The 144179-nt window shown below is 35.7% G+C and overlaps 5 protein-coding genes across 6 annotated transcripts; 4 read left to right on the top strand and 1 right to left on the bottom strand.

Moving 5' to 3' along the window:
* The first annotated feature begins 10725 nt into the window (after positions 1-10725).
* Positions 10726-25090, top strand: LOC121384229 (lysosomal thioesterase PPT2-like). Its single transcript, XM_041514514.1, has 9 exons — positions 10726-11123; positions 12556-12709; positions 14459-14551; positions 17801-17855; positions 19127-19179; positions 21405-21488; positions 22382-22466; positions 22878-22932; positions 23439-25090. Exons 1-9 carry the CDS (start codon positions 10983-10985, stop codon positions 23580-23582), a joined length of 864 nt encoding a protein of 287 aa, XP_041370448.1. The 5' UTR covers positions 10726-10982; the 3' UTR covers positions 23583-25090.
* Positions 25091-28968: 3878 nt separating this feature from the next.
* On the top strand, positions 28969-46664 carry LOC121382554 (sperm flagellar protein 1-like). 2 transcript variants are annotated; one of them, XM_041512013.1, is made up of 6 exons: positions 28969-29244; positions 37172-37283; positions 37852-38048; positions 38734-38857; positions 41382-41487; positions 46310-46664. In XM_041512013.1, exons 1-6 carry the CDS (start codon positions 29118-29120, stop codon positions 46463-46465), a joined length of 822 nt encoding a protein of 273 aa, XP_041367947.1. In that variant the 5' UTR covers positions 28969-29117; the 3' UTR covers positions 46466-46664. The 2 variants fall into 2 exon arrangements, with proteins under 2 accessions (XP_041367947.1, XP_041367948.1); XM_041512014.1 differs by having other exon boundaries at positions 43959-46449.
* Positions 46665-59225: 12561 nt separating this feature from the next.
* Positions 59226-77720, top strand: LOC121383031 (sperm flagellar protein 1-like). Its single transcript, XM_041512773.1, has 6 exons — positions 59226-59553; positions 66996-67107; positions 68421-68647; positions 69862-69928; positions 73085-73181; positions 74314-77720. The coding sequence occupies exons 1-6, from the start codon at positions 59397-59399 to the stop codon at positions 74425-74427; spliced, it is 774 nt and encodes a 257-aa protein (XP_041368707.1). The 5' UTR covers positions 59226-59396; the 3' UTR covers positions 74428-77720.
* Positions 77721-79351: 1631 nt separating this feature from the next.
* Positions 79352-93874, bottom strand: LOC121384372 (protein D2-like; the record flags this gene model as incomplete). The annotated part of the gene is made up of 4 exons (XM_041514741.1): positions 79352-81190; positions 84180-84317; positions 91995-92121; positions 93722-93874. Coding segments are annotated over 4 exons (666 nt in total), but the record flags the coding sequence as incomplete, so codon positions are not given.
* On the top strand, positions 93747-130164 carry LOC121384371 (ubiquitin thioesterase ZRANB1-like). Its single transcript, XM_041514740.1, has 8 exons — positions 93747-94255; positions 113198-114424; positions 114930-115001; positions 119880-120078; positions 120599-120717; positions 121433-121558; positions 123062-123291; positions 126602-130164. Exons 2-8 carry the CDS (start codon positions 113218-113220, stop codon positions 126827-126829), a joined length of 2181 nt encoding a protein of 726 aa, XP_041370674.1. The 5' UTR covers positions 93747-94255; positions 113198-113217; the 3' UTR covers positions 126830-130164.
* Positions 130165-144179: the final 14015 nt, after the last annotated feature.

Below are 144179 nucleotides of genomic sequence, written 5' to 3'. Positions count from 1 at the left end.
CTACTATTAAGCAGTATTTTTCATATGGTATTATATCAAGGGAGATAACTCATGACAAATTTAATATAATGACAAAGAAACCCAAGAATAAATGTAGTACTTTTTGTGTGCTATGACGAACTTGAAAGCTGCCAGGCGAAAATAAAAATTAAGCTAGTTTCGATTCGTTGGAAATTAAGAATTCTGTAAAATGCTATTCATAGTAATGAGAACACGATTGTCACGAGATCTCACACACTGCAGTACATGTTAATAATACTACATGCTCTTGTGACAGGCAAAATGGATTTTAAACTAATCAATCTAATGTTAGCTGCACAGTTAATAGCGGTCATTTTGTCCGACACCAGGTACAGTCGCTAGAATGTCATCGTGTTTGTTATTAATAGTGTTGAACTCTGCGGAAAATCCGTAATCAGCCGACTTATTCCTATTGGCTTGGAGTAGTGGTGAGAGAGATTTCCATGACACCCATAGGCATACGGACTCCCGTTTGTGAAGGGGGCAGGCTGGTTTTTTGCCTGAATTAAACGAAAATGCCAGAATCTGGACAACATAATTTATTCATATTAGTATTACTACCAAACAGCTATATAGGGTTGCAAACGAACCACTACGCATTTTTACATGGAAATATATGGTAAAAAGGTATCAGGTTAGCACATTTTGCCAGAATATCTCTACCATTTTTATCCGAATTTGAGGTTTTGCTCCAGCACTGCTTATGATGAAACACGTCTACTTTTTCTCTTTTTTTTACCAGTGTCATTAAATTGCATCGGTATATAATATAATATTCTAAGAAACTACTTATTAAAGTTCTGTGACGTGCTTCAAACACCAAATATCATGACGCGTGCAAATGTCAGCAAATTGTAAATATGTCGGTGGTGTGCCAACGTAGGTAGCATTTTATGTTGATATTGGTTTTGCATAACCGACAGACGAACAACAGAATCGTACGTGCCAAATTTTATTCCCTGCTATATCAGGGGATTCCCCAGGGCCGTAAGGTGTAGTGGCCCGACACGCCTTGGTCTGTAAAGTAAGCACTTTGGCAGCATGGAAGTGCCTTAAATCAATTGCCGTTAAGCCTTGATTTAGGCACGAGGTAATCGACTGCCATGCTCGTACTTGTAGTAATTGTTTTTCTAAAAACATTTTTATTTTTTTATTTTATTATTATCGTGTCGGCAATACTCGCCTGGAAAAAAATAACTTATTTGGCGCCAAATATGTCACGTGATTAGAATGGTCGTTCTGTCTTTTGTGCCCATTCACAGTCATCTGATATTTTGTCATCATTTGTAGATTTAATTTGTAACTGATTATTTTTACTCCCTGTCATTTGTTAATTCAGTAATTCTTAATAAAAGATTAGAAACTTTTTATTTTAGGGATATGACTGCTTATAAACAACCACCCCACCCCCCACCCACAACACACACACACCAATCTTTTTTGTACCAGATATTGAGGGGCTAAAGGGGTAGGCTATCCATAGTCAACTAACACGCAATGATATAAGGTAACCAAGCTTTCAAATATTTTTAGTGATTTTTTTTTCTGATTTACTTGGAAGGACGAAGGAGGATTAAGGGGGGGATGTCGGAGTCACTCAGCCGCCTACCTTTAATTTTCACCCAACGAGAACACTGCCGGGTTTTAACAGAATGCTGATATAATAAACATAAAATAATAATAATAAATAATATAAATTAAATAAAAATAATTTAAAAAATATAAAATAAATAATTTAATAATTTTAATTTAAAAATAAAATAAAACATGATTAGCTGGATTGAAGGCAAACACTTAATTGTTTTCAACCCACTACTCCACTTATTTGGGCTTGATTTGTGTTATACTGATGCTAAAAATGTAAGCGCCTTAAAAAAACATCCTGGGGAAAGGCCTTTATATGGAGTACTTTGATGAGATGTGACATCACAAAATTTCCATGATCTTTATTGCTGGGAAATAACCCAGGCAACACTGATTATACAACTTCAGTTTATTGTTACAACAGGGAACATTTTGTTTTCAAAATCTTGATTAGCGATATTTCTAGTCAACTGAAAATTTATTACCAACTACTGTTTAATGTTTTTAAATTGTGTAGCAAATTGCAACGTGATACTGTTGCTACTTTAATGATATGGAATGAAGTATTGTAAAGCATTTGAATTATGTCTTTAAATAACTTAATGCTAACAGTCTAAATCAATATAAAAATATATATATTTAGCTACCTTATTGTTTTCTTCAAATGTTTCAGTGCTCTTGATGGGTGAAAATGTAAAGGGGACAAGACCCCCAACCCCCAAAAAGAAGTAAAATGTCCATAATTTATTAAATATCTGGCACAAAAAGGTTGGTACTATGATGTATAAATTTATACAAGCCGACTCTCAGTTTTTATGTAGTTAACACAGACACAAATAGATATATCGAGATAATGTTGACCAGTCTGCTTTTCAACAGGGAGAACCACACACATTCATTTTAATACAATTTTAATATGATTATTAAAAAAATTATATTACCAACCAAACAAAACTGTATTTACGTGAAGGTTCAGGCACATCCATCCCGATCGCCACCTCCAACAAATGTCGTCATATTGATTGAGACAGAAAGGAGGTTGTTTGAATATTTGGGGAAATTTAGATTAGTGTACATTTCAAATAAGGGAAGGGAGATTATTTAATATATTTGGAGGCTTTGCTGATTCATTGCATAAAAGTTTTGGTGACGTCACGTGACAAGTGTCACTCTTGAAAAACAATAGCCCGGTTTATGGGAGGAATTCATGACGTTTCGTCCCCAAGGCAGTTCGGCCCCAGTTAGTTTGCTCCCAGTTTGACCTGTTCGCCCCCAACTATTTGTCAGTTCGCCCCCAACTCCCAATTATTTTTTACGTTTTAACAATTATTGTATTGTTTCTTTAGAGGCATGTTAAACGGTGTGTGCGTGTGTGTGTTTCTTTTCTTAGAGGGGAGGGATTGTTGTCTTTCCACGATTTGGACGGATCATGAGTCAGTCCGGGCACCGATGATATAATCACCAGTTTAATTAATATATAGAGAGCAATTTTATGTATATAAACCACATCATCAACATTTATTAAACATCCATTCCTGCCAGAGATAGGATCTGTTTTAAGAATAAAGAAATAATTTGAGTAAAAAGAATTAGGAGTATCTACAAACTATCACAAATAAAACGAAATAAACCTCCACCTTATTTTATTTTAAAACAATGGTTAATCAGCTACATAACCTTGATGCTGATTATGCATCTTCGGTTAATACCTAAGAGGGCTTTGAACCGCAATGCCAATTCGATATGGCCTCTTCAGGTGAGCGTTATTCTAATTGAGGGATTATCTTTATGGGGGTGACCGGCCTCGGTGACGTCGTGGCAGGTCATCGGTCTACAGGCTGGTAGGTACTGGGTTCGGATCCCAGTCGAGGCATGGGATTTTTAATCCAGATACCGACTCCAAACCCTGAGTGAGTGCTCCGAAAGGCTCAATGGGTAGGTGTAAACCACTTGCACCGACCAGTGATACATAACTGGTTCAACAAAGGCCATGGTTTGTGCTATCCTGCCTGTGGGAAGCGCAAATAAAAGATCCCTTGCTGCTAATCGGAAGAGTAGCCCATGTAGTGGCGACAGTGGGTTTCCTCTCAAAATCTGTGTGGTCCGTAACCATATGTCTGACGCCATATAACCGTAAATAAAATGTGTTGAGTGCGTCCTTAAATAAAACATTTCTTTTTTTATGGGGGTGAATTGGTACCTTTGTGGGGTAAGCTGACCTCCTATTTGGGGGCAAAACGTCTGGCTGAAGAATGTCAACATTAGACTACGGTATGCATTTAATCTCTTCACAAGAGAAAATTACCTGGATATTAACATTAATTTTGTTAGTTGATTTTGACAATAAAGTGAACAAGGTAAAACACTATAAACCATTTGCCGTTAATAGGCTGGTTCACGGTTACTCAAGGATAATCGCTAGGCCTAGTGGGATACAACACAAGCCAGAGAAATTTAGATCAACATACACTACAGGCGAAAACAACTTGGATAAAGGGTGAAATGATTCGGATGCGAATTTGTTTTGGAGTGAAATAACCTGGATTCCTACATGCAAAGCACCCTGGAGTCGTCGTTGAGGACCTGTGGTTCTGACCTGTTACAGTTAGTTCCAGTTCTGGGTGACTCTAAGGAAATGGGAACTCTCAACTTCATTTGATTCATTTGTAAATGGCCTATTTGTTAAATGTTTAGTTTATCCATTAAACATAATTTGCATAAGCTGTAATTTTCAGGGTTCAAATTTTACTCCTTTTTTCTTCTTCTTCCTTTGCTGGTTGGAGGTGTGTAGTGCATGGGGCACGTTATGTCAATACTTTTCTTAACATGCATGGCGAGTTGCTTCCCTCTATATAGCATATTTAAAATGACTGTGGACTTTTGACGGTTGTCGTTGGAAGATTTATTGTTAATAATGACACAAGTACTTCAATCGAGATTTATTTAGTACGATAGGTTATACATTTTTGGTTTGTGTTTTGGTTTTGCAGCATTCTTAAAACTGAAACGTTGTGTACCCAATTTATGGTTAAGGTAAGGAGATGCAAAGTGACGTCATTCAAATTCAAAATTAGCTATATTATTACAATTCTTCGCCACATTAAAATAAAAACTGGTCTACCAACCTTGACCCCTGTCACATTTCTATAACAAGCAGATAACGCTCTTTACCGGTCATTGTTTTTTGGGGGTTTTCTGGACAAAATGTTAAAGTCGCACGCTCTAGTTTCAGGCCGCGAAAATTAATTCTAATTTTGGTTAATCTACAAAACTGTAATACACTTAGATCACGGTTTTATAAAACAGAGTGAAAAAGCAGGTTTTATATCGATAAATACCATGGAAATCCCTGTGACCCAATTACTTGAAATAATTTTGAAAGTTAGTATTCTGATGTCACCAGTAGATGTTGCTCGAAGCACAGAAATGCCTATGTCACGACAAATGACAGAGTGCACACAGACTTGGGGTGCGTTCCTTTCACCTCTCCTGGGCATGTTCCAACTGTTCTGTCCTCTCCAGATATTGTAAGACTTATTGGTTTTAAGGGTTTGTAACGTTTTGTATTGAGATACTTACTTGCCTGAACTTTATTGTTAATGAAAATGTTCACGCACTGTGAAGAAAAACTCACAAATGAACGACAAGCAAACAAAAACAAATCGGATGTTGATTGCACGAACCGTGCACGAGAAAACAAACCGAACCAAAATGATAACGGTCACGTGGTATACCAACGTCTGTCACGTTGAAACGGGAAGATCCCCTCTAAAAATAGATTAGACCTTGTCTGTTCAACGTTTTTTCCTCAGACACGCGTGCGTTTTTAAGACACACGAAAAATGCATTTTGTGGTATTACAAACACCAGGATTACCAGGATTACGAAAAAACACTTCAGGTGAATGGAAATGTATATTCTAAATAATAAAATGTAAGTAAAGTGCAATTTTATTTGTGAGAAAATGGGTTTAACAGCGAAAAACAACGGCGTAATGGTTAACAACTAGGGCATGTGTCCCTAAAGTTTAAATTTTAAGATGAAAATATAAAAAGTACCCTTTGTCAAATATATCATATCAAAAAAATTACCATTGGATATGCTATATTTATTGTGTATGAAGCCAAAACAAGGCCCAGGGTGAGGGTCACAGGGTGCGAAAAGTGACTGTCCTCGACCTTAGGAGGTGTGTAGAGGTTGGTACGTGGTGACAATGTGCTACTTACCTACCACTGACTGTCAAACTAATATATATTTAGAAGTTAGAAGACAAATTAGATGAAAATCACTGCCCGTTTCTGCAGACTACACCAGCCCATTAATGATGATAAACATGATGATGATCATGTGTGCTTGGATAAGCGGTCATCTACAAATAAAATCTAGACATGCAACAACAATGAGTGTTACCCTCAAATTTCCTTTCAGTAGTCCAATATAGATTCCGTTCAGAATGGTAAACTTAATACAGTCTTTTTTGTGTAACTTCCTGTACTAAATATTTATAAACATGTCCCAACATCTCCACCAAATTAGCCGCCATGGATTGTACTTCCGGTGTTCTACATTAAATATCAAACCATGTTATATTACCACCGGAAGTAGGAGGTATTTTATCATAAAGGTTCCGCCTTGCCCTATCCACCGTGGTGAGGGTTTCCAATAGGGTTTGAAACCATCGTACGGTCAGCAACAATAAACAACGATAACTTTTGGGAACCTTTTGATTGGTTCCTAATATGCACTATATGTGGGCTTTAATTTATTTTTTTTTAAATTTGGGGGGGGGGGGGGGGACGTAGCCCAGTGGTAAAGCGCTCGCTTGGTGCTCAGTCGGTTTGGAATACATGCAACAATTTTAAATGCATTTTTCACGATGTATATTAAAACGTTTATAATACATGTATATATTACAGTAATATTGTGAAACTAGGGATTTTGTGAAAACCTTGAACATTTTAGTAATTTCATGAAAACCCTGGTTTGGTCAGGGATTTCATGTAATCACTAAAATATTCAGGGATTTCACGAAGTCCTTAAACTAAGTTGCTAGGAATTTCACTAATTTACTAAAGAGTTGCTTTTATAGAGATAATCTTGTATTAACAGTTAATCCAGTCTATCTGTCCTGGACAAACAACCCAGATAGCTGAGGTGTGTGCTCAGAACAGCGTGCTTCAACCTTAATTAATAAGCACGAAAATAAGTTGAAATGAAATGTTAAATGCATTCTATATTCTTGAATAATCTATCCACAATCGAGTAGTGTGGTTGATTACAAAACGTTGGCTTGTTGTGTACTGCTATAAGTAATGCTAACAACTAGCATGTGTCACCTGTCATGGACATATCTCTCTGGCGACGTCAGAGGTTGTGTCCACGACAGGTGTGCTTGAACAGTTATCTGATGGAAGCATGCCAAAAATTACCCACACTCACAGTATGTATCACACAAACTTCACCATATTACCAGGAGAGAGAGAGAGAGAGAGAGAGAGAGAGAGAGAGAGAGAGAGAGAGAGAGAGAGAGAGAGAGAGAGAGAAGCGGTTTTCAAAGGGAAACACTTTGTCATGTATGAGTACAAGAAGTATATATCTGATACCCAAGTCGAAGTACCACAAGTTGATGAGCGACTTCAAGATGGCGTCAGAGAACACACATACAAAGTTAAGACACAATTACTACTTACTCTAAACATTTGAGATATTGTTGCGTGGAGATGTTGAAAAACTTATAAAGAAGAGAGCCAACTCCAGCAAACCACTTCTCTAAATTACGTGACCATCGAGGATACGTATGACATCATCAAGCAAGCTCATTTTCCCACTGGCCATGGTGGTCGTGACCGCGTGCTTAAAGAACTTCTGAAAAAGTATGCTAGCATAACAACGAAACTCTCTGTGAAGAATGCCAGAAGAAGAGAAAAAGACCAATGACGAAGGGCGTTGTAGTGCAATTCAAACCTATACAAAGATTTCGCTTTCAGAGGTCAACTTGACGTCATTGACATGCAATCAGTGGTACATATTCTACAGTCGGACAATGTTTCAGAGTTAACAGCTAATGTCATCACCGAAATGAAGCAGCTTTGGTCAGATATGAAAATGGTTCACGGCAAGCCCCGTCACACCAAGAGTCAAGGCTCGGTGAAACGTGCTAATGGTGACATCGAGGACATGCATGGCCCGTGCTTATAAAACTAAAGGTCTAGACTTCAATAAAGTCCAGACTTTAACGTAATGTTATTTGAATGGCGTTGCCATGACGTTAAAGTCTAGACTTTAAGGTTTATAAGCACGGGGCCTGGTTGCGTGGTTGTCTGACAATAATTCTTAAGACTGGACTATTGTAATCAAGTTTGTTCAATTTCAGAATTTTTCCCATCATTCTGGAATCAAGTGTTGACCGTATTCAGCCATGTTTGGAAGTGAAGCTCGAATTGGACTTACATCTTCATCACTTCCAAATGAATTAATGTCCACCATAGATAGTAAAGCAGATTTATTTTGCAGTGTTTGAGGACAATACTGAAGCTGAAGTAGCCGTCATGCAGTCATTTTGTAACACCGACAGTATTGATGGCCGTACCACCCAAATGACACAGCGCCGACATGAAGCTGGCCTCAGATTACAGTTATCTTCCCATTTGGTTGTCCAAAATCCGGAAGTTTGACCGCGCAAGTAGTCTGCTGTTTGACTGATTATTTCATGGCAGACAGCTATGAAGTGGCAACTGTTTGACTGAAGTGACAGGGGATAGCATGTAGTTTGTAAACATGTGTAACTTGTTGACATTGAAGACTTGTTTGTGGTAATTCCGGCCCATGCAAAAGTAGTGCTTTTTGTGTAAAATGGGTGTACTCCGGCCTGGTTTAGAGGGTGTGTCTGTTTAAACCAATATGCTGGGAGAAAGAGCTGGACAACAGGGGTTGTCCTTTTCAGGGTATGTGTCCCCCATACAGGCAAAGGTACATACAAAACTTCACGGGCCTGCTGATATTAATAAAAATGTTATAGCCACTAAGGCTATATAGAAATATATAGCGAAATTAATTGTGGTCTGAGGCCAGCTTACACTGCCCAAAGAGAACAGGCCGAGAGAATAGTGAAAAGAAGTCGTGTTAATCTCCAAGCAGGAGTCATTGGTGACAATGTTGCAGTTCCTATACCTGCAGTTGATAGAGGCAGAGGTGATGCACGAAACATACTAAGAGTTGTGGTTAAGAAAACTGACAATGACCAGTAAAAAAAATGCAGTGAAAGGTGGTCTAGGCCTACTTAACGGACATTACTCAAGAAATTAGTTTTACCTATGCCCTCAACGGCTTTTAGGTATGGAGGATGTCCGTGTGGACATGTCTGCTTCTCTTCGTGAAACCGTGTCAAGCGAGTCTGCTTCTGGTGGCCAAAGCTTCATTACATGCAACAGCAATGGTAGGCCCTACCATGCGTTGCAAGACCAATCGTTGCAAGACAAATCGTTGCAAGTGCTTCAAGGCACAATTAAAATGTAACTCTAGATGCCACCACGTTGCAATAAATAGACGCCATGTATTGAGTGTCTTTACCTTAGCATGGACTCGTTGATAACAGATAATAAACATTTTGTATTCTGTGTTTGGAGATGTTAGCAACAGTTGACTCAAGTAGAATAAATGCTAGTAATTTGACGTAGGCCTACATTTGTTTTTGTTATCCATCATTTGTTTGGGGCGGGACGTAGCTCAGTGGTACAGCGCTCGCCTGATGTGCGGTCGATCTAGGATCTGAGTGCGTCGTTAAATAAAACATTTCCTTCCTTCCTTCCATTATTTGATTAATCATAGTCATGTATAGGATGAACTGCACAAACTGTCATTGAACATGTCAAAAGTAATTCAGGGATTTCATGAAATCACAGGTCATTATATTCAGTGAATTCATGAAATCACTAAATAGTTTAAGGATTGCATGAAATCCCTGACAAAATACGAAATTACTGAAATGTTCAGGGATTTCAGAATCTTACTGTAACACATATATACATCATACGCTTCATAAGTATTTAAACGCCGCAATCATATAATATTGTTACGACACCAATGTGTGTTACCTAATGTGCTCTTAAAAGATGATCTTAGCGCTAAGATCGTTTCGTAAAACAGGGCCCTGGTGGGTAATATACGTGTAGGCCTCTCTCCAAAACCGGCCTCGGTGGCGTCGTGGTTAAAAAAAAAATCACTTTGATAGAATAGGTTGCATGTGGATTTGTATGGTTTCATGTGGTGATTACGGATCTATTCGATATACCGGAAATACCTTGGGCTACATTTTCCCATTAGTAGCAAGGGAATTTGTTTTTTTTACTTTTCATGAAATAACGAGTGACAAATAAAAAACAAATTCACGAGAGATATAAATCGTTTTGTAATGTTTAAATTTCGTCCCCTATACAATTGGCAGTTAACCTAGCTAGGCCTATTGGATTTTCTGTTTATTTCAAATCCTTTAGAAAATAAGACTTTAATAATATTAGATCTACGTAACTTTAAATCACAAACATCGATACGCCCCATTCCCATGTTTTGTAACACATACTTGGTTTAAACAATATTTATTAGCAAATCAAATTTGGGATTGGCCAACAGGCAAGTGCCTATATTAAGGCCTCTCCCTACATTTAACAAATATACATGTTATACATCAAGATGGCTAGAACAATATTACAATAAAGATGACACGGATAGTTGGGGGAATAGAAGAGAGGAGTGTGTAGAAGAAACAAAGAATAAATAGCAAACAATTAGAATGGTTAAATGGTTAAATGATCTCGAAACGCTTACTATTAATAAGAAAATTCTGAACAGATTTAAATATAGAGATATTTTTTTGAACACTTAAATTTGAATCTTCAAATAGCAAAGTATGACACTTGAGATTATAATAGTTCAGTAAATGGGTATTGCGAGCTGCAACATATATTGGGCATGTTCATTCATTCGTTATTCACTTGAAGCTATAAAGGTTTACAGACAAGAAAATAAACTCATCGTGACTCATGTTCTTTTCATGCGTGTATGCCTCTTGCCTGAATAATAATATTTTATTACGTAATGACACGAACGTGCATAGATACCCTAGCCCGAGTACTCTGACTGTAAGAGAGCTAAACGGACATTTGGACATAAACACGCTCCAAATGTCCGTCTAGCTCTCTTACAGTCAGAGTACTCGGGCTAAGATACCCGAACCAACTTGGGGGAAACAAAGCAAGTACTTTGAGTGTGACCCTTGGTTTATACTTCCGTGATAATTACTCGGCGTGCGCAGTATTATGAAAGTCATTTTAAATCGTTAAAAGTTACCCAAGTGTAAAACAAGTGTAAAACAAGTTAAGATGTACAGACGACAAACACACATTGTCTGCATGATTGTGTGCCAGTGTTTTCTCACTGCAGCATATAAGCATGTTATTTTCATGCACGGAATCTTATCTGGACCTTGGGAATCAAGTGAACTTGAGGCCTACATTCAACAGGTAAAATTTCGATATAAAACATTTGACAGAAGATGTAGAACAACGGGCAAAAACGCCGTTAATTAACTTTCGGAAAATACGGTTTTCCGTTTTGGGAAGGACTTTCCTTTGGCACTGTCACTAACCCTAACTGGGTTATAAGTATTTATAATGTTCTTTACACGTGACAGTCCCAAAGGAAAGTCCTACCAACAGCTGTGCTATGTGCTTTCCTGTCTGTGAAAAATCCCTTAGGGGCCATTCAAATATTACGTAAAGCTTAGGGTGGGGTGGGGGGTGTTATGTGACAATACAAGGGGTGGGGTGTATTGAACAGCATTACAACACAAGTTTGTTTTCTCTTAAACGTGCCATGCTATGACAACAATATATAATGTAGGTTTTTAGAGGTAAATGTAAACCCAAAACAATTATACATCAAGCTGAAATGCTTTAATACACCAGACATTTTAATATTGTATTTATATGTTTTCCCAAAGGAGATTCTCGCGATTCAGGTGAAAGCAGAGGTGTGCCGTTGACAACCAATGTATTGGATGGAACTGCTAATCCATCGACGTCAAGGTCGTCCTCGTCAAGCCATTCAAATTCTTTGTTTTCCAAATATTGTATGACGCACATAAGTTCTCGCTGGTGTTTGACAGCCAAACATTTAGGGCGGATACGATGCATGGCTGCTTGAGCTTTGTGGTTCAAAGTCGGATCTTTATTTTGGCACATTCGTGAATGGGATGTCGTCGATTTGATGGAGGCGTGATATAGACCACACCGACCACAAATATGTTTTTATAGTTGATTCTGCAGGCTTGAACATACAAAGTCATATGGGAGTCCCTTAGCAAACTTGTTTTTGCTCTTGTGGGAAGAACTGAATTTCCTTAGTACTGCTAAGTACTACTGATAAAATCGAATACAGAGTGAGGTAAAAAAACCCACACCTGTGACTAGTGATATGTCCATTCGACCTGGGCAGGATAAATTCTATATCTTAAGATCACTAGTCACAGGTGTGGGTTTTTTTACCTCACTCTGTATTCGATTTTATCAGTAGTACTTAGCAGTACTAAGGAAATTCAGTTCTTCCCACAAGAGCAAAAACAAGTTTGCTAAGGGACTCCCATATGACTTTGTATGTTCAAGCCTGCAGAATCAACTATAAAAACATATTTGTGATCTTAAGATATAGAATTTATCCTGCCCAGGTCGAATGGACATATCACTAGTCACAGGTGTGGGTTTTTTTTTACCTCACTCTGTATTCGATTTTATTAACTGATAATGGCATTTACAAGGTGTTCCGAACATCTAGTACTCAACAGCCTTTCGGAAAGGACAACATCAATTCACTTGATAAACGGTATTGCCTCGTAGCTCACTGAGTGTTCTCTAACTAGTTTACTTTAATTCTATATTTTTTGTATTAAATTTTCAGGTTCACCCTGGAACCAATGTCACTTCAATTGATGCTTTTACTTTTCTCGGAAGTTTGACAACAATGTGGACACAGGTCTACAAGATTCAGATACAAGTTCACCAAATCATGGAAGAAAACCCTGAAGGAATTCATTTAATTTGTTATTCACAAGGTACTAAAGACCTTTTCCATCCTATTAAGGAAATTACTGGACCGACTGTTTAATAAAATTAGAGAACATGATAATGCATACCATGTCATTTTGTAAACCATCTAGTGCTTTTATACCGAGTCTGAGGTCTACTCTAATGACATGGCAATGTCATACCAGTTCTGTGTATGTGATGAATTCTGTGTATGTGACATTATTAGATATTTGAATCTAGACCAAAGTTTTATGATCATGGATCCCCATTTGAAAAGATCTGACTGTTCAGTAAAGGACAACTGGGACACCAAGAGCCAAATTTACAAAGCCTGCTTCTCGTAAACACAGGCGTTTTAGCATTGTAAGACGTAAACAGGCTTTGTAAATTTGGCTCCAGATGTTTTACCATTGTGCTACATCCTTCTCAGATTGGGACCCTTTTAACATACTACAGTGAAATCCCTCTAAACCAGACACCCTTGGGACCAAGACAGATGTCCGATATTAAGAGGGATCTGGTTTAGAGAGGTTAAGTTCTGTCCTGGTTTTTTAAAGAGGACTGTGAAACATCCGGTTTTGAGCGAATTTCGGTTTACAGAGGGTCCGGTCTTGAGAGGTTTCACTGTAGTTTTTCCTTTTTACTATTTTCAATATAATTTATTTTCCTAGAATCCAAAAGACATAATTATATGCTAGCATGTAGTAATGCACTGAGTAGGCTTTCTGACGGAAAACAATTTGAGAGTACGTAATAAAATCAAAACAGACCATGAATACTCCCAACTAGGTGGATATGAGTTTGAAATGTTTTGAAACTGGACATTTCATTGCATAAGCTATGACAAATTTTAAACAGCAGTTCTCTTACCATCATCTATATAAAAATTATTTTTAAAATAGTTAATTTCCATGATTTTAGAGTACGTAATTTTACCCTCTGGCAGACACCCTGCTGACAGTTAGTGGAGATATCATGATACAATTTTTAGTGTCTTTCATATTTGTTGTTTATTGTGATAATTTATCTACAGTAAGTAAAATTTAGAAAATTCTTATGTAAAGTGGAGTACCCAGTGGTTGATGTAATTCCACTTGTCAACAGAAAGAAAGAAAGTTTGTTTTGTTTAACAACACCACTAGAGCATGTTGATTTATTAATTTTGCTATTGGATGTCAAACATTTGGGAATGTTTACATATAGTCTTAGAGAGGAAACCAGCTACAATTTTTCATTTTTAGCAAGGGATCTTTTATATGCACCATTCCACAGACAGGATAGCACATACCACAGCCTTTGATATACCAGTTGTGGGTGCACTGGCTGGAACGAGAGATAGCCCAATGGGCCCACTGATGGGGATCGATCCTAGACCGACCGTGCATCAAGCAAGCACTTGTCAACAGAGCCATGGTGTCAAAGAGCAGCATGATAGTTTATTAGTCCCATGTTGGTCCCATTGGAGGGGACTATAGGTTTCATTTGCATCCCACATGTAATTTTTTTCTGATGTTTTTTTCCACAATAACTTTAAATATTGAGCTGAATGTAGCTTTATTACATACTGTTACAGATCACGTTAGATTTTTTGGCGATTTTCCCTTTTTTTCCACAGAGTTATGGTGCTTGAATTTAGATTTTTTTGTTTTTTTTAGGCCCCGTAGGGGACATGTATTGCTTTAGCAGTATTCCCAGAATGCTTGTTATTACATACGTGTTGATATGATATCCACTTTTTATTAATAACCATCTTTCCGTGTTCTCCGTTCACCAAGGTGGCCTCATCTGCCGAGGTCTTCTGTCCATCCTGCAACACAATGTGGAGTCTTTCGTATCCCTGAGCTCACCTCTTGCAGGACAGTTTGGTGGTATGTATTTTAACCTCTCATTTTGTCTTTATTAGTTCCCTACCGGTCCAACCGGAGGGAACTCTAGGTTTCATTTCCGTCGTCCTATCTGTCTGTTTGTCTCTCTGTCTGTCTATCTGTCCTACATACAGTTTTCAAGACTTTTCTTCACAATGCTTAAAGATGTTGAGCTTAAATTATGTGTATAGGTTTATCTTGTAGAGTTACAGATCAAGGGGGATTTATTTAAGGGCCATTCATAACTGTTAAAAACTGGAATTTATCTATGTTCAACAGAGTTATGGTCCTTGAACTTGAAAGTTTTGTGGGGCCAGTAGGAGACGTGTTGCTGTAGCAGTACTCTCAGAATGCTTGTTAGTTCTTCTTTTAAAGTCGAATTATAATGCTTTAATACACCTATTTAATCACATGTATATTGTTGCTCTGCTATTTGCCAATTGTAGAAAATAGGAGGGTTTTAGTGAAATTTTCAAATCACTAGCTCTGAATATTTATATTTATGTCCACAGACTTCATAGTTGTATGCATGTGCTTTTACACACCATACAATTATTTGCAATGCGATCACATTTTGTGATCAGTCGTAACTGCAGCAGTTATCAATTAAATGTACATGGTGATTTAGAGAAATCTACTGGGGTCTTTCTTACATTACCTATTATATAAAAAAAATTAATATAGTAAATTTGCTTTATTATTTTTGTGGGGTTTTTCTTCTTTTTTTTTTTTTACAATCAATGTTTGTTGAATAAATAATGAATAAAGACAAATGTATAAAAGCCAAAAAATATTTCATTGAACAAATAGATGTACATAACAAAAATATCATGTCGTCCAATAAGTGGCACAGACACTTCATTTACGTTTTGAAGTACACATTTTATTAAATAAATAACACAAATAAAATGTTTACTCACATGAGTGGTCAACAAAAAGAATGGGTGAAATATATTATAGATGAAATACATTAAAGGGACAGTCTCATTTATTATGGTACACATACCAACAAACTACCACATATATTATGGTACACATACCAACAAACTACCACATTTATTATGGTACACATACCAACAAACTACCACATATATTATGGTACACATACCAACAAACTACCACATATATTATGGTACACATACCAACAAACTACCACATATATTATGATAGTGGGGGTTTTCTCATATTATGTGCAGAAATCTCTGCATGAATTTAGATAAAACTACATTTTTTAATAAAAACTGTATTCCTGTCATTATTTCAAGGAAACAGCATACTCCATATTACCAAGTAATCCTCATACATTAAGTATGTTACGTATATGTTGCATTATTGTCATCAGCCTCAGGCATCAATTTCTGCCCCTCATATCACCATTCTTGTGAAAACAAATTAATTTATCAGTTTTATTTACTATCCATATTTGAGTTATGTTCCATTTTCATTGGTGTAAATATACACAAAGCTAACATAGCACTTAACAAGGTAAAGGAAACAGAGTTGCTTCATTGTTATTGGTGTAAATACACACACAGCTAACATAGCACTTAACAAGGTAAAGGAAACAGAGTTGCTTCATTGTTATTGGTGTAAATACACACACAGCTAACATAGCACTTAACAAGGTAAAGGAAACAGAGTTGCTTCATTGTTATTGGTGTAAATACACACACAGCTAACAGCACTTAACAAGGTAAAGGAAACAGAGTTGCTTCATTGTTATTGGTAACAGTAAATACACACACTAACTTAACATAAATACACACACAGCTAACTAGCACTTAACAAGGTAAAGGAAACAGAGTTGCTTCATTGTTATTGGTGTAAATACACACACAGCTAACATAGCACTTAACAAGGTAAAGGAAACAGAGTTGCTTCATTGTTATTGGTGTAAATACACACACAGCTAACAGCACTTAACAAGGTAAAGGAAACAGAGTTGCTTCATTGTTATTGGTGTAAATACACACACAGCTAACTTAACATAGCACTTAACAAGGTAAAGGAAACAGAGTTGCTTCATTGTTATTGGTGTAAATACACACACAGCTAACAGCACTTAACAAGGTAAAGGAAACAGAGTTGCCTTCATTGTTATTGGTGTAAATACACACAAAGCTAACTTAACATAGCACTTAACAAGGTAAAGGAAACAGAGTTGCTTCATTGTTATTGGTGTAAATACACACACAGCTAACATAGCACTTAACAAGGTAAAGGAAACAGAGTTGCTTCATTGTTATTGGTGTAAATACACACAAAGCTAACATAGCACTTAACAAGGTAAAGGAAACAGAGTTGCTTCATTGTTATTGGTGTAAATACACACACAGCTAACATAGCACTTAACAAGGTAAAGGAAACAGAGTTGCTTCATTGTTATTGGTGTAAATACACACACAGCTAACATAGCACTTAACAAGGTAAAGGAAACAGAGTTGCTTCATTGTTATTGGTGTAAATACACACACAGCTAACATAGCACTTAACAAGGTAAAGGAAACAGAGTTGCTTCATTGTTATTGGTGTAAATACACACACAGCTAACAGCACTTAACAAGGTAAAGGAAACAGAGTTGCTTCATTGTTATTGGTGTAAATACACACACAGCTAACATAGCACTTAACAAGGTAAAGGAAACAGAGTTGCTTCATTGTTATTGGTGTAAATACACACACAGCTAACATAGCACTTAACAAGGTAAAGGAAACAGAGTTGCTTCATTGTTATTGGTGTAAATACACACACAAGGCTAACATACACAGCTAACATAGCACTTAACAAGGTAAAGGAAACAGAGTTGCTTCATTGTTATTGGTGTAAATACACACACAGCTAACAGCACTTAACAAGGTAACGGAAACAGAGTTGCTTCATTGTTATTGGTGTAAATACACACACAGCTAACATAGCACTTAACAAGGTAAAGGAAACAGAGTTGCTTCATTGTTATTGGTGTAAATACACACAAAGCTAACAGCACTTAACAAGGTAAAGGAAACAGAGTTGCTTCATTGTTATTGGTGTAAATACACACAAAGCTAACATAGCACTTAACAAGGTAAAGGAAACAGAGTTGCTTCATTGTTATTGGTGTAAATACACACACAGCTAACAGCACTTAACAAGGTAAAGGAAACAGAGTTGCTTCATTTTTTTGAAATTTTCAATGACAAGATGTTTAAATTCTATTTTGACCTTACATGTGCAGCAATGAATGTTATTAATGTAACTTGTTTATTTAACAGATACTGTATATCTCAAGTACCTGTTTCCCACCTACTTAAAGGAAAACCTGTATAAGTAAGTTTTAGAAGAAACTATTGTGCGAAAATACTCGGCAATAATCTTAATATTAATATTATTTAAAATACACTGCAACATAAATTTCATATTGACAGATATATTTACTTCAAAAACTGCGAGTATGACAAATTTAATGAACGTTTGGGAAAGTGGCTTCACCTTTTTAATGATGATACATAAAATTATATCTTGCATATTTGTATGCCTATGTTTCTATCTATAAAATGACATAGCTTGTTTGGAAATTAAAAAACATATGTTTGCTATATCTCTTTTTAAACATCATACTTTTACTTTCATACTTTATCTGTCTTTTCTCTGTTAGATACCAAATGTCATTATTATTATACTAAATACCCAATAACAATCAGTTTTAAAGTTGACCTGGGTATCTAATGAATCTCTGCTTGAATTCTTTTCCTTATCTTCCCTTACCCTTTCCTTCTCTTCTCTCTTTGTTTTTTTAATCTTATTCCCTTTTGACCCTCAGATTACAAGTTGGAAACTAACTGTATGAGGAAGCCTATATAAATTCATATTTGTAAACAGAAAATCTTAAACATCACATATAATATATATTTTTATAATTTTGTATGTCATACTATTTGTATATAACTTTTATGTGATACTGTAAGACAATGATTCAAGGCTCCCCAACCTTGACATTGCCTATGATCTGGGGGTAATAAAAATAAAAAAAAGTTTTAGAAGAAACAAAATTCCAATCCTCCACATTGCGACCAATATGTGACCATTTTTTTTCATTTGGCGACAGTAGACGCTATCAGGCTCCTAAATGGAAATGTTAACACAGAGGGCTGTATTTTAAACATTATTTTTAAAATTATTTTATATATAGTAGCAATTTTTATTTAATCCATAATCATTACAATATTTTCTAATATCTGAGTTAAATATTTTCAGATGTTTTATTTACTACTTTCTCTCTGATATCTACTTTATAATATGGTCTGATATCTATTTTCTGATAGCTAATTTATAACTATAATCTCTAAAATCTGATTTTAATGCTATGATATCTGTTTCAAAAATAGGTTGATATAATTTGGGTAGATCAAGTTAGTGAAAGCAAATAATTATTTTCGGCATGAACAGAGAATATAATTTTTTATATCATGACATTAATTTTGGTTTTAAAAGAACAATTTATTAACAAGATCATAATTTAAAAAAAATTCCTGGTTTTGATAAAGACATTATTAATTATAATTTTAAACATTTATATTTCTGAACATTTGTATTTTTAGATTCTTTTACACTGAGAGAGGGCAGAATATTTCTGTGGCCAACTACTGGAATGGTATGTAACAAACTAGATGGGTATTGTTGGTACATAGTGGAGCTTTTGTTAGCATCATTATCTGTTCTAGTCATCAAACGGATTCTTCAGACAAGTACTTTTAGAAAGACAGATGAACTTAAATGTGCTTATGTTATGGAATTGTCCTACTAGACCCTTTATTTTTGATACTGCATAAACAAATGTTGACAGAATTTGTTGCAAACACTTTTTGTTAATGCTGTGACCAGTTTGAAATCAGTCGAAAGATTTTCTCTAAATATGTTTAATACTGCATGAACAAATGCTAATGTTGTTACAGGTCTCACCAGTTTGAAATCCACCGAAAGATGGCTTCTGATTTGTTTTCAGATAAATGTTGATAAATAAATAATATATTAATAAAATTAATTTTAAAAACCTAAATTTCATAAGACTATTGTTGCCATATAAATGAAATAATTTCAGCTTCTTCTATAGATGTGTTTATGATGAATTACATTCAGATTAAAAATTAAGATAGTTATAATTGCTTCTGATCAACAGAAATATCGATATTCTTCTCCGTCTTAGCTGAATGGATTAAGAGGAGCTCATTATTGTTTTGTTGGGGGTTTTTTTTTGAAGGTCTGCATCAAATACATGCATAATTGAAATTTGCTAATTTACTCATTTTAAATGAACAATAGGTGATCTAAGCTGTCATTTGTGTTGATGAATACAGCTATCACAGTGCGCAACCAGTTTGTTTGTCTGCTCTGAGCACACCAAGGTCTTTTTAGTGCAGTTATGTTATCAATAGCTGGGAAAAAGTTGTACATAATCTCAAATGTATTTCAAAATCTAGTACTTACCTTTGGCTTGATGCGTGTTTGAAACCCTAGTGGTATATGAGCACGTTAAACTAGTCACCTACCTACCTACCTTTGGCTTGATGCCTGTTCGAAACCCTAGTAGTATATGAGCACATTAAACTAGTCACCTACTTACCTTTGGCTTGATGCGTGTTCGAAACCCTAGTGGTATATGAGCACGTTAAACTAATCACCTACTTACCTTTGGCTTGATGCGTGTTCGAAACCGTAGTGGTATATGAGCACGTTAAACTAGTCGCCTACCTACCTTTGGCTTGATGCGTGTTCGAAACCGTAGTGGTATATGAGCACGTTAAACTAGTCACCTACCTACTTACCTTTGGCTTGATGCGTGTTCGAAACCCTAGTGGTATATGAGCACGTTAAACTAGTCACCTACCTACTTACCTTTGGCTTGATGCGTGTTCGAAACCCTAGTGGTATATGAGCACGTTAAACTAGTCACCTACCTACTTACCTTTGGCTTGATGCGTGTTCGAAACCCTAGTGGTATATGAGCACGTTAAACTAGTCACCTACCTACTTAACTTTGGCTTGATGCGTGTTCGAAACCCTAGTGGTATATGAGCACGTTAAACTAGTCACCTACCTACCTACCTTTGGCTTGATGCGTGTTCGAAACCGTAGTGGTATATGAGCACGTTAAACTAGTCACCTACTTACCTTTGGCTTGATGCGTGTTCGAAACCCTAGTGGTATATGAGCACGTTGAACTAGTCACCTACCTACCTACCTTTGGCTTGATGCGTGTTCGAAACCGTAGTGGTATATGAGCACGTTAAACTAGTCACCTACCTACCTACCTTTGGCTTAATGCGTGTTCGAAACCGTAGTGGTATATGAGCACGTTAAACTAGTCACCTACCTACTTACCTTTGGCTTAATGCGTGTTCGAAACCGTAGTGGTATATGAGCACGTTGAACTAGTCACCTACCTACCTACCTTTGGCTTGATGCGTATTCGAAACCGTAGTGGTATATGAGCACGTTAAACTAGTCACCTACCTACCTACCTTTGGCTTGATGCGTATTCGAAACCGTAGTGGTATATGAGCACGTTAAACTAGTCACCTACCTACCCACCTTTGGCTTGATTATTTTGGGCACACCCTGTATTTACCTACCTTGATTATTTTGGGCACACCCTGTATTGCCTCAGCTTGGTTGCAGTCTAAAGCCCTGGCATATTTTCTTACTTGGGCAGGACGTAGCCCAGTGGTAAAGCACTAGGGAAAATCTAGCAGGTTTTCTCAGATGACTGTGAGTTACTAAATGTTTGCAGTCCAGTAGCTAATGATCACTTAATCAATGTGCTCTAGTGGTGTCGTTAAACAAAACAAACTTTTTTTAAATTATGTGTTTGATTGACAGATCCACATCACCAGGAGCTGTACAGGATGTGGGCCACTTACCTCCCTGTGCTCAACAATGAGACACATAATGAACAGAGCTTCAGTAAGTGTAGTTAGAACCACATATTTCATAGTGGGGAGGGGGATGCAACCCACGCTATGTTATGTATGTATGATTCTATAAAATGTAATACAGGTTTTTTTTTTAAAGTTTGATTTGTGTGCCAGGCTCCCACCCCCACCCCATCGGCTATGCCACTGATTAGAACACTGTTCAAGTTACTTGTTAATATTCTACACGAGATTTGTGTCAGTGCAGTTTAAACTTCTTTTTGAAGGCCAGCTGTTTGTTGTTAGACATGTATAGGTTCATTCATTTATTTATTCACATACCACGAAGGTTTCAAGCATGTCTGTCCCGGGGTCGAGTTCTGGATAGCCAGAGGTCTTCTCTGGGGCAGAAAATTTAACGGGATAATTTTGAATTTTACACAAAAATTAAAAATATATATAGGGGGACAAATTTAACTATATTTAAAATAATAAAAAAATTTGAAGGTGTAGTCCAAAAATTTATTTAAAAACTATTATTATATCAAAAAATTTCCTAGACTAATAAATTTTTCACCATTTTAAATGGGCGTTCTAAATTAAATTAATACAACAAACTCTAAGCCCTATCTGGAACGAAGTTGGAGGTTGTTAATTGAAGGTTGTCACAGGAGGTTGATATTAAAATATAATACTACCCCTGGTACATGTATAGGTAGGTGACCATGATAAATACCAAGTGTATTCACAGTTTCTAATTAGTTAACAGTAACTTAATTTTTTGATGATAAATGTTACAGTATTTTGATTCAGAGTAATAAAAGACATACTAAAGTATTTGTGATCAGAAAGATATCTATTCTAACTTTTTGGCAGATGTGGTTAGCAGTGGTTTGTGTAAAAGTAACAATTACATTACAACATATTTATGGAAACATTTTGCAGAATTCAAAGAAAACTTTCTGAGGCTAAAAACTATGGTGCTGGTGGGAGGGCCTGATGATGGAGTTATTGCCCCTTGGCAGTCAAGGTATTGTATTTGATATTTGCATAATATACCTGTTAGGTTTCAATTTTACTGTTTATTTACACTGAATGCCAGTCGGGTTTTTATAGTTAAACAGATTCAGACTTTCTTTTTTAAAAACTCATGGGAGTGAAAAATAGCAGTCGTAAAAATTATCGGTGTTAGGAAGGAAAGGTGGGGATCACATCCTAAACATGATAAGTGTCTTAAATGAAATTGATTTATCATCTTACATTTTTATAATTTCTTATAATTCTCAAACAAATAAACTTTTTGGGGAAATTCCTTTTTCTCACAGATAAAATAATGGACTGCAGTAAGTTTAAACAAGTAAACATTCTAGAAAGTTATTTTACATGAACATCAAAAACTATCATGTTAATTTTTTACATAAATAAAAAATTATATTTTCAGTCAGTTTGGTTCATTTGACTCCAATGAAACAGTTATACCAATGAGAGAACAAAAGGTTAGTAGGTTAACTGTTGTATTAATTAGCTTTGTAGTTTATAATGTCAGTGGAACATTAATAATAAATAATGAAATTTGTCTAAACCGGACCCTGAACTAACCGGATTCCTGTCAAGTTTCATGGTCCTGAATATTCCCAATTCGAAAATGCGATCTGCTAAACACTGGATCCTGTTTAAATTGGATAAATTTTAGGTCCCCAGTGTCATCCGGTTTATTCAGGTTTCACTATATATGCATCCAATAGCCAATAATTAATAAATCAATGTGCTCTAGTGGTGTCATTAAACAAAACAAACACATTTGTTTAATGCCTGCTAGAATTACCATTTATTGCATTAATCTAGTTTTTCTGTGATATTTATATTTCTATTCTTTAAAATATATTAACGAATATAATCACAACATTATTGTTGAAAACTATTAATCCTTTCTTTATTTCAGCAAACTGAGGTTATAATGAGATAATCACTATTAAATGTGTTTATTAACTTGTCTTTACAGTGGTATATAAATGATTCCTTTGGTCTCTTGACGTTGGATAAAAGAAAAGCTGTGCACTTGTTTACTCATCACGGAGTGCAGCATGTGCACTGGTACAGAAATCGGACCATCTTCGACTGCTGCATAGAGCCATACTTAACTTAGTCACACACATTCAGTGCAGGCAACATTTTGTTTTTCGTTTTTTTTTATTAGCTACATTTATAGTCGATTGAAAATTGAGCAACATTTACCTATTAATGTTTTAAAATTTGTGTAACAATCTCTGAAACTCGCATGCAATACCAGGGCTCGGACAGGAACTTAATGATGGTACTGATGGCAATTGACAAGAGCTGCAGTAGGAAGTGTCGTAGGTTAGGACCTTTACTGATGGCACTTTTTTTGCTGCTACTGGATAAAATGTATTGCCGTCAGTTGAGGAGATAAGTTTAATTTTTAAAGTTATGTTCAGTTTTTGCAAAAGCTACTGGCTTAAGATTGCTGTAGACACACTTAAAATTTATGTAGTTGAGCATCTTGCCAGCAGCAAAAACATTTTAAAATTACTATCATAGGTAATACATTCTGAAGTTTAAGCCCTGAAGAATATATACCAAAATGTTCTCTGCACTGATGTCATTGTTTTTGCTTATTTCTGATAATTTTGTTCACTTCTTTTCACTTTAATCACATAATTATTGTTGTTATCTAACATAAGAAATGAACGTACAGTATTAAGTAATACATGCACTATTATGCACTATACTTTGTTAATTTTACTATGTATATAATCTATAATTAACCACCTTGGAATGTTAATAATTAATTTGTTTATACATGTAGTTGGTCCTCTAATCTGCTGTGTCTTTCAACTTTCAGAGACGAGATTCGGGTTGGGGGGAGCAGAGACCTCGATCCCCATTAAATATATTTAAGAGCCTCCCCCCCCCCCCCCCCCCATTTGATTGCCTTTTTTACAAGTTAGTTCATATGTCCTTTTGACCCTTGGTCTTCCCCCAAAATAGGGGCGGGATGTAGCCCAGTCTGGGATTGATCCCCATCAGTGGACCCATTAGGTGATTTCTTGTTTCAGCCAATGCACCACAACTGGTATATCAACAGCCGTGGGATTTGCTATTCTGTTATGTGATGGTACATATAAAAGATCCTTTGCTACTAATAGAAAAATGTAGCGAGTTTCCTCTAAGACTATATGTCAAACTTACCAAATGTTTGACATCCAATAGCCGATGATTAATAAATCAATGTGCTTTAGTGGTGGTGTTAAACCAAACACTTTTTTTTTTCACCAACTATTTCCTGGATCTGGCACTTTGTCTGTGAAATTAAGTCCACTTTTGATGTGATATTGACAGTGCAAACCTTTGTAAATAAATGCACAAACTCAACAGTAAAGGCAGTTTTCTTTGTTTAATTTTGCAACAATACTCACACAGGGGTGGGTGTAGGAGAGGCTCATAGGTTGACGTTTTAAGAATGTATTTTATAGGTTAACATAAAAAGATAACGTCTCGATCTCCCAAAGGGGTGGGACATAGCCCAGTGGTAAAATGCTCGCTCGATGCGTGGTTGGTCTGGGATCGATCCCCGTCGGTGGGCCTATTGGGCTATTTCTCATTCCAGCCAGTGCACCACGACTGGCATAACAAAAGCCGTGGTATGTACTACCTTGTCTGTGGGATGGTGCATATAAAAGATCCCTTGTAGCTAATTGAAGAGAGTAGCCCATGAAGTGGTGACAGTGGGTTTCCTTTCAATATCTTTGTGGTCTTTAACCATATGTCCGACGACATATAACTGTAATTAAAATGTGTTGAGTGTGTCGTTAAATAAAACATTTCTTTCTTTCGATCTCCCAGAATAGTCGGTTAGCTATAGAAGCCATAGATGTTTTAATTGGTTTGTGCTAGTTAGTTTTTGAGCTATTGATGTATGTAAACTTTGCATCCCATATCTTAATATGAAGGTTACTGGCTAACAGTATGACAAATATAGATTCTCAACATTTTCACATTATAATATTTCCCATATTAAAAATACCATGAATTCTAGCTATGTACCAGTATGACATTAATGTGACATTGTTCACCAGAAATTTACCAGCCTCGGTGGCGTCGTGGTTAGGCCATCGGTCTACAGGCTGGTAGGTACTGGGTTCGGATCCCAGTCGAGGCATGGGATTTTTAATCCAGATACCGACTCCAAACCCTGAGTAAGTGCTCCGCAAGGCTCAGTGGGTAAGTGTAAACCACTTGCACCGACCAGTGATCCATAACTGGTTCAACAACGGCCATGGTTTGTGCTGTCCTGCGTGTGGGAAGCGCAAATAAAAGATCCCTTGCTGCTAATCGGAAAGAGTAGCTCATGTAGTGGCGACAGCGGGCTTCCTCTCAAAATCTGTGTGGTCCTTAACCATGTCTGACGCCATATAACCGTAAATAAAATGTGTGGAGTGCGTCGTTAAATAAAACATTTCTTTTGTTTACCAGAAACAGATTACTGAACACTGAATGTTCTCCATTATACAAATGTCTTGTCCTGTAATCAAATATTTCTTAGGCAACAAAACAGAGATGATAAATATCCTTTCCCACCCACCCCAGAAAGTCCCACCCATATCTGATGGGGTGGGGGATTTTTTGGGGGAGGGGGGTATTCCCTCTCTGTGTCTCCTCAAATTTTCTTTTTCTTTTTAAGACATATTTTCAAGTTGTAACCACTAGCATAGCCAGGGTTTTATGGAAAGGGGGAAACCACATTGTTTATGACAGTCATTTTATGTGTCTAAAGGAATACATAACATGGTTGTGGGGGAAGAGGTGTGATGGGGGAGGCATTGTCCCCCTGGATATGCCAGTGTTTGTAACCTACCACTTTGACAAATATCCCTCTTTCAAAACTAATGGCCTTGTAGAATATTTCTGATAAAGCATTTTTCTTCTAATATTGCATTTAAAAACTAAATACCAACATGACATATTGAAGAAAGCCTTCCAGTTGCATAGTTCTTGCCTGCACACAAAACTGCAAAACAAATTTGTTTTATATATACATTTTCTTATGTGGCTTTAACATTGTAGTGATATTTTCATTTCTAGGGTCTATAAATTCAGAACCTGGGTGCCAATGACACATTCATCAGTCATTCTCAATATTATATTCAGCCCCAGGTTTAAAATATCCAGAGACCTTACCCTGTTGAACCACATCTGACAATGCCATTGTATTACTGTAGTAGTTTGTTTTCATCCGTTATCTGAATGTTATTTGTTATCATGAATGTCAGATAAGTTATAAAGTGATGAATGCTAAATATCACAGTAATTATTGGAAATGTTATTTTTGTATTCTGAATTCTTGCTGTGTTTGGTTGGCAAGCAGTTTGAAAAACCATTTATAACACTTTGTTGATAAATAAAAAATATAAAAAGCAGTACTGGATTTTGTCATGTAAAGGGTTCAAAACAAATATTTATGTAAATTGCTTTTAAGACAAACTAATGTATATACAGTAGATGACATTTATGCTTTATGTTTGAATATCATCTTAATTAGATGTTTCATCAAATACTTGGAATTCCATAAATGAGTGTGAAACTGGAATATGACCAAACAATTTGTGTAGGACTGTGTATCCATGACACCAGGCATGTTTTAACACATCAGCTTGAATTGATTTTAGGTGATCCAAAAGATAATAAAATAGCTCTGCAAAAAATTAAAGGTTATTTGGGCAAATAAAGAATACACTGGACAGTTTGCAAAACGGAGGCCAGAAAAATTAGAATTTGATTAAGTCCTAGTTACAAAGACAGAAAAGGTTTTTGGTAAAGCTGGTGAGTCCTTGGCTTGTCTGTGATGATAATGGCCGATTTGACTCTTATTCTGGCAAGTTAAGCTGAAGATTGGTCTTCTCAGTATTTGTCTATTAAGTCAAGGCTCTTTTAACAGGTCATACTCTTAATGTCTAGAGATATTTAAAATGGACTGTTGCACCTCAGTAACTTAGTGTTGATTTAAGAATTGATTATAGGTGATCCGAAAGATATAAAGTAGCTCTGCCAAAAGTTGAAGGTTATTTGGGCAAATAAAGTATATACTGGACTATAAATTTGCAAAATGGAGGCCTGAAAAATTAGAATATGATTAAGCCTGAGGAGAAAAGGTTTTTGGTAAAGCTGGTCCTTGGGCTTGTCTGTGATGATAATGGCAGATTCGACTCGTATCCTGGTAGATTAAGCTGAAGATATTGTTTTAAGTAGGAATAAGGTATGTGGACAGATTGAAGAGCCTGTGGATGGATGTCTATCTGTGGTCCTAGTAAAGCCTGCCAGTACATTCTGTTGCGGTTGCTTATTGTGTAGACTCATAACCTGGTCAAATGCCACTTGGTTGACTGCAAGATGGCCTTTCTCCGAAGGTAGGGGTTTCCAGGTGTTTGGTACAGGCTTCATGCAACTGAGTAAATTACCTTTGATGCAGTGCTTGAATCTAGACCACAGCTTATCGCAGGCAATCGGTTTTGGTATAGATGGAAGGATGGGTGTACAAATTAAATTGATCGAACGTACCCTGAAAAAGCCAACTGTTGGCACAAGTTGTAACCCAATACAAAGAAAGGTGAGATGGTTGACAAGGGTTTGTTAATATATTCAAATTATGGATTTATTCAAGTATTCAAAATCAAATAAGGTAGGTACTCGTTGATTTTAGCATAGTTTGAGGAATGAGTGTAAAAAGTTGATGGAATGCACACAATATAATTCCTCGCCCAGTATAAGGAAAACAAAGTGTTATGGCTTTATTAATACATTCTTGTTATATGTGTATTCCATAGGTGTAGAGGGGAAGACTTATTTTTGTCCAAATTAAATAAAAATGCCTGATTTATTCATATTTACATTACTATCAGAGGTTCCAAACGAATCACTGCATTTTCACATGGATTACAACTAATATTGTGAGTAGAAAGATGGACAAATGGAAATATATGGTGAATTTTTTTTAGGCCCGTTCATTTTGCACAAACTTCATTATAATTTTTCCCAAATGCGAAGGTTTGCTCCAGCACTGGGGGAGGAGTGTCGTTACCTGCCGTTACCTGCCGACCCCCCCCCCCCCCCCCCCCCCCCATTTCAAGTGCCCTCTTTAATTACTTTTTTTTTTTTTAATCATCCACAATATACAACATTACATTACTCTGAAAACTTTTTATTTTGAAGTTTATGGTGAGCATGTCTTTGGTGAACTCAAACTTGTCCTTAGAATTTTGTGACCTGCAGAAATATTGTTGAAAAGGGCTTTCTTCCTGTAGTGCATTATTAATTAAAATATGAAATATTTGTTTTCAGTGAACTTGAAAAATTATCAATGTAAAGGTATTTAACGTCAAACATATGATTATAGTTGTGTTAGAGTGTGAATCTTACCACTCAATAGTCTGTCTGTCTCGCCGGAGCTCGCAATATCCGGTATACGGTACATGATGTTGACGGAAGTAGTATTAGTGGCCGATGAGCTCCGTCACTAACTTAGTGACCGATAGCTTGTTCACATTGAAAACGACTGTTGTCGAAAAATAAATTCACGAGGAGAAAAAAAAGGAAAATAATAACGTACGTAATAGCATAATATGACAAACTATTGAAACTCAAATGGCTAAACCTTTTCAAAAGTATGACGACAACCATGGAAATGGAAGACTATTGTGATGACATTGAACTTATAAACTTTTACAAATGGTTGGATAGAATACCGTTCTCCAGACCTAAAAGAAATTTTGGAAAAGATTTTTCAGATGGAGGTAAGAGTCTAAGAGATGCAGTTCAGTGCCTGTTGAACTATTCATAACTGTTTTGGATCAAATGTGGATTTATCACCTGTCAGCAAATCACGCACACACACACACACACAGCCAAAAATAAAATTAAGTTTTGTTAACTATACCTCTAGAGCACATTGATTTATTAATCATCGGCTACTGGATATCAAACATTTGGTAATTATAACATAGATCTCTCTCTGCTATTCACCTGCAAGGTCTAACAAAATAGACAGCTTAAATTCACTTTTTCTCAAGCCGTTATTTCTAGCCCTGGAAAGTGAAACGATACTCCACTGAACCAATTAGCTGTTTATTAAGATTTCAGTTCCATATACAACATTTGACAAAAGGTACTTTTTATTTCTTTCATCTTTTAAAACTTGAACTTAATATCGTGTCCAGAATTAAGAAAAATAAAAACATACAGACCTGTAAACAGCGTCGTCTGCTGAATATAGAATTTTAATGGGTCATGGTTAGTAGACCAGTTTTTATTTTAATGTGCCAAAGCATTGTAATAATACAGCTAATTCTTAATTTGAATGACGTCACTTTACATCACCTTACAATAACACTAAACTGGGTACAATATATACTGTAAATCCTTGAATAGTTTGTTTGTTTTGCTTAATGACACCACTAGAGCATATATTTTTGTGTACAATTTAGAAAAAAGTTTTATCAGTTCAGAAATAAATAACTTGTACTGGTTAGAAAACAAAGTTCCCTGATGCGAAGGACTATAGATTCCTTTTTTTCTTCTAAAATGTAATTTATGCTTCCAAACTTTTTTGTATATGGAACTGAAATCTTAATAAACAGCTAATTGGTTCAGTGGAGTATCGTTTCACTTTCCAGGGCTAGAAATAACGGCTTGAGAAAAAGTGAATTTAAGCTGTCTATTTTGTTAGACCTTGCAGGTGAATAGCAGAGAGAGATCTATGTTATAATGTATGGATGATTAACCGATTCAGTTACCGTACTAACTTTTAGTTTCGAGGGGCGGGACGTAGCCCAGTGGTACAGTGCTTGCTTAATGCGTGGTCGGTGTGGGATTGATCCCCATCGGTGGGCCCATTGGGCTATTTCTCATTCCAGCTAGTGCATCACGACTGGTATATAAAAGGTTGTGGTATTTACTACCCTGTCTGTGGGATGGTGCATATAAAAGATCCCTTGCTGCTAATCGAAAAGAGTATCCCATGAAGTGGCGACAGCAGGTTTCCTCTCAATATGTGTGTGGTCCTAAACCCTGTGTCTGATGCCATATAACTGTAAATACAGTGTTTAGTGCGTCATTAAATAAAACACTTCTTTCTTTCTTTCTTAGTTTCAAAATATTAACTAGAAGGCAAAATAGTTTTCCAATTTCAAGGGATCTTATTAAAATTTAATGACATACGTATATATACTAAAGGATTGTATATAACATCAAAAATTTTGGTCAGTAAATTTCAGTGCATTTCAATGTTAAGTAGGACCCATTTAATTTTCATGCAATGAAATCCTATGTGATGTTGTTTAGTAATTAAAAAGGTATCAGATTTTTAGCATTATAAGAAATACGATAAATATAATTACTTTTATAAAACAAGTTATTTTGTTTGGTTATTATTCATCTTCTGACAATTTTAATCGTTTAAACCATAAAGAAAAATGTGATTGTGAACAATTGTATTGGTACGTTATGGGAAAACATCAAGATATAACTGATACAATACCTGGGGCCTAATTCACAAAGGTCTCTTAGGCTCTGCTAGACAACAAAGCATCCTCTTTGCAAGTCTTTTAGAATTACACTGCGAGATCGCAAAGTTGCAAGAGTTTAGTGAATTAGGCCCCTGAACTATCATCCGCAACTTATTTCAAGGGCTGGCATCTGCTATTCAGTTAATGATATATGTTAGCTCTGTTATGTTTTAGTTGCATAATGCTTTAAAATACATCTCAGAGGTCCTAACTGTTTGTATACATCCTTCACCTCATGCTGTCTTTTTTTTCTAGCAGGTCATATTTTTTTCTTAGCAAGACATACAGAATGTATCTTTTTTTGATCTGTTATTTGAAAATAAAATAACAGTTTACAAGCAATATTTTACTTCCTATTGTGAGCCATGCTTTCTGAAATTAATTAAATTTGACTAGCTTCAGAAGATGATAAATTTCAGTGCATGTATGAGTTACCTGTAATTGATTAAGGTATGCAGAACTTTTATATAATTCACATACACCGATAAATCAATTATCTATAGTACAAATCATGTGAACTGATTTTGTCTCCTGTCCATGACAGGATATTGTAGCACCATTGTTTTGGCTTCCTACACTGGTTGTCGAATTTGACAGCCAAGCAGTTATATGGTATCAGGTGTACATTTCAGATACTCCAGCCATGCATTACATAAATATACCAGTACAAAGGCTAGTTCCACAATATTGTATCAATAAATGCATTGTAAGAACCAACTAGTGCATCACTGTCATATTTAATATATGCAAACTTTATTGCATCCTTATCTCATTTTATGTGACAGTGTATGCATGGTGCAGTTTTTCAACCATTAGAAGGTTAAGTCTAAATCTCTGTGATGTATGAGGGCATATTGAAAATATGTCATATTCCTACAGCGTACACGTATTGTAGATATTTATCTGTTGATCAGATGTAATAACAATGTTTATCAGACCCTTAAGAAATAGCAACACATTATGTTCAGGCTTTCTGCCAGAAATTGATTTGAGTGTACGTAATAAAAACAAACATACCGTAAGTGCCCCTACTAGGTGGTTATGAGTTTGAAATGTTTTGAAATTGACCACTGCATGTCATGTATTTTGACAAACTTTAAACAGCAGTTTTCTTAATTACGGGTACTGTAATTTTTCAAAAAATTGTCAAAATATATGAATTAATTTTCAAGATTTTATTATACATAATTTTACCCCTGGAATTTTGTGTCTGCACAAATCAACCTAGGTATGATAACACGGCAGCAAAACTCTAAGAGCTTAATGTTTGTATCACGAAGCAACCACGAGCTGTCACCTGAGTAAAGTGAATAGGCTTTTAAGAATGCTTTAAGTAGCAGATCGAGAATGAACGTGCCTACACTGTACATATATATATTACTTAATGTAAATTCCAAGGTTGAAAATTACATGTAGCAGACGCCAATCACCTGAAGCAACGTTCATGAGCTAAGAGCAACTGAATTTTACCAAGGTGGTCAATTGGGCAACTACATGAATCAGTTAGATATGCATTGAAACTCCAGTAAACCGGACACCCTAAGGACCAAGTAAAATGTCCAGTTTTGAGAGAGTTTAGAGAGGTCAAGTTGTGCACTGATTTTTAAAAACTGACCATGAAAAATGTCCAGTTTTGAGGGAATTCCAGTTTACAGAGGGTCCAGTTTTGAGGGACTCCAGTTTATAGAGGTTTCACTGTATATGTGTATCTTTCTGAGAGGTTTAGTTTTGAGGGCTATTGAAATGTAACCAGGACCAGTAACAACCTGTTTTAACAAGCCATGCTGGCCACCATGATTTTAAAGTTACGTTTCAGCCGTGGTGTTATTTTGGTCAAACCATTAATTGGTAGGATGGTGAGGGGTAAAAAAATAGAGGTTATGAATTTTTAAAAAGCAAAGTTTGTGAAATAAAAACTATTTAGGAGCACTGGTATAAACTTTTTAAATACCCAAACATTAGAAATAAAACTTTTGCACATGCCAGCACGGGCGACCCCCTCTCCCACCCACCTCAATTTTTTTTTTTTTGTACTGGGCGGAGGAGCCAGTGAGTCGAACACCTGCACCCATAACAGTGCACCACGATTGGTATATGAAAGGCCGTGGTATGTGCTATCCTGTCTGTGGGATGGTGCATATAAAAGATCCCTTGCTGTTAATTGGATTGGAAAGAGTAGCCCATTAAGTGGCGACAGTGGGTTTCCTCTCTCAATATCTGTGTGGTCCTTAATCATATGTCTGACGCCATATAACCGTAACTGTGCTGAGAGTGTCGTTAAATAAAACATTTCCTTCCTTCATGTCATCATCTCCTTCTAGTTGTGGTTGAAATATTTTGAGACAGCCCTAGTTATTCATAAAAAAAAATAACAATAATAATATGGATAATAAAGAAATTATTACCCTCAAGTGTGTGTCGTACTGGTTTTATAAAACTCATGTCAGGATTTATACAAAAATCAAGACACTTGTTTTGTAAAATCAGCTTGTATAACAATCTATTTATTGGTCTTTATGTTTATCCCTATAGATGAATACTTGGTTGAAAAAATTTATTATTTGTATTTGGTGTGTATATAAAATATATTGTCCCCTCCCCAACCACAACCACCTAAATGTGATAGCTCTTATGCTAGTTTCATGAGTTGAACAGGTAACCGAAACAATATGTTTTTTATTACATGGCCTTAATCAATCAGTGGTGAAGTGAAAAAAATAGATATGTCAGTACTAATGCCTACTCATGCTAGTTTGTTTGGGGTTTATCACTGATGCTTTAAGGTTACTAGGCACAGTGATTTGATGTCTGTATCGATCCATGGGGCCTAAATAATCCAGCGTCACACTCACTGTAAGCGATACGGGCTGTTGCCACAACAGATCTGACTTATCTTGAAATGGGAATGAATTATAAATTGCCTGTGTGAGGTGTCTGGCTAAAAAGCAGGGTTTTTGACCAGCTGTTGAGGTTCAATAAAGAGAATATATTAATTTTTGTTGGGTATATAATGGGTACTTCGTGTGAACGTGCAATAAAGTAGACATGAACATACTTGGTGTTTCCATTGTAGTCATAATAATGGTTGGCATGTTTTTCTTGTATTCAAAAGATAGTGGGAAACGGTTAACCTTGTTTAATGTACTGCAGGTCTTGTGTAAGACCTAGGTATATTATGAATTGCCCCTTCTATAGAACTGTTGGTAATTATATTTACTCCCAGTGTATGTTAGTGTAATAGAACCAAGAGTGTTTACTCCCAGTGTATGTTACTGTGATAGAACCAAGAGTATGTACTAGCAGGGTTCAACAAAGAAATGTATACACTAATATATAAAATAAATTTAATTAATGTAATTATAATGCAGGGAAATATTTTAATTTAGATATTACATTTCTTTATTTCGATCATGAACAATACCTAATACTTGAATTACACAGGGTAAAAAATTAACATATTTGAATATTTTTTTTAAACTACAACTATTTGTTACAAATTGGTATCATTCATTAATTCGTGTCAACTTATTTTCGTACTTATATCCAATTAAGGTTCAAGCATGCTGTCCTGGGCACAAAAGCTTAGTTATCTGGACACTGTGTCCAAAACAAGGGTTGGTGTTTTGTTGTTAATGGTTAATTAGAAAAAAGTTGATGTAGGTGTCTTACACCTACCCACTGAGTCATCCTTAAATGTTGCTCTGGGTGGGAGCTGATACCGGGCTATAAACCTAGTACTTATCAGTCTTATGTTTGATGGCTTAACCACAACACAACTGAGGCCTGTCATTTGGTATCTAGCATATTGTTTATTTCAACACTTTGTTGAGAAAGAGAAAATAAACCTACTGTTATCACATAGATTACTTAGGCCTTTAGATCTCACTTATTTGGGCACAGTAGGTTTTTTGTCTGTTCTGAGCACAGCAAGGTCTTTTTAATGCCAGGGCAGGACATAGTCCAGTAGTAAAGGTCTCGGCATATGTGTGGTCGGTCTAGGATAGATCCCTGTCGGTGGGCCCATTGGGTTATTTCTCATTGCAGCCAGTGTACTACTACAAAACTTGCAGCAATGGATGTTTTATATGTACTGTCTTTTATCTCCCAATGCCCTTTGCACCACCTCACACATCACCCTACATATCGCCCATACACCACTTCACACATCCACACATCACCCTACACATCACAAACACATCACTCCACATGTCACCATATACATCACCCTACACATCACCCTACACATCACCCCACACATCACCCCACACATCACTCCACGCATTACCCCACACATACATTTTTATATCCATGCCTTCTCTACCATTTTTGTCTCAACGTTACAAAGTAAAAAGGCAAGATATAAGTATTACTTTTCTGTTAATGTTTTAATTAACCTATGGATGTTCATCACAGTGCACTGAAAAGTACAGATTTCTTGTTTCTTAATACATTTTTTATTTATTTTTTCGAAATTAAAACATAGTGGTGGACAAGAAATCTTTTAATCTACGGTAATTGAAGCTTAACTCTGCAATTAAACATTCATTTAAAAATTATCTCCGACAAGTTTATATATTGCATTTGGTAATTCTATTCTCTTAACCATTCATGTTCACATTTGTTGTTTTATACATTGAATATATATATTTCTTACACACCTGTTGGTGAGAACACCATGCATTATATTTGTTTACACATGGTTGTTAACACATGTAGTACATATGTGTTTTCACAATTTCAAGACATACGGCTGGCTGCTCCTAGGTGATGACCAGGTCACCAGTGTTATACATCCAATAAAAAAACTACACAATCATGATGATGAAAATTGATTAGACTGTGATGTATAGTTAACTTGACATTCATGTGACTGTGACACGTAAGTCAGCTACAAGTGCAACAACTGTAAATAACATTTAGTAAAAAAAGATGTTCAAATTTGCTTAAAACCTGTTTTTTTAAGATATGTAAGAAATAGAATAATACATTTGTGGCTGTTAGATACCATTTATCTCACAACTCATTGTTTTAAAATGTATCAATCTCGCTTTTGCTCGTTAGATACATTTTAAAACAACTTGTGAGATAAATGGTGTCTAACGGCCACTCATGTATTATTCTCTATATTTATAATAAATCAATCCTAATTACCCAGCACATTAAAATATAGACATAATACAGTAACTACAGTTATAGTATGTAATTAACTGTAAATCAGGGGAAATGTTAGTGAGCATACATGTTAATTTTTAGCAAATTTAGTACGGTCATACAAGATGTTAATATTTTTTTATGCTACATTTAATGAGATGTCCAGTAGACTGTTATGAAAAAGTTTTATGTGATTGTTTTGTTGGTGATTAACTGAACACAAAGCAATGGATACATGCTGTTGATTAAACCAAAAGGATAGCAAACAACAGTAGTTAGTTAGCATGCTCATTACTGCAATTTTGCTACTAAATTTAAGTTGTCTATGAGCTGCATAATGCCAAAATACATTAAAGGGATTATTTCAGCTAATAATAGTATTCATACAACTTTAGCTTATTATCATTTTTTGTTAGTGTTAACCTTGCTAAAGTTTTATATCACTAATATTTTGCTAAATGTTAAAATCACTAATACTTCATAATACATCTTCAATAATGATTTGAGTTGCCTAGTTATATTTTAAAAACTTTAGACCAATTACTACATGTAATTGCAGTATGTATATAGCCATTAAATAGTTTTTAATGCTCTAAATGGGGAGGAAAGTCACACCATACAAAATGTTATGGGGGACAGAGTGGGGGTATCAAGAGTTATGTAACCACTAATTTGTAAATCATGTGTCATTTTTGTTATTCATACATATACACGTACATACATTCATGAAAATAGAAAGTCATGGCTACATTTTCTATTGCAAATAATTTTTATCAAGTATTTATTCAAACAAACAATAAATAAGAAATAAGATAATTATTATTGTAATAAAAGAAATAATTAAAAATTTGTTCACAGTGACAGTGGTGGGATATTTTTTAATAGACTCGCATGTAGTTTAAAAGGTGAATGGTCTTAACAACATTGCAATATTGTTGGGGCACACAGATAACAGATTTTGAACTGTTGAATGACTGCCATATAGAGTACAATTTTCTTATTTTAGTACTGTGTTGTGAGATCATCAAGCACTATTTCCCACGATGGATTGAACTTCATAACTACACTCCCGCTGCAGCCACGAATCAGAAGATGGAAAACTGGTATCTTCTTAACAGGTAATACCCCTCTCCCTGAGATATTTACACCATTTTGGGTATTATAAATGCTGATTTTTACACAGTTGTAATCCTGTAGGTAATCTACCGGCCTTGGTGGCGTCGTGGCGGGCCATCGGTCTACAGGCTGGTAGGTACTGGGTTCGGATCCCAGTCGAGGCATGGCTTGTGCTATCCTGCCTGTGGGAAGCGCAAATAAAAGATCCCTTGCTGCCAATCGGAAGAGTAGCCCATGTAGTGGTGACAGCGGGTTTCCTCTCAAAATCTGTGTGGTCCTTAACCATATGTCTGACGCCATATAACCGTAAATAAAATGTGTTGAGTACGTCGTTAAATAAAACATTTCTTTCTTTCTTTCTTTCCTGTAGGTAATCTCACCCTGGATCAAATACTCTGTAGCAACTGAGTATATTAGTGTTCTGCAGAGACATTAAATATATCATAAAAGGAATAAGTACTGAACAAGAAACAATTAGTTCTGTGGAGAACTGTAATTTATGTTGCTTTTACTGAGTTGGTTAGGTTAGAGAAAACAAGTTTATAAAGTGTCAAGTGTGTTTGTTTACAGACGGGTTCTCAAGACGAAGCTGAATATGGATCTCTCGGATGACGTTATAAGATCGCTGGCCAATGGGAAAGTGAAGGTCATCGAACGAGTTCTCATGATGGTCAGGCTACAGCTGGACAAGGCTCTGGAGAAGGCGTCAACGACGTTCCACCGACATTCACATCCTAACGCAAGTTCTGATGTTATGTATCTTTCAGGTAAGAACGCTGTCCTTGCTTACAGGTACTTTTAGACTTCAGTGTCGGACACTGTCTTATATTATTGTTCATCTGTACTGTATCATATATGTAAATGTATCTGTTGTGATTTAAGATATCCTGAAATGGACCTTGCTGTTTAAGGGGAGCTATCAATCTGGTTCCCTATCACTCCCTGAAACTTGTTCAAGGAAACTAATTTTTTGCTCCCCTTAGCATGTGAATAAAAAAAAAAAAAAGTACTACTAAAGGATTAAATATCAATTTTCAATATGGTAATATCTTAAATTGCTCCTCAATAGTCTAAGTTATGGGAGCAATTAATTATTTCCCTCAGTTTTTTTTCATAGCATGGCCTGCTAAAATACGCATGATTTCAGGGTTTTTGGATAAAACTTTAACACCTGGACCAGTATTTATAAACCTGCTAAAGTTAATTACGTGTTGTGTGTGTGTGTGTGTGAGAGAGAGAGAGAGAGAGAGAGAGAGAGAGAGAGAGAGAGAGAGAGAGAGAGAGAGAGAGAGAGAGAGAGAGAGAGAGAGAGAGAGAGAGAGAGAGAGAGAGAGTTTTGGGCGTGGGGGCAGGGCTTTATTAATCACCACAGCAAAACCATTCTGATTGTCAGTGTATAGCATTATAGTCTGAATCTCAAGTTCTAACCTGCAATTATAAATTGCATTTCAGGACCTCCACATGTGACTCAAAGCATCAATGGATCTGTTTATGAGAAACGTAATCCCAGAACGTTTCACTCACCTAGAGGATTTCAATCGCCCCGATCTCTGCCAAACTCACATCCGGGAAAACCGTAAGTCATTTGTTATGTTTAAGTTTTTAGTTTTACCTTCTATCTGTTGTTGTGTTTACTGGAATGACGCTACCTTGAATACCTTTTCAGTATGAGTATTCTTTATGTACACATGAATACAAACCCAAATCCCTACTTATTTATGCCAATTCCATTGTCTAAACTTAAAGGGACACGCCCTAGTTCCATCCAGCGAAAATAAATTATAATTTTGGTTAATCTACAAACCTGTAACACACTTAGATCACATTTTTATAAAATGGGAGTGAAAAAGCAGGTTTTATATCGATAAATACCATGGGAATCCCCATGTCCCAATTGCTTGAAATAATTTTGAAAGTTAGTATTCTGATGTCACCGTTAGATGTCGCTCGAAGCACAAAAATGCCTTCGTCACGACAAATTTCACAGAGTGCGCACAGACTTGGGGTGCGTTCCTTTCACCTCTCCTGGACATGTTCCAACTGTTTTGTCCTGGACAACGAAAGGAATAAGTTTGGAACAGGAAGTTACTTTACGAACATGGGTGCTTCTGTTTAGGAAGTGGCTGCTGCAGCAATCATAATACGTGAATCGGAATAAGACGACACTGACCATGTTGACTATACTACAGTGTTTGAAATAATAAATTTTATATATTTTGTATAAACCGGAATTACCCTACATTTGCTATTCGGAACCGGGTACTAGTGCCTAACCTATTGTTATTAGCAATTAGATGCACTGTTTATTATTGGTGGTGGGTGGTAGTGGTGGTGGTAGTAGGGTGGGGTTTGTTTGTTTTGTTTTTTTTGTTTTTTGGGTGGTGGTAGTAGTAGTAGTGATAGTAGTAGTAATCGTTGTCGTCAGGGGTGGAGAGGCACTTCCCCTCCCCAGGACGAAAATGTAAGATTTTGTTTCCTACTCTATTTAAATAAAGGTAACAATATAGCTTGTGTCCCCCACCCCCACCCCCCCCCACCCCCAAGGTTGTATCCCCTCTCCAGATATCATAAGACTTAGCAAAAGTATTGGTTTTAAGGGTTTGTAACATTTTGTATTGAGATACTTACTTGTCTGAACTTTATTGTTAATGAAAATGTTCACGAACTGTCAAGAAAAACCTCACAAATGAACAACATGCAAACGACAACAAATCGGATGTTGATTGCGCGAATCGTGCACGAGAAAACAAACCGAACCAAAATGATAACGGTTACGTGGTATACCAACATCTGTGACATTGAAATGGGAATATCCCCTCTAAAAATAGATTAGACCTTGTCTGCTCAACGTTTTTTTCTCAGAGGCACGTGGCTTTTTAAGAAATACGAAAAATAAATTTTGTGGTATTACAAACACCAGGATTACCAGGATTACCAAAAAACACTTCAGGTGAATGGAAATGTATATTCTAAATAAACGGTAATTAAAGTGCAATTTTATTTGTGAAAAAATGGGTTTAATAGCGAAAAACAACGGTGTAATGGGTTAACAACTAGGGCGTGTCCCTTTAATATTTTCCACAACAATCGAGTTAAGTATTTTTATAATGGATCATCACATCGGTGAAGCCCAACCAGATTATAATCGATGCTTGGAACATCAGTAATAATTACAGAGATGGAACTTTTACAGATCTATCCAGAATTCTGGATTTTTAATCATCTGTACAGTATTTTCATGTTTCTGCTGTTTGTCAAACATTTTCCATATTCTACGTCCAAAAAGTATGATATGGTTTTGGTTGATATTTTACATACATTTTAAATGGGGTCACTATTCTATCCATTGTGCAACCCTAACCCTAGCTTCCAATCTCAGTATCTGTTATTACAGTCAGGGCTTCTAGATTATGGTAGCTCCACTCCCATGGCTATTGATATTCAATGTTGGGCTAGTAAATAACTACTATTGCCATGCCCGACGGCTAGTGAAAACAAAAGTCTAATGTTGCAGAAAAGTCAATTTTGTAAATATGAATATCCTGCCCCCACACCAACCCCTCAATGTTTGTGTTTTTAAGCTCTATAGGTGACATATCTGATTATTACTATTATTTAGTAAAATTTTATTAACTTAAAATAAAGTAGGGCTAGTGAATTTTTAATCGAGGCTAGTAAAAAATAATAATCACTGATCGCATGGCTAATACAAACTTTCCGGTGTTATAAGTTTTACCCTATTCTGTTTGAGCGACATTGCTAAAAAAATAATAATTAAAATGCTATCCTTCAATAAACCTCCAAAAATTATGTTATTACATCAAATAGGACATCATGGAAACTGATTTATGTGTATTTGTAAGTAAATAAGTTGTGTTATTTGTTTTATAAGAATTATTTGTAATTTTTTTGTTAATTTATCGATGTATAACAGTTACAAATTTAGCATAAAAACGCTTCGCTACACTATATCCATTTAGTGGGTGTTTAAAGTAGGTTCTGTATTTTTAGTTCAAAATTAATTTTATAAGACTTGTAACGAAAATATATTTAGTAATATCATTTTTTATTTCTGTGTTGTTTTTCTCTTCGTTTTTTAGCCTATATTCCAGTAGGGATTATTATGCACCAATTGTTGACAATGTTCCAAAAGCACTTGTGGATGAAAAAGTTCAGGAGTGTTTAGCAAAAGAAGAGACAATACAGGTGATATATTTAACCGTTATTAAAATCAGTAGCCTAACGTCTTTGTGATAAATTATTTCTTAATCACATATCAGATTTGTCTAATGTTCTTTATATTTATGAAGTATTAAGTTAAAAAGTTATATGGAGGCTTTGGGAGTACTGGCAGGAATTATTGCAAATGCTTTCATCGTATTACTTCAGACAACTAAATCAACTTATCCAAGAATTATTTTATTAAAATAAATTGTTATGATATATCATTTTTTCTCACAGTTTTTATGCAGCACATTATCATAGTTCTGGAATGTTATAAATGAGCAGTAGATGGTAACTTTTCACCACATTTTAATATAATGTAAAGACAAAATGCTTCTTGGCTTAATGCATCTAATTTGTGCATGTTGATAATCCTGTCAGATGCATTTGGTTAATATTAGCTGGATGCAGAGGCAGACCTAGGTGGAGGCCCAGAGGCCTGACCCCCACCCCCCCCCTTCCTAAATTTTGCGATAGTTATAATTTTATTGTATATTAATGTTCAGTTTTTTATGATCCCCCTCCAAACCTCCCCCAAAGTTCCCTTGGCATTCCACCTCATGTCACTGGGCACCCACTCTAAATGGATTTTCTGGATCCACTACTGGGATGTTAATGCATAATGTCAGTATTTAAAATGCATCTTGTATCACCTGATATGTCGTTTCACCTTTATAGAGATGATAATAATTGGCAATAAGTTAATTTCACCTAACTTTGTTATTGGTAATGACATCATATATAGATGCTGCAATAACAAATCTTGCTTTAAAAAAAGTTTGTTTCAACCCTACCATTTCTGAAAATCAATGCATTTCACATTTTTTAAATTGCAAATTTATAGATCACTGAAAATGTTAAACTTGACATAAGTCAAATATCCGCTGATAAAGTTACTGGTAGGATTGCAGCAAAGAAAGATATTTTAAAGGGTCTCTCCTGAGTTTGCTGCCATTGTAGTCCTTCTTGATGACTAAAGTTACATATTAAAGATATTTCCCTGTGTAGAATATCAAGTGTCTGTATGAACAAGGTTTTTGTTGTCGTCCTATTATTTGTAGTAGCTCAAATCAGATTTTTCCTAGCAATAATTTTGTACATACGAAAAAATACATATTACAAAGTAAAAAGAAGAGTGACTGCTGCAGACATTAGTACACTATTGTAAAACATTGGATGTACAGACACTGGTATTCTAAACAAGAAAAAGTATTTAATGGGTAATTTTAGTCTCCCAAAAGGCTCTGTTAGACAGAAACATCTTGCAATGGCTGCAAACTCAGGACTGCCCACAAGGATGGCATTATTGTGTGTTTACCGGCCTCGGTGGCGTCGTGGTTAGGCCATCGGTCTACAGGCTGGTAATTACTGGGTTCGGATCACAGTCGAGGCATGGATTTTTAATCCAGATACCGACTCCAAACTCTGAGTGAGTGCTCCGCAAGGCTCAATGGGTAGGTGTAAACCACTTGCACCGACCAGTGATCCATAACTGGTTCAACAAAGGACATGGTTTGTGCTATCCTGCCTGTGGGAAGCGCAATAAAAGATCCCTTGCTGCTAATCAGAAAGAGTAGCCCATGTAGTAGTGACAGCGGGTTTCCTCTCAAAATCTGTGTGGTCCTTAACCATATGTCTGATGCCATATAACCATAAATAAAATGTGTTGAGTGCGTCGTTAAATAAAACATTTCTTTCTTTCTTTCTTTATTGTGTGTTTGTGTGTTTGTGTGTACAGTGTATATTTATCCTGCAACCACTGTTTGTAGTGACTAATTATATTGACTGTTTAAAGTACTGGTAAACTGCTACTAGCAGGTTATTGCTTGTCATGTGATCGTTTACTTGGACTAGATTGTTAACTGCATATTCTTTACATTGTTAATATCAATCAAAATAAACTTTGGTGTTATTGGAAATGTAACAAATATTATGCAATTATTTAAAAACTATTACTTTAAACACTGTTTCTGAATGAGACAAAATTATGTAACAATTATTACAAGACTGAAGTCACAAATTGTTTGTCACACTGCAAAAAAACATGTTTGTTTAGCTTGAGCATATTAAAGATGATTCCCCCACTCTTCTTTTTGAGTTGCAGGATAAATATACCATTTTATTACTTATGTCATATATGATTTACAAATTTATTGTATTTGAAACATTTTACAAGATTGTCGAAGAGTATGATTCTTACTGTTACGTAAATCCATGATCATAGATTTTTTAAAGTGTAGTTACGATGTTAAATTAAAAAACATTGTTGTAAAAAAATAATAAAAGAAGGTATGTAATAAATACAAAACCTCACATGCTTTGTTTTCGCTTCCTATTTATTGCACAAGTTTATTTTGTGTAAGAATATATACCATGAGACCGCATAGTGGATGAGTGGTATGTTCTTGTGCAAAATAAACGAGTACTAACATAATAACTTAACTTATTTTCAGATTTTGCACACGAAACTTAAGCGATTAGAACATCTATTGCATTTAAAAGACATGAGAATAGAAGATTTAGAAAGCAGAGCACGCCAAAAGCAAGATTCACAGTTGCATGAACTGACTGTTCGACGTTCACACCCATAACAACTGACTGTTCGACGTTCACACCCATAACAACTGATTGTGTTGTAACACTTGTTGAATGCTACACGTATTAACAATGATTCTATGATGAGCCCTTTGCTATGAGTGTACTAATAATACAGGGAAAGCTATTGGTGCACAAAGACTGTATTGTGTTCTTTTCTTTTGATAACCGTCTTCCTGTGAAGAGTTTTTTTGTGTTATATCGCATAATCACATTGTATGGTTTTGTTCAGGGCAAGGTGCTTGGGTTGGTCATAGGATTTCCTATATTAGTGTTTCCTTTAATCCACATGTCAAATGATATCACATAATTAATTAATTAAAGTGTGTTATTTTGTTACGAGGCTTTAATCTAATATTGAAAGTAAATGTAACTTTTTAATAATACTTTTATAATGCATTTATATACTGCATTATTCTGATGCTTTTGAATGTTTGACATACTGCATTATTCTGATGCTTGAATGTTTGACATACCTGTTGAATGCAGTAGATGCAGAAACAGATTGGTGAATCATTAAAGTTGTTTTTAGACAGAAATCCAACAACTGCTCAGTTGTTTATGAGATCAACGTTTATTTACCAATTTTACTCTTCTGTAAAATAAGACTAGGTGTTGTTGAACTCGTTAGATAGAGTGCACAAGACTTTCACCATTTCTAAAAAAATAATCCCACTTGTTCATCGAACTTCTATTTTGAAACTTTGTGCATGCACTCTTTATAAACCAAATTCTTTTATGGCTATTAAATCTAGTTTAACTTATGATTTTAAGCCAGTTATCCGTTTATTTTAAACATTCATTTAAAATTACTCCAAATATAGTCCCTGATGAAGATTTGTTAACCTATTGCGATGGTTTTTAAGAAGATTTATCTCCTCCTTTTACTATCTTCAGACATTTGGTATTTTCATGCACTTTTCTGACACACTTTCATTAAACAGCAGTTATAGACTGTTCAACAAACATGGATTGTATTACTTGGTTTACTGGTCTCACCCTTTTGATTAGCATTTTGAAATGCAGGAGGTGATGGTAACATATTTTATTTTATAAATTAGTGATACTCTTTTGTTATAAAACATAGTTATGATTTATTGTCTTAATTCAATAAAGTTGCCATAATTGAATATACATAATTTATGTACAGTAAAAGAAATCTTCAGAGCACCAGCCCTTAGTGTTCTTTTAATGGGGCTGTTGGGCTGAGAAAAATTGAGAAACACTAATCTAGAAAAGGAAAGAAGGAATTCTCATCACATGACATTATTACCAGTTGGCAGCTAGGACTCTGTTATATGTATCTTCTCATAAACAGGATAGCACATTCCTACTGGCTTTGATATGTCAGTCATGGAACATTGGTTGTGACAAGAAAACAGCCGAATAGGAAATTGACTATGATCCACTGCATCTTGGCAAGCACTCAAACCCATGCCACACCAAAATCAGTTTCCCAAATGTGCATTGATGTACACTTTGAATTGTAAATGGATTCCATGACACTGTCTTCTGACACACTGGCCGCAAACACATCGAATTAAATGAAAGAACATCAAGTATGGTTATGATGTAACAGGTGGGTTCTTTCATATGATGTCATGCCTTGGTCTGTATTGTTGCATCATAACTTCAACCTGGTTATCAAACTGAACCACATTCTGTCATTGATCGTTGACACACCAACACAATACAACTGAACAGAACTGGAAATTAATTCCAAATTTCACATATGTATGTCGAATGGGTATGAAGCAAATTGAAGTGTGCTTCATAACTGGCTGGATGTTACCTATAGTTTGTCCCATTTTTGTTAATAATTTCAGTTTGGTTTGACTTAAAAAGAAAAGTAAAAGTATTTTGGAAATTAAAAAAAATACAATTTTTGTATGCAATTTAGAAAACAGTCCGCTCAGAAATAAATAACTTATAGTAGATTCCATAGTAAGAAAAAAAGGTGTTCCCTGTGGAAGGACTATAGATCGAAAACTTCTATCGTTCTCTATATAGACATTTATATTCAAGAAGTTACCATACTCAATACATATCAATTTACATAGAAGTGCATAAGGTGTTTGGTGTGTCAGTGGTGTAAATCTAGTGTTATAACATGTTTGTTTTTTTAACATTTGACCTGATCCAGGCTAGTTATTAAATAGCTAGTGTGACACATTTGTGAAACAAATTGCATGCGTTTTATATTTTTCAGGTTTTACAGGCAAAAATTAGACACTTGGAGCAATTAATATATATGAGGGATTTAAAACTTGAAGACTTGGAAGAAAGAGCATCAGAATTACCGTATCCAAAAATGCCTTTCATATCTATGCAAAGGCATAGAAGCAAAAACTATGACTATATTTAAATAGTTATTTTATACTAACATCCAGAAATGTTTTACAGAGCTTGAAATTGTTTAACAGAAAACCAACAAATGGTATGATGGGATATAGAGGATACTCCCTGAGTGTCTTGTGAGATCATAATTTATCAGCACGAGTGGATAAAAGTATGAAATCCGAGTCTTGCCGAGGATTTTTATACTTTTATCAACGAGTTCTGATTAATTATGATATCACAAGACACGAGGGGGATATTCTGTTTATCATCCATTATCATTCTTTTCATTTGTGACAATTGTAAACAATGTGGGTTGAATGTGACTATATTTGGCAGCGGTAGACTCTTTAACTAGCAGAACGACAGTGGCGTGACATCACTGAAACATACACAGTGACGTAACAAAAAGAAGCGATATCTCCTCATTTAACAAATCCTAGACGAATGGGTATATCGGTCGTTTTCATAAATGGATGAAAACCCGACTGTGAAAGATTTATAAATCAGTGTATCATGGGTCAGATTTTATTAAAACAATGTTTAGTGATCAAAAGTGGCGGGACGTAGCCCATTGGTGGGCCCATTGGGCTATTTCTCGCTCCAGCTAACGCACCACAACTGTTATATCAAAGGCCACGGTAAGTGCTATTCTGTCTGTGGAATGGTGCATATAAAAGATCCCTTGCTACTAATTGAAAAATGTAGCGGGTTTCATCTTTAAGACTGTGTGTAAATTAACAAATGTTTGACATCCAATAGCCAATGATTAATAATATCAATGTGCTCTAGTGGTGTCGTTAAACAAAACAAACTTGACAGTGATCAAAAGTTATTAAAATAATATGGGACCAGCAAACAATTACCCAAATATAATGGCTTTTAATTAATTATGTTGAATTTACACACAGTCTTAAAGATGAAACCCGCTACATTTTTGTGTTAAGATAAATTTTCCGCACATCGAATAAGAAAAGGAATTATGAATAAGAAATGATGCGTTTTACCCATACATGTAGTAATGCAGTAACCATTATATTTAGTGGAGCATTTATAATGTTTGTGGTATTAATTGCTTTGCACCGGCCTCGGTGGCGTCGTGGCAGGCCATCGGTCTACAGGCTGGTATGGTAGGTACTGGGTTCGGATCCCAGTCGAGGCATGGGATTTTTAATCCAGATACCGACTCCAAACCCTGATTGAGTGCTCCGCAAGGCTCATTGGGTAGATGTAAACCACTTGCACCGACCAGTGATCCATAACTGGTTCAACAAAGGCCATGGTTTGTGCTGTCCTGCCTGTGGGAAGCGCAACTAAAAGATCCCTTGCTGCTAATCGGAAAGAGTAGCCCATGTAGTGGCGACAGCAGGTTTCCTCTCAAAATCTGTGTGGTCCTTAACCATATGTCTGATGCCATATAACCATAAATAAAATGTGTTGAGTGCGTCGTTAAATAAAACATTTCTTTCTTTCTAATTGCTTTGTACGATTTTAGTATGTACATGTATGTACACCTGTACATAATCACTGTGACATTTCTGCCATGACAATCTGTGATAATAGTTCTGTGATATTGTTACGTGTTTCAAATGACATACATTGTATATATTATTTAAAATACATGTGTATGAAATGTATGTATTTTAGTCATTTTTTATTAGACACTGTTCTTTATAACAACGATTGTCATTCCTTTACACTGTGTTAAATATACCTAGCTATTGGAAACAATATGTCACTGTATAGTCTTTTATTACTGACAATGAATATTATATAAATATAAACAACAAGTTATAAAATGTAATGTGAAATTATGATGTGGATAACATTTTAACAGTATATTAAAAAATAGAGGGGTAGGGGTTAATATATTATATAATTGTGATAATAAATAGTTCAATGAATTTGAATGTATAGCTATATTTAAAATACAACAAAAGTATTGATTTTACATAGTTCATAACATTAATTTTTTTAATTGCTATGATATTAGTAAAAAGTCAAGTTTCTTTTTATATTTCCTAACTAGATAGAGGACATACCCAAGCCTTTGTTAAACCTAAGATGAGAGCAAACATTTTGTTAATACATTATGAGATTGATTTTGGCTTTGACCTGTGATAACAGAACAGTACAGTCAAAAAACAAGATACAGGTATTACCTTTTTGATGAAGGTGTCAACTTCTGTATTTAGCTCCCATCATTACATTTTCGTGTTTAGGACCTTTTCTCACAACCTGTAACAGTCATAGATCAATGAAACTTGGTTTGTAGTTGCAACTATATATATATTCATCTCAATGCATAATACATGCTGCTTTTAATTTTTAATTAAAATACTGGTACTTTATATTTTAGCTTAATGTTAGTTTTTGCAATTAGGTCCATTTCTCACGACTATAAATCATACATTATTGAAACTTGGCTTATATTTGCATCTATAAATGTACATCTCAATACCTGTTAAAAATTTAAGTTTATTAAATTAAAATTTTACCTTAATTGTTTTTATTTAAAAATTATTTCAGTTTTTGGGTGGGTTTTTTTAGTGCATTGAGATAAGTAGTAGGTGAGATATTTAATTTAGCAGAATTGTTGTTGTTACTGTGTATTAATTTGGAATATATTCTTTGTTAACTATAACAGTGTGTTATTATATGATGTACAGTGAAACTCCCACTATTACAACCACTTGTCCGTCTTATTAAAACTGGTCTTTATAATGGGGTGGTCCTAATATCAGATTACCAATAATACATGTATATTAATTAACAATGATTGTTTGGTACATTTTGATCAGGTATTTTATTCTCCCAAACTGCCTTAACTCGTAAATGTAGTGGATAATGATGGTATATTTCAGAGTTGTTTGTGAACTGTTACCCTCCATTTCCTTATTTAGTATACAACAGAGATTAACAATAGTTTCAGCAAATGACACAGTCTTGAAATGAATGTTTAACAACACCCCAACACAAAAATACACATCAACTATTGGGTGTTAAACAAAGGTAAGTACATGAAAATAATCATATTCATGTACAGTGAAACCCCTCTAAACCGGACACCCTCAGGACCAAGTAAAATGTCTGGTTTTAAGAGGTATCCTGTTTAGAGAGGTTAAGTTCAATGATGATTTTTTAAAAAGGACCATGAAAAATGTCTGCTTTGGGGGTAATTCCGGTTTACAGAGGGTCCAGGTTTTGATAGGTTTCACTGTATTTAATGTTTTGGAAATCATGAGTATATATTGTCACCAAAAAACCCAGGAATGTGCAACTTCTTGGTTATGTAACTATAGCTAATTGAGATGTTCACTGCTCAATTTTTAACAAACAATAAAGTATGGAATTTGCGGTCATGAAATGTGCAACTAGGTTTAACTGGTTTTATTATACATTCCAGCACTTTAAACATGGATTTATAGACCAATTCCTTGCTAGCATTCATGAAACAATAACCTTTGTTCAGTGAAGTATTTTTATCACATTGCTTGTCATTTGTATGACAGGATTAGTAATATATCGTGGTCGTATTTGTCGGGTCAAAATCTATTGAAAACAGTCAATGGGTAATAACAGAATAGTGAACTTAATACCAAAGTATTTATTACTATTAAATAACGATATATTCTGGACTTTAATGTATTGGTTTGTTTACTGGGGTGGTCTTAGAACAGGGGTGGTCATAAGATGGGGTTTCTTTGTATATGTATAATAGTATGTATCTAACTGTATGAATTTATATTTAGCAAATATAGAATTATGTGTTTATACTTTGTGTATATGTAATAAAGTCTTATTTATTTTCTTGTTTGTTTTTTTGTGTTTGAAGTTTTTATTAATGTAGAACCCAATTCCATATTTTTCATTGTACAATAGATTTTATTTGACAGTCATCATCTACATACAACATGGCTTTCAGTTTAACACAGTAGACACATTTAGGGATTTGTGTTGTACATGGTCACCCACTACTAGTGGAAAGTAAAGTTTGTTTTATTTAACGACTCCACTAGAGCACATTGATTTTTTTATCTTATCATCGGCGATTGGACGTAAAAAATATGGTCATTCTGACACTGTTTTTTAGAGGAAACCTGCTGTCACCACATACGCTACTATTTTACGACAGGCAGCAAGGGATCTTTTATTTGCGCTTCCCACAGGCAGGATAGCACAAACCATGGTCTTTGTTGAACCAGTTATGGATCACTGGTCGGTGCAAGTGGTTTACGCCTACCCATTGAGCCTTGCGGAGCACTCACTCGAGGTTTGGAGTCTGTATCTGGATCCGAACCCAGTACCTACCAGTCTGTGACTGGAATCCAAACCCAGTACCTGCCAGCCTGTAGACCGATGGCCTAACCACGACGCCACCAAGGCTGGTAAAAACGATTGGTACTAGAAGAAATCTTAAGTTTGCATATTTGAAATACCATAGTAGAACGTGAGGCAAACAGACACGGGTATAAACAGCTGGTCTTATCTTAACTGAAAGTGTGACCAGGTTAATGACATAAACTTGTATGTTTCTTCTTTTAGCTTTGAAAATGAAAAAACATGTTTATCATTTTTATAATTTTTCTGCAAAAAGGGGACGACCTGTTTACGATAGTTTACAGTAAATACTAATGTAAAAAGTTGACTGCTAGATTGATGGTTGTCTTGATTTACTCAAATTGTGTATAAATGTGTTTATTATGAATCGTCTAAAAAGTCAGCTATTATAATACTTTCATATTGGCACCCATAGAGAACAAGTAATATTTACTTACTACTGCAAACCTTAGTCTCCTAGAAAATAATGCTACATTCAAATCTGTCCAGAACTTCATAAATAGCAAACGTTTTTGAGATTAATTAACCAGTCACATTCATTGTCTCTTCTGACTGCTAATTCTAAATAATGTCAAATGCTTAAAGGTAATAACTTTTTTTTCCTCTTTATCTTTTCTTTCTTTACGTGTCGGGACATAGCCCAGTGGTAAAGCGAACACCTGATGCGCGGTCGGTCTAGGATCAATCCCTGTTGGTGGGCCCATTGGGCTATTTCTTGTTCCAGCCAGTGCACCATGATTGGTATATCAAAGGTTGTGGTATGTGCTATCCTTACTACTAATGGAAAAATGTAGTGGGTTTCCTCTTTATGACTATCAAAATGACCATATGTTTGACATCCAATAGCTGATGATTAATAAATCAATGTGCTCTAGTGGTGTCGTTAAACAAAACAAACAAACTTCTTCCTTTACCTTTTCTTTCTTCTATTTCCCCTCTTTGTTAGTAAATTTGGAAAAAGTTATAATCGTGTTTTATTTTATTGCTTGTAATATATTCCTATTGTAAAATGTTAGGAGAGGCCTTAATATAGGCTAACGCCTGTTGACCAATCCCCAGACCACTACTGTTTTTGAATGCCAATAAATATTGTTTAAACTAAGTAATATTTCTGTCATATCTCTCTCCCTCTTCTTTCTCTACTCTTGCTCCATTCCTCTCTCTCTCTCTCTCTCTCTCTCTCTCTCTCTCTCTCTCTCTCTCTCTCTCTCTCTCTCTCTCGTTTACACACACCACACACATTCATGTGTGTGCATGAATATGTGTGCACATTTTTTTATTTTGGAGCAATGGTGACATCATACTTTTACATTGTCAGGAAAGTGCAGCAGAATTTTGCATTTACAAGGTAAATGTACTATCAAATGATAACGAGTCTGGCACTTTCTTGCTGCTAAACATATATATATGCCCCTGAACCCCCCTAAGCAACTCTGGCACTTCGCACCCTCATGTGAGGCTCTTCATGCCTCACCATAATCCTAAACACCCCCCCCCCCCCCTCAAAATCCTGGCTATGGGCCTGACACAGACAAGTTGCTCAAGTTATGGGGATATGTCACAAGTTATAAACACCTTCCTAGTTAATATAAAATACAAATATATCTTGCATTTTATAATGTCTGTATGCTGGCATGCATGTATAAATACAGCAAGAGAGAGACGGACAGACGAGACCGGAAGAGAATTATATATATAGCATTATTTTCTTTTTTATTCTTTTCTTACACCTGATGAACATGAACCTTGTTTGGAAGGAAGGAAGGAAATGTTTTATTTAACGACCCACTCAACACATTTTATTTATGGTTATATAGCGTCAGACATATGGTTAAGGACCACACAGATATTGAGAGAGGAAACCCGCTGTCACCACTTCATTATATATATTTGTTATCAAACACTGCGTTATGTGTAGGATGTTTTGGTAGTGATTTAATCTTGGTGGCAGAGAAAGCTTTGCATACGGTTCGTGGGCGAGGCATAGCCCAGTGGTACAGCACTCGCTTGATGCACGGTTGGTTTGGGATCGATCCCCGTCTGCAGATGCTCATCAATGTATATAAACAATATTTCATGGAAATTCTAGACGGGTACGTGATTACATTCCTGTTTAAACAGACAGTTACCGGGATGAGAATTATCTTGTTTATGCTACCATTTTGCCTGAGAATTATCTGGTTTGTGCTACTGTTTTTCCATCAGGCACAATACGTTTCATGATTTTTGGTATCAATCTTTAGTGCTGAAGTTTGGGCAGTCATTAAAGACTTGGAAAAAATAAAGGATTCTATTGCATCCAAATTTGTTATTTTCACTTGTTCACTTTCGTGTATTCAAGCTTTACGAAATATAAAGCTGGAACAGCCCTGCGTCTTTTTTTACCCATTGCCAGTTATATTATGAAGACATTGTATTTTGTTGGGTGCCCAGCCATGTTGGCATCAGGGATAATGAAAAGGTAAATTCAGCTGCCAAGTTCTGCTTTGGATTTGCCTCATGTCTGGGTTGGTTTATCTTACATAGCATTAATCAATATACACCGGCTTTGGTGGCGTTGTGGTTAGGCCATCAGTCTACAGGCTGGTAGGTACTAGGTTCGGATCCCAGTCGAGGCATGGGATTTTTAATCCAGATACAGACTCCAAACCCTGAGTGAGGCAAGGCTCACCAACCAGTGATCCATAACTGGTTCAACAAAGGCCATGGTTTGTGCTATCCTGCCTGTGGGAAGCACGAATAAAAGATCCCTTGCTGCCTGTTGTAAAAGAGTAGCCTATGTGGCAACAGCGGGTTTCCTCTAAAAAACAGTGTCAGAATGACCATACGTTTGACGTCCAATAGCCGATGATAAGATAAAAAAATCAATGTGCTCTTGTGGCGTCTTTAAATAAAACAAACTTTACTTTAATCAATATACACGTACATGTATTTTATTAACTTGGCAAGATGATTGGAACCATGCGGTTGTGGTCAAGCCGGGCCTGGGAGAGTGGCAGTCCTCTTATATGCGGTGTAGGAAGGATGAAATATGATTGTGTGTGCTCTCATCGACCATACATATCTGACACATTCATTTATCTTGAAGAATATGAGCACTGTCAGTGGCCGGGTACTCATCTTAAGGTGTTATGTAAAAGTTGCAATAATGGCAGATCATTTGAAACAAATTTTAAAACTACATTCCCTGGAATATTTTTATTATTTAAGCATATAGAACAGAAAATCCAATTACGTTTGGTGCATATATGACGCTGCACTCTGCATTGGTTTCACTACGCTGGCTTATTCAGGTCAAAAACAAAGCCAGTATTTTGAAAGTGAGACACTTTTGACGTGCTCGTACCGATCTCGGTTTTTATTGGCTTATCACAAGTATAGAATTCCCCAACAAGAGATCACATGAGATTTCGCAATTTTTGAAAAAATTTAACTGTCTTGATTGAGGGGTCGTCTCATATCTCCAAAACATATTTATATCCATAGAGGTATGGTACAACGCCTTTCCAGGGGTCAGTGAGTGGGGGATTTGCCTTGAAATTTTGACAGTGGCCAGCTGTTGGCATACGCGTGACATGAAAGGGGGTGTTGCTAATTACATAACTCTCTAGGGGTAGAGGAAGAGGGTACTGTGTTCGATTTACGTAACATTTTTCAAGACTACAATAATTATGTTATTTTTATTCATTACTTAGACCTAAAAAGGTGGGGTTTTTAAATGCGCGGTCAGTCTAGGATCGATCCCCATCGGCGGGTATACAAAAAGACCATGGTATGTGATATCTTGTCTGTGGGATGGTACATATAAACAATCCCTTGCTAAAAAAAAAATGTAGTGGGTTTCCAAGGTGCGTGTGCAGGGATTTCAGCGGGGTTGGGGTTATAGACCGTGTTGAGCGAAGTTTATATGGGGCCATGCTCCCCCAAAAAATACATTTCAATTTTTTTTAAGCTTGGGCAAGTAAGGGTTTCGACCTCCAATACCCTCCCCCTGCACATGCACCCGATTCCTCTCTAAGATTATATGTCAAAATTACCAAATGTTAGACATCCAACAGCAGATGGAAGGAAGGATAGGATATGTTTTATTTAATGACGCACTCAGTACATTTTATTTACAGTTGTATGAGGTCAGCTGATTATTAAATCAGTATGCTTTATCTTTGATGTCGTTAAACACCCCCCATCCCCCAACTTTACCCTTTCCAAACGAAATAATATTTATTTGAATTTGTTGATTTTAACACGTAACATTAAGAAGTGAAAACGTTCATTGTCTACTTTAGTATATTTTATTTTAAAAATATATATATGATTAATGTGTTACTAGTATACAAACTAAACTTTGAAAGTTCTACTAACACTTTATAAAATATCAATTCTGAAATAGGAAGGTACGACTGTCGATAATACGTTGTCAAGATCAAACCGGTTTTAACTAAAGACTCTAGCACCGTATCCTCAACCGAACGTTCTTCGTACAGCGCAAGATTTCTCTTTTAATTTTTTGAGACGAACCCTACAATTTGAAATCGGCAAACGCACGTGTTAACTGAAACTGACAACAGGCTGTCATTTATGCTTTGCCGAGCTATGGCGGCACAGGCGACGAATCAAGCGTATACGTTTGACGATATCCGTTCATAGCGAACACACACACACGACTTTTTTAAAAGTGCATTTGAGCTTGTATTGGACATTTGTACATTATGTTATAATATGGTAACCAGATAATGTAACTTTAAATATACCTTTAACTATATGCCTATAAAAAGTACAACTAACTAATTCCATGTATTTTAAGGTGGAATCTTGAGTGTGTCACACGCATAAACTAGTGACGTCACTTTTTATGTAGCCTATACAGATTCAACATAGGCTACTAAGTTTACCCAGAATTATTTGTGGTCAACTGATAAAGAAACACAGATGGTGGCCATGCTATATTTAGCCACAATTAATTCATTTATAGCTCTAAGATTGTTTGACACTGCCAAGCCCGTATTTAAGGGTGGTTCTGGGAGGGGGGGGGGGGATTCGTCCGAACCCTCCCGCAAAAGCTGATGTCCACTTTTTTTTTCTTCTTTTCTTTGCATTAATACTTGATTGCAACTTTTGCAACTCTTCCATAAAACAATATTTGACTGTCTTCGTCATTTAGCACTCCCCTTAAAGCTGCAGTGTCTGGAATATTTTTTTATTATTTAAGCATTTGAATAGATGATCCAGTTCTGTTTGGTACATAAAAGGCCCACCACATCGCTATAGTTTCGCAATGCTCGCTTATCTACATTATCTAGGTCAACTGCAGCTTGTTTTTCTTCGTTTAGCGGGACGCCAGTAGAACGGGGAATTTACGCGATTTGCGCAGGCGCTGAACTTCTCACGTGATTTTGAACAAATTTGACTGTCTTGATTGAGGGGTCGTCTCATACCTCCAAAATATATTTATATCCATAGAGGTATGGTACAATACCTTTCCAGGGGTCGGTGGGGGATATGCCTTGACATTTTGACAGCGGTTGGCATACGCGTTACATGTAAGGGGGTGCAGGGGCGTGCGCAGGAAATTTTGCAGGGGGGGTCGATGCCTGTGGCAGGGGGTCTGGGGGGCCCTCCCCCTGAACATTTTTAAAAATTGACCCCTTCTAGGGCTATTCTGAGGTGTTTTCTGCTGGCTAGCCGAGCTGCTATCACAGGAATGTAAAAAATCGGGGTCTATGAATTTTTTTTCGCCTTGGGCAGGGGGGGGGTGTGTTCCGACCCCAACCCCACCCCACCCTGCGCACGCGCCTGGGGTGTTAATAATTACGTAACGCTCTAGGGGTAGAGGAAGAGGGCGGTATGTTCGATATAGTAACATTTATGAAGACTATATGTTATTTCTATTCATGACTTAGACCTAAAAATGTGGGGTTTTTTTTTTTTTTAATGCGCGGTCGGTCTAGGATCGATCCCCATCGGCAGGATTGTTTCAGCCAGTGCGCCATGACTGGTATATAAAAGGCCATGGTATGTGATATCCTGTCTGTGGGATGGTACATATAAATGATCCCTTGCTAAAAAAGAAATAATAATAATAAAATATTTTTAAAATGTAGCGGATTTCCAAGGCGCGTGTGCAGGGATTTCAGCGGGGTTGGGGGTTATAGACTGCGTTGAGCGAAGTTTATATGGGGCCATGTTCCCCCAGAAAATATATTTCAATTTTTTTTTTTTATCTTGGTCAGGGATGGGTTTCGACCCCCAATACCCTCCCCCCTGCACATGCGCCAGTTTCCTCTCTTAGATTATATGTCAAAATTACCAAAAGTTTGACACCCAAAAGCAGATGATTATTAAATCAATATGCTCTAACACTGATGTCGTTAAACAAAACAAACTAACTTTACCCTTTCCAAACGAAATAATATTTATTTGTATTTGTCGATTTTACCACACGTAAAATTAAAAAGTGAAAACGGTCATTTTCTACTTGAGTATATTTTATAAAAAAAAACATATACATGATCAATGTGTTATACAAACTAAACTTTGAAAGTCCTACAAACACTTTATAAAATATTAATTCTTAAATAGGAAGGTACGATTGTCGATAGTACGTTGTCAAGATCAAAACCGGTTTTAATGAAAGAATAGTACGTATCCTCAACCGAACGTTCTTTTTTAGAGCGCAAGAAATCTCATTTCATTTTTTTATACGAACCCTTCAATTTCAAATCCGCAAACGCACCTGTTAACTGAAATTGACAACAGGCTGTCATTTGTGGTTTGCCGAACAATAACCGCACAATAGCCGCACAGGCGACGAATCGAGCGTATACTTTTGACGTTCTCCGTTCATAGCGAACACACACGTATTTTTTAAAAGTGCAGTTGAACTTGTATTTCAGATTTGTGCATGTTATTATTATATGGTAACCAGCCACTGTAACTTTAACAAAGCTTCTGTGTACATGATTCAGAATTTCAAACAAACTGGCAAACTCAAAACAAAGGAACCTGCATGTAGCAAAATTGTTTAATTGTATTTTCTGCTATATTGATGACCTCGTAGTCTTCGATAATATTACATGACATTGCCATTGATTTATCAACCAAAGTCAGAAATAAAAGGTTTATAACAGAAAGTAATCCTGTTCAGCCTTTGATCTTTATATAGTGATTCCAATCAACACTGGTTTCCAGATATATCATGCAATATTATTCAGTCATTTTGGCATAGACGTTGCTTTATGATGCCGGTTATTGCCTAGCATTTCAAAATGTTTTATGGCCAACATGTAGATGCCATTTTGATGATATGACGCATCAGTGACAAAAATGAAATGGGGATGCAATAGGTCTACCTTTTGAGGAAACGGGGGTTGCACGTGTTGGTGATTCGTGATGATACAATTTTAAAGAAAATAATGTGTTTCGTTTTTCATAAATATGTTCAATGTTAAAGGAACTGATCATACGTGTAGTTCTGAGGCGTAGGCGTACCAGCTCCCATTTTTTGTAATGTGGGCAGGCTGGTTATTGCCCGACTTAAATGAAAATGCCCGAATCTGGATAACAATATTTATTCATAATACCATTACTACCAAACAGCTAGCCTATATAGGGTTGCAAAGGAACCACTACGCATTTGCACATGGATTACAACTAATTTTGCAGGTGGAATGATGGAAATAAATGGTAAGAAGTTAGCGGTGCACATTTTGCTCGAATATCTCCATTTTTTTCCGAAGTTTTTTCTCCAGCACTAGGCCTAGGAGGCAGTTCGCCCCACAACCCCTCCAAAAAAACTCGGACGCTTCACGCCTTCAGGCATCTTCATATCGAAAAGGCCCTAGGAAATACCTAGTCAGATCCTCCCACTCGAAATGCAGACTACAGGCCTAACCACCCATATATTTTTGTGCTGGGTTGTTATTAAACATTCATGTTCATCCCCCCTTTCTCTCTCTCTCTTCATTCCTTTATTGTTTGTTCCTTTCTTATTTTCTTGATATGATCATCACCTTGTTTTTACTGTAATGTCGGCAATCGACATTTTAAAAGAAAAATGAACATCATTGATTGACATGACTGGAATATCAAAAACCGTCGTATGTGCTATCCTCTGTGGGATGGTGTATATAGAATAATAGAAAAATGTAGTCCGTGACTACTGTAGTGGGTTTCCTATCTAAGACTGTATATCAGAATTACCAAATGTTTGACATCCAATAGCCGATGATTAATAAATCAATGTGCTCTGAACATTTTTTCCATTGAGCCAGCTAAGCAATGAATGAATGAATGTTCAACGACACCCCAGCACAAAAATATATCGGCTATTGGGCGTCACACAATGGTACCAGCTAAGTTGCCCGATACTTTTAGCAGTGCCTGCAACGCAAATAATCATTGCTCGGTTATTAGTACTGTTTCCTCTAAAGTGATGCATTATGGGAAAAATGGTTTCGACGACAACATTGTAAACTATCGTGGTTCAGAAAGTTGTTTGTGTTGTTGTTTTATATGTGGAGTATTCACGTCGATGGTTTTTCTCCCCACCCACACCCAGCACCAATAATCTATTTATTTTTTATCTAGTCCAGTGCATGACGCAATAAAATAAGAGCAAAATGGACTCTTCAAATCCTAAAAAAGCTAATAAAGACTCGAACATGGATGAAATTTCGGAATTCGATGAATCGGAACTTGAAGATCTTTATTCTTGGATAGATGGCATTCCATTATCTCGCCCAAAACGAAATATTGGAAGGGATTTTTCTGATGGAGGTAACAATTTAAATTATCAACAACATGAAAATAGTGACCTATCGATCTCCAACATCCACGACTCCTAGTCTGACTCGGTGACTGTTATTTTTTCCCTCTTACCAGAAATAATTTGACGTACATAATAAAATTTAAAGAGATTATAAGTGCCCAAACTAGATGGTTATAGATTTGAAATTTAACACTGCATTTAATGCATTATGGTAGTCCAAAGGGACTTTGATTTAACTTGGTCAGTTGAGTACTCACTTGAGGTGCTTGCATTGCAGGATCAAACCACCTCGGTGGATCCATTCAACTGATTGGGTTTTTCTCATTCCAACTAGTGCAACAACTGGTCAAAGGCTGTGGTATATGCTTTCCTGTCTATGGGAAAGTACATATAAAACATCCCGGAAGGACTTTCCTTTGGCACCGTCACTAACCCTAACTCTATTTATGATAAGTATTTATAATAATAGAATATATCACCATTGTGAGGTATAGATATGACAATTCCAACCCGAGGTTTACCAAGGCCCTTGCAAAACCAATTTTTGTCCGAGGGTTGGAATTGCCTTATCTATACCTCACAACGGTGATTGGTTCTTTTTCTTGCCCATTTAATTTCAGTAACAAAACATTAATTTTGTAAGCGGCAGTTTGTTTATTGTAGAACGATTTGTAAACATTTTGCCTACAAACTCATTTAATCATACGCAGGGAAAATATAGCCCATCTCATGCAACAACATACAAATGTAACAACTTACTAATAAATATAAAGTTGAAAATATTAATTTGTTTAAATATTTTTAAAACAACGATATAATGTGAAATGGGAAACAGAATTTTGAAAACCATGAGTTTTGATGTCAATCGTTGTAAAACATGAGTTATGACATCTTGCGTATGTAGAAATCGTCTAGCCTTTGGGTCAGACAGTTTTATCTAGCCCAAGGGTCAGACAGATTTTTCTAGCACCGTACAAAAGCTGGATAACCCTGTCCAGTGGGCAAGAATGTTCTTTATACATGACAGTGCCAAAGGGATGTCCTACCCCATCCATAATTATTAATATTTTCACAGTGTAGTCAGTAATGATGGGACAATTGTTTTTTTAATTTTAATTTTTAAATTTGTTTCGATATTTGGTCCATGATTCAATTTATTCCCTTTATTTAACACATGTATGTATGTATGCCAGCTATAACATACATTTTAATACATTATTTTGAGAACAACAAACAAGTTTTAATGGTCACTTGTAAATAGCGATGTGCAGTTAAGTGTTGAATCAGTCGGGTTCCGGTTGTAGAAAAACCTACTACAAGCACTGACCTGCCAGGTGACTCATAATTTTGTGATATTGATATCTGAATTTGTAAAAAAAATTGATTCAAAACTGCATTAAATATTGTTGTTACATGATCAGTGAAATGCTATGAAATCAATCACATCATTGTGGTTTTTATTTTGTCTTAAAACCATTCACTTTCAACAAAAAAACCCACAAGAAAATACAATAAATCTCAACATTTTGTCTATATGCCACAAACTTTTTCAAGTATAAAGGAAGCTGAACTCGTCAAGAACTGATCATATAGGTGGGTATTTATTAATAAAATATTTAGTGAATGAATTTGACTTACAAGTAATTTGAAAATCAAATGTCAGTTAAAGGTAGTTCGTTTAGGTCATCACCATCTAATTCTAAGATCTTGATCTAATTCTACAGAAGATCAAGGTCACTATATATGCAGATCTGTAACCAAATTTTGAAGTGTATTTTTAAATACACTTTATAAGATTGCCTCAACTTGTAAGCAAATTAATTCTGATAAAATAATTATTTGCATAGAATATAAATTTGATTTAAAATATGTTTATTATAAATATTTATGTGTATATAATTTTTTATAAGTTTTTTATAAGCATGAACAGGAACATTTTGTTTTCAAAATCTTGATTAGCGATTGTTAATTAAATGAAAATTGATTAGTAACTACTGTTTAATATTTTAAAATTATGTGGCGATGTCTCGTGATTGCATGCATGTATACATGTATCACATGATCTGTTAGTGTACTTTGAATACTGTTGGTTCCTTTTTTTGGACATTATACCTCATCTCCTGAATAATTCTACATTTGCCTCTGTTACTGTCAGAGATTCAACTTTTAGCCAAGATTGTCTAAGCCTAATGTGTGAAGATATACATGTATGGTACATTGTTTTAAAGTAACTGACCTTAATTCCAGAGTATGCACCTCTTTTGTTTTGCATATAATTTTAACTTCGAGTTACTACACATACCCTGTATCAGGATTACATCAGTTTTTCACAAACTACAAGTCCTAGGTCAGTGAAACTTGGTCTATAGTCTATTTAATTCAGCACAATTCTTGTTTCTCACTTTTTAAATAATAATTAAAAAATATTTTCGTTTTTTTTTTCAGCTTCAACAGACCAAACAGTAATTCGTTTTATAACTGGTACTGTTATGTTATTGGAATTTCTGATAATGGTATATAATTTGTTCCAGTAGGTAGGTACATGTATTATTGAATCAAAGAAATAGGTCCAGTCTTGGAAACTAGAGAAAGAAGGAAATTTGGAGTCATTCAGAAGTTCATAACCAAGTCCATGAGATGTGGTCTTTTAAGCTGGAAACTGGACACTGCTGGCGCTGTAGCTATATCAGAAAGCAATTCAGCATTTAACAGAAAAAAAATAACCAAAGACTGTAACTTTATAAAGGAACATTAGAATCTGTTTAAGATTTATTTGACAGGAATTCATTATAGGTTCTTGGGCTTTTTATGGGCTAGCTGTCACATGCTATTAATTTAGTAGTCATCTAAAAGGACTATCCCGAGTTTCTAACCATTTTAAAATGTTTTCAGCAAATAAAATGTTTACATTATTAAAATTACATTTTTCTTTATTTAACCAATGCATTTCTAGACATGTTTTGTCAGATCTCAATGTTGACTTTTATCTTAAATATTTTTATACTTATAAATTTTTATTATTTCTTCTATTGTCCAAACAGAATTTGAAATAATTTGGCCAATGATCATTCAAAATGTACTTATTTGTATAATGCCATAATGCTTTAAATTTAAAAGATGCTATGGTATAATGGTAAGATGGTGTTGTAAAAAAACCTGGGGGAAAGCAGGATGTGTGTTTATGTTGTTAGGAGGGGGAGACAAACGGAAGTCTTGCTAGGACTGAAAGCTCAGGATAGTCCCTTTAAATCATAAATATATAATAATTTGTTACTTTTTATGCACCAGTGTACACATTTTACTGTTTGTAACTCAGCAGCTAAAAGTGTTGAGCAATTTGTCAGTTTTAATATTGTTTATATATATATATATATATATATATATGTTTTATATAAACATACAGCAAAATAAAACATCTGAAAACAATGGCTGATTAAGCAACTTATTTCTCAGTTACCGGTAGCTCTTTGCTGACTACATTATGAAGCAGGCTTATTTGAGGATGAAAATTTACCCATTTTTAAAATCCTGTTTTATAATAAATAAAGATTTTAAAATCTGGCTTGTGCCCCCCCCCCCCCCCCCCCACCCCCCCCCCTACATACTAGATATCGTTCCTACAGGCCTGTGAAATACACTGCTAATGTAATTGTCAGTTTTCATTTGGTAGATGGTAGCTTAAACCATGCACAGTCTTGTATATTTGTATATGTTTTTGTGTCTAGTATAGATGTGAGGCAGAGCCTTTACTGACAACAAAACATGTGTTGTATTCTATAATAACAGTATTAACACTGTTTGCTTTACAACTGAAATGATCGCAAAAGCTGTGTTGATATTGGTAAGCAATAACCTATAAAAAGATGATCGGTATGTAGTTAAACAATTGTTTTGCTTTCATTGCATCTTTTTTGGTATGATGCCTATTTTGCAACTAAATGTTTTATTGCATTGTCAGTGGATTTGTAAACATAATTTATTATATGTTACAAGTTTGTTACGTACAGGTATGAATGTTATGAAAGCATGTTTGTTATTACTTTAAAGGCATCTGTAAATAAAAAATATATTTTTTACAAAGTTGTCTTAATTTATATTTTTAGAAATCATTTCAGTAGTTTATTATCTGTTAATAGTATACTCATTTTACAATGATTTTTTAAATACAGTGTACTAAGAAAAGTATATCTCATACACATAAGGACACCCACATTGAAGTTGACCTTTGGGTGGTGGGCAAAGAGTATAACTAGTCAAGCTTTTAACTAGTTTGTTTAATGCTATATTTCACAATAAAAATAATAGATACAGCTTGACACCTGTTTTGTGGTTCAGGGTTGTGTTTGTTTGGGGTTTGTTTTTTTTTTGGGGGGGGGGGGGGCTGTTTGTATTATTTATAATATTTATTTATATTTAAAGGCTTTTTTAAATAGTTCTTTAATTTAAAAAAAATGCTTGCTTAAACTAGGTTTTATCAATAAAAGTAGTTTAAATGGCTGCTGGCAATTCTGAAAAACCCAGCATTAATATATGCATGTTATAAATTCCCTCAATTATCATGGTAGAATCAGAAGACAACATTTCAAAATCTTGGATAACTGGAAGTCAGTTCACGTGAGTTTTATTTAGGTAACTGATTGTTCGGTTACGTGAATATAGTTCTCGTAACCGATTAGTTAGGCCTACCTAATCCTAAAACACTTGAACTACGTTTCTTTACTACATTGGTGATTCAAATATATTTAAAAACAAAAACTGATTTTGACTTTCATTACTGATATATATGGTAGGCCTACTTTTAATTTTAGAATGTAATTGTTCACCATGTAACTGATTGGCAGTTCTTGTGATTTTAAAGTTGTGTTACTGACACACGAACAGAACAGCGGTTCTTGTGAAATGTTGTGCCCTGTAGAATTGCAAATTAGTGTTGCATTTCTAGCAGAAGTTTGAATTAATTTCTTCTTCAGTCACCAAGTGGTCCATGCAGCTTCTGGCACTAGACTAAACTAATAGTGTATGTCCCTTCTTTACATGCACATTCCTGAAGTGGTCCAGGGAGCTTCTGGCACTAGACTAAACTAATAGTGTATGTCCCTTCTTTACATGCACATTCCTGAAGTGGTCCAGGGAGCTTCTGGCACTAGACTAAACTAATAGTGTATGTCCCTTCTTTACATGCACATTCCTGAAGCGGTAGTGTATGTCCCTTCTTTACAGGGAGCTTCTGGCACTAGACTAAACTAATAGTGTATGTCCCTTCTTTACATGCACATTCCTGAAGCGGTCCAGGGAGCTTCTGGCACTAGACTAAACTAATAGTGTATGTCCCTTCTTTACATGAACATTCCTGAAGTGGGTGGGTGTTGAGAGGATCATATAATTATCCCAATTTATTATGTCTTGTGTAAAAATAAATTCAAAAATATTTAAAATTAAAACTGGTCCATTTGATCTTTCTTTCATGTCTCATGTAGTATTGGTTGCTGAGGTTATTAGTCATTTCTTACCATGGCTTGTGCAGTTGCACAACTATGGCCCATCTAATGGCTTCAAGCAGAAACGTGAAAACTGGGATGTACTTCACAGGTATTGTTAGCTTGGGGAGTTTCCTGTTACTTCAGTGCACTTCCACCAATGCTTTCTCTTGTATATTATTGTCTTTTGAAGGCTTGTTTTTATGATGTGACTTGTAGAAATGATGTGTAGCATATGATTCATTTGTGAAAAATGTCTCCATTTTAGCCTGTTTTTAGTTGCATAATGTAAAAAAAAGTATACTGGAATACATTAGAATGTCTCATTTTCAATTATGCACATTACTTCATTACTACAAGTCACATTGTTTTTATGGTGTGACTTGTAGTAATGGTGTGTAGCATATGAATCATTTGTGGAAAATCTCCATTTTAGCAGTTTTTAGTTGCATTTTGTAAACAAAGTATACCTGTACTGGAATAAATTATTAGAATGTCTTAGAATTATAAGCAGAAAATCATCTAAGTTGCATGTACTTCATTACTATAAGTCATATTGTATGAATGTACCTTTAGCAGCTCTTGTGGGGATTTGTGTGGACTATAAAAACTTATTACTCTGCCTTTGAATTTCCTGGCTAGGAGTGCTTCATGCCATTATGTAAAATATGTTACACTTATTCAGTCTTATAAATATTTGATATATTTATACATTTTACTATTGTTCAATAAATTTACGATGCATTTGTTTCAAAAATAATTACCGGTAAGTTACAAGTAAATCACTGAATTGGATAAATGAAATTTTATACGCACAGGCACACACACACACACAGGCACGCACACACACACACACACAGGCACGCACAAACACACACACACACACACATACACACACACACAGGCATGCACAAACACACACACACACACACACAGCTGATGTGAACATGATGAACCTTTATGGTAAGTCCTCAACAATTTAAAGCAATGAATATCCATTAATAATTAGTTAAATATACATTGTGCTCTGGGTAATTTAATTGCTACTTTGTGTCAAACTCTTTTGAGGTTTTAGGATAGTAGCCTGTTAATTTATTAAATATTCAGTTGGAAATACATCATAAATTCAGACCAAGCTTACCAGGTACATGATGGCAAACAAAAGATGATCTGGATTTGGCTGTTGTGAGTAAGTTCAAGTGGTATTGCCAGGTTAATGTAACTTTGTGGGTTAGAGTGATGTAATTGAAGTATCCACTATACAAATACCCTTTATTACAGAGGTTGCCAGTTTTATAAATAGGAGACAGAGATGAATATGAAGCCATTTGCCCCTCCATCAATCCTCTTCCAATACCAAGATGTTCATTATTAAAGAATTACTAACTTAACACACACATTGTCAGTTAACAAAATCAGTCTTATTACAAATGTTTGTTCTGTCTGTGACACCAGCTGTGTACTTGGAACTCTGTTCTGGTGCAGGGAACGTGTTCCTAAAAGTTTGGAGGAGATGAGGACATGTTCCTGAATGTGTTCCCATTCTAAAATCCCACACCACCTCGCATAATGGTGTGACAAGAATGGATTCTCAGCTGTTGATAAGCATCTGTCCGGTTGTTCAAAGCATAGGTTAAATTAACCCTGGGTTAGTCTGATATTTTTCTGTTAATTATTTTTGCACAAAGCCAAAATAAACTTTAGATTTGATAAATCAAGTTTCAACAGTATTTCTTCACTTGTTATTCAGTCTTTGGTTTTGAAAATTTCTGTTAATCACTGATTAAGCTAACTTAACGTTTGAACAACCAGCCCCTGGTGTAGTTTTTCATTATTACGATGGTTTTTAACCACAGAAAAAATTAGTGAAAACATGTTATGGGTTGTTAGTACGTTTTATGTGACTTAAGAAGAGTGCTGTGTGTGCTTTGTTGGCTAGTTCTCTTGTAGATGCTGTGTTTTGTTGGTTTCAGTGCTAGTAGCAGAGTGTGTAAAGCATTTCCTTCCAAAATGGGTGGAAATACACAACTACCCACCAGCAAATTCCACAGAACAGAAAATGCAAAACTGGTATTTATTAAACAGGTAAATTGTTATTGGCAGATATGTAAACATATTTTTGTGCACATTAATTATTTTCTAATTTAAAAAAATTACTACAGAATTTCCAAAACTGGTATTTATTAAACTGGTAAATTGTTATTAGCAACTATGTACCCATCGTATGTTTGTGCACATGATTTATTTTTTCATTATTTAAGGAAATTTAAAATTAAGATTGCTGCTTGTTATCAATGCACAGATTCATGATTCCACAAGTAAACAAAATGGAGATCAATACACCAACTGATTTTGAAAATGTAAAAGAAAGGAATTTGTATTCTTTTAATGAAGCCTCATCACATCTTAAACTGTGGTTGTTTGGTGCCATAACATGAAAATAGAGGAAATTTGCCCCACGTTTAGTTGGCTAACGTTTCACTAACATTCATGAATTATTTGACTGGTTTTCGATGTGTCCATTTGGTTTACTGTGAAGTACACAAACCAGTCTAGCAGACATTTTTCTGCTTGGTCTGGCTGAACTCTGCCTTACATCCCTACATAGGCTGCACCTACCAATAAAGCAGCAAGGAATCTTGTATGCAATTTACCCATTGAACAGTAAATACCTTGGTCTTTCATGAAGCACTGGTTGTCACAGGAAAAATATCTGACTCCACTGGGGAGGATTGATTCTGTGACCCATCACACTTCAAGTGAGCACTCTACTGCTGAGTTACATCTTGACCCAATTTTGAATTAAATAATATATGGCATGCCATGAAAAAACAACCCAATACCCTACCTTCGAAATATGTGCAAACATTTGCAATGTTTACCATTATTTAATAACGAACTGGTACATTATTATATTATAGCTAGATCAAAAGTGTAAAACTTTACTACAAATACAGAATTATGTATGAAATATTTACATTGTAAATTCATCCATTTACCTTAAGCACGTACATGTTTTTTATTATAAGATTTACACCTGTAAACAAGTTAATTTATTTGTCAAATGAATTTGGGCATATGCTTTATTGTTTTAGTATAATAACGGACATATTTGTATATTAATTAGCTTTCATAAAACAATATTAGAATTTATTTGATTGATTAAAACATTTTTTAGCTTTAAAAAACAAAACAAAAAAAAACTGGATTAAAATCTGAACCAAATTGTTAACAACTATCATAAATTAATCTCCTGCCTTTAATTACCTTTAAATTTCCCCAGTAATTAAAGGTAGGAGAGTAATTTATCATAGTTGTTTACAATGTGGTTTGGACTTTAGGCACAAGTTATATACAACTTATTTCATGTCTAAACTGTAGTTTTGACATTTTCACAGAAAGGTATTCACCAAACTAAACTTCCAGTTGTCCGACGATGTGATTCGCTCCGTGTGTAAGTGTTCACCTGGAGTTATTGAAAAGATTCTGATGCACCTCCGGATCAAGATCTCTCGGAAGATGTGGGACACACAGAAGAATCCGCCACCAGGGAAAGCGGGGCGGACCTCACAGATGGTCAGCGACAAACCGGAGGCAGATCAGAACATTAACATGCATGCTGCTGGTGAGTGCATTTATAAGTCTCGAGTCATTTTTATTAGTCCACAACAGGTCCAACTGGAGGGGACTATCGGTTTCGTCGCCATACGTCTGTCTGTTCATGTGTCCCACATAGTTTTCTGGACTTTGTTTTGGCAATGCCTCAAGATACAATTTGTTTTAAAGTTGATACAAACATTTGTTGGGCCTGGTAGGGGATATGGATTGCTTTAGCAGTATTCTCAATCAATTTTATTAGTTCCCTACCACAAGTGACTATAGGTTTCGTCTTTGTCCATCTTTCTGTCCCACATATAGTTTTCCTGACTTTTTTTCACAGTGCCTCAAGATATTAGCTGAATTTTGTGTATAGCTTTATCATGTACTGTTACAAATCAAGCTCGTCTTTCGTCGTGATTTACCCATTTTTCACAGAGTTATGGCCCTTGAACTTGGGAGATACAAAAATGTGTTCTTCTCTTTTTTTTCACACTATCTCAAGATATTGAGCTAATATTGTGTGTATAGTTTTGTCATGTACTGTTACAGATCAAGTTTGATTTTAATAGTAATTTTCTGGTCATAGAGTTATGTCCCTTGAACTTTGGAGATAAGAAAATATATTAGGCCTGCTTTAAAGTGTGTAGAGATATGTTGTGATACTGAGATATTGATTATGATAAGCTCCTGCTCACTGGAGTGAATCAGGCCTGGGCTCAATGCTTATAAAACTTAGTCTGGACTCATAGACTCTTGAGACTTTTAATGTTATGATAATGCCATACAAATTGTATGCATGTGACGCCATTAGAGATTTGGTTCTAGTGTTATTAGTATGGGTCCTGGTCTCCCAACATACACACTTTTCCATACAAGCATACAGAGATTTATATATATATATATATATATATATATATATATATAAAAACACCTCAAGATTGTTTCTACAATTTTGAATTTAGATGCCACTCAAAAAAGCTGTACATGTTCTGTGATGAAAAACTCACAATAACCACCGACTTGTCAAAATTCATCACAATGCAAAAACATTTTAAAATTTAAAAAAAAGCCAATTTTTAAACAACCTCCTCAGGCAAAGTCAAACTTGCACGTCTGATGGGGCATGCGAGCAATCATTTCATTTAAAAACTAGGGTCTGTGCCTTGACGTTTGAGCTCTGTGTAATGATCCACAATTGACAATACATGTGGCCTGATTCCATGAATTTCTTTGTTACAGGTCCCATATCTCCAGGTCGATCACACAAGCTGCCAGAAGTTCCCACACATGCTGGTCCATATAAAGGGTATGTTCATCAGCAGATTTCAATAACCATATCGGTAGTGGTGTGAAACTTTGAGCTCACCGTCCAGCATGGGTATGTAACTCATCAGCATGGGTATGTAACTCATCAGCAGGGCTTTCCCCAGAGGCATATGGCGCAAGGGGGCCACTACGCCTTAGATATGTAAGTAAACGCTTTGGCATCATGTAAGGGCCTTAAATCAATTGCCTCTACGCTTTAATTGGCTATATGTGACAGTCAACTGTCGGTTGTAACAACTTTTAAAACGGTTTAGTACACAGGTATTTACACTTCTAATAGGTGAAACATGTCCATCATACCTAATTAGGTTCAGGGCCCTCAGCACCCAATCGTTTAACAACAGTCGATGACTCAGGGCTCGCGCTGTCGGTAGCCAAATTAGCCATTGGCTAATTTTTACAAAAAATGGCTAATAAAATTTGCAAGTGGCTAAAATTTTGGCTAAGCCATTTTCTGTCTTCTGATGTGAACAAACGGTTACATAATCTATCCGACACCTTAAACATAATAATACTACCAAATATTCAATTAGCGTAATAGCGATCTCGCGACCGGTAACGAGAAACGGTGTCATGTAGAATACAGCGTAGGCCTTATGATTTTAATAATCACGGTTATTAATTTTAACGGCATGCATTCAGCATGTATGACAGCAATGTCTGGAAGATCTGTAGCTTGTTATTTTTACTTTGTAAAATCTTTGAACCAAAGTAATAAAAATAGACCGTCAATGCGTGTCAATTTGAATACACATGCCAGTTCAGGGCCGAAAGACATGTAGGCTATCTCAACGTTAAACTAAATGGACACGATGAACACCAATCAAATAGTTTGCGAACGTTAGAAAGAACGTTTGTTGGCTGAACTGAGGACAGCTCTTGATGGAATATACGTCACGCTTCAGTCAGCCGACACCCACGTGTCAAGAGACATCGTTGCGGACATTAAACAATACAATTACGCAAAAGTAAATCTTGATGTAAATTTGTAGAAAAACAATAGTTATTTGCATCAATGAATACCTAACTGCAGTTTTTGTTTATTCCTTTGTCTTTGTTAATTTCGTACCCATGCAGATCGCGATCGCCGGAAATGAACATGCAGTATTTAAATTTTGTAAGCAGAAATCACAACAAGCATTTAACACGACGCTGAAATCAACCGCAACAACATGGCACAAATTATGAAATTGTTTGGGGTGGGGAATTGACGGGTCACTTTATCCGCCGGTTTTGTCTCCCCCTGAGCCTTCCCTGGTGCACGTCTCCTCTTCCTCCACCTTCCTTTCTTCAGTGGTACCGGTTCCCCGTACACCAAGGTCACAGAGGCCCGTAAGAATTCATCAGTCCCCCCAGGTGGGTGGGGGGGGGGGTTATATCGAGAGAGCATGGACAAAGGTCTTGCCTCATCGTGATCAAAACTCGGAATGAAAAGTACAGAATGTATACTTCTGATACTAGCAAGCTGGTATATATATCTATATATAGTGAAACACATTTAACCTAGGCATTTTATAAATCATTTTCAATAGGAAGCCCTTAGTTTAAATCTATCCTAATCAGTAAGCTAGACCCAAGCATCACCCCTGCACAATATGAAGACTCTTTCTTTAATCCTGCCTAATTGACCCTAATTAATAAGTGTAACAATTAGTCACCACCCATGCACAATATGAGGCCTCTTTCTTTAATCTAGCCTAATTTACCCCATGCATACTATGAGTATGATGCCACATTCAATACTCTACAAACCCATACATTTTGTTATATAAAAATTGTGACTTTTTTCCTGTGATTTTTTTTCCTATACTAAATTGTGACTTTTTTTCTCTGACTTTTTTTCCAGCCACCGGGTGGATGGGGTACTGGCTTCAAACTCTGAAGATATTGCATAACCCCATCCCAACCCCACCCCCGCTGAAAAATCGAAGTAATAGATTAACTGCCCCTACCCCCATTGTGGTTTTGTTATTCCTATTTATTCCAGTTTGTACACAATTAGCTGAAAAAAGATACATTTTCATATTCATATATAAATACTCAGTACAGTACTGCATAAAACAAATTTGGCTAAAGCATTTTCAATATGGCTAATAAAAATTCCATTTGGCTAATATTTTGGCTACAGGTATTTTTGATCCAGGGTGAGCCCTGTGACTAATTGTCATAGACAACAAAGCTGGCACTTGCATTTGCATTAAACTGATAGTGAAAATGTAAGCACCTTTAAAATATCCTGAGGAAAGGTCTGATCAGTATGTGGACTGTCTGTTCAGCTTATTTGATACACAAAGGTTTTTGAGCGAGGAACATTGCTATATACTTTTCAATAGACAGAATTTAAAATATGTTAAAGTGTACTGAGCCCATGTTTCTTAACTTTGATGCAATGAGAACTGGTGTTTCAACATTGTTTAGGTTTAATGGTTTTAATGTCACTAAATACTAAAGCCTGTTGAACCAGATATGTCCAACTGCAGGGGATTATAGGTTTCGTCTTCGTATGTCTGTGTTTTTCTGTTCATCTGTCTGTTCCCACATATAGTTTTGCGAACTTTTTTTTTGCAATGCTCAAGATATTGAGCTGAAATTTTGTGTGTAAAGATCAAGTTTGACTTTATGAATGGTGATTTACTAAGTTTTCATGAAGTTATAGCCCTTGATACAAACATTTGTTGGGCTCCATAGGGGACACATATTGCTTTAGCAGTACTCTCAGAATGCTTGTTTTATCATGTATATATAATAAAAGTTGATTACGGTCCATAAATGTTATGGAATTAAAACAGTCTTTTCCAATAGCATATTGGTATAGCATGGGAGCAAAATTGCAGAATGGAGTCTTTTAATCAGTATTATATAACATAATCCACATGATTACTTAAAATAGTTTCTGATGATTTCAGTGATCGCAAGAAATGGAACTAATAGAGTGTAATATTTGAAATCCTGAGCCTTGTCTTCACCCAAAATTAGTTTTCTCAAATGTTTTCAAATGGAGATGGAAATTATTAATAGTAGAAAAGATGCATTTGTAAGGATTTATCCCCGTGACTTTCAGAATAGTAGGTAATTGGATTTCAGTAGACTGTGGTCATCTCAGAAGCTGAAATACATTTACCTCTCTTTGTTACAGGACAAAGTCAAAAGCCTTCCCGGATGCTGACATGGTACCTAAAGTTCTTCTGGAAGACAAAGAACAAGAGCTTTTGGCAAAAGAAGAAACAATACAGGTAATCATATCGGATATATTTCCTGATATCACCACTGAGAGATGAAAAAAATTGATGAAAAAAAAAGAAAAAAGTGTTTTATTTAACGACGCACTCAACACATTTTATTTACGGTTATATGGCGTCAGACTTATGGTTAAGGACCACACAGATTTTGAGAGGAAACCCGCTGTCGCCACTACATGGGCTACTCTTCTGATTGGCAGCAAGGGATCTTTTATTTGCGCTTCCCACAGGCAGGATAGCACAAACCATGGCCTTTGTTGAACCAGTTATGGATCACTGGTCGGTGCAAGTGGTTTACACCTACCCATTGAGCCTTAGTTCCAAAAGTTCCCAAACATAGACTAACCTTATTTATTATATAATAGGTAGGGTATCCAATGTAATCAAGGTATGTGATATTTTTCAGATCACATACTTTCAGAATTTGATAACTTTGCAAATTAGATGAAAATTAATCAGGTCACAACGTTTATAGACATTTAAGCATAATTGACGTATGCACTCATAGGCATCAAACAAAAACATTTCAATAGCAACTTTATATCCAGTGTTCTGAAAACAAAAAAATGTCATGTACCAGTTTATTTTTATATTGGAATATCCCAAATGATGTCATTTATGTGTGACGTTAAATCTGTTTCCATTCAAAAAGACACTGCGTAACATATCCAACATCATTTGAATATCAAGTAATGGCTGACTGCAATTAAAGTTGGGCAGTTTGCAAAAATATGTTGTACTTAGCTTAAGATTATATGAAAAAGTGATTATTACCCTTGTGTTTTTCCACATAATACAGTTTTTATTCTTAATATATTACACTGACGATACCAAAACACAATCTGGTATTAACCTCCAAATATTGAAATAATACTGGCAACAAAAATTGTTACTGCTAGTTATTTTCTTCAGGAAACTCAGTGTTGATTGCAATATAAAAGCAAATATTATATTAATGTACTGTAAAGTGGAATGTAGTTATTATGGAACCAGACTAGCTTGAAAAGTTTGTATAATAATGGAAGCAGCTTGTTTTGAATAATCACTTGTAACTGAAAAAAAAAATTCAAGTCAAATCCCATGTCTTTTACAAAACCGAATAAGTAAGAGATTTGTTTTCTTTCAGATTTTAAATGCGAAAATCCGAAGGTTGGAACATCTTCTCCATTTGAAAGATATTCGAATAGATGACCTACAGAAGAGGGTGGAATTCCAGAGACCAACAGGGAAGAAAATATGAGACCTGTACAGCTGGTCATGGAATTTTAAGTGCAACAAAAACCAACACGGGAATATGAGGAGAACCTGCCATAATCCTATCATTTCCCCATGTTCCAGTGTTGAATATTTAACTATTAATCAAAATATATGTCATACATCGGACAGCTATCCGTATATCATGCACATGTAAAGGCATTTCAGATAACATCTTTATTTCTTGATGAAATCTTATTTGTTTTCCTTCTAAATCGGGGGCCCATTTCACAAAACATTGTATCTTTACGTCTGCCAATAGCAGTTAAACTGGTTATATGTTTACACATGTTTGGCATCTATTTCATGTTGCAAATTATATCATTATGGAAAATGGAGCATTTTTAGGACAAGAGAAAATTAAATATGTCCTTCAAACCATATTTGTTGTTATGATACAGATGTCACATGAGGTCCAAATTATAGGGCTAAGCCACTTCTCAAACTTTGAGAGGTCGAAGTTTTTAACAACACTTGATGTTTTTTCATTAAATAATGATAATAATGATGATAAAATAAAAGTTATATGTTTCAACAGTCAGTAGTGCATTTTACTTTTAACATCAGTCATGGATGTGGTCTGGACTAGACGAGCATGATTTTGTGGTGCCATTGTCGCTTCGATCACTCTGATATTTAACACTTAATCATTATATATGAATAGGTATTCTGCAAGTTCTTCACCATTCATCCGCAAATGTGGTAACTTTTTTTACATGGTGACACTGATGTTGCCTTAAGTTTAATGCCAGGGCGAAGTTTAAGTTGATCAAGGCGAAGTTTCAGCTCATAAGGCCTGATGTTAGAAGTAATAAGAATTGTGGTTTAGGGTTACAATGTTTTGTGAAATTGGGCTCCGATAAGCACAGCTGCATTCAATACATAGGCTTTGATGTGAGCATTCATTCAACATTAAGCACTAGAATCAGTTTACCGAACATTTTATAATGCCTCGAAGAACTCCTGACAATGGGGCACAGTATTACGCAAATATAAATTAATGTGAACCGCCTATCGGTTACATGGTGGACCACTAGTTTTTAAAATGAACAACTGAAACTACATTCATTTAAAAAAAATTCTATACTGATTTTGGACAATTGAAAAAACATTATTTGCAAAATCAGTTTTTTAAAACTACATTTGGAATGTTGAGTGTGGAAGAGATTACTAATATATGTGTGTTATGATTAGGTTAAAAACACATCTAGTCTGAACCGAGTGTATTCTGTATACTCTACCTATACAGGGTTTATAATGTAATACAGTCAGATCTTGTTAAAATGACCGTTGTTACTATGACTTTTACACAGTCCGACCAAAAATCATCGGGAGCAAACGTACATCAATGTTATTCTGTTCATTACACCAATATTTACACCTTCCAAAAAGTACAGAACAAGTTAAGAAAAAACATCTATATGACTTCTGAAAATACTTCTTTACAATGACATTACATAATCAAAGATTGAATGGGGCACTGCCAACTACCAGTGTGTGACCAAAATTAGCATTACATTTGCCACTTGGCATCCTTGATCTCATTGTCACCTGGAGTCAGAGTCACTAGTGTCTGCTAAATTTGCAGACCTGTATTGGTTTTGAAAATAAGCCTTTAATCCTTCAATTAAACGTTTATCTTCAAATAATTCTGTCTGTCTTCATATGATCTGTAAATCTGCAGGATATAAACAGATAACCTACTAAACAAAGATGTTTTTGACCAGTGAATGTTTAAAACCATATTTCCGTAAATCATTATGGCAAGGGAAATAACTCATGACAAATTGACTACAAAGGTAAATTCAATATAACAAAGTGACCTTGGAATGAACATGGTCATTTTAACAAGGTCTGACTGTATATTTTATTTTATTTAGAAATGACTTTACTGGTGTAGTGAAGCGATGTTGTGGATCCATTCCAAACCTCTGCACTCTACATATATTGCCCTCCATAGGCAGAGGATGCTATTTTTGTTTGTGGGCATTTTGTTTGAATTGGTATCCAATTCCATAGGTCTGCAGAGTTGTTGAAATAATACGCCAGACTTGCCTGACCTTGTAAAGACTCGTACATGTAAAATTTAGCATTTCAGCTAATCATAAAAAAGGAACAAACTGACTGCCTCTGCCTACAGTTAAAGACGATCGTAGAAATAAATTTATTTTATGTTATTTCAGAATTTAATTGGCAGTTGGCATAGATATAGCAGACTTATTGACGTTTCAAAATTGTAATAAGATGGTTATTAGCTACTGTAATATGTTAAAAGCATTTGTTATAGTAGCCATCAACTGTATAAATATATATGTTTGAGTTTACATGTGATGAGACCACTGAAAATATTAAGATTTCCAAATCTCTGGATTATAATGGATATCTGGGTTTCAGTCAAAGCTCTTGTTGGTGCCAGAAGATGCTTGTATGTTTGTAAAAGTAAATTCTACAATACAGAATCAGTGATGATAAATAATACCCAGTGGCAGATCCAGAAAATCCATTTTGGGGGTGGGGGGCCAGTGACATGAGGCAGAATGCCAAGGAAACTTTGGGGGAAGGTTTGGAGAGGGATCGTAAAAAAAAAATATATATAAATAAAATTATAACTCACGAAATTTAGGGGGGAGCAGGGCCCCTGGGACCCCCCCCCCCCCCCCCCCAGATCTGCCTCTGATACCTTACAGAATGACCATTAAAAATTGGTTCTCAAAGGAATAAACTTTAATGAATCTTCTATTTATTATCCAATCTTTAATTACAGATTAATTTGTCTACAGTTCTGCTATGTGAAATATGGTATCTGTTGATATATCAGTTTAGTTTTGTTTAGTTACAGACCAATACATACATTACCATAACATTTAATTTACCAGCTATTAATATTAATGTTATTACCGGTATCTGCAGACAGCAGATACGACATCATATTTCATTGACAGCAAATTTCAGACAATCGCATATTATATAAAAAGGCATCGTCTTACTGGGAGGCAAAAGTATATAAGAGGGCAAAAAAAAAAACACCTTACATTTTCGTTTTCCAGTAGTGAAATCAAAATTTCAGTTATCAGACACGAATACAGTATGTAAAATACAAATGGTTAACTAGCACCATGATGAATATGTATTTAGTTCCAGTATTATACATGTATGAATATATTTTCTGTTAGATGTGTTCTCTATCCGTCCTATTCACAATGTCCCGTGTCTGTGATATTTTTATTTTGTTTTGATATGCTTTTTATTACCGGTACCACAATAAATTTTATGATATTGGCAATCGTTTTGTTATTGCTTTGATAAATTGTTTATACATAATTAACCATTTAATAAATTTTTGTCCTGTAAAATCTAACTTGAAACCAATGGTAGCTTGTTTAATACTAAATACTCCATAGCCCAGTGGTAAAGTGCTAATCTAAAACAAGTTTTTTCTTCTTGTTTTTTCATATACCTATGCTATTTTTTGGTATCTTGATCACAGTTTTAATATCTTCAAAAATTAATAATTGGTAAAGTTGCTGTTTACAAGTGACATCACAACTCTAGGTATAAAAGGCATACTGCCATGGATTTACGGAACTTATTTTCTTTAATTAAAAAATGGATTATAAATGAATTGCCTTCATTTGGAGTACCAAACCTTGCTATTGTATCACCCAAATAATTTAATTTAATCATAATCCATGTCAATTAACCCGGCAATTTTTGTTTTTGAATCTTGGAACTTTAGTGAGCTGAATGTAGCACACAATTCCCGCAGACACAGGTGGCGACTACTTAAACACCTTTAGGTACACTTTAAACAATATAAAACTATACTATTTGAAATTAACAAGTTGTCTTGAACAAACAGATTTTAGATCAAATTGAAAACAACATACATGTTTAATTGTTATGTTACAGTTTTCCTACAGAAAGTTTGAGCAAACCTCCATTTTCAGTTTTATTTACTGTGATTAGGGAAGGAGGGGTGCTTAGTTACAATAAAGGCCTAATTCTTAAATGCCTTCAAACCGGAGGGGGCCAGTTCCTGGTCAAATACGGTAAATAAAATGATAACTAAGTGACACACTGCTGGTCCTAAAAACAAATATAAAACAAAACGGAATAAATTCAATACTTTTTATTTCATTTTTCATGAAAGCACTCTGGTATTTAAAATAATAAACATAAACAAATAATAAATAGTGAAAATAAAAAAAAGGTAGGAAATCTCTTGGTATTAAACTAGATAATTACATGCATGTATTCAGTATTTAACATGATAATAGATAGGTATGAATAATAAGGTATTGTATTACATGGTTGTGTAATGAATAGATAAAGGCCTTATTTTGAATAAGTATTATTTTAACACAGTATACTAATAGGTGTTGGAAACAGGACTATTTACAACAATTGTCCGGCTAGGGTCTCCACGAGTACTTGACTCTGGCATGGGTAGAGTCTAGCTTGACTCGGAGTCCGTTCACAGGACTCGAGTACCCATACAAGATGGAATACAGTGATCAATTATAATACAATGGACAATGTAGGACAATAATTTCAGTAGTAGTTAAAAAAGGTTTGTATTGTTTAACAACACCACTAGAGCACATTGATGTATTAATCATCGGCTATTGGATGTCAAACATTTGGTAATGCTGACTTGTATAGTCATTAGACGAAACCCGCTACATTTTTCTAATGCAGCAAGGGATCTTTTATATGCACCATCCCACAGACAGGATAGCACGATACTTGTAATCAGTGACATAAGTTACACAATAATTATATGATCATGTGCTAGTTTCTCTCTTTAAACTGGCCGTCCGTCCATCACAACACTGAACATATGGACCGTTTTTAATTGCAATACAATGGCATTATTTGGCATCCATGTTTAGTGCTGGAATTAAAATGCATAATGCTATTTTACTTTATTCCTTAATCTCCTCATCATCTAGTGTAAGTGTTAGGTACTCGGGTCCGGGTAGAGTTGGACTCTCGATTACTCGAGTCCAATATTTTGGACTCGTGGAGGCCCTAGGTCAGGCAGAATTCTCCCTCAAGATATCAATCTTATATGAAGAAACGAATGAAAGGAAATGTTTTATTTAACGACGCACTCAACACATTTTATTTACGGTTATACTGCATTGGACATACGGTTAAGGACCACATAGATATTGAGAGAGGAAACCCGCTGTCGTCACTTCATGGGCTACTCTTTTCGATTAGCAGCAAGGGGTCTTTTATATGCATCATCCCACAGACAGAATAACACCTACCACGGGAAGAAACAAATGAATACTGTAAACTAATCTGTAAGGATTTTAATTTTAAAAAACAAACAAATCGAGTGGTATAATTTCACTACTAATACTTAACTTTAACAGAGTTTAGTTGAGTCTTTGCACATTCAACTTCATGAAATACAGTGCATTTATTTTTGATAATCCAACCCTAATGTGAACTTATACGTAACCTTAAATGAACAACTTCTTGTGAAAAGTATTTAGTGTGAAATGATGGGTACGGTAACTTTAAAAGTATCTGCAGGTACAATTTATTACTTGAATTATAACCAAATACACAGAAAAATCTAAAATGTGAGGCCTTCTAATGTATTTTTAATATTGTAAATCAAAATGGTTATTTAATTTTTTTTGGAAATTCAAGTAACTGACATTGGAGACATAAAACCTTGATGAGGTTGTCATATCAGAAACAAATAAAAGAAAAAGCTTACTAATTTTAGCTTTCTGCAGCTTACAGAAAAATTAATTAGAAAATTGCAGTAATGGGCATGCTAACTAACTAACTGTTGTTGTTTTCAATCCTTTTGGTTGAATCAATATCATGTTCTGACGCTATATAACCATAAATAAAATGTGTTGAGTGCATCATTAAATAAAACATTTCCAATAGCATGTAACCATTGTTTTTGTGTTCAGTTAATAACCCACAAAATAATTGCACAAACATTTTAAGGAACGGTCTGTTGTATGTATCTTTAAATTTAGCGTTGTGAAATATTAGCATCTTGTATGAGCTCGCTAAATTTGCTAAACTGTTATGTTCGCCAACATTTCCATATTTACTGTATATCTTTTACAAACATAAGTATAGTATAAGTCAGGCCATAGGACTTCAAATTTCATGGGAAACACCTTTTCAGTTCCATGCCTTGTGATCATGGGAACCCATCGGAAACTGTTTTTAGGTTCCGTTGAATAATCATACTCGATATAATAATCATGGGAAACAAAATTTCGGTTCAATTTTACCGACATGGTACGGGAAACAATCGTTGCCGTGAAATCTGAAGGCCTGATGAGTAAGACATGCCCATTTATAGAACTGGACAAGTATGATATTTCTAGGGATATGTTTTGTTTTGTTAGCCGTATTTTAAGTTTGAAATCATTTAAGTTTGAAATGAAAATTTACGGGAAAAAGTTTATAATACTGTACTGTAAAACTGTTTAATTGTGTTGCTTTTGTGGAACCATTTTACCCATTCTTCAGGGTCTCCTTTAAAAGTTTCTCAATTCCAAGCTGTTTGTGAAGTAAGGGCACGTAATTATCAAACTTAGCTTGGAAATAGTTCCCTGCCACCAGTTCATCTAATTTATGCTTCTTGATAAACTTTCTCACTTTACGATTTGCCCGTCCACGTCCACTGTGTCTGGTCAGTTTTTGCTCTGCAAATTTCTTTTTCCCATTCTGCTTGAATACTAAGAATACATAGCGATGGGGACCTGAAAGATAAAATCATTTATTGGAATTTTGTGTATGTTTGATCATGAAATCAATCAATCAATCAACCATTTGACTTGTGCTTTCATCCACTGAAGGTCAAGCACGACTGTCTTGGGCACATTCTCCGAGATTCCCAGGTGGATGTGTCCAAGACAGAGGGGGGTATGTTTGAAGGAAGGAAATGGTTTATTTAACGACACACTCAACACATTTTTAATCATGGTTATATAGCGTCGGACATATGGTTAAGGACCACATGGATATTGAGAGAGGAAACCTGCTGTCGCCACTTAATGGGCTACTCTTTTCGATTAGCAGCAAGGGATCTTTTATATACACCATCCCACAGACAGGATAGTACATACCACAGCCTTTGATGTACTAGTCGTGGTGCACTGGTTGGAGCGAGAAATAGCCCAATGGGCTCACCGATGGGGATAGATCCCAGACCGACTGCACATCAAGCGGACGCTTTACCACTGGGCTACGTCCCGCCCTGTATATGTTTGAATACAAAACACTAATGATTGGATGCATTTTACTGCCTTGAACTTTCAGCACAGAATGCGGGGGTAGGAGCTTTGCATGCTAAATCAACAGATCAAGCAGATGAGGGTTTTCATCTAAAATTTTATTTTTACACAAAATGGGGGCTATTTAAATATTACGTAACGCTCATGGGGGTGAGTGGGTGTATATCCAAACGTTATGTTGCAATACGGGGTGGGTGTATTTAATGTTGCTTAACACTTTTTAAATTTTTGTTATTACTGAATTTTTTTCTTTTTTTTCTTCTCATTTTCATAAACGCTCTGTAACAGTGACAATGTGTAATGTAGGTTGTTATAGCTAGACGTATAAACACAATAAGAATTATAAATAGTTGAAATGCATATTTGTGCTTTCCCATATCGCAAAACAGTATGTTAAAAATTATATTACCCCCAATAACTTGTTTGTGAATGGGATGGTGTGTGTGTCTCCAAGCATTACGTAATATTTTGGGGGTGTATGGTCTGGCATTACATAGCATTACAGAGGGAGGGAGGGCATAATTTTCACAAAAATAGTGTAATATTTGAACAGCCCCATAGGAGAATGGCACAGTTTAACTCTGTTCTTATGGAAGGAAGGAAGGAAGGAAATGTTTTATTTAACGACACACTCAACACATTTTATTTACTGTTACTGCTGTCACCACTTCATGGGCTACTCTTTTCGATTAGCAGCAAGGGATCTTTTATATGCACCATCCCACAGACAGGATAGTACATACCACGGCCTTCGTTACACCAGTTGTGGAGCACTGGCTGGAACGAGAAATAGCCCAATGGGTCCACCGACGGATATCGATCCTTGACTGACCGTGCATCAAGCGAACGCTTTACCACTTGGGTGTACAGCAATCCATCATATTCTCATACATCAAAAAATACAATTGGTTTGATTGCTGAATTAAAAATCTATTTAGAAGGTATCTAATAAATATAGAAAAAACTTTTCTTTTTTATACGTATACAAATGGTACCATACAACTACATTGTCGTCTCATGGTATGTATTCCTGCACTGAATTAACTTGTACAATACAATTGAAACCAGCATTCTGAGACTACTGCTAACGCAATATATGTACCCTACCAGGCTGAACACATTATCCTATCTCCTAAACTTAAGGGCCATTACTCTGTGGAAAAATTGGTAAATCGCCATGAAAATCAAACTTGATCTGTAACAGAACATGATAAAGACATACCTAAAATTTCAGCTCAGTATCTTGTGACAATGCAAAACAACAAAACAAACAGACACGGAAAACAAATTTTCGAATCTCTCAAGTTCAAGGGCCATAACTCTGTCAAAAATGAGTAAATCACTATAAACGTCAAACATGATCTGTAACAGTATATGATAAAGTTATACACAAAATTTCAGACAGACGGATGGAGCCTATAGTCCCCTCTGGTTGGACCGGTAGGGGACTAATAAAAACAATGCAACCTACACTTTTAAGTTTCAACTACTTTTTTTTCTTCTAACTCTTGTTTTTTAGTATATATAAGGCTGTTCCAGAATTAATGACATGGGTTGGGGGAGGGGTAAGAGGCAGGTTTTTTTTATGAACTATAAAATAAGAGTACACGGGGAAATATTTATTAGGCTTAAAATAATTCTCAGGGGACAATATTTCGAAATCTGAGGTAACCGGAAGTCGGTTCACGTGGTTTTTACCTAGGTAACCAATTGTTCGGTTACGTGAATTATATTTGCGTAACCTGTGGATTACCTGATCGGTTACCTCAAAGTTACAACAAATGTCCAGTTCCTCTGAACTATAAAACAGGCTACTCATTGGTGCATGATTAGATTAATAAAAATAAATCTTATGATAACATAAAAAGAAAGATCACAATTTGACACTGATATTTTGCGGTGGCGATGCTACTTTCACTTTATCACTGGTATTTCTATACTACAGTGACGTTCCAAATGTTTATTATTTAAAGCTCATTATGCGATGTTAGTATTTGTGACATTTTTGCATTTTTGTTTACGTTTAAAACCGTTTTCAACCTTTGTAAAATTATAGGCAATCCAATATTATGTCTACATATATTCCTTTAGAGATAGAATAGCAGCAGATAATTTAGGCGTCTCAGCGGTCCGTGCACATTTCTTTAAAACGTTTGGCTCGACTCTATACTGAGTCTTTGGTCGCAAGTTACAACCGTTGCAATATACCGTTGTCTACTGGTTTGCCGCACATCAAGTATCTAAAAATCAGTCGAAAACATTTGTCGGAATACTAGTAGTATATCTGCATGAATAAACTTACTGTAATCGTGAAGTCTGAAAGTTTTAATTTCTGATTGTCTACAGGTCACGACGTAACCGATTTGCGTGAAATATTGTGCCCCGATTCTGGTCCCACCCACCCCCATCTGCTCAGTTCTGTAACAGCCCTATTCGGGTCTTTATTGTGTGTTACCTGTGCCCCACGGAGGTCCAGCACCAACATACTCAGCTATGTTCTCTCCTTGACCGATATTGTTTCCAGGAATATTGACCACACACCAATGTAACCATTCTCCAAACTTGGGGTCCTTACGACTTGGTGCATCAATATCTATTTTTTTAAAATAACAACATTGTAGTTATTTTAATGTACTGATAAAGAAATAGGAAAGAGTGGCTGCAAACAAAATCATCATTTATATTTAAAGTTGAAGTTTGTTTTGTTTAACAACATCACTAGAGCCCATTGGTTGATTGATCAATTAATTATCATCTATTGGATGTCAAACATTTGGTAATTTTGACTCATCATCAGAGGAAGTCTGCTGCATTTTTCCATCAGCAGCAAGGGAACTTTTGTATGCACTTTCCCACAGACAGGAAAACACATACCACAGCCTTTGACCAGTTGTGGTGTACTGGTTGGAATGAGAAAAAACCCCAATCAGTTGAATTTATCGACCGAGGTGGTTCGATCCTGTGACGCAAGCACTCAAGGCGAAAGCTCAACCGACTGAGCTAAATCCCACCTCCATCATTAAGTGTCGAGAAGATAACAGTGTCACTGACATTCAATCTCACACTACGTACATTCAATCTCAGATTACTGACATTCAATCTCACACTACTGACATCCAATCTCACATTACTGACATTCGATCTCACATTGCTGACATTCAATCTCACATTGCTGACATTCAATCTCACATTGCTGACATTCAATCTCACATTGCTGATATTCATTCTCACATTACTGACCTTCAATCTCACATTGCTGACATTCAATCTCACATTGCTGACATTTTCACATTACTGACATTCAATCTCACATTACTGACATTCAATCTCATATTACTGACATTCAATGTCACATAACTGACAATCAATCTCACATTACGCACATTCAATCCCACATTACTGACATTCAATCTCACACTACTGACATTCAATCTCACACTACTGACATTCAATCTCACACTACTGACATTCAATCTCACATTACTGACAATCTCACATTACTGACATTCAATCTAACATTACTGACATTCAATCTGATATTACTGACATTCAGTGACACATTACTGACAATCAATCTCACATTACTGACAATCAATCTCACATTGCTGACGTTCAATCCCAATTTTCATCAGGAAAGCTGAGTGATCACTTCCACTTCCCTCAGCACTCTACTGAAAAAAATTATCACTGTACACTAAAACTTTAGTACATTTTATGTGAAACTTGATATGACTGCTTGCCTAGCACCAAGTCAGGTGAGTGATCTTTATCTCATCTCGGTTTTACTCATAGCGAAGACTGAATTCCCACACCAAAGACTGAATCCCACACCACAGACTAAATCCCACACCAGAGACTGAATCCCACACCACAGAGACTGAATCCCACACCACAGACTGAATCCCACACCACAGAGACTGAATCTCACACCAGAGACTGAATCCCACACCAGAGACTGAATCCCACACCACAGAGACTGAATCCCACACCATTTAGAGACTGAATCCCACACCAGAGACTGAATCCCACACCAGAGACTGAATCCCACACCACAGAGACTGAATCCCACACCAGAGACTGAATCCCACACCAGAGACTGAATCCCACACCATTTAGAGACTGAATCCCACACCAGAGACTGAATCTCACATAGTCCAGAGGATTAAGTCCCATCTGCAGCCAAATCGTGCACTTTGTGATACAAGTATGAAATTTAGCACACAGTTACTATGGCCCGTAACAGGTTATTTCAAAACTGGACCCCAACCGGATTTGACCTGTGATGGCCATAGTAGCCATTTTTCAAAATGGCCGACACGCAAGTCTTCAATGTTGCATATCTCGGCTAATAATACAGATATGAACTTGATTTTTGTGTCTATACCTATGTTTTCAGGGCCAAGGAATCGAAATACGACATTATTTTCAAAATATCTTGTGTCAGCCATTTTGTTTTCCAATATGGCCGCCATTTTGAGTTAAACGTTATAGTTTTCTTAATATCAAAATAATGATATAGACTTGATGGTTTTGTCTATACCTGTTTTCAGGGCCAAGGAATGCGATGATAACAATATTATTGATGTATTCTATGTAGTTTCTTGCTTCTTCCACAATTGTTATCATTTAGCATCATCATTTTGTGATTGGTTGCCATAGTACAGTACATAGAGATAAACACGCTATGTTTATTTATGCTATTTCTCTTAGGGCAAGGAAAGAAAGAAAGAAAGAAGTGTTTTATTTAACGACGCACTCAACACATTTTATTTACGGTTATATGACGTCAGACATATGGTTAAGGACCACACAGATTTTTTTAGAGGAAACCCGCTGTTGCCACATAGGCTACTCTTTTACGACAGGCAGCAAGGGATCTTTTATTTGCGCTTCCCACAGGCAGGATAGCACAAACCATGGCCTTTGTTGAACCAGTTATGGATCACTGGTCGGTGCAAGTGGTTTACACCTACCCATTGAGCCTTGCGGAGCACTCACTCAGGGTTTGGAGTCGGTATCTGGATTAAAAATTCCATGCCTCGACTGGGATCCGAACCCAGTACCTACCAGCCTGTAGACCGATGGCCCTTAGGGCAAGGAATAAAATATTGTAATATCGCACCTTTCACTATTATGTAGGCATACCGTATTTTTTTTCTTTTCAGATTCCCCTTAAGATAGAAGAAAATGGCAATGGCATTGAAATTGGTGAAAAGTGACACTCCTCCTCCAACTCTACCAACCATAGATTGGAGTAACTGTTTTCTCTGTGAACAAGTAACAGATGAAAAGTTGACTTGTCCTTTGGATCATGCATTTGGTGGTGCTGGATACAAAACACTAGCTAAAAATCTTCCTGCCTTGAATGAGATTGGCAAGTTGCCATCCTCCATAAAACTGGATCATCTAGATGATGGTGATGGTCTTCAATCCACATTCAGACAGAGACATGCCAAGTATCATAAGAGCTGTAGTCTAAAATACAATGACAAAAATATACAACGAGCAACAAAACACAAACGTAGTCCTGAGATGCCTGAGAAGTTTACACGACAGAAGATATCAAAGTCTGATCATGCAGATACAAATAACTGTCTCTTCTGCAACAAACCCGGAACATCAGCTAAGCCTCTCCGCAATGCAGCCACTGGAGATCTAGATACAAAAGTAAAACAATGTGCCATTAACCTTCAAGATCAGCTTCTATTATCCAAGCTGAGTAGAGGTGATGTTGTAGCTATAGAGATGAAATATCATCCTAAATGTTTGTAGCTCTCTATAACAGAGATCGTGCTCAGTCGAGTACATCACAGAAGGGTACTCCCCCACATACAGCCAGTGACACTGTTTTTGCAGAACTACTCTCCTACATGCAAGACATCTTGGATAGTGATGAGGCAACGCCAGTGTTCCAACTCTCAGAACTGACCAAACTATATACATCCCGGCTACATCAGCTAAAAAAGGATGATCCATCTAGCATCCATGCAACTCGATTCAAGAATAAGATACTTAGCTACTTCCTCGAGTTAGAGGCACACAGTGAGGGGCGTGACATTCTACTAGTGCCAAGTGGAACGGCTGGCAAATCTATTAGGCAAACGTGTCAACTCAATGGAGAAACTGAGGCAGTCATGATGTCACGTGTTGCAGATATTATCCGCCGTGATGTGTTCAGCAATAAATGTCCATCATTTGATGGTACGTTCGCAGGCGAATTGCCAGCAGAGATCAGTACCATCGTCGATGCTTACTCTTGTTTCCATGATACTCCATGATCACAAGCAGCACTGTCTCTCTCACAACTGTTACTGCATAACTCTGTTCGCCATCTGAAAACAGAATCAACAGATACCAGACACAGCCGAGATCGTGAACCTCCACTGCCTCTGTTCCTTGGAGCATATGTGCATTCCAAGACTAGATCCAAGGAAATGATTGATACACTTTACAAAATAGGAGTCTCTGTAGCATACGACCGTGTTCTTAGTAAGTCTGCTGATCTGGCCAACACTGCTACCAACCACTCAGAATCAATAGAAGCGGTTTGTCCACAATCCCTCAAGATTGGCCCATTCACAACATCAGCGGTAGACAATATAGATCATGACCCTACCTCAACTAGTGCTCACACATCATTCCATGGGACAGGTATTTCCCTTTTCCAGCATCGAGATGTTCATCACGTCAGCACTGAACAAGCATGTGTCCCACTGACCAAGGCAAACCGCAAGATTTCAAAACTGCCAAACGACTACACCGCAGTACCAGCTGTTTTGGCAATCAAGGATCCACCCATTCCAGAAATAAATGAGCTCAAGAAACCCAATTCTGTAATTGATCTTGTAGCAGAAACTCAGTGGTGTCAACATGTCTGTGATGCCATCAGTGTGACACAAGACAACCCAAACGAGGAAGGCAATGAAAATGACAGAATGCATGTATCATGGGCCGCTTACCATGCTAACCATCAAAGTGAGAATAGCAGTCAAACAGCAATTAGCACACTACTGCCATTATTCCCAGATGACTCCAAGTCAGTTGCAATGATAAAACATTCAATGGATGTCGTGAGGAAAGCTGTCAATATCCTCAACCAAAATTGCCAAGGACATTCAATGGGCATGGCCTGAGGCATATGGAGAAGACTCCTATGTGGTGATGTTGGGGGGCTTCATATCAAGATGACATTGATGAAATGCTTGGGAGACCTACTTGATGGGAGTGGCTGGACATCAGCTATATCACAGGCTGAAGTAGCTAATCCTGGTACGGCAGATAGCTTTCTCAAGGCTTACCATGTAAAGAAGACAGCAAGGGCTCACCAAGTGATCGCTTGTGCACTCTACAAACTCCGGCAAGATGCCTACACTGAAGACAGGACTGATGTAAGTCTAGAAGTTTGGTGCAACCAATGAAGTGCAACCAGTGTCCAGTTCAAGTATTGGGATCTAATCTTGAACACTGAGCTAACTATCCTGACATGTTGAGGCCCTGTCTGCATTGCAGTGGATCTTTCATGCCCTAGATCATTACCATTACGCACGGGCAGTATCTGTTCATCTACGGGATATGCCGACACTACACAACAGGCATCCCACTATATACTCGGAGTTCTGCAATGGTAACTTCACAGTGAACAGATCTAATCATCCTTTCTCAAATATGTCCTTAGACGAGAGCCACGAGCAGAACAACGCTTGTGTCAAGGATGAAGGTGGAGCAGTCGGCCTGACTGAGAAACCGACAGCCCTACTAAGATGGATGGTAGCAGTCCTGAGATGGCCCGGGTTGTTACAGAGTTCATTGGTTGTGAGTGTCTATGGTTGGCTTTTGGTACAGGCACCACATTCTGGTATCTCGATGCAACAACCATGGCTCAAGCACTTGGTAACGATAAATGCATGGCACTTCCTGCATTCCACTCCTTGACTGGATGTGACGTAACATCTGCATTTGCTGGGAAAGGAAAATGTACCGCCTGGTCTGCGTGGAATGTCTTCGACAATGCCACAACAGCTCTGTGCACACTGGCCGATACGCCAACCACATATAATGTCCTGAATGTTCTTCCCACAATTGAGAGATTAGTGGTGATCATGTATGACCATGGGAGCCATGAAAGTAGCGTTAATAGTGAAAGACAGATGTTATTCACTCAGAATGGCAGAGCCATTGAAAACATTCCACCAACCAAAGACGCACTAGCCCAGCATCTGTTGCGAGTAGGATACGAGGCAGGTCATGTATGGGGTCAAGCAATGATCAAAGCACCACAGTTACCAAGTCCAGCAGACTTTGGGTGGACTTGGGAGACGTCCAATGCACAGTGGAAGATGAAATGGATGACTCTTCCACCTGCTGGTGAAGCATGTCGTGCAGTCATCAAGTGTGGATGTACCACGCGATATGTATGCAGAGGACAGTGTAAATGCAAGAAGGCAGACTTGCCATGCACAACACTATGCGGGTGCCGTGGATGTGAATGAACATTTGACAATGTTTCTACAAACATATCGAGTGCCAACATGCAAAATATTGTCATAATTGGTTGGATTCCTTGGCCCTGAAAACATAGGTATAGACACAAGCAAGAGTATATCATCATTTTGAGCCGAGATATTAAGAAAAAAATCAATTTGAACTCAAAATGGAGGCCATATTGGAAAACAAAATGGCTGACACAAGATATTTTGAAAATAATGTAATATTTGGATTCCTTGGCCCCCATGAGATAAGTATAGACACAAAAATCAAGTGTATATCATTATTTTGAGCAAAGATATTAAGAAAACTATAACGTTTAACTCAAAATAGCGGCCATATTGGAAAACAGATATTTTCAAAATAATGTCAAATTTTGATTCCTTGGCCCTAAAAACATTGATAAAGACACCAAAATCAAGTTCATATCTGTATTATAAACCGAGATATGAGACATTGAAAATTCACATGTCGGCCATTTTGAAAAATGGCCACCATGGCCCCCACAGGTCAAATCCGGTTGGGGTCCAATTTTGGAATAAACTGTTATGGGCCATAGTAACTGTGTGCCAAATTTCATACTTGTATCACAAAGTGCACGATTTTTTGCTAATCCTCTGGACTAACACCACAGAGACTGAATCCCACACCACAGAGACTGAATCCCACACCAGAGACTGAATCCCACACCACAGAGACTGAATCCCACACCAGAGACTGAATCCCACACCAGAGACTGAATTCCACACCACAGAGACTGAATCCCACACCAGAGACTGAATCCCACACCAGAGACTGAATCCCACACCATAGACTGAATCCCACACCATTTAGAGACTGAATCCACACCATTTAGAGACTGAATCCCACACCATTTAGAGACTGAATCTCACACCACAGAGACTGCTATCCCACACCACAGAGACTGAATCCCACACCACAGAGAATGAATCCCACACCATCTAGAGACTGAATCTCACACCAGAGACTGAATCTCACACCAGAGACTGAATCCCACACCTGAGACTGAATCCCACACCAGAGACTGAATCCCACATCCCACACCACAGAGACTGAATCCCACACCACAGAGACTGAATCCCACACCAGAGACTGAATCTCACACCACAGAGACTGAATCTCACACCACAGAGACTGAATCTCACACCAGAGACTGAATCTCACACCAGAGACTGAATCCCACACCAGAGACTGAATCTCACACCACAGAGACTGAATCTCACACCAGAGACTGACAATCTCACACCACAGAGACTGAATCTCACACCACATCTCTGTAGTTTATACAGACATTACATGACGCTAATGGTGACAGATTTGTTCTCCAATACCATGTGTTTACTGCATTGAAACAAGCATCGGAGTCGAGATTGGTCATTCAGGTTACCAGGAGGTTACCAAAAATTCGATGACTGTACTTCATTGGACACAAAAAAAGTAATAAACTAAAAAATTTGTTGTAAGTCAATTCGTACAATGGTTATTTTATACCACAGTCAGTTTTTATATAAACATGCAACCATACTGTAACCCATAGGTTACATGGGCCCCGTTCCACAAAGCGATCTAGTACTAAGATCAGCATAAGCAGAAAGCTACCTTTTGCTCTTTAGGTGATCTTAGCGCTAAGATCACTTCGTGGAATGGGACCTTGCTTTGTATTTTGTACTCACTGTAAATGGGTTACCACACACATTGCTTATTTTGAAGCCTACTTAAAAACAAATGAATTGGGCACAATCAGAGAATAATATTATAATGTTACATTTACCACTCATGACAAGTGTATAGTGACTTCCAGCTTCAGCCTCAAAGGTCACCTCTGGTGGATCTTTCACTTCAGTTGGTGTCATGGTCATTCCTGGAACAACTTCTAATGAACCATACCGTATCTGAAATTCAGGAGAGACTGTATTCAGCTGGTGAATGTACATACATATATGTTGTTTTAATATTTTGGTTGTCAACATTGTTAGAACATAAAACAAAAAGTTAAAGTTTGTTTTGTTTAACGACAACACTAGAGCACATTGATTATTATTAATCATCGGCTATTCAATTGGATGTCACACATTTGGTCATTTTGACATATAGTCTTAGTGAGAAAACATGCTACATTTTTCCATTAGTAGCAAGGGATCTTTTATGCACTATCCCACAGACAGAATAGCACATATCACGGCCTTTGATATACTAGTCGTGGTGCACTGGCTGGAATGAAAAATAGCCCAATGGGCCCACCGATGGGGATCGATCCCAAACCGACTGTGCATCAAGCAAGGACTTTACCACTGGGCTACGTCCTGCCCTGAACATAAAAAAATGACAATGAGAAAATAGAAAACAGAAAATTCAGTGTATATATGTCATGGTTATGTAAATTATCAATACTAATTTAGTAGGATACCTGTTACAACTACAGTGTAGTTGCAGCTATTGAAAGGACATTAATTTTAAAACAAGGTCTTTAAGTGCAGGTGACCTTTATATACAAGTTCAAATTCTTGCAAATAGAATTGATTTAATAAATTAGGCATCAATTTATTTTACTTTCAGGTAATGTGCAACCGTGCAGGTGTGTTCCCTGTGTAGTGCACATCATGAATGCAGTCTTGCTCATAATCCAAAAACAGCTCAGTGTTGCAATAAGAGGTGCAACGATACAGTCAAAATCGTATTGTGATATACTGCGATACAACGAACCATATTGCAATATGGTACTAGTATATATTGCAATAGAGTTGATATTATTTAAATTTAATATATATGGGTTTTTTCAATGAAAGCAGAAGGGTTAAATGTTTAATGAACTTTATTTGATTCAGTTGTCATGCTAACTTATTTAGTCCACATTTTTCTTCAAGAAAATCAGCATAAATATTGCTTCTGGATTCAGTCAGTGCAGCCCTCGTTGCATCCTTCGGCAGCTTGAATTAGCACATGTCTAGACTAAACAATTAGTAACGTTGTCGCTGATTGAATACATCTGACTGGCTCTAAAGATACAAGACTGAAAAGAACAATAACGTGTAAAAATTGTGATACGCAAAAACTGTACCACGTTTCGTATCGCACTGATGAAACATCGCAGTATACCTGTTCATCGGTGCAGCACTAGTTGCCATAGCGTCTGCAAATATAGGTCACACGTTTCTGCACATTTCAGACATGCCTTGTATTAAATTACTGCCTCGTTCAGAAGGCAAAAAACTCACACTCATAAAGGTTACTGCATTTGTGTATCCCTAGTTGTCGTCTTTATTTACTACATATTTTACATCCTTTTAGAAGTGCCAAGTTCGGTTGAAAAATTTGTTATTTGCTATTAACAAAAATAACTTGTGTTGAGACCCTGTCATAGACCAAGATGGCGACTTCCATGACAGCGACATTTCACACAACATAAGGATTGGGGCACTGAACTATTTATATGGAGCAATAATACGACATAAAATTATAACAAATGAAAGTAATGTATTTGTGATATCATACCGTTAGTAGTTTAGGGGGAGGAATATCAATGATATCTGGTACAACACCATCGGCTTTGAACTTCTCATTTATGTATTCCGTCCTTGAACTTGGAAATGGGATAAACGCATCTGCATGATCTGGTAGGGGTGATTGGCTAAATATTTTCTGTAAAAAAAAATAATGACAATAATATTATAGCTTATAATGCAAATTAATTACTATTAGCAGACCATAACTGTGACAATAACATGTTTTAATTAAATATATTTAAAAAAAAATGGTGATTTGCCAAAGCTCTAGCCAACTGCTGGTTTGTTTTTGTGGGTGACGTCACGGTAAGATGGCAGCTGATGTGTTTTGGTTTTGGTACAAATAATGATTAAGATTTGTGGAAAGATTAATTCTTCTACATTAATCTTGCAGTGCTATCTTTGTCTTGTTATGCTAGATATAAATGTAAAGTATGCTGATGACGTGAATCAAGTTAACTTTGACGAGACAGGAAGACAAATGTGTTGGACAGACAAGGACAAAAACAAGATTACTTTAAAGGTGAAATGTGTTTATTGTTATGTTTACATTAGTAGAATACTATAAGATACCCATGCCAAAAATAATAATTTTTTTTTTTTTTTTTTTATAAGGGGTGGGCAAAATCTCCACTAGTGCTCAACAGCCCATCCTCCACCCCAACAGTAGAGCTATACAGTGCTGTCCGGTGTATTGGGGCACCTGAGCATTCAAGGACCATTTTCTATGTGAACACTGAAATACATAATAAAATGCATCTCTCACCAATGAAGCAGTGCATAATCTGAAATACACTACAAATTGTTTTATGTCTGTAGTAAATAAACAATTTAAAATGGTGCATAAATATAGGCACCCCCTTGTATCCAAAACGATTTGCATGTCCGGTGATTCGGCGCAGTAGATGTGGATCGTTGACCCCGCTATTTATAGACCACCCATGACCTCACTTTACTTTACACTATTGTCCCAGAATTATTTTAGTACTTTTTTGTTTTGTCTTGTTAAAAATATTACTATGAAAATGAACGATCACATGTGACATGACCCATCTCATGATCAGTTTTGGAATTGTTTTCTTGAGTGGAACAGTACTGCAGATGCATACATGTTCGTTGTCATGCATGGCTAAGATGCGTACATGGATTTTATTTTTTTCAGGAAGATTATGCATGTGGATCTTATTTCGCTTTTATTTTTTATAAAAGTATGACAATTGTGAACTGGAATGACTGTCAATTAAGGTGTAAAACATTCGTATTGTTTTCATTTGTCTGTGTTAATTTTCCTTTTCACTTATGAAAATAACCGAATGAAAATAATTACATTTATACCGTTTACTATAATTAAAAAAATGCAGGAAAGTTGTTTTTAGACTGTTTTACATTCTTAATATTAATAAGCAGGGCTCGTGCTGTCGGTAGCCAAATTAGCCATTGGCTAATTTAAAAAAAAAAAGGCTAATAAAATTAGCAAATGGCTAAAATATTGGCTAAGCCATTTTCTGTCTTCTGATCTCAACAAACGGTTACATAATTTATCCGACACCTCAAATATATAATAATACCAAATATTCAATTAGCGTAATAGCGATCTCGCGACCAGTAACGAGCAATGGTGTCATCCAGAATACAGCGTAGGTTTGCTTATTTTAAAGTTACAGTCTCTGGTTACCATATTATAACATCATGTACAAATATGAAACACAAGCTCAAATGCATTTTTAAAAAACTTGTGTGTGTTCGCTATGAACGGATATCATCAAAAGTATATGCTCGATTCTTCGCCTGTGTCGCCATTGCTTGGCAAAGCACAAACGGCAGCCTGTTGTCAATTCAGTTAACACATGCGTTTTAGGATTTGAAATTGTAGGGTTCGTCTCAAAAAATGAAATGAGAAATCTTGTGCTGTATATAGAATGTTCGGTTTGATCTTGACAACGTATTATCGACAATCGTACCTTCCTATTTCAGAATTAATATTTTATAAAGTGATAGTAGAACTTTCAAAGAGTAGTTTGTATACTATTAACACATTGATCATGTATATATTTTTTTGAATAAAACATACTAACATAGACAATAAACTTTTTCATTTCTTAATTTTATGTGTTTTAAAATTGACAAATTCAAATAAATATTCTTTCATTTGGAAAGGGTAAACTTTGTTTTGTTTAACGACATCAGTGTTAGAGCATATTGATTTAAGAGGAAACGGGTGCAGGGAGAGGGTATTGAGGGTCGAAACCTTTACCTGCCCAAGCTAAAAAAAATAAATATATATTTTCTGGGGGAGCATGGCCCCATATAAACTTCGCTCAACACAGTCTATAACCCCAACCCCGCTGAAATCCCTGGACATGTGCCTTGGAAACCCGCTATATTTTTTTTTAGCAAGGGATCGTTTATATGTACCATCCCACAGACAGGATATCACATACCGTGGCCTTTTATATACCGGTCATGGCGCACTGGCTGGAATGAGCCTGCCGATGGGGATCGATCCTAGACCGACCGCGCTTTTCCAAAAAACACCTTTTTAGGTCCAAGTAATGAATAGAAAAAAAGAAAAAAATGTAACGATGCACTCAACACATTTTATTTACGGTTATATGGTGTCAGACATATTGTTAAGGACCACACAGATTTTGAGAGGAAACCCGCTGTCGCCACTACATGGGCTACTCTTTCCGATTAGCAGCAAGGGATCTTTTATTTGCGCTTCCCACAGGCAGGATAGCACAAACCATGGCCTTTGTTGAACCAGTTATGGATCACTGGTCGGTGCAAGTGGTTTACACCTACCCAATGAGCCTTGCAGAGCACTCACTCAGGGTTTGGAGTTGGTATCTGGATTAAAAATCCCATGCCTTGACTGGGATCCGAACCCAGTACCTACCAGCCTGTAGACCGATGGCCTAACCACGACACCACTGAGGCTGGTTAATGAATAGAAACAACATATAGTCTAGATAAATGTTACGTAAATCGAACACAACCCCCTCTTCTTCTACCCCTAAAGCGTTATGTAATTATTAACACCCCTTACATGTAACGCATATGCCAACCGCTGGCCACTGTTAAAATGTCAAGGCAAATCCCTCACCGACACCTGGAAAGGTGTTATACCATACATCTATGGATATAAATATGTTTTGGAGATATGAGACGACCCCTCAATCAAGTCAGTTAAATTTGTTCAAAATCACGTGAGAAGCTCGGCGCCTGCGCAAATCAAATAAAGTCCCAGTTCTACTGGCGTCCCGCTAAATGAAGAAAAACAAAGCTGGCCATTGCGTTTGTAGTTAACCTAGATAATGTAGATAAGCGAGCATTGCGAAACTATAGCGATGTGGTGGACCTTTCATGTACCAAACAGAACTGGATTATCTATTCTAAATGCTTCAATAATAAAAATATTCCATGGACTGCAGCTTTAATAATCACAATAATTAATTTTAATGGCATGCATTCAACATGTATGACAGCAATGTCTGGAAGATCTGTAACTTGTTATTTTAACTTTGTAAAGTCTTTGAACCAAAGTAATACAAACAGACCGACAATGTGTGTCAATTTGAATACACATGCCAGATCAGGGCCGAAAGATATGTAGACTATCTCAAGGGCTGAGTTTAGCCAGACCAAGCGAAAACAAAACGTTCTCTAGACTGATTTGTGCGCTTCATGTTAAACCAAATGGACATGACGAATACCAATCTAATAGTTCACGAACGTTAGGAAGAACGTTTGTTGGCTGAACTGAGAACAGCTCTCGGCGAGAATATACGTCACACTTCAGTCAGCTGACATCCGCATGTCAAGAGACATTGTTGCGGACATTAAACAATACAATTACACAGAAGTAAATCTTGTTGTAATTTTGTAGAAAAAAAAATAGTTGTTCACATCAATGAATACCTAACTGCAGTTGTTTTTAAATTTCCTTTGTCTTTGTTAATTTCGTACCTATGGTCGAGAGCACGCATTCAGATCGCGATCGTGGGAAATGAACATGCAGTATTTATACAGATTGCAGTTAAATGTACACTGAATAAAATTAGTTTACAATAATCATACTTGTTAGACAATTTTAGATATAAATTTGTAAGACTGAGGTGACATTTAATAAGTTAGCTGGATTTTTTTAAAAATAATAAATGGAATATACTGTGAAGTCGGCATTCTTAGCCTAGGTATTTTGCAAGCAGAAATCACAGCAAGCATTTAACACAACGCTGAAATCAACAGCAACAACATGACACAAATTTTGAAATTGTTTGGGGTGGGGAATTGATGGGTTATTTAAACAAAAGTATCCACCCACCCCCATATTTCTGTATGTTTGTTAATTTAATGTCATAGGCCTTAGAAGTGAGTGTGGGTGTACGGGGTACTGGCTTCCAACTCTGAAGATAATGCATTCCCCCCCTCTGAAGAATTGAAGATATATATTAACTACCCCTACCCCAATTGAGGTTTTGTTATTAAGATTTATTCCAGTTTGTACACAATTAGCTGAAAAAGATGCATTTTCATATTCATATATAAATACTCTGTACAGTACTGCGTAAAACAGTTTTGGCTAAAGTATTTTCAAATTGGCTAATAAAAATTCCATTTGGCTAATATTTTGGCTACAGATATTTTTGATCCATGGTGAGCCCTGAATACAGCTGACCTAAATCGCGTTTATATACACAAAAACAGGTGAATGATTTATTTTGAAATTATGATATAATTATTGATCATTCTAATAAGTTTGTTTTATTGCACCCTTAACAGTAAATATGTTGATACTTAATTAACCATTGAAAAAGGAATTGAATTTTAATTCGTTCAAAACACCGACAACATGACAACTTCCTAAGCATACTTAAGCAAACTACCAAGTGCGCCGAATCACTGGACGCGCCGATACACCGGACACGGTTGTATTCTATGAAACCATCTGCTATACAAAGGCACAGAAAGTACTCGCCCTCTCGATAAATGTGAGTAAAAATTATGACGGACGAGTTAAAAAATGCAACTACCAGTCCAACGGGCGATCTCTCTTTTTCTGACTAATAGACGATGGAAACAGAGCCGGTCAAAGGTCAATACTTCCCTGAAATTGCTTGTTTATGTTGAAAGTATGTTGCTGCTGTGTTTTGAATAGATTGTTCTGTTAAATACTTGCTGGATGTCACTTGAATTTTGTAATTCTATATGAAAGAAATGTGAAAACATTTATATCAGAATATAAACGTTTATGGGCTAATAGGAATAACATCACTTTCAATTATTGTCTGTCAGAAATATTTAATCCTTTTTTTATCTTGTAGATTTCATTGTAAGCAGTACTTAGAGCTCTACATGTATTTTGGATGTACCATACAAGTCGAAACCTACCCAACCATAACATAGGTCAATCCACTTTTTAATCCAAACATATAGTGACAACTCTTATGTTGATCAATATTTATAATACCCCCATATTTTTTAAACAATTATGTAGCTATAACATTTGGTCAGAATGTTTATTTTTTAATTTTTTATTAAATATAAAATTTTACTTTTAATTTACCTTGATGTCTATAATTATACTATAACAGTAAAGTAAAAAAATATTTAATGAATGTCTTAATGAAGTAAATATTATGTATTTAATTAGTATTTTATTTGCAAAACAGAGTATATTAATTAGTATTTTTTAAGTAGCATTTGGGCCATTTTCCAGCATACAGTGCATGTCTCAGTCATTGGCCATCCATGGGTGAACTGTCAGGGTTGAACATAAAACAACACAGCAACTAACAATGACCACTGATAGTACAATGTACACATATGTACATATGCATAAGGACGGAATAGATAATGCACCTCAATACTAAACAGTGTATGTTAAATATAGAGTGTGGAACCTAAAATTAAATAGGTAAAATGTAATTAATATTTATCAAAATATGGTTACTGATAAGTAACAGCTGTTTACATGTAAATTACTGCATGAGCATGATGCAATACAGAATTTATGAATTGTTTTATTTACCTAGTGAGTGGCTATAACAAAATGACATATTCCATAAAAAAAATTTCGAAATACATTATTATTATTTTTTTATATACTACTCAAAAGAATTTAAGGGTCAGACGATATTTTCGACATTATTTTCTGAATGTCAATTATATTAGCTAGACCATAATGTCACACATGGTATTGTTCCATTTTGACGAAAGTGGGTCTAAGCAACCCATAAATGAATTAAAATCCACTGTCATTGACACTGTCGACTAGGCGAAAACATGCTTACATTTGCACGTAAATTAGGGCGAAAGCGAAAGGTCTGCTAAGTGCCCATAACTTGCTTTTTCACAAAGCGCTTCATTTACTAAGCAACGAATTCTGTTCGAAATCGTCCACGTTCGGAAGACCCGAAGCACTACAAATAGAGAGGACCGCTACATCACCAATATGGCTCTACGTCAACGCACAACCACTGCACGCCGATTACGTGACAATCTGCGGACTGCGACTGGAACTCGAGTGTCTGATCAAACCATACGCAATCGTCTGAGAGCCAATAATCTACGCTGCCGTCGCCAGGCTGTTCGACCACCACTCGTACCACGTCACAGAACGGCCAGACGTCATTGGTGCACGCTTCATCTGCGGTGGCAACGTGTTCAGTGGGGTCGAGTGATGTTCACTGATGAGTCCAGGTTTAGTCTCCAGTTCAACGACGGTCGGGTTCGTGTCTACAGACGTCCTGGGGAGCACTTCGCTGACGTTAACGTTAGACAACGTCACCGTTTCGGTGGTGGCAGCGTCATGGTGTGGGGCGGCATCTCTATCCACCACAGGACCCCCCTCTATGTGGTGGATGGCAATCTGAATGGAATCCGCTATCTGAATGAGATTATCCGGCCGTTGGTTCTCCCAGGCCTTCAGCAGATTGGCGGCGGGGCAGTTCTGCAGGATGACAATGCCAGACCCCACCGCGCCAGGGTGGTAACGGACTTTCTCAGACAACAAGGTATCGCCAGGATGGATTGGCCAGCATATTCGCCTGACTTGGCCCCAATAGAGACGCCTGGGACAAATTAGGCAGGAGAGTTCGGGATAACCATGCCCCTCCGGCCAACCTTCATGATCTGGGTCAACTTCTTATGGCAGAGTGGCAGGCCATTCCCCAAGAGTTCTTCAGCATGAGGCAACGATGTGTCGAGTGTATTCGCGCCAGGGGTGGATTCACACACTATTAAACGAATGTTTTAATGTGTAAAATCCATGTTTGACAACCTTCAACTTTGACAGCATGTCATGTGACTTTCTTGTATACAGTGACGTTTATTTGTGTTTTTTTGTAAATATGGAACAATAAATTAAATTTTTGGTGTAGTTTACATCATCAATCTAATACACTCTGAAACTTATTTGGTTATAAATTTTTGACCCTTAAATTCTTTTGAGTAGTATATATCTATACAAGCATCAGGGCAACCAGGATTTGACATGACAAATTTCAATCACTTGTTCGATATGTTGTTGCTTAACCCCATGTCTGATGTTTCTTTAATGTTGTAATTGCATATCTTTTTTCTTAATACATTAATACATACACAGGACTTCTAGATTATGGTAGCCCCACTTCCATGGCTAATAATATTCAATGTTGGGCTAGTAAATAACTAATATTGCCATGCCCGATGGCTAGTGAAAAAAAGTTGCATTTAAGTCTTACTTTGTAAATACGAATATGCTGCCCCAACCCCACCCTTCAATCTTGGTGTTTTTAATCTCTTTAGGTAACATATCCGATTATTACTATTAGTAAAATTGTAATAACGGGAGGGTAAACTCAAATAAGAGCCTTATGTGTTGAAAAGATGCATACCCGGACCACCAACACATACTGACACTTTAACAAATGAAAAACGCGTAATTTTAGTGTTAATAAAAAAACATGATTGTTCCTTCTAATTGGGGACAGCCATTTTGTTTGGTTTTTGTGACGTCCAGTGGTAAACCTTGGGGCAAAGTGACGTCAGCTCCGTCAAATTCCTCTTAAGCACAGTGTAAATAAACGCTCTAATTTACGACAAGGTGCTTCGCTTTCATCAACCTGGCTTGTAAAACAACAAAAATGACTTGATAGTATAATAAACTATTTAACTAAATATATTTCAGTTTGTATCAATAGAATGAAATGGAATTATAGTATTTTTCTCTTTAAAAAAATCCAAAAAAAAAGAAGAGCTTATTAATATTATTAGGCCTATTGGTAGGGTACATTCGAGCAAAAACGACAACTCACGATACCCAGGTGATAATTTTCTTTTCTTTGGGACTACGTAATTGGTCAGTTTTGTGATTTTAGATGGGAAAGTCTACTTAATCAAGGGTTTTACGGAATTACTTACAGTAATAAAGTGATAATGTCTATTACGATTTGAGCGGCGTCCGTGCGTCTATCAGACAATACTTTTTGATCTTAATAAAAGAGGCACGTCTTTTTAGTGTGTCTAGACACGGTGTCTGGGGACCATCTAAATATGCACCTGCCAATCAGGAACAACAGGTACAGGCCACGGAAAGAAAAGACCAATTAACCAAGAACACACTCCAGTTATTATTTCAGTATGTGGGTTAATTTATGTACAAAACATAATACAGTTATTTCAACACTGAAAATGGTGGCTTATTTTGTATTGAAAAATAATATATACTGGGATGGATATTATTACAGAACATTGCGATGCATCTGCAAAAATCAGGTATGTTTTGTTTCTTCAGTTCAAAGACTAATTCCTGATGTGACACATTAGGTATTATGTAACCACCAGCTTGCCAGAGGGCGTATTCACTGGGATGGTACAAAATGGCTGCGCCCGTTATATATAATAGCCGTCACATTTATGCGTTTTATTAATTAACTATACGATTATACTTGTTGATATTAAACAATAATGTGCCTTATATATCGTTAAATATGCATACCAGACCAAATGCCTTAATTGTCCCTTCCTTTAAATAAAGTAGGGCTAGTGAATTTTTAATCATGGCTAGTACATTTTTTAAATCACTGATCCCATGACTAGTGGATTTACAACTTCATCCTAGATGCTGTAAAAATTACACATGCAAAGGTGCTATTTGTTTGTTACATGTAATAAATCAGCATAGATTACCTAATTTGCTGGTAGATACAGACTTTTTATGATACATATAAATATTTATAGTATTTTGGGCTCATGAAAATACTATTTTAGTTTTGATTGCCACAGTTTCTGTAATTGTAAAATAAAAGTTACCAAATAGAAAACCAATAAAGTCTAGAAAATTATTTGATAGAAGCTAAAATCTTCACAATAAACTTGTTTTTATTGTCTCGCCTTTACGAAGGTATTACTTTTCTAAAGGCGGTGGCGAAGGCATCAGCTTTCACGTTTAGATCAGTTTCCCACAAACTATAAGTCCTAGGTCAATAAAACTTGGTTTATAGTTGCATCTGTGGATGTTCATCACAGTGCACTGAACACCTTTAAATGATAGGCGAGACATTTAATTTTGCAGAATTCTTGTTTCATATTTTGACATACAGTAATAACATAAGACCTAACGTTTATCTTCTTCTTATGGGCCACAATGTTCTTATCTGTCCACCAGTACAAGACAGGATTGATAATTTTCAAGAGGACTAATGATTTTTCAAGGCTACTAACCTACAAGCCATTGAAAATCATAATTAATGTATCTTACTTTCTATCCCTGCAGTGCATGAAACAGAATAGCGTGCACAAACACCCACAATCAACCCTTCTTCCCTGTAACCATTATTGTACATGTACTTGATCTCAAACCAGGTTTTAACAGGACCATGTGTATATATTTAGCATGACAGTATCCCAATTTGTAATGTGCTGAACATATCATTATCACATATAACATATACAGTCAAACCTGTTTTAAGCAGTCACACAAGGGAGTAGATAAAAGTGGCCACTTAAGACAGGTGGCCGCTGATTACAGGTTGTGAAATATAGTTTTTAAAACATTTGTTGTTGTTTCTCGTTTTAGCGTTTGTACTGCTAATTAATGGATGTGTGCTTCACAGTTTACTATAAATAAACTTTTAACATGTCGCCTCCTTCAGGAAAAAACAACTGGAATGTATGAAATTAACCGTTCTCAACAAGTTTGTTTTCTCTTTCCATTTAATTAATTAATTTCTACTTCATGCGGTGTATTGTCATAGTAAGTGAATCTACAAATGTCAAGCGTAGCCTGCTCAGAGGCAATTAGATGCATTCCACAGTCATACTTTCTTAATTGATACACAGTAGAGATGTCAGGACTGAATGGGTACTAGTATTCCTGAAGGTGTGAAGATCGGTTATTTGCTGTACCTTATCGCTGTTGTTAAATATCCCTTTTATATAGTAGTAAACATTTACTGTGGCTGCTTAATACAGGTATTTTAGCGATTTGGGATCCTATTTGGGTGGCCGCTGGCTGCGTTAGACAGGTGCATTTACGTTATAAATCGTCTGGGAGGGAAAAAAGTGGCCGCTTAAGGCAGGTGACCTCTGAATACAGGTGGCCGCTAGAACAGGTTTGACTGTATACATATTATTATTCTTTCTGCTGTAGGGCATCACTCCCAATATGTTACAAATTGTGTTGCATGTGAGTTGATTGATGTTTATAATGTCAGTTTTTAAATTCATGAAATATTAGTATATTCAATTTAAAATAAAGTTTTTTTGTTTAACGACATCTATATTCAATTTGTGCACATTTACATTATGGAGAACACAAACCTTTTAAGTTTAAGCAAGACAAATAGTATTATTAGCAATTTTGTGAATCTTCATTGAAATTTTTAAAAACATTCTTATGCAGGTGGCAAAAGAATTAAACCTGAATAAATCTAATGCACTGTAATGCATAAAAGGCGGAAATGCATATCAAGGGATTCTTAAAATGCTAATGATCTCCGTATACAATATTTATGCACCACAAAACCATGCTTTTAATTTTACCTTGATCTTCATTTTATATAATGCGGAGTACGGACAATTGCTCACCGGACAATACCTCACCGGACATTTGCTCACCAATAAAGTGAGAAATAGGACAATTGCTCGCCTTTATTTTTCATTTTAATTTTTAAAAAAAAGTTAATAAAAATTTCATTTCCAGTATCAGTGGGTGTATAGACATATCAGTTAAACACAATAAAATAACAAAATTAATTCTAAATTAACTATATTTTATTCCAATTCAGCACATCAGTTCAGCATAGAAATGTCAGTTAAACACATTTTAATAAAATAACAAAACTAATTATAAAACAACTATATTTTAAACAAGTTTAGCACATCAGTTCAGTATAGAAATATCAGTTAAACACATTTTAATAAAATAACAAAACCAATTATAAAACAACTATATTTTAAACAAGTTCAGCACATCAGTTCAGTATAGATATGTTCAGCACAATCGAATATTGTGCGAGATGTTCTGAAGGAAATCTCCCAGTCTCCTATTTCCATCAGCAAACTCCAGACACAAATTCTGCAGTCTGCTTTGCATCTGCTGAGTGGACCTCTTCACCCTCTTCCTAGGTGGTTCACCTCGCTGATGTTGGAGGATGAGGGTGGAGACCAGTGCCTGGTCTTTGCGTAGACAGTCGATAGCTGTCCACACAGAAGGGTGCTGATGGCCAACCAGCCTCTGGAATCCAATGTTCCATGATTCACAGCTACAAAGTAACTAATTACTAATTACACACACTTTGAAAGGTTTGATCTACCTAAACCGACAATAACATTAATTAAGTGAATTGTGTTATTAACACAGCTTCGAAGTTGTGCCTTTAGAAATTATATGTTTTATTAACAAAAGAAAACATATCAAAGGTGACCACGACATTAGGGTGATCATGAAAAAGGAAAGTAAACAGTAATAATAATAAAGGTGAGCAATTGTCCTATTTCTCACTTTATTGGTGAGCAATTGTCACGTGAGCAATTGTCCGGTGAGGTATTGTCCGGTGAGCAATTGTCCAGTGAGCAATTGTCCTACATTCATATAATGCAGTCAAGTTTTCAACTCTTGTGCAGTGGGCAGTTTTAGCTGTACATATATTGTACATGTTACACGTGGTTCTAATTGCTTTCATTCTACTGGGTTTCCTTATGAAGATATTATCCTTTGAGCTGTGTTCATACTTTACTACATATTCCTGTTTTTTGAGAGACATTCTTTATTTGTCAATTCTGCAGTGAAGACCGCATACTTTTTGTGCTACATTTTTAACTCAAGTATAGGTTGGCAGACGAGAACATCTAGTGACATGTATACATATGAAGTCATGTAGACATGCATATATCATTACATGTCCTCAGTAAAAGTGTACACAACATAATCAGCTGTAAAAAGAACTAACATTAAAGGGATTTTGCAGACAAATACAGGGAACATTTTGTTTTCAAAATTTTGATCAGCGACATATCTGGCCAATTCAAAATTGATTAGCAACTACTGTTTAATGTTTTATTAATATTGTGTAGCGATCTCTGAAACTTGCTTAGCAAATCGCACAGTGATACTGAACAAAATATTCTCTGAAATGGATATATATATTTTTTTTAATGGAATGAAAAATGATACAGCGATCTAGATCTGTCCAGTGTTTCTACCAGAATTGAATGCAATCACAGTTGATAGATGGAAAATGGGTTAAGTTTAGGATTAGGATTAAGAAAATCATACAGTAATGATAAGAGTAATTAATTCTGTCAAAAGGTTAACTTAAAAAAATTAAATCTGCAAAAACATTTGTGTATGGTGCCATACCTGTTTTACCCTCTGGTAGAAACCCTGCTGTCTTATAGTAAATAATATTGAAAATATATAATTTCTACTTACTAGAGCTTTAAAAAATGGGTGATCTCTTCCAAACCACTTTCCAACAAGAAAGGTTGTTTCAGACAGTGAATAAACGTACTTCATGCGAAAACACAAAATAAATAATATCACACTCCAGTTGAGATCCATAATAATTCTTTTATTAATTTCCTTTTCACAAAAATATAATTTTTGTTTTCTTCTATTTTGTGTAAAATTGAAATTGCTTCGTGTGTATTATTTTATAGTAAAACGATGTCCTAATCCCGCTTTTGTGTTATTTGTCATGACTTCCAGCCATGCTTCCTCTCGGTGGGCCAATGATCATTTTGTAAGTTCATTTCCTTCTGGTATCTGATCACTGTTGGGTCTCTTTGATTTTTTTTTCTCGCTTTAGTGGTGGACATGATGTTTCATACGATAAAAGCTCCATGTGTGAGTAATTTGGTGCAAAAGTTAACTTCATTCAAGTGTATGCACTTTGTATCTGCTTCACTGTAACATTTTGATCAGTGGACTTGGTTGAATAGACATGTAGTCTGCGGTGACCTATAATTCACAGTTGGATTTCATCAAAAGGAAACGTACCCATGATTAACATGTGTTATGTAAGTGCAGGATATGTCAAGCATGTTGGATACCTACATATTTTTTAATGAACTGTTGGTATGTGGAATTCTCATTATTTTAAAACTAGACTCCTCTTTTTGTGTTCATGTTTACATTTTGGAGTGTTTGGAAATTAGAATTAAGATTTGCAGCATGCCATGTGTACAACATAATGATGTATTATACTATAGTCTTTGTTATAGTCCATTTTTAGATTTTATCCTTGATGTTATAACAGTCCTCTGTAAATTAACAACAGTTAAAACATTAGCATGGAAACCTGAATATGAGTAAACGTTTTTCCTTTTCCATTTATATTTCATTTTATTTATGTAATAATCTGAACCTACATTTTACTGAGTTACATATAGGTTACAGACTACGTGTTTATTGAATTGAAGTAAGTTATACAGAAATAATCTGTTACTTGCTAAACCCATAAATATGTTTTGGGTTGAAATAGTGTTTTCTGTAGAAATTTGGCAAGGCATGGTAGACTAAACACTTTTGGGGCATTTTCACCATTTTTAGGGAACTTTTATTTCATTAAACAAAAAAACAAAAAATTGAAATAAAAATAAATGTCATTTATGTGCTTGCTTTAATAAATGAATGACAAAATATTTAACAAGCATATTTTATTAATTAATAATACCTTTCTGGGTGTTTTATAAAGACAATTTTAGAATTAATTACTGAAAAAGGCTTGTTTAATCTCAGGGCAGCATGGTGCTGATTAAAGCAAGATGGTGCTCGACTTTTGAGGCACCATGCTACACTATTGAAGTTGGGGATTATATTCGATCATAAAACTCACCTAAAAACTAATTCAAGAATTGAATAACAATGGAGTGCATAACATTGTTCAGTGACAACCTTAGTCACATGCAAAATATGTTTCAATATCATAAGCATCGGAAGACACCAGCAACTGAGGGGAGGGTACAGTTACAGATTTGACTTTCAACTAAGGAAGACACCAGCAACTGAGGGGAGGGTACAGTTACAGATTTGACTTTCAACTAAGGAGAAGGGGCATGTACATGTATTCTAGCCACCTCAGTTTAATAGTTGAGGAAAAGGTAGAGGAGAGTGTTTCCAATGCCTACAAATATAACTATCCATGTAGGGTTATATTTATGGATATGTGATGTTTACTTCATGTGTAATTTTTGTTTTTAGCCAAAAATTCTTGGGGAAGCCACTGTCAGAACATTACAATTTTTATATTATTAAGTAATTAATTATGCAAAAATTATATATGATCCATCACATGGGAAAACCTACAACTTGGCAAAAAAACAACAGTTTGTCATATTTTTTGGTAAATAACAGGTAATAACCTTACAAAACTAAATCTCAGGCATTTGGGCTCTATCTTAATTATATCTTGTAAAAATACAGCATTAATGACGTCACGTTTTTTCAAAATCAAAGTAGACGGCGTCAAAATGAAATTTCAATGTTTTTACCTTATTCTAGGTTACTTCCCGCCCAATTTCAATGAAATCAATTGATTTGGAATCAGTACTTTTTTCATTTTATTTTTACCCAGTATTTTAAGTTGTATATTCTGATTAAATTTTTTTTTTTTTTTTAAAGCGATATATTCCGATTTAATTTTTTAAAATAACTCTACAGATCCCACACATGAATGTAATACTAATTAGTGAGAGATATGAAATTTAGCGAACTACAACATTTGGCACCAATGTTTTTCAATTTTCTGTTACATATTGCACCCCACCCCACTTTATTCAGATTCCTGTATCCACTATGGAGTAATTTCATATTTTTTTGGTGTCGTATTGTTGAACGATATCGTTTCATTCTTCGGTTGGTAGTGGGCATGTTGTAACCTGGTACATGGGGCGGACAAAGGGTTGAATGGTTTTATGTTTAGTTTGGTTTCTATTGTGACAAGTGTTCTTGCTGTTCTATTTAAGCGGGGCGGCCGGCCCGCTATATTGCATTTTATTTTTCTCCATCCCTCTTTATTTTCCCACATCCTACTATATTTAACAGAACCCAGCTCCGCTATTTCATATTGGACACTTTTTTTCACACTTGAAAAAACAAATCGATCAGTCGGCATACTTGACATCAAAGAAAACAAGCCGTGGTGTGGAAAAATTTCAGTAGCTTACGATAGTTACCGTAACGTAATTTAACACTATTTTAACAGTCTCGGTCAATCAGTCTTTTGTGTTTACTAACTTTCGTCTGATATTTTGTTCTCAATTGCAGATGTAGTTGGTCATAACTGGTGATTTTTAATTACTGTCATTTGTTTATTCGGCTGTTCTTGATAAAATATTAGAAACTTTTCATTTTGGGGGTATCACCGCTTATAAAAATAATGGAAGTGGTAGTGTTCATCATTAAAAGTATTTTCTTGGACGCCAAATTATATTATACACCGCCTTTACAAAAACGAAACTTTTTATCACCTGGCGATAGATATCAGTGCGATCGATTCATTCGATGAAGAAATAAAAAGAACACAGACATGTTGTCCCAATTTAGGGGATCACCTTTATTTTTTTAGGTATCTTGAAATCTTTATTAAAATAATATTAAAACAAGGGGTATGTCTTTTCGCAAAGTCGACCAATACCCAACGATAGGCCTACACGTAGCCCAAGTACTCTGGCTAGCCTATATGGTATCCATGTTTCCCACCCTTTTTTTCTTTCTTTTTCTCTTCTGGTTTCTTTTTTATGGTGGTGGTGGAGGGGGTCTTCCGCCCTCCTTTAATTTTTATCCAGCGAGAATATTATGTAGGCCTATATTTCCTTCTGCTCTTTTTCCATTTCCCTCAACTTCAAAATATGGTCATAAATTTGATTTTCAGATTATTTTCTAATAGACAATCCACTGCATCCTTTCTGTAACTTGTGCTACCGTATATCTTCGCCTGTAAGTCGATCTCGGCTATAAGTCGAGTCCCTAATTTCAAGCCCTGAAAACGTATTTTTTTATTGACCCGTTTATAAGTCGACCCATGAAAAACAACTTATAAATATTGAAATATTTCTTATTTTCAGCACATGAGAACAATAATGTACAATATTTGAACAAAAGAAAATTATTTTACAAACTTCGGTTTTCACGTTTTGTACATCGCAATATAATCAGACTATTCCAATCAAACTATCATTATTACATAGCATCAAAACGAAATATTCTCTTAGTAGAGAGTGAAAGCTGTTTGACTGTTACTGTATGGTACTGTACAGATGGTTTTGTGCACAGACAACAACTTTATTTATAAACACTGCCAACAGATCACTACGATAAAACTGAAAGTATCACGTTTTGCCGCCATATTAATACATGTAAGGAGGATAACTCTGGAAAGTACACTGGTTTTTGTACCAAATGATGTGTGTCCTTATTGCTCTAGATAGTGAACTGCAGAGATCAGTCTATTTTAAGGGAAAGCTCAGTAATATTCATGAAGTTAATCACCGCCAAAACATTGTTTGAACAACCATTAATGCCAGTGACCAGATTTCAAAATAAACTCAGGCAACAGGTAGTTAGTATTGTTTACATTTTTACTATTAGTGATGACTGTTAATTTAACTAAGTGGACTGTTGTCTTGGCATGTGAGTGAGATCGTACGCCTTTTTGCATAACCAAAACCGTTCTAATGCCAAAAAAAAAAGGTTATAAAAAATAAATGTATCAAATTAACATATTTGAGTATAAATACATGGCATACTTCAACAATAAAATTTGTAATATAATCCCCAAAACAGTAATATTTTTTGGTGAATTTTTTTTACCCTCTTATAAGTCGACCCCCCAAGTTATAAAATAATTTTTGGGTGAAAAAAATTCGACTTATAGGCGAAGATATACGGTAATTGGATCAGGTTCAGTGTCATTCTGCTCACTGGTGTTATCATAAGATAAGTGTTTGATTCTATGTTCAGTATTATTGTCAACATCTACTGGACTGTATTTATCATCTTTATCCAATACAGTTAAAGTTAAAGTTAGAGAACATTGATTTATTAATCATCGGCAATTGGATGTCAAACATTTGGTAATATTGACCTATAGTCTTACAGAGGAAACCCACTACATTTTTCTATTAGTAACAACAAATGTTTTATATGCGCCATCCCACAGACAAGATAGCACATACCACAGCCTTTGATATGCTAGTCGTTGTGCACTGGATGGGATGAGAAATGGCCCAATGACTCCACCGACGGGGATCGATCCTAGACCTACCGCACATCAGGCGGGCGCTTTACCACTGGACTACGTCCAGCTCATCATCTAATACAGATACTGTTTCTTCCGTTTCCACTGTTCTTAGCCTTGGTCTTCTATCTTGAATTCCAAAATGTGCCTCAAAGAGTAGGCCTACTTCAGACTCTTGTAAAATTAAAATATACATCTGTAAGGAAAGAAAACCAACTCCTATACAAATGATGTGAAGTGAGTAAAGTGAACAGATATTATAATAATGTAATAAATATCACATACACACACACACACACGCACGCACATACACACACAGCAAAAATAATAATAATAAAATTGGTTGAGGGAGAAACAACCTTTCGAGAATTGATCTACTATACCTCTGCATGTTAATCTCTAGACCAGCTTATGCAGTGACATCATGACGTATAATAAAAGTATATAAATGAAACGTTTCTGTTGCCGTACCACAATGTGTGTGCTGACGACAGTAAATTTGTTTGCAGACAATTGTAAAATAAATAACTAAAAATGTAGTATTGTTACAGATATATATATATATATATATATATATATATATATATATATATATATATATATATATATATTTGTTTGTTTGTAGGAAATGATTTAGTTTTCAGTATTTAGATTATAAATAGAAATAGGAGTAGAAATAGTGGTGTTGATTGTATAGTCCACAGAACAGGTAGGCCTAACCGAGTGGTAGACCCATGCAACCCGATACAATCCTAATTTGATGTTTGGTCTAACTTATGAATATTGTATATAACTTCTGGAAAAGTTGCTAAACTTTATGTTATGTATAATCATGTACATTATAAAAACATGTGATACTTGCATACCATATCGATATATATAGGACTTCTCCCTATGCTTGTAAAGGTGTATCAAAGTACTGATGGTATCGCTAACGATCTCGACCAATGTTCTCAGGTACAAAATACAAAATAGTAACCAAACACTATTGTACATACAGATATATGTTTACTTCTAAATTCTTCAAAACAAACAACACAAACAGCATGTCAACTTTTACTTCAGCGTTTACATGTGATGTCAAACTTTGAGCCGCGTTTACTCGGTTTCTGACATCATGCTAAGTTGTAGATTTTCGCGTGTGACGGCTCATATTGATTAATTTTAAAAAACCAACAAAAAAACCCAAGTAAAGATAGCAAAATATGATATTTGCAGAAAAATAATGCATCTTTAATTGTTGTACTTTTAAAATCTGTTATGATAAACTTTCTTCTATTTTAACAGTAAATATGATGTCGTAATTTTTGTAATCGGGAGATTCCTATTAAAATATATTATCCAAATTTAAGCCCATGGGCTTGATGTGGCAGCTTTCCCCATTTTTCAGTCTATATGGCCTTCATTTCATGTGGACTTGAATAATGGAAATCTTGATCAAGTCCTAAAAATAGTCACAAAATATTAGTGTTTTAAAATGTGGCACCAAATTCACATTGTGTCGGCCAAAACAAAATAAATGCCAATGAAATATTAATATAATATAAATATTTTTTTACTTCTTAATTTAAGCCCCGGGCCTAATTTCCAATAAAACTCTTATCTTCTCCAAGGCAGTATTTTCTGTAATTACGCCTAGAGTTTATATACGGAAAATTCCAGTATTGTTTGCGTATCAACATAAAATAAAATTGTACTTATTTAAAAAAATATTATTATACTTTTTTTTTATCCCTCAGGCGAAGGCTACATGTGAACAATGAGTGAGGCAAGGAAGTGGCCGTGTGAGTACTGCACGTACGAGAACTTCCCAGTTGCCAAACGATGCACACTGTGCCGTGCTCCACGGCCCCTGCAGCTCATCACAAACACCGCCGACAATGAGCAGGACATTTACAAGATGGCCCCACTCGTGTCTCCTAGCAACTCTCCGAGCTGTGGCACGAGCAAGAGCAGTGCCGACAGCAGCAAGTGGGCGTGTCATCTGTGCACCTACCTGAACTGGCAGCGGGCGACCAAGTGCTCTCAGTGCTTGACAACCAGAAAGAAACTCTCTCCAGGCAGCAGTAGTGGCAGCAGTGGTGGCAGCGGCAGAAGCAGCATCAGTGGCAGAAGCAGCAGCAGTAGCAGCAGCACCCACCAAGACGGCATGAGTCCGCTGAGCGTGAACGTAAACATCGCAGAAACCAACCCGGGCCGGACGACGCCAAAACGTAACTCTCCCAACTCTCCTGAGGCAGCTAAGGCAATAAACAATGACATCAACCGAACTGTGGCAGCAACGTCGAACAGGAACACCATCAAGTGGGTGTGCTATGCATGCACCTACGAGAACTGGCCCAAGACGACACGGTGTGTGTTGTGCGGGATTCCCAGATCCGACAGTAACGTGGCAGCTGGTGGGAACGTGAGTGCCGTGAAGGAGGTGGATTTGAGGAGGCGGGGGCGTTCGTCGCCAACGATATCGCACAGTCTGGACAGCATCGAGTCCTACCAGGATGGGGCCTCAGCTACCCCGACCACCAGCGACGACAGGAACCGCACTGAGGAGCGCAAACTGAGGATGCTGAGGAAGAAACTGCGTGACAAAGACTGGCTGTGGTTGAACGCGTGTATAGGTGTTGCCGATGGCGACTCTAATGCCGTCCAAGCCTTCATTGCAGCAGGTGGTGACCCTGCTAGGCAGTTGACCCAGGATGAAGTCATTCTTCTGAACCGGCCGAGTGCGTTTCAGGTCGGTTATACGATCGTCCACTTGGCAATCCGGTTTAAACGCGAAGACATGTTAGCTGTGTTGCTAACGGCAACCGATGTGGCAGCAAAGGCCGTCAAGCGTCTCCCGTCACACTCTAGTCCTGACCTGGCCATGGACATCCGTCGAGAAATCCTCTCGTCTCTTCGGCAGAGAAAAGGCGACTTCCCATGTTTTTTTCTGGCAGACTGTGTTACATTTGCGCTTCCAACAGGTAAAACATGGGCATGCTTATTTTTATAAACCTTTCAGTGTTGGTAGGGCTAATTTGTCAACTACTTTTGTCTTATGTCAGGACTATTCTGGGTGGTTGTTGTTGTGTTGTCTTGAAATTTTTTAAATACTTTTTTCACGCAATATTTTACTACATGTATTATCTGAGGGTTTTGTGTGAAGGTTGTAACTTTTGAAACTCTTGTATTATCATTATATTGCTTTGCATTATGCATTTAGGCCACGAGTCTGGCCGTGACATTTTTAGCTAAACCATATCTGTCTTATTATTACCACAACACATTGCCCCCTTCCTAAAAAAAAAGAAAAACAGAAAATGCAAACCTGTATTAATTTTCCCTGATTCTATTTCTAGATATAACACAGAAATATGCATCTTCAGTGCAAAATGGTGTCTGTTTTTAAATATATTTACCTCTGTGGTATAACTTAGATGGGTAAAGAAATATTTTGTACACTATGGATCAAATTGATTTATGTTTCAGATATTGAAGATCTACCTAGACATGTTCACGGTCAACTTTTTGATGAATTATTGGACAGGGAGGTACAGAATGGTGAGTACATTGAATTTCTTATACACCCATTGATGAGAACATCATTTGTTATTTTTGATAACACAGTGTTAACACACAAAAGTGCGGTAGCGTTTGAAAGTCATACGACTGGCTGCTCCTAGGTGATGACCGGGTAACCAGTGCCATATTATCCATTGAAAAAAAAGCATGATAGAATTGATCACTCTGTGACATACAAGTTAACCAGAAATTGACTTGTCTGTGATGCACAAGTTAACTAAATGCTAGAACTGTACATAGGTTTTCTGAAGGTATGTAAGAAATAGAATACTAGATTCGTGTCCGTTAGATACCATTTATCTTACAACTCGTGTAAAAACATATCCAACTCTCTTTCACTTGTTGGATACATTTTTAAACAGCTTGTAATATAAATGTTATCTAATGGCCACTCATGTAGTATTCTTTATATATTACTTCAGCAGATGTGGAAGTGGGGAGGGGAGGTGCAGGGGCCATTGTTCCCCACTTAGTAAAGTGCTCAGAAAGCTGGAAATACCCTATTTTAACACCTGAAATAGGTTTGAAATATGTATTTTAATCCCCCAGACCTTCACACTAACAGTGCCCCCCACCCCTTTTCAAATATATTTGGTGGGCCCTTTTTAAAAAAAAATTATATTAGAAAAATAAAATTGTATTACTTATGGCCTGTTCACACCAAAACCGCAAAACGAGGCGGTTTTCCGCGTGGTCGCTGCTGAAATAATCGCTCACTACGTCATTGCATTTAACTGTTCATACCAAAACCGCGAGGTAAATTCTTTGAACGGAAAACATTTTCCGCTGGAATCACTCATCGACTAATTTGAGTGCGGAAACCCACGCTATGTTCTTGTCCATTTTGAACTGGTTTGAAAGAAATTCAAACACAAATATGAATATAAATGTGAATACTTGATATATCACCTAATACTTTACACGTGAATGGACAATTACAAAAGAAATTATGTTAAAAACAAATTTGGGAGTGAAACAGTTCAAAGATTTTATATTATAGGTGAACAAATTATTGCTTATTTATTTATTAATTTTATATAATAGTCTTTTAAATGTGTTTCAGGGAATGTGCCGGTTAATATATATACTTATTTTAACTACATTCACCCCAGATAAAATGTTATGTGTGTACTCTTTCCACCTGTGTAATAAATAAATAAATAAGATACCGGAAAAACATATAGATCAATCCCAAGTAGTATTTTTATCTTTTGTGGGGGAAAATATGTTTTGGGGGTAAAATTACGTGGTTTTCTTTTGTTAAAGTTTTTCTTATAAAAAAAAAAAGGTATGTAGGCCTACAGCTAGAAAAAAAAAAGAAAATGGAAATTATGACCAGTGCAAATGTTGATTTTTTAAATACCATTTATTAAAATATTTCTCAAAGAGTTCCATGGCAACGGCTATTTTGTTGCAAAAAAAAGAAGAGCGTTTTATGGTGACAAAATGTTAAAAATTAATATCTCAGGATTCATATGGAATATTCGGGTGCTTTCAGTGGCAAACCCATTCTGAGATACCATGGCAGGTTTGTTTAGTTACCTTTGTTAACAGTATATTTAGGCAGAATAATCAATCTGTGCGGTAAAAATATAAGTTTTTAGGAAAATGGCAGAAAGTGGTTTTGAGATTTTCTTGCTACCAAATACCTAGGTTTGCCCAAAACCTGTGAAAGTTGAGTATATCGCTAATAATCCAAATGCAAAGTGATTTTCATTCATTGATATTCCTAAAAATGAAGTTTGTTTTGTTTAACAATACCACTAGAGCACATTGATTAATTAATCATCGGTTATTGGATGTCAAACATTTGGTAATGATATTCCTATGGTCCCATTAAAGGGACATTCCTGAGTTTGCTGCAATTTTTAAGATGTTATCGACTAACAGATTTTTTAACGATTGTAATTACATATCAAATATATTTTTCTATATAAAATATTAGTGGCTGTTTATTAAACATGTTTCTGATCATTCTAATATTTGTACTAGGTTAAATTTCATTTTATTTTCTAATTATTATAGTTTTCGTACGTACGAAATTATTTGAAGACAAAATCCAGTTTGGGCTTCTTACAAATATTAAGATGACCAGAAACACATTGAATATACAGACACTGATATTCTAAACAAGAAAATATATTTAATATGTAAGTTTAATCGTAGAAATGTTCTATTAGTTGGAAACATCTTACAATGCAGCAAACTCAGGAATGTCCCTTTAATATAGTGAGCCCTGCCTGTCAAAATGGTACCAACATGTGAATTTATGGGTATCGGCCCAAAAGCAAATAATTACTTTAATATGGGGGTGGGGGTGTTGAGGGGATTGAAGGCCCTCAAATCCCTCTATATGGCTTCATTCGCATTTCTTTTCTTGCCCTAGAAAAAAAATCCAGGTACACACGCCAAACCTTCCACAATTCAATATGAACACGTGACTATTATTTTGAACCGCGGCACGGTTTTCACGCGAACATTCCGCGGCAGTGTAAACCCGTAGCGGTGCGGAAACCATGGCGGTTTTCGTCGCCGTATCCGCGCGCTTCTGGTGTGAACGGACCCTTAGTGAAGACTCGTATGAGTTGGAAAAGAAACACACTACTGTTACATAGGCTATTCATATTGTGCACTTCCCACAGATGGGCGGGTTTAGCGCAGTTGGTTGAGCACTTGCTTGAGGTGCTTACATCACAGGATCGAACCACCTCAGTAGATCCGTTCAACTGATTGGGGGTTTTCTTGCTCCAACCAGTGCACCACAACTGGTCAAGGGCCGTGGTATGTGCTTTCCTGTCTGTGGGAAAGTGCGTATAAAAGATCCCTTTCTGCATTAAGAAAATGCCGCGGGTTTCATCTCTAGACTATGAGTCAGAATTACCAAAATTTATGTTTGACATCCAATAGCCGATGATTAATATACTCTTCAAAAAAAGAAACGCAAAAGGGTACAAATGGGTTATAACTCCGATTTTATGTTTCCTACCGGTTCATGCTTTGTGAATATAAGGTCATTGCATGTCCCAAACACATTCCCACGGTTACATTCGATAAAACGCAGCTACTGTACAATAAAGTTCCAAAATGTGAATATTCGCAAAAACGCAGCCACGTGCAAACCATGTCACCCCTGCACGTGCGTTGTCTGCACGTGCAACATGAACACCGACAGTATAAAAGTGCAGGGTGTTCGCTTGCCTGGCCTCTGTATCTGGCCGACAGTTGACAATCCAGGATATGCCACGTCTCAGTGAACCGCAAAGAAACAATGCCATCGGCTGACTAGACGCAGGCGAATCCAGAACGGCCGTTGCCAGGGCATTCCATGTGTCCCCAAGCACCATCTCCAGACTGTGGGACCGTTACCAGCAACATGGATCAACACGTGACCTCCCTAGATCCGGTCGACCACGGGTCACTACCCCCGGGCAGGACCGCTACATCCGGGTACGCCACCTTCGGGAACGATTGACTACTGCCACCTCCACAGCCGCGGCAATACCAGGTTTGCGCAGGATATCCGACCAGACCGTACGGAACCGCCTACGTGAGGTAGGAATTCGTGCCAGACGTCCAGTTCGAGGTGTCATCTTAACACCACAACACCGTCGACTCCGACTGCAGTGGTGCCAGATTCATCGACAATGGCCTCAACTGCGATGGAGACAGGTGTGGTTCAGTGACGAGTCCCGATTTCTGCTCCGACGTCATGATGGAAGATGTCGCGTGTATAGGCGTCGTGGTGAACGTTATGCGGCAAACTGCGTGCAGGAAGTGGACAGATTCGACGGGGGTAGTGTCATGGTGTGGGCAGCCATCTCACACACTGGCAGAACTGACCTGGTCCACGTGCAGGGCAACCTGAATGCACAGGGCTACATTGACCAGATCCTCCGGCCACACATCGTTCCAGTTATGGCCAACGCCAACGCAGTGTTCCAACATGACAATGCCAGGCCTCACACAGCACGTCTCACAACGGCTTTCCTACAGAACAACAACATTAATGTCCTTCCTTGGCCATCGACATCATCGGATTTGAACCCAATTGAGCATCTATGGGACGAGTTGGACCGATGCCTCCGACAGCGACAACCACAGCCCCAGACCCTGCCCGAGCTGGCAGCAGCCTTGCAGGCCGAGTGGGCCACCATCCCCCGGGACGTCATCCGTACTCTGGTTGCTTCAATGGGCAGGCGGTGCCAGGCAGTTGTCAACACACGCGGAGGCCACACCCGGTATTGACTCCAGATGACCTTGACCTTGGTGGTGTGTCCTATCACTTACTCACAATGGACTAGAGTGAATTGTGAACAATCCTGCAACATTTGGTAATTATCGGACTCACCATTCAATAATTAAATCAATTCTCCAAATGTTACGACAATGTGGTTTTGCGTTTCTTCTTTTGAAGAGTATATATCAATGTGCTCTAGTGGTGTTGTTAAACAAAACAAACTTCTTCTTTTCCCACTGACAGAACAGTACATTGGCAGCAATGCTAAATTATTCAGAAAAATATGCATTTTGTAAATGAGTATTTATATATAAAAATATGTAATTTTTCACTTTCATTTCAACTTATTTTCGTGCTTATATCCAATTAAGGTTCAAACACGCTGTCCTGGGCATACACTGAAGCTATCTGGGGATTTTTTCTCGTGTGCATTATACAATGAAAAATGTGTTCATAATACATTATTTGTAACATGAGCCAAAGGCCTAAAATTAATGTGCTTTGAATAAAAAGATTGATTCATTAAAAAGACTTACCATGGACATTGATTTGTAGTATAAAATGATAAAATATAACTTTCCGATTTTAAACATCGAAAACATCTCAAATTTCTATTTCAGAGTTAGAAGTAGAGGAAAACATTGTGAACTGGAGTTTAGAAATCTGTGATCGTCTCGGCAGCCGACTTTACCCGCTATGGAACCGGACAGCCGGAGACTGTCTGCTGGACTCGGTGCTACAGGCCACCTGGGGAATCTTTGATATAGACAATGGACTGAGGCGAGCAATGGCAGACAGCCTGAGTGAGGGGGCTATGACGTAAGATTTGTAATAATTGTTTACTGTTTTCTTTATAATTAATCTGGGGCTTGGGGTGTTATGGGGTTTGTTTCCCCCACAATTATATAATGTATAAAAAAATTGAATTATTATAGATTAAACCACTTTATTTTAATATGCTTAGTACTAGTACAGTAAAACCTCTCAAAACAGGACTCTCTGTAAATTGGAATTTCCACAAAACCGGACGTTTTACATCGTCCCTTTTTAAATATCTGTGCAGAAAAGAACCTCTGTAAATCGGATACCTCTTAAAACCGGACTTTTTACTTGGTCTCTAGCGTGTCCGGTTTAGAGGAGTTTCAGTTTTCACTGTATTAGCAAATTCACATTTAGTACATAGGCATCCAGTTAAAGAGCTATCATAGTATTAAATATTTTAAAGACAACATCAGCTCCTTAAAGTCACACCAGATGTGCAGTATTCAGAATACCTCTCTGACAGATTGTTTTAAATATTTTAAATACAATTTCTCAGTTACCTATGTATGGTTTCCAGATTTTACCCACGCTGGAAAGAATATGAGTCCATGCAGGCAAAGTCTCTCCACTTCTCACTGGATGAAAGTCAGTGGCAGCGTGACTGGGAACTACTCTTGTCTCTTGCCAGTCAGCCAGGTATGTATAGAAATCACTACTCAGATAACTAAAACTTGCCAGTCAGCCAGGTACAGTAATCACGACTCGGGCCGTTAAAACTTATGTAGTGTCTGGTCTCAAAGAATCTGGAGCCAATTTCACAAAACACTGTACGGTTACTTTCACATGTGTTTGGTATCCATTTCACAGAGAAAATTACATGGTAGCTCTAGATGAAAGCAAATGATTTAAGCATATTCAGAACTATATATTATTTCTACAGTTTATAATTGTCAGAATTAGTTTTTCCTTGTACATTTATATGCTAAACTAGGCTTACAGTTGTTTTGTAAAATTGGACCCTGGACTCAAATGCTGTTGTATAAGAATAAAAATCCAGACTTCTAAAAAAAATTATGAGTTAAGTCAGTAAGTTTGTTTTACCTTGTACTTACATGTTTAACAGTTTAACACTGGTTTAGCATTTACTGAACTCATTCTGTCTTTAGTTTTACCAAGGTGCTAATTTCTTTGCTGCACGCAAAATAATTATATCTCTATACATATAATAAAAAGGTCAACCTTTAAAATAATTTGTTTTCATTGACAATCACTGTATTTTTCCTTTTTAGTTACAGATAATAGCTTTCTTTTTTCCATATTCGACTTTGAAATGTTATCATGTAAAAGTTATAATTGTAGACAAACATGAAATTGAAAAAAGACATTTCTTAATATTTATTTCTTTTTGCAGGAGCCTCACTGGAACAAACACATATCTTTGCTCTTTCGCACATTCTTCGCCGTCCAATCATTGTGTATGGAGTGAAATATATCAAGAGCTTTAGAGGAGAAACAATAGGCTTTGCAAAATTTGAGGGTGTGTATTTTATTTTTCACCTAGTGTGATTTGTGATGATTACCGATTAGGAAATAATAATCAAACATGTCCTCAACAGAATATTTCATTTAACTTTTCAGATTACAGAATTGAAAACATGAGTTTTAGTGCCACATGTAAACTGTTTCTGTTCTTGTTATTTAAGAAAAAACCCTCACTATTCCCCCCCCCACCTACTTTTTAAAATCCAGCAAAATTATCTGGATTTTTTTTTTTTCTCTATGATTATTTTCATGTCTGAAATTTAAATACAGTTGTGTGAGAATCATCATAGTTTAAAGCATTGTGTGTTGAGTGGAGGAGGGTGGTGGGTAATATGTTTTTTGTAGAGAATGCAGGGCTTCTAGATTATGGTAGCCCCAGTCAGGTCGCTAGTGATATTCAGTGTTGGGCTAGTAAATAACTGCTATTGAAATGTCCGATGGCTAGTGAAAAAAGTTATCAAATGCTGCATATTAGTCCTATTTTGTAAATATGAATATCCTGACCCCACTACCTAACCCCCTGTTGGTGTTCTTATAGAGTAAGCTCTACCTCCGTCTTTAGGTGACATATCCGATTATTACCATTAGTAAAATTGTATATACTTTAAAGAAGTAAAGTAGGGCTAGTGGATTTGTTTAATCATGGCTAGTAAATGATTAAAATTACTGATCCCATGGCTAGTAGATTTTATAAAAAAATTATAGAAGCCCTGAGAATGGTTATTGCCGTTTATATATAATTGTTATTAGATCAAATTCACTGATTAAATATTTTCTTGCTTTTATGAAGTCAAAAGGAGAAAGATATGGATATTACTTTTCCTGCAACAGCATCAACTTTTGCATTTAGCTCCATTTCTCATAAATTATAAGTTTTACACCAATGAAACTTGGTTTATAGATGCACCTATGTATGTTCATCTCCATGCTTGTTAAAATTTTAAAAATAATTAAAGTACTTCAGCATTTATCTTAATGTTAAATTTTTGCATTTAGGTCCATTATTCACAAACTGTAAATCCTATATCACTGAAAGTTAGTTTATAGTTCCATCTATGAATCTCAATGTATATTAAATTCCTTTTTTTAAAGTTTAGTTTTAAAATTATGGGGTTTTTTAAAACTAAATCATGAGTTTATATTAGAAATATTTTAATATATTGACTGGACATCTATGAATGCAGCTATGAGTAACACTGAATAAAGCAAGACATTTAATTACACAGAATTCTTGTAATGTTTACCATGTGTATCTTTATGAATTGCAATGCAGTTTGGAGAGCTAATCTCAAGATAGTAAGTTATATTTCACAGCACACAAAACCATATATGTGTCACAGTTTCATCACCACGTAAGGAGTAATCTGATGGTTGCGAGAGAGAGAGAGTATCTTTAACATGCCCATGTAGCACTAAGGTTTCAGGCATATCTGTCACGGGCCAAGTCTGGACAGATGATGGTTGAGCATCCACATGAAGTATTTTCCTCTTGTTGCAGGTGTGTATTTGCCTCTGTTGTGGGAGCAGAGTTTTTGCTGGAAAACACCAATAGCCCTTGGATACACCCGTGGTCATTTTTCTGCCCTCGTTCCCATGGAAACGGACACTGATGACACTATTGGAGCTGGTGCAGATATCGATTCAAATGATGATGGTCAAACGGCTTACCTCCCTTTAGTTGACAGTGAAGGCAAAAGATTACCTGTTCATTTTCTAACAGGGTCAGAGGTATGTGGATTGGGTTTTTAAGTGTGTTTCTTCATAATTTTGGTATATAAATGTATTACCTTATTGCTTGAACAGTTCATGTATTAGCCAGATATATATATATAATTTTTTTTTTTCTTCTAAATGTGGGCATGATCTAGCTCAGTTGGTAAAGTGCTTGCCGTGGTTGAAGGATCGAATCCTCTCAGTGGACCCATTCTGTGATTAGTTTTTTCTCATCCCAACCAATGCCCCAACAACTTGTTTATGAAAGGCCATGGTATGTGCTGACCTTTCTGTCATAAAGTGCGTATGAAAGATCCCTTGTTGCTCATAGAAAAATGTAGCTAGTTTTCTTTGAAGGAAATGTTTTATTTAACGATGCACTCAACACATTTTATTTACGGTTATATGGCATCAGACATACGGTTAAGGACCACACAGATATTGAGAGAGGAAGCCCGCTGTCGCCACTTCATGGGCTACTTTTCGATCAGCAGCAAGGGATCTTTTTTATGCACCATCCCACAGACAGGGTAGTATATACCACGGCCTTTGATCAGGCCTTCTAGAATACGGTGGCCCGATGCCCGAGGCCAGTGTTTTTTTGGATTCGGGCCAGTAACGGTTACTTTGTGCAATCCCGATGGCAAGTGGTAAAAAAACCCCCAAAAAACCAAAAACAAAATCTACAACGCTACCTCCTACGATCATACAAAAAGAAAAGAAAGATCTACAAGTCACTTCTTTCGATTTGCAATCACATGCACTATTTCACTAACAAATAGTTGGCCACCAGTAATCTCTGACCCATCCATGACATCAGTATACCTACTGATGTAACTTGATTAAAGTTATAAAGTGTAAACATTGGCAAAACAAAAGTTCATTTTTTTCCGCCATTTTTTTTTTACACTGGAATCCAAAGATTTGTTACTCTAATACTAATAACATGCAAAATGGTAACCGGTCTTTTATTAGTTTTAAAGGTTGCATGTCACTATTTACAAATACTTTAAATGTGTAAATTATTAATTTAATTTATAAAATATGACATAAATTGCAAAAAGGTTTTTTAAAAAGCTTAGGAACACAGTATCATGAAATAGATAAATTTAACAAAGTACCCAAATTAAAAAATTACTAATATGGTGTGTGTATGTTGGAGGGGGGGGGGGGGTGGAGAGTAAGCCTTAAAGTGCTGTGCCAGATGTATGATGTATTGAGCTATATCAATCAAGATATTATTTAATATGATTAGAAAAAAAAAAAAAAAAATGTAAACAAATTATATACTGGTATATTTTCCATTTCGATAGTCAGCGCCATTGTTCATTGCTTCTTTTGTGTTTATTATGGTTAAACGGCATGTCGTTTTTATTTTTTCTTTCTTAAAATTACCGATATCGGGTCCACTTGACTCGTAGAATGCAAGAGTTATTTATCGTCTTTTCTACTACATCACAAGTATTAGAACATACAGTGTAGCAAAATAATTCGCACGAAAAGCTAAAGAACAAAACAAGAATAAAAGTTGTAAATTAGTGGTAAGCTGTCTTCACGACCGTTTTCATCATCATCTGTTCAAACTGATAAGGCATTATTTGTTGTGTTGCACAAATATTAGTCTAGTCGTCATTAGTACACTATTCATCATCGAAAGAAGAATCGCATGATCAAGCTTGGCAGTCGCTGTCGGTCCCACTTTCGCTTGCGCTGGAAGTCATCTCGTGGTAGGTTTCTGTGAAGTGCGTTCCCTTCGTGACGTCAAGGCTATTTACAGGCAAATGTTTTTACTGAGAATTTTACTCGGTCGTTTCCGGCAGTGTTCTATGGGAGTGATGTTTTAATACTTTTATGGGGCATTTTCGTAATTATTGATTTACATATCGGTGTAAAATATTATTGCAATGAATTAAGAAAGCATTTAATTGTGGAATTTGAAATTTTAGTGTATGGTCTGGCACAGCACTTTAAACTGCAATACATGTACACTTTATGCTAATAAAGGTTCTTGTTTCTTTTCTCTCTTTTTTTTTTTTTTTTGAGGGGGTGGGTGGGGGGTGAGTTCCCATTCATAAGTAAATAATACTGTTAATTGTAATATCTCGGTAACATGGATTATTTTTGTATAACTTACGTGGTTTTAGTGGAAATAATTATTTTAAAATTTTAATAGGTACGGTAACTTTATTCTAAACTGATGAAAATTATTTGCATATTTTTCTAAACAAACCATAAAGCATGCCCAATAAACCTATCTGTTGTGTAAATTGACAAATTGATTAAACATGATCTCAGTACGAAAAATGGACATTAAAAAGTTAATTATTTTAATTTACTGTTTTTTTGTTTTATCAACAGTTAAAATTGGGCAAGTGAATTTTTCACCATGGCCAGTGAATTTTCAAATCCACTGGCCCTATGGCAAATGAATTTTCAAAATATTCTAGAACCCCTGCTTTGAAATACCAGTCGTGGTGTACTGGCTGGAATGAGAAATCTAGTTTTCTTTGAAGACATCATGGCAGAATTACCAAATGTTTGACATCCAATAGCTGACGAGTAATTAAAATGACAGACTAAACACTATTTTTTACCATTAGAGCTGTTTTTTAATATTACGGTACTTGCATTTAGTTGCTGTACGTTCCAAGTGTATCTGGTCATCCTGCTGTTTCTAATACCACGAGATGCATTGTTTTATATTTTAAAAATTGCATGTACCTCTGAAAAGTAACGATTATGAAGACATGCTTCTAATCTACTCTTTAAGGATATTTTCCATGTTTTAACATCACAGATTCTTGTTTCACTCTGTTGTAACCTTATCCAGATGTGTTACATCTTTATAGATTAACCAGATTTTGTGTCCATTTTCACGTGTTGAAAGCAGGGTCTGTGACTTTTACCAGCCTCGGTGGCATCGTGGTTAGGCCATCGGTCTACAGGCTGGTAGGTACTGGGTTCGGATCCCAGTCGAGGCATGGGATTTTTAATCCAGATACCGACTCCAAACCCTGAGTGAGTGCTCCGCAAGGCTCAATGGGTAGGTGTAAACCACTTGCACCGACCAGTGCAACAAAGGCCATGGTTTGTGCTATCCTGCCTGTGGGAAGCGCAAATAAAAGATCCCTTGCTGCTAATCGGAAAGAGTAGCCCATGTAGTGGCGACAGCGGGTTTCCTCTCAAAATCTGTGTGGTCCTTAACCATATGTCTGACGCCATATAAACCGTAAATAAAATGTGTTGAGTGCGTCGTTAAATAAAAAAAAAAACTATAAAAAAAACCTGTGACTTTTAACATCAGTTTGCACTGTGTGTGTTTCAGGTTGGTCGAGAAGACAGTCTCCTCAACGAGTGGCTGGACTGCTGCGTCACCAAGGGAGGAATCCTCGTCGCCCTGCAGAAACTTGGCAAACGACCACTACTCGTCAAACAGATGGTGGACGAGTGGCTTGACCACTACCGACAGCTGAGTCACGTGATCCCCCCACCCCACCAGACCAGCCTGTCATCACAGAACTTCTCCAGCGACGGCGAGAGTGACCCGGAGTGATGTCCCCTTGTTTGTTTTTCTTATTTATCTGTAGTCACAGAGTTGACAGTAGACGATGTCCGTTCAGTGGTAAATTGACAGGCCAATAATAATGATTCCTTCCATTAATGTAATATCAGGGTGTCTTCTTTTTTTTTTTGCAAGACATTCTGGGTAAAGAGTGGTAATGACTTAGATTCAGGACAGTTGGAAACAGATGTTGTTATTATTTGATATTGTTGATCATTAAGTGTTGTGAATTCGATTTTTGTTTGAGTTAATGACAAAAACTACCTTAATTTAAAAGTAATGACACCAGGCTTAAACATAGTCTACACTTTAATGCTATACAGATTGCATGCCATTCGAGTACAGACTCATTTTAAGTTTGAACGTTGAGAACATAAGAACAAGTCTTGTTTTATTCTGTTCTGTACTATTTACCCAGTAACCATTAATATAAATAATCACACTATGCAGGTTTCGTCATACGTTTAGGCAGTCATGGTTATTTTTCTCCAGGCCATAGTTTCACCTGGGTTTTTTCTGATTTGGTGGCGTTTTAGTCACCTTGGATTTTCAGGTTTGAAATTATGTTTGTGGAAAAACCATGAAACAAAATCATCACAGAGACATTTTGACATACCATATACGTGGGTAGATAGTAACTGGCTTGTTGTTGTTAATTTTATTGTTTATTGCCTTATTTTGTTCTTGAGTAACCAATTAAGACATTTTCACATACCATATACGTGGGTAGATAGTAACTTGCTTGTTGTTGTTAATTTCATTGTTTATTGCCTTATTTTGTTCTCGAGTAACCAATTAGACATTTTCATAAATTTGTGCCAGATTGATTTACCAGATTGATTTACCAAATTAAGCTCGGGTCAGAAAAATGCATATCCAAGTAGAACTGTGTATTTTCTTCTGTCATATATTATTAAGTTACCACTTATATGTTAACCCAAAATATATACCGTATTTCCTCTAATAAGTGCCAGAGTGCTTTTTCTTTTCAAAACGGTCACAGACAAAGTGCTACAGACCCAGCACTTATTGGAGGCCCGGCACTTATTAGAGGAAATACGATCGTCAGTAAATTGAGTTTTGTAATGGCTGTAGGATCAGAATGCAAAAAACCCCTGGTTTTGAACTGAGTATTAATAGACACACAATAAATAATGTTTTAACCAGTTTCGTAGCACATTGTTTAATCCACAACTATTTCTGTCATACTGAGTAACAGTCTGAGAGAGAGAGAGAGAGAGAGAGAGTGAGAGAGTGAGAGTGAGTGAGTGAGTGAGTGAGTGAGTGAGTGAGTGAGTGAGTGAGTGAGTGAGTGACAAAAGATACTACATAACTATATCTTGATCTTTTGGTTAACCGAAAGGGGTCTCATTAGTTTTTATTTTCCTTTGGGCATGATGGTACATATGTCATGTCAGTTGTCATATCAGTTATTTTGCACTGGTTGGACGACTAAATGTAATGATTGACCATTTGTGCACATTTTAGAAGACGAAATAATACAAAAAGTTATGATTTTGGTTATTTAGTCTAGGAAAATTAAATTTATTCTGAATACATAACATTAGGCACATCAACTAATTGATCAAATGGACTGTGTTACACTGTGGTTGTCTGCCAGGCGACAATTGTTTTCTTTGCTAGCTTTCACAAGGAACAAACTTATCTTTTTTTTATTATACATATTGTGTGTCAATGAAGTCAGTGCAAGAATTGTGTTCATTAACTATTTTGTTAAAATTTAGAGTTTTTATTTGAAGGACAAATCAGAAATCATAGGTTTGAGTGTGCAAAAAGTGATGCAAATAGAAATAGCAAGTCATTAGCATATTGTTTAAATAATTCATTTCCCAAAGTACCATGGTCATATATTCAGTTAACACTGTGCTGTTTACATCAGCACTCACACACACATACAAAACTAATTGTATAATAAGGGCACTATCTACCAGTACTCTACATAGGCATCAGAAGCATGGTCATATGTTGGGAAGGGGTGGTGCAAGGACTTCAATGTTTTACACATATATTCATCAATCAAAATATGTGTTATTTTTACATTTTATATACAAAGTAAAATAAAATATTGGCATTTTTGTCAGCATTTGCCATGATGAATTTTACTTGTATTTTAGAACATCAAGTTAAAAAAAACAATTCCACAGGAGCAAGGTGCCAAATCCCTTTAGAATTGATGTAAATGCACTACCAATGGTGTCAAACCAGTTAAGTTGAAAGTCTTAATACAGTCCTGCATAGTAACTTGAAAATAATACATTTCAAAATGAAAAATTGTTTGTTATTAATATACATGATATTTATGATTGCAATTGTAGCAAATTATTTGATTGGATCATACAGTTGTTCCTTGTAACTAATTATTTCATTTGATCCAACACTTGAAACGTTTTACAATGATGCATTTAATTTATAGAATGCAGGAAACTGTATTTAAGAACATCTAGTTTTCAAATTGTTTCTCAACACCTGGCAAAACATTCAGTCAGTCAGCCCCTTACAATGCCTGTACTTCATTATGTGCCAAAATGTCTCTCTCTCTTACATGTCCAGTCAAACTTCACATGTTAAATACGTTTTGCATGTTGTGTAAATGAGTAAAACATTTTAAACATGTTTTATATTGTTTGCATATTGTGTAAAATATGTGCAGCATGTTCAAACTATTTTACATATTATGTAATGCATAGCATTAAACATATTTATGTCACATGTAATGTATAAAATTAAACATGTTTGATATTTTCAAGTCGTATAATGTGTAACATTGAACGTCTTTAAGATATTTTTACATGTCGTGTAAAAGCATGACCTGATGTGTTGCATCCATTTTTGTTGAATTGTAATTGAATACTCACGACATCTTAAAGAGATATTCTAGTGCCAATATTCATCTTTTATTATCAAGGTTATGTCAACCACATATTTGTTTCCCTCATGCTTATGAATATTTTTCTGATATTTTTTTTTTTTTTTTACCAAATTGTTAATTGCCATTCACGCACGATACAGTTGTTAACCAAAGGTAGTTGCCAATTATTTGGTCTGCCTTAATGCACATATGTGAAAAATAACATTTTAACAAATCTATAAGTTTTTGTTATAACATACGTACAGAGGTTATTTGAAAACAACATTTAGTGTGTCAATCTTGTAGTTTTGTCTCTCAACTTCAGGAGTATTATGTATGACTGTATTTTTATACATATTTACTGCTAATACTGGTCACTTATAGTCCGTCCCACAGGGAACGCATTTTTTCATCCTATGGAATTTACTACAAGTTATTTATTTCTGAGCTGATTGTTTTCTAAATTGCACACAAAAATAATATATTTTTGTTATTTCCAAAACACTTACTTTTTTTTTTTTAAGTCGAACCAAACTGATATTATTTACAAAAACACTTTTGTAGGAGGATGGGACGGACTGTTGAATTGTATTAGCTTTATTCTTCATATATTGGATATACTGTAAAATTGGGGGAAATAATGTGTCATGCTATTATTGGTGTGGAACAGACACACACTAAAATGCATTTTTTTTTATTAATGCGGCTGGTTTCATCTCAAAGTACTGGGGGAAAGAAATGAATGCAGTCAAAAAAAAAAAAAAAATCAGTAAGCGATATAATAGTGCATTTGTTTTCATTACCTACAGGTTAAAAACAGCTATAGAAGTATGAATAAATGAATGGATGAATGAATGTTTAACGACACCCCAGCACAAAAATAAGTAATGCTTTTTTTTGTTTTAGTGAATATTTAGCCAGGAGAATGCTTTCTTGTTAACTTAATATCTGACTCACCGCTCCAATAAATTAATAAATGTGAAGATACAAAATATTTAAAATAGATGTACAAATTTTCTTTAGTGAGAATAAGTGCTTATGGTGTAATATATTTATTAGTATTTATTTGTTGTGGGATATAAAGGTATTCAGTGTGAAAATTTATTACTTTGATGTCGATTTTTTTTCTTCTGTTTTAAAAACTCTTTGTGGTTAGAAATATAGCTTGGCTGTGATTTGCTTTCAGTATAGTTATTTATCATAGTTATTTTAAATTTAGATACATGTAGATGTTCTTAGTTGTTTTTTTATTATTTTTTTTTTTTTTTTATCTAGAATTAATTATTCATTTAGTGTTGTAGTTTGCAATATTACAAGTTTGCAAGTATAGCTATTATATTGGAAGTTTTAGTTTATTTGATTAAGAGTTAACTTATGGTTTTCCTTTCATTTTGAAGTGCTGATTGTGAAAAATGGTGTATTTGGTTTGCAGTTCTCCTAACCTCGGTTTATCTGTTGATATACACTGAATGCAAGCTTAGACAGACATTTAGGCTTTCATTCAATTCCACACCAGACAAAGAGTTTAGATACATGCTGTATGCCACCATCTCAAATGCATTGCAGGCTCATTGTTTGTATGTTGTATATCTGTCTAGAGATCTTTAGATTAATGTTACGCTCGGACTACCAATTGCCAAAACAAAGTTGGCTAACTGTCCAGTTACTAGTGTGAGCACTCTTACAACTTGAATCTCACCGTATATAAACTGCTACCACCGATTAGTTGTTAATCTGAGTGCACCCATCGTAAATTGGTAGTTGTGCATATTACAAAGCAGCCGTCGAGTTGGCCAACTTTGTCGTGACAGTTGACAGTCTTTGCCTAGCATTATGTTTCACTTAGAAAATAAGAGAACGGTTGTGAGCTAACACATGCTGGTGGAATCAGTTAGGAAATGTTTGATATTATTTGATTTTTTTTTATAATTTTGCGTCTTCTCATTTTCTTGATGTGAAGTTATGCAAGTGGAAAGTACACATTTGTTATTTTAATGCCACTACATGTACAGTGATTATAAACAAAAGTGAACATGTTTTTTTTTTTACCCGAGTCGTCAGGCGTGGCCAGAGTAAAACACTAGCCACTGGCGTTGGGCTACTTAGAAATCCTTTCATAGACACAATTGTGTTACATGTAAATGAGAGATATTGGCCGACCATATAGCACACGTTACGTACATCTGCCATTACATGAAGTTAGTAATGTGCTTGGTGCGTGTTGTTTTGTGTACACCTGTGTCAGTATTAATATAAACAGGTATAATGATGATGTTATGTTGTATCTCAGGGTGCTGTTGTAGAAATTTGTTAACTACAGAGGTGGTTTAATTTATTACAAAAACAAATTGTCAGACATCTTTGATTTGTTGTATATTTGGTGTTAAGATGTATTGACTGTTGTTTTACTATCGTTTTCATGAAGATTTGCTTTCCATTAATTTGATTACGTGTGCAATTTTGTGCATTTTTTCACACAAAAGTTTATCAGTACTGTACATATACATAATCCCTTTTCCATGTATGCAATTCGGCATGTGGGCATTCAGCATGCCATAAAAAAGGTCAGTCGATGAGTGATTGTTTCAGGCACAAGTTCTTCAGTGGCATCATAATGCAAAGTATTTATTTTCGGCATAAAAGTACACTTCGACGGCATCAAATTTTGTATAACAAAAATGCAGATATAGAAAAGTACATTTATGCACGCAGAAATACTCATGTTAAATCGCATTAATAGAAAGCAGGTCTCACACTTAAAAATCACCATGGCCTAGTCCAGCCAGAGCGAGCAGAGTTTTTTTTGTTAGACTGGTTCATGCACGTCACATTAAACCAAATAACCACATCGGGGACCAGTCGAATAGTTCACAAGCATCAGTGTCGCTCGCTGTCACTGAACATGTCTCCTTCCAGTTTAAACAGGAGATGTATCTTTCTATTTTTGTTTTTTGTTTTTAGTTGACAATGTTTGGGATCCAGTAACCCACACCAAACACGAAAAGAGTAAAGAATGTTTGGAGCTGATCAGAATTAATCTCTTGTAGATGAAATATATATATATGACATTTGTCTCAAACATATTCAGAGATGAAAGTGAGTTCAGAAAAAAATTCAGGATATTATAATATTGGTGGTCGGGTAGCGAGATTGGTCTAAAATAGCGGAACCCATTCAGGATTGATATAAAGAACATCAGCAGAAACCAGCAGTTTTAATGGAGAATATGAATTGTTTTTTAACAAATAGCATAAACCCGGAAATACAATAAAAAGCTGGAATTCCAGGTAAATCTGGAACATTTTCATCTCCACTTACTCCAGAGGGGCAGGATCTGGCGCAGTCTGTAGAACACTCACCTTGAGTGTTTGTGTTGTGGGATCGAACCACCTCAGTGGACCCATTCACTCTAGTGTTGTCATAAACAAAACACTTTAAACTTTAACTCTGCTGACTTCAGTGATTGATTGTGTTAATGCTCTTTAACCATTTACAAAAGGACAGGTCCCAAATACTGTTATTCCAGCTATGCTTTTTCCATGGGTGAAGAAGTCTGTCTATGTCTCCTCTCAATCAAAAACAATTATTTTATTTACAGTTTGTTGACAGACAGGACGGCACATCCCATTGCTTCAAGTACCATGATAGTAGATTGCAATAGGGGAATGTTTCATGTTGCGAATATTAATTTTATATCCTCTGGTAAATGATTTACCTCAAGGCTGTATCCTACTCACAATAGTTTCTTGGTGGATTGACAAGCAAAAGTTGTTTTGAACTGAGGTGCTCTTGTTGTTTTCATATACATGTATATCTGTTAATATATGCACCAATAATTACATGCATATTGATTTGATTCAGCGTTATTTTGTATATCCAATGTTAGATACTTCTTACAATACTTGTATGTATTATGTTGATGGTGTTAAAAATAATATCTAGTTGTACATGTTTATTCGGGACTGTTGTGCCTTTTTGCAATGAATTAACAAAAACATTGTGTAATTATTGTTTTTTTTATTTCAAGTGTTTAGATATTTAATTAATATTGTGCTGTGACCAAGTCAGTTCACCCTACTATTTACCAACCTACCCGCACTCCAGTTTTATGTTTAAAAAAAGAAGAAGGTTTTAAGATATAATAATTGATTAATGATTTATTAAAGATATAATATCAGATTTTATCTTTTAATAACACAAATTAAAAATACATTTCTCAATGATTGTAAATACTCATAAAAACAAATATCTTATTTGAATATAAAAACAAAGTTATGATAAGAAAGAAGTATATAAGAATTGAGTAGAAAAACTACTATTTGTACAAGATAGAATATTGTATTTATTCCAAAACATGGAAATAAATCAGTACAGAATAGTCTTTGCTTTATATTTCTGTCTTAAGATTACTTTGTCTTGCGATGGGAAAACTAGCTAAAGCCAGAAACATTGCATATATCTATCAAATTGTATATTTCTCTTCCACGTAGTGAGCACACCACACGAACCAACAAAGGTTTTTCTTTCAAATGAAATGCAATCAAAGTATCACACCTATCAAACCTAGATTAGGTTTTTCTACTCAACATGCATACATGTAGAATAACAACAACTCATTGTACTTTCGTGTACTGTATAGGTTTCTTTTAGTTTGTTTTTTTTGTTTGTTTTTTTAAAACCTTCATAATATACACAACTAGGTGACATGTAAAACATTTAGTACTTCGATTTTATTAGTAAAGTTTGACTAATGAAAAGCTTAAAGTAATAGAAGCTTTGTTATGGAGGGTAGCAAACTCGTGTTAATTAACAGAAAACACTAATAAACCACTGCCATGGTAGAAACACAGATAATATACTCGCCTTTTGTTTTGATTTCTACTATTAATATTTGATGTTTTGTGTTGAGCATTTTTCATTAATATAAACTTTCTTCAGATTTAGTCATTTAGCTGCATACAAATGTATCATATTTCACAACCATATAGGAACATAATGTAGATTTAGATATTTCCATCTTTATGATGTCTTGATGTAAATTTTGTTTGTTATTTATCAGTGAAATGTTAGTTTTAAACACACAAAAATTAGCATATTGGGCAAGATGATGTTATAGTTTTTCTATATTTGTATTTTAATACTATTGAAATAGTCATCTGCTTATTACTTGCTGTAAGGCTTTAAAGGGGAATTCACTCCATTCAGTATTATTCTTGTAATGGGAGTGATTTCCACTTGCCAGTGCTGCATTTCTGTTGCCATCCACATCCACATTATGAACGGAGAGTTCTAAAAGTAAAATAATCTGTTTTATTCTTGCATGGACATTTGTGTTATCAGTATAAACACTCAACATTATCAGTGATAAATTCTTCTTCTTCAAAATCAAATTTACACCATCCATCTTGGTTTATTAATTATATTAGACAAATATGGCAGGCCTGGATTTATTTTGCATAGGATTTCGAATAATAAAACCAACTTCATGGCACCAAACGTTACAAATTTAACAAATAAAAAATAAAAACAAGCCACTGCACTATTTACGTGTTGGTCAGATAAGTGAATTAGTCTGTATTAAATATTAAAATGATGGCTTTTGGCGTTTCAAACTCATTAAGACATTTATTTTAGGTCTATGTTTGACACCACTAGAGCACATTGATTTATTAATCATCATTGGATGTCAAACATTTGTTAATTTTACATTTAGTCTTAGAGAGGAAACCCGCTACATTTTTCCATTAGTAGCAAGGGATCTTTTATTTGCACCATCCCACAGACAACTACAATAAATGCATACAATATGTTGTCTCAGCTGAGCAGATATGTTTGTTATAAAATATTTTTATTTTTTTTATACCCAGCATTAACATTCACATTCAGTAATTAACAAAGGCCATTTTATATTTAAATAACTGCTTGAAAAAACCCACTCCAAACTTTCTTTTATTACATAGACAGTTCAGAGTCAGATATAACAAGCTCTACAGTTTGTTATAGGCAGCTTTCACCAAGCAATGTTGTTTTTTTATTTTATTATTATGTTTATTATATATATATATATATTACATTTAGATTCATCGCAATAATAATGTACAAAGGTTGTTGAGTGTGGTGGTTCATAACTCTTAAGTGAGTTTTTCTACATCGTAAAACATACAACCATAGTCCATCCCACAGGGAACACTTTTTTCATATTATGAAATTTACTACTAGTTATTTATTTCTGAGCAGATTGTTTTCTAAAGTGCACACAAAAATAGTAATTGTTTATTATTTCCAAAACACTTACTTTTCTTACATCAAAGCAAACTGAAATTATTTACCTTTTTTTTTTATTTTTTTTTTTATTGTACAGGACTGCAGATATGTATCTACAAGCTAAAGGACTGCAGATATGTATCTACAAGCTAAAGGACTGCAGATATGTATCTACAAGCTAAAGGACTGCAGATATGTATCTACAAGCTAAAGGACTGCAGATGTGTATCTACAAGCTAAAGATAATAAACAAATAGCACTTCTACACTGCTGCATTGATCTGTTTCTCAGTTTTTAAGTGGATTCTGGGATTCTGAAAATGTAAATTGTATTTTAAGTTAGTGAGTTTCCTGCTTTGGCTGTGCTGTGTACACATACGTGTTCATGGTTTCTCTGCAGTCCACCTTTTGTGAATACTTGTTTATCTTGTGATCTTCATGAACTGTGATAGGGGTTGTTCCAGAAAATATTACAGGTGTCTCTAGTGGTGTCATTAAACAAACAAAAGAACAATTTGTTTTGGCAGTTTAAACAAAAAAAATCCAGTAAATTAAAAAAATTATAATTGATTTTGTTTAAATGTATGTTTAACACCTGCACCCCTGTGTAATAATTTGTGGAATAACCCTTGTCATGTATTACTGGATGTTAAGTACTGGTACTACACTATACCGATACCAAGTCATCCTGTTGGCTCCTCTTGTCTGTTGTGTGTGCCAAACTCATAACCATTGTTATGTATGAAATGTACTCTTGTAGCACAAAGAATGGTTTGATGTGTCTGAACTTTGCATTTAAATATATCCTTAAATATCATCTTTGCTTTGTTTTAAATTCTTTTAAATATTAATGAATTATGTTTCTCTCAAAATGATATCAAAAACATGCCACAAACTGTTTGAATATGATTTTTAAGGAGTTAAAACATTTACCTGTCCAACACATATGGGGGAGGGGGGTAATTAATATTTAAATTCTCCATCAGCTTCATGGTCCAGTGGATAAGCTGTTGGACAATCAAGTTGCCGACAGTGGTTCAAATCTCATCAAAGCTGGCTTGTCTCTTGTGGCTATCTTACTCATCTATTACCCTATGCCTATCATTCTCAATATTTTAATATATAAAAAAAAAACTTCCAATTTTGACCCCCATCTGTCGTTTCCTCGGACTCTGTCTTCCTTCATGGGTGCAGTCCTGTGTACCTACCTGCACCCACCTGGCATCCTGATCTTCTACAATTAATGATGAAGGAAGAAAGGAAATGTTTTATTTAACGACGCACTGAACACATTTTATTTATGGTTATATGGCGTCCGACATATGGTTAAGGACCACACAGATATTGAGAGAGGAAAACTGCTGTCGCCACTTCATGGGCTACTCTTTTCAGTTAACAGCAAGGATTATTTTATATGCACCATCCCACAAACAGGATAACACATACCATGGCCTTTGATACATCAGTCGTGGTGCACTGGTTTGAGCGAGAAATAACCCAATGGGCCCACCGACGGGGATCGACCCCAGACCGACCACACATCAAGCGAACACTTTACCACTGGGCTACATCCCACCTCTACAGTTAATAAAGCTGGACTGACCCACAGCACTAACAACCGCCAGTGGTAGGGAAGTATCCATGTATTAATGCCTTGTAACAATGCCAGAAGTAACTTTGAACCATCTCCGAAATGGTCAAAGCTGATGGGAAATGGCAGGTGTGTAGCATGGATAGCTGGTTGGAGAGGACTAGGATGTGGAGATGGACAGCAAAAGAAGTTGAAAGATAGGAGTTCCCAGATTGGGAAGAAATGAGATGGAATTCAAAAGGAGAGTAAGAAAAAAAGTGTAATTAATATTTGAAATGCATGTAAAAAAAGCATTAGGGAAAGAGGTAAATGGTTGAACCATATCAATTGCACATATTAAAATTTATATTATATCACTGATAAAAGTTGACGGCTGAACCATATCAATGACATGTTAAAAGTGGCATCACATCACTGGTAGATGGTCAACGGTTGAACCATATCAATGGCACATGTTAAAAGTGGTATTGTATCACTACCGGTAGTACACGTTAAAGGTCAGACCATACCTTATCTTGGATCGTTGATCTCGGGAGCATTCAAATATCAAAACGAGACTTTTGATATTTGTGTTACTATTAGAAAGTCAAACATTTGCGAACCTGATAATATAGTACTGTATCACATCTCCGAAAAGGTTGGTATTTTGCAACATTATAAGCTGTAAACAGAAACATGGAAATGTGTCAGTTTTGTTTTTTTAGTTCATGTGCATGTTTGTGTGTGTGTGTGTGTTGGGAGATAGCCTTTGTAAAGCTTATGGAAATTCCAACCTGCTCTGCATGGTAAAACATTTTGCTGATAAGCCAGCAAGAGTAGATTTTTTTTTGTTTAACGACACCACTAGAGCACATTGATTTATTAATAATCGACTATTGGATGTAAAGCATATGGTAATTTTGACACGGTCATAGAGATGAAACCTGCTACGTTTTTCCATTAGTAGCAAGGGATAGCACATACCGCGGCCTTTGATATACTAGTCGTGGTGCACTGGTTAGAGCGAACTAGTAGAAAACTAAATAAACTCAAACACTGGGTAATACACAACATTTTTATTCTTAACAGATGCATAAAATCACAAAATTAAAAGAAAAAAATATTTTGATTGTTTCAACTAAAATCAACATGCAATAATTAAAAAGCAATAAAGTAATACTGTTTGCTTTTCCCAACTTAATTCGATATTTTGGCAGAAAAAAAAAAGATTAATTTCATTGACTTGGTCAATAAATAAATAATACACATTAACATGCACCTGGGACTAATGATGTTTGCATCACCATATTTTACACAGTTCATGGAAATGGCAAAATATCGGGATTATTATTGTACAATGATCATAAAAATGTATATAACTATAAAAATGGTGAGCATAAAAGCCATCCATCAGATGTTTACTCCCCATTCATTTTAATGAATGAATAAAAATGATCTAATGTTGAAATGTTTTATACAGATTGTTACTTTCCAGAAATACTGTGTAAAATGGCCATTTCACCTTGTTTTTATTTGAAAATAGCTTTGGCAACCACAGCAACCAACTGTGTGTGTGTGTGTGTGTGTGTGTGTGTGTGTGTGTATTGGTCTGATTGATGCCTTCATGTTAGTACCCTACATTCATTGGTTGCTACATGTTTAAACAATTTTAATATTTTAATTTATTTTGTTTAATTTTGACAAGTAGCAAAAAAAAAAGAACCCCAAGTACCATAAGAAAATACTTTTTAAATTAAAAATCATCTTAAAACCATTTGGCCTTAGATGAGTAGCTCTATTCATATTATAAACTAACGTATTAGGTGAGAGGTTGAATTTTTGTGTATAGAGTTTACTGAAACCGCTCCACAGTTTGGAAGTGATATATTAAGTGATATGGGCATATTATTACATATTTAAATTGCTCCTAATTCTTGAAGAAGCATTTCAAACAAACATTGGCATAGCCAGGATTTTATTATGGGGGGGGGGCACCCATACTGTTTATGAGTCAACAGGCAAATATGAAAGGTGGTTGGGGGAAACGAGGTGATTCAGGTGGGGGCATGGCTTGAAGGTTCGTCCCTGGCTATGACAGTGTTTTCAAATTACCTACTACCAATATACCAGTTTCAATTTAAAAATTTAACATAAAATTGCTATCACTGCAGACATCGAACAAGTGTAAACAAAACTACAAAGTTTAACAACTAGTGGAAGACAACATACTTAACATTTATTTTTAATTTAAATATTAACAGTATGATATGCAGCACAAATTTAAAAAACAAAGTTTAAGAAAATACTGCAAGAGCTTAAATTGATTATTTAATGCAATGACAATATCTTCAAAAACACAAAGATATGAATAGTAGGTCAATATCAGTTTTAAAAAGTTGGAACCTGGTAACTTAAAAGTATCTTTGACTCTCGCATACAAAATGAAATCAACCTGTAATAAGATTTTTTTATATTATAAAATACTAAATATACTGATGCTATTACACTTGATTTTATGTATTTTGTATTATTTAAAATAGCAGCAAAAACAATACATGTTTTTGGGTGGGCTTTTTGTTGTCAAATTAAATTGTATTATTCTGCTATTCAATATCAAAGTTATTGAAAATAAGCTCTTAAGTTAATTTAAAAAGAAATAAAATTGTATTATCTTACTGCACGTATGTAAAACAGCAGTTTAAAATTGTAGAAAACATTCTTTTGAACCTTAAAATAAAACTTTCAAGAATCAGTTTTTGGAACCAAAAGTTGAATATAATAGACTGTAAATAACAAAAATTATCTTTTTCATCTATACTAAAATATAAATTTATTACTTGGTCAATTAAATTATGTGGAAATAAATAATATATTGACAATTTGTTTTTGGATTGTTCGGACTTGATTGATTTAAATATGAGAAACAGTAGCCTATAAATTTGGCACCATAACCTGTAATTGGATTCTCTGTACATCGTCTGGTAGATTAATCGAATCTACAATGTTAAAACTTAGCAGAAAATTATGTCTCTCTTAAAAAGCATATATTGTGCTTATATGGTGCTTATATGCATGTATGATATCACCGATATGAAATAATCCATAAATGTGATATGTTGATGGAAAAACAGGGACAAAATACTATTAACATATGGTTGTGATACCATAAAACTATAATACACATTTGGCATAATATTATTTACATGATCATCATACATAACTTGATAAAAACATACCAACGTATCCAAGAATAAATATATACTATGACATAAAAAAAAAATTCTTTGACAAAATACAGCAAAAAAATAAATAATACACACACACATGACTAGCTGGTTATCAAACAGGATCACATTATGGCAAATTAAAATCACTTACAAATGCAATCAATGTATTTCAAATAAACTAATATCAGTGCCTACAACAACTGGCATTAATTACAAAATAGCCTTCCATATATTATATCTGAACCTTTTTCATTGTTGTATTGCAATATATGACTTGACTACTAAAAAGATGTTAAGGACTTGAAAGTCTACCTATAAATTAATGCTTATAAATGATTTAAAATTTAATCCTTATTCTCCAAGGTCAGATTTGTTTTCTATCTGACATTATTATATACATGTATTAACTTGTTTGGTTTTATCTATGCATTATAAAACCCCCAAAAGGTAGGATACTTTATAATACCCATGAATCAATACTTTAAAACATTTATCAGTCAATACTTTAAAACACCCATGAATCAATACTTTAAAACACCCATGAATCAATACTTTAAAACACACATGAATCAATACTTTAAAACATCCATGAATCAATACTTTAGAACACCCATGAATCAATACTTTAAAACATTTTTAAAACACCCATGAATCAATATTTTAAAACATATATCAGTCAATACTGTAAAACAAACATTTTATGAATAAATCCTTCAAAAAAGTTATTTCTCTATATTTTAAAACATTAATTAATCTGCACTAGATTAACATCTAAGAATGCTGTGCATCGAACAAATAAATTATTAATTTCCATATGAAAACATGTAATTTGTGTTTGTTTTTTAACAGTATGTAATGGTAAAACAATAAACTATAAAGCAATCATATGTAAGCAAGTAATATGGGTATTGACAGAAAAACATTCATATGCATGTATTGCACAAGGTATTTATTGAACAGTATTGAAGGAAACATCGAAATGTTTTATTGGTCATTAGTAAACATCATGAAACCATTTGTACAATTATAGTGTTTTCACAGGAGTAATAAATTTCAACCACTTACAAACTTTACAGTTGCTTTGAGACCATTCTACTTGATAGACAGGAACTTTTTTCCATGAGTATATATACCCCTCAACATTTTGCTAAGAATCATGATCATCTAGAATTAGTATGTTCAACATTAATCACCAAATAGAAAAAAATATGCAGCAAGTAAATGTTTAATGAATGGAAAATTGCAATAAATGTCCATTCTACGAAATCATAAAACCATCATAGGCTTTGACGTCACCACAGCACTCGCCATAGCGACGTCGTAGTACCTCTGAGCATGACATGGAGATCAGTTTTATCATTCCAGTTGATCGCTCACCAGACCATTATTCAATACTCATGTTCATCAATGTAGGAACACTGTCAGCCCTCTCCACACACTGGCACATTGATCAATAAAGTCCAGTCAATAACTTTGCCCATGTTAACAAATATATACGATCCTTAGCAAATTCTGAGTGATATGTATAACACATATGTGCAGCTAAATAACACTATAAATTCTCACAAAAATGTACAAAATTACTGACAGAAGTATATAATTTGGCACAAAATGCTTTTTTATGAACTACAGAGGATTCTGTCTGGTTTCAGTATGTTCATAAATTATATTAAAAAAAATTATATCTTCTTTTTAAAACTACAATTATTGAAAAATTGACTTCTATGTTAAGAGATCAAATTAAAATTATTACATTTCACTCACATCACAGATAAATATACAACAGTTTGGCAGTACAAATATTACTTCTAATGTAGAGCACCTATCTTTAAAAAAAACAAAAAAAAAACAATAAAAAAATAATAATAATGACTTTTGATATACCAATTGTGCTGCATTAGCTAAAACAAAAAATAGCCAAATGGCGCTTACCGACGAAGATCAATCCTACACCGACAGCACACCAATGGGCTACCTCCCGCCTTTAGTCAAGTGTAAACATAAAGTTACAATATGGTTTTTAATTTGGCTCCTGTTCAGTTTTTCTGTTAACAGACTGACTGCCAACTCTTGTAACATACACAAAGGTCCAACATGCCAAACCTAGCATACATGTGCAGCATCCCACCCATTTCTATAATACAAATCTAATCACAATTATCCTGTCTGTGGGATGGTGCATATAACAGATCCCTTGCAAAACTGTAGTGGGTTTCCTCTCTAAAGACTATATGTTTAAATTACCAAATGTTTGACATCCAATAGCCGATGATTAACAAATCAATGTGCTCTAGTGGTGTTGTTTAACAAAACATACAAACAAAATAATCATGATTATTATACACAATGTATACAGATATCTGTTTTCCAGTCTGCCAGCAGATGGTTAGTCATTGTTAAGACAATTGTGAACAATATGTAAGTCAATGGTATACAAGCTGTAGTAGATGAAAATATATAGAGATTATTATATGAGCTTGTGTGTTGTACTGCTTTTATGAAATGAGTGTCAGAATTATTGTATTACCCAAGCGAGAGTAAGGGTAATACATGAATCCTGACATGAATTTCGTTTTTTGAAATCAGTACGATTCACATGCGAGTGAAATAAAAAAAATTTTATCCACATTATCCAAACTATAATTTTCACAAATAACAAGCTCGGACAATGTCAAAACATTTCAAACATAAATTTTAAAAAAAGCAGACGAAACAAAGTCATTTTCAGAAATGACATCATTTTGATAAGCATTTACAATGAGGAAAACACATTACCGGTAAGTTATGACATTGCTTCACAAAGATTACGTCATTTGATGTGCATGTGAAATCATTTTGACACACATGGGTCATACTGGTTATATTTCCCTGAATGTCTTGAACAATGTAGATAATAAATTTAATTATTACCCATATCGGTTAAAATATCTTGGGGTAGTATTTTTTTAATAATTGTACAATGTGCATATTGCTTCCAACGATGACGTTTGGTTGACTATTCGCTATGGGCGGAATTTTTACTTCATTCATTTAATGTTTCCATTCATGAGTCAGAATACACAAGTTATATGATCTACAAAGATTTATAAGAACATTTTGACTCATTTGTTTCATAAACATTAAATAGTATATTTTCATAAGCAGCAGCATTAACAATATAAAAAAATAATTATTTCCTAGTAAAATCAGTTATATTATTTTGTTAATATTTGGCTGTAAAAACAAACAAATACAGATATGCGATGATGTCATTTGTATTACATTGAGTAATGTGTATATGGTCATGTAAAAACATAATGGCTGATGGCAATGTTTTAGATAGTCAAGTGATTTTTATATTTAAATATATAGTTTTATATTTATCTGTCCCTTGTGAATGAATGTTATAAAACCCTCACCATAGGCTCGGGTT

Source organism: Gigantopelta aegis, chromosome 10, assembly GCF_016097555.1.
Source record: "Gigantopelta aegis isolate Gae_Host chromosome 10, Gae_host_genome, whole genome shotgun sequence".
In the NCBI taxonomy this organism is placed as follows: domain Eukaryota; kingdom Metazoa; phylum Mollusca; class Gastropoda; order Neomphalida; family Peltospiridae; genus Gigantopelta; species Gigantopelta aegis.
Note: the sequence above shows the minus strand (reverse complement) of the source record. Positions and strands in the feature narration are given on the sequence as shown.

Coding starts and splice junctions, on each gene's coding strand:
- LOC121384229 (XM_041514514.1), top strand. CDS start 10,983: ATGTACAGACGACAAACACACATTGTCTGCATGATTGTGTGCCAGTGT. Junction 12,710..14,458: donor TTTAATTTGTTATTCACAAG/GTACTAAAGACC, acceptor CCGTTCACCAAG/GTGGCCTCATCTGCCGAGGT. Junction 17,856..19,126: donor TTAAAGGAAAACCTGTATAA/GTAAGTTTTAGA, acceptor TTGTATTTTTAG/ATTCTTTTACACTGAGAGAG.
- LOC121384371 (XM_041514740.1), top strand. CDS start 113,218: ATGAGTGAGGCAAGGAAGTGGCCGTGTGAGTACTGCACGTACGAGAAC. Junction 114,425..114,929: donor TACATTTGCGCTTCCAACAG/GTAAAACATGGG, acceptor TTTATGTTTCAG/ATATTGAAGATCTACCTAGA. Junction 121,559..123,061: donor AGGCTTTGCAAAATTTGAGG/GTGTGTATTTTA, acceptor CTCTTGTTGCAG/GTGTGTATTTGCCTCTGTTG.
- LOC121382554 (XM_041512013.1), top strand. CDS start 29,118: ATGACGACAACCATGGAAATGGAAGACTATTGTGATGACATTGAACTT. Junction 38,049..38,733: donor TGATGTTATGTATCTTTCAG/GTAAGAACGCTG, acceptor ATTGCATTTCAG/GACCTCCACATGTGACTCAA. Junction 38,858..41,381: donor AACTCACATCCGGGAAAACC/GTAAGTCATTTG, acceptor TTCGTTTTTTAG/CCTATATTCCAGTAGGGATT.
- LOC121383031 (XM_041512773.1), top strand. CDS start 59,397: ATGGACTCTTCAAATCCTAAAAAAGCTAATAAAGACTCGAACATGGAT. Junction 59,554..66,995: donor AAGGGATTTTTCTGATGGAG/GTAACAATTTAA, acceptor TGTTGGTTTCAG/TGCTAGTAGCAGAGTGTGTA. Junction 69,929..73,084: donor CATGCTGGTCCATATAAAGG/GTATGTTCATCA, acceptor TCTTTGTTACAG/GACAAAGTCAAAAGCCTTCC.